The sequence below is a fragment of the Macaca fascicularis genome, chromosome 6, assembly GCF_037993035.2.
Source record: "Macaca fascicularis isolate 582-1 chromosome 6, T2T-MFA8v1.1".
NCBI lineage: Eukaryota > Metazoa > Chordata > Mammalia > Primates > Cercopithecidae > Macaca > Macaca fascicularis.
The window spans coordinates 40,878,130-41,011,648 of record NC_088380.1 but is presented as its reverse complement, the minus strand read 5'-3'; the positions used below and the strand labels follow the sequence as shown (position 1 = coordinate 41,011,648).

The 133,519-nt window shown below is 39.3% G+C and overlaps 1 protein-coding gene, 1 long non-coding RNA gene and 1 other non-coding gene across 4 annotated transcripts; 1 reads left to right on the top strand and 2 right to left on the bottom strand.

The window, feature by feature from the left end:
- Positions 1-13,963: 13,963 nt before the first annotated feature.
- PTGER4 (prostaglandin E receptor 4) lies at positions 13,964-27,831 on the bottom strand. 2 transcript variants are annotated; one of them, XM_015451149.4, is made up of 4 exons: positions 27,266-27,831; positions 25,878-26,793; positions 22,255-22,346; positions 13,964-15,922 (listed from the first exon to the last, which is right to left on the bottom strand). In XM_015451149.4, exons 2-4 carry the CDS (start codon positions 26,748-26,750, stop codon positions 15,829-15,831), a joined length of 1,059 nt encoding a protein of 352 aa, XP_015306635.3. In that variant the 5' UTR covers positions 26,751-26,793; positions 27,266-27,831; the 3' UTR covers positions 13,964-15,828. The 2 variants fall into 2 exon arrangements, with proteins under 2 accessions (XP_015306635.3, XP_005556840.1); XM_005556783.5 differs by lacking the exon at positions 22,255-22,346.
- A 1,126-nt stretch (positions 27,832-28,957) lies between these two features.
- On the top strand, positions 28,958-69,972 carry LOC141406985 (uncharacterized). Its single transcript, XR_012413622.1, has 2 exons — positions 28,958-29,066; positions 68,952-69,972. It is a non-coding gene; the product is annotated as an uncharacterized lncRNA (long non-coding RNA).
- Positions 57,374-57,505, bottom strand: LOC123574260 (small nucleolar RNA SNORA63). Its single transcript, XR_006699146.1, has one exon. It is a non-coding gene; the product is annotated as a small nucleolar RNA SNORA63 (small nucleolar RNA).
- Positions 69,973-133,519: the final 63,547 nt, after the last annotated feature.

The following is a 133,519-nucleotide window of genomic DNA, read 5'->3' as shown; positions in this document are numbered from 1 at the left end:
GAAAGTTCTTTGCCTCTGCAAAGGGAGATCTGTGCTTGTACAGAACTGCCCATGCCTTAGTGAGCAGGTCTGTCTAATTCTGAGTTCAATATCCGGTGGCTATTGTTGGCATAAACTTAAAGTACATCCTCTAACCTAGCCTTTTTCAACAATAAACTTAATATATTGAATCTCCATCTGTCTGTCTCTCAAGTGGTTCAGATGTCAGGAGAGGACAGGGACATTATTTTATGACTCCCTCAAACCTTAACAAAGACTAGTGCAGATTATATTTCAAAGTAAGCATGAGATATATTAAAAACCAAATGTGGGAATTCTTTCCTAATTTTAGATTTTTTTTTTAAATAATGGAAATTCTATTGAAATTGAGTAGTGTTAATTACAAGGCAACAAGTAAATATTTGTTCAGGATATTTAAAAGGTCTGCTGACTTGGAATTGTGACAGACCACATTGTTGACTCTAGATTGGACTGGGAGGGAAGAATGTGAAACGAATTAGGATATCCTCTGTTCACTTCTATTAACTTTTGTAAATGAGTATAACTTAGAAATAATAAAATGCAAGTATTTTAACGTTATAGTTGGGAGAATTTTGACAAATGTAAACACCCACTTCACCACCACTACCATCCTGATACAGCATATGTCCGTCACCCAAAAAGTTCTCTAAAGCCCTTTTGCAGTTGGTTCCCCTCCATCCCAACAGCCATCCCTAGTCAACTACTTGTCTGCTTTCTGTGGCTATACATTAGATTTAACTTCAGAATTCTAGAGTTTGAAATAAATAGGCCATATAATATGCACTCTTTTTGTGTCTAACTTTTTTTTTTGCCTAGCATAATGCTTTTGAAACCCATCCATGTTGAGATTCATCCATGTTGTTGTGCATATCAGTAATAAGTTTGTCTTTATTGCTGAATAGTATTCTAGTATATGGATATACCACAATTTGTTTAGCTATTCACTTATTGATGGACATTTAGGTTGTTTCAAGTTTTGATCTATTATGAATAAAGCTGCTATGTATATAAATCACAATTCTGTGTGTGGACATATGTGTTCATTTCTCCTATGTAAATACTTAGGGATGGAATTGCTAAGTCTTATGACCAGTTTATACATAACTTTAAAGGAAACTGCCATACTGTTTTCCAAAGTATCTGTACCATATGGGATTTCTACTAGCAATGTATTAAATTAATTTCAGTTTTTCCATATCCTTGTCAATGATTGATGTTGTCAGTCCTTTAAATTTTAGCCACTTTCATGGATATGTAGTAGTATTTCATTGTGGTTTTAATATGCATTTCCCTAATGATGTTGAGCATCTTTTCATAGGCTTATCTGACATTTCTCTATCTTTTTTGGAAAGTACCTGTTCAAATATTTTGCCCATTTTTAATTTAAGTTATCTTATTATTGAGTTGTAAGAGTTTTCCTTTCTACTGGCTAGAAGTCCTTCATGAGCTGTAAGTATTGTGTATATTATCTTCCCATCTGCAGTTTGCTTGTTTGTTTTCTTAGTGATACCTTTTAAAGAGTGGAAGTTTTTAATTTTGATGATGTCTAATTTATAAGTTTTTTTTTTTTTCCTTTATGGTTGTGCTTTTTGTGTGCTAAGAAACCTGTCCTTACTCCCAAATCACAAAGATTTTCTGTTTTGTGCTAGAAGTTTTATAGGCTTAACTTTTATGATTAGGTCCATGATCCATTTCATGTTAATTTTGTTGTTGTTATTCATATTTTCACCTGGTCCCCTAACTTTTTGTTTTAAGCTTATTTTACTTTTTAACTTTTATTTTAGGTTTGGGGTACATGTGAAGCTTTGTTACTAAGATAAACATGTGTCATGAGGGTTTGTTGTACATATTATTACATCATCCAGGAATTAAGCTTAGTATCTTTTATAGTTATCTTTTCTGCTCTTCTCCCCCCTGCCACCCTCCCTACTCAAGTAGACCCCGTTGTCTGCTGTTTCCTTCATTGTGTTAATAAGTTATTATTATTTAGCTCCCATTTTTAAGTGAGAACATGTAGTATTTGGTTTTCTGTTCCTGTGTTAGTTTGCTAAGGATGATAGCCTCCATCTCCATCCGTGTTCCCATGAAAGACATGATCTCATTTTCTTTCATGGATGCCTAATATCCCATGCTGTATATGTACCACATTTTCTTTAGCCAGTCTGTCATTGATGTGCATTTAGGTTGATTCCAAGTCTTTGTGAACAGTGTTGCAATGAACATTTGCATGCATGTGTCTTTATGGTAGAATGCTTTATGTTCCTCTGGGTAAAGGGACCCAGTTAAGGGATTGCTGGATTGGATGGTAGTTCTGCTTTTAGTTCTTTGATGAATCACCATACTGCTTTCCACAATGGTTGAACTAATTTACACTCCCACCAACAGTGTGTAGGGTTCCCCTTTCTACGCACCTCACCAGCTAGCGTCTGTTATTTTTTGACTTTCTTATAATAGCCATTCTGACTAGTGTGAGATGGTATCTCATGGTTTTGATTTGCATTTCTCTAATGATCAGTGATACTGAGCTTTTTTTCATATGCTTTTTGGTTGCATGTATGTCTTCATTTGAAAAGTACCTGTTCATGTCCTTTGCCCATGTTTAATGGGGTTGTTTTTCTCTTGTAAATTTGTTTGAGTTCCTTATAGATGCTGGATATTAGACCTTCCTCAGATGCATAGTTTGCAAATAGTTTCTCCCATTCTGTAGGTTGTCTATTTACTCTGTTGGTAGTTTCTTTTGCTGTGCAGAAGCTCTTAAGTTTAATTAGATTCCATTTGTCAATTTTTGCTTTTGTCGCAATTGCTTTTGGTGTCTTTGTCATGAAATCTTTGCCCATTCCTAGGTCCAGGATGGTATTGCCTAGATTGTCTTCCAGGGTTTTTATAGTTCTGGGTTTTATGTGTAACTCTTTAATACTTCTTGAGTTGATTTTTGTATATGGTGTAAGGACGGGGTCCAGCTTCAGTCTTCTGCATATGGTTAGCTGGTTATCCCAGTACCATTTATTGAATATGAAGTCTTTTCCCCATTGCTTCTTTCTATCAGCTTTGTCAAAGATCAGATGCTCATAGATGTGTGGCCTTATTTCTGGGCTATCTACTTGTTCCATTATTCTATGTGCCTGTTTTTGTACCAGTACCATGCTGTTTTGGTCACTGTAGCCTTGTAGTATAGTTTGAAGTCAAGTAATGTGATTCCTCCAGCTTTGTTCCTTTTGCTTAGGATTGCCTTGGCTATTTGGGCTCTTTTTTGGTTCCATATACATTTTAAAATATTTTTTTTCTAGTTATGTGAAGAATGTCATTGGTAGTTTGATAGAAATAGCATTGAATCTGTAAATTGCTTTGGGTAGTATAGCCATTTTAATGATATCGATTCTTCCTATCCATGAGCATGAGATGTTTTTCTATTTGTTTGTGTCTTCTCTGATTTCTTTGAGCAGTGTTTTGTAATTCTCATTGTAGAGACCATTCACATCCCTGGTTAGCTGTAGTCTTAGGTATTTTATTTTATTTTTGCAGCAGTTGTGAATGGGATTGCCTTTCTGATTTGTCTCTCAGTTTGGTTCTTGTTGGTGTATAGGAATACTAGTGATTTTTGTATAATGATTTTGTATCCTGCAACTTTGCTGAAGTTGTTTATCAGTTGAAGGAGCTCTTGGTCTGAGACTATGGGGTTTTCTAGATATAGAATCATGTCATCTGCAAACAGAGATAGTTTGATTTCCTCTCTTCCTATTTGGATTCCCTTTATTTCTTTCTATTGCCTGATTGCTCCGGCCTGGACTTCCAATACTATGTTGAATAAAAGTGGTGAGAGAGGGCATCCTTGTCTTGTGCCAGTTTTCTAGGGGAATGCTTCCAGCTTTTGCCCATTCAGTATAATGTTGTCTGTGGGTTTATCATAGATGGCTCTTACTATTTTGAGCTTTGTTCCTTCAATGCCTAGTTTATTTAGAGTTTTTAGCATGAAGGGATGTTGATTTTTATCAAAAGCCTTTCTACATTTATTGAGATAATCATGTGGTTTTTGTCTTTAGTTCTGTTTATGTGCTGAATCACATTTATTGATTTTGATATGTTGAACCAACCTTGCATCCTGAGGATGAAGCCTACTTGATCATAGTGGATTAGCTTTTTGATGTGCTGCTGGATTTGGTTTACAAGTATTTTGTTGAGAATATTTGCATTGATGTTCATCAAGGATATTCATTGGCCTGAAGTTTTCTTTTTTTGTGTGTGTCTCTGCCAGGTTTTGGTATTAAGCTGATGATGGCCTCATAGAGTAAGTTGGGGAGAAGGCTTTCTTCCTAAATTTTTTAGAATAGTTTCTGTAGGGATAGTACCAGCTCTTCTTTGTACATCTGGTAGAATTTGGCTGTGACTCCATCAGGTCCTGGGCTTTTTTTGATTGGCAGGCTATTTATTACTGATTCAATTTCAGAGCTTGTTATTGGTCTGTTCAAGGAATTGATTTCTTCTTGGCTCAGTCTTGGGAAGGTGTATGTGTCCAGGAATTTATCCATCTCTTCCAGATTTTCTAATTTGTGTGCATAGTGGTGTTCATAGTAGTTTCTGGTGGTGGTTTTTATTTCTGTCAGGTCAGTAGTAGCATGCCCTTCATCATTTCTAATTGTGTTTATTTGGATCTTCTCTCTTAATTAGTGTAGATTGTGGCCTGTTTTATTAATTTTTTCCAAAAAACCAACCCCTGGATTCTTTGATTTTTTGAATGTTTTTGAATTGTTGATTTTCAGCTCTGATTTTTGTTATTTCTTATCTTCTGCTAGCTTTGCGATTGATTTGTTCTTACTTCTCTATTTCTTTTAGTTGTGAAGTTAGGTTGTTAGTGTGAGATCTTTGTAACTTTTTGAGTCAGACATTTAGTGCTATGAATTTCCCTTAACACTGCGTTAGCTGTGTTCCAGAGATTCTAGTATGTTGTATCTTTGTTCTCATTATTTTCGAAGAGCTTCTTGCTTTCTGCTGTAATTTTATTATTTACTCAAAAGTCATTCAGGACCATGTTGTTTAATTTCCATGTAATTTTATGGTTTTGAGTGATTTTCATTGTGTTAACTTCTATTTTTATTGCACTGCAGTCCAAGAGTGTGTTTGGTATGACTTTGGTTCGTTTACATTTGTTGAGGATTGTTTTTATGTCCAATTATGTGGTTGATGTTAGAGTATGTGCCATGTGGCAATGAGAAGAATATATATTCTGTTGTTTTTGGGTGGAGACTTCTGTAAAAGTCTATCAGATCCATTTGGTCCAGTGCTGAATTTAGGTCTGGAATATCTTTGTTAATTTTCTGCCTTGATGATGTATCTAATACTGTCAGTGGAGTGTTGAGGTCTCTCACTATTATTCTTTGGAAATCTATGTCTCTTTTTAGGTCTCTAAGAACTTGCTTTATGAATCTGGGTGCTCCTGTGTTGGGTGCATATATATTTTGGATAGTTAGGTCTTCCTGTTGAATTGAACCCTTTACCACTAAGGTAATGCTCTTCCTTGTCTTTTTTGTTTTGAAATCTGTTTTGTCTGAAATTAGTATTGCAACCCTTGCTTTTTTCTGTTTTCCATTTGCTTGGTAGATTTTTCTCTGTCCCTTATTTTGAGCCTGTGAGTGTCATTATGTGTGAGATGGGTCTCTTGAAGACAGCATACCATTGGGTCTTGCTTTTTTATCCAGCTTGCCACTGTGCCTTTTAAGTTGGACATTTGGCCTGTTTACATTCAAGGTTAGTATTGATATGTGTGGATTTGATCCTGTTATTGTGCTGTTAGCTGGTTATTATATTGGCTTGTTTGTGTGGTTGCTTTATAGTGACAGTGGTTTCTGTGTTTGTGTTTTTGTACCAGCTGCTAGCGGTCTTTCCTTTCTATATTTAGTGTTCCTTTTCAAGATCTCTCGTAGGCAGATCTGGCTGAAATGAAGTCCCTCAAAATTTGCTTATCTGAAAAGGATCTTATTTCTTCTTCACTTAGGAAGCTTAATTTGGCTGAATATGAAATTCTTGGCCAAATATTTTTTTCTTTAAGATGTTGAACATAAGCCCCCAATCTCTTCTGGCTTATAGGCTTTCAGTTGAGACATCTGCTGTTAGCCTGACGGGGATCCATTTGTAGGTGACTTGCACTGTCTCTCTGTCTGCCTTTAACATTCTTTCTTTCATTTCAACCTTGGAAAATCTGAGAATTATGTGTCTTGGGGATGATCTTCTTGTGCACAATCTTACAGAGTTCTCTGTATTTCCTGAATTTGACTGTTGTCCCCCCTACAAAATTGAGAAAGTTGATAGATGATATCCTGAAATATATTTTATAATTTGTTTGCTTTCTCCCTCCTCCCTGTCAGGAATGCCAGTGATTCGTAGATTTGTCCCCTTTACATAATCCCATACTTCTCAGAGGTTTTGTTCATTCCTTTGTATTCTTTTTTCTTTATTTTTGTTTGATTGTCTTATTTCAGAGAACCAGTCTTCAAGTTCTGAGATTCTTTCCTCAGTTTGGTTTATTCTGCTGTTAATACTTGTGATTGTATTGTGAAATTCTTGTATTGTGTTATTCAGCTCTGTCACACCTGTTAGGTTCTTTTTGATACCAGCTACTTTGTCCTTCAGCTCCTTTATCACTTTATTGTGATTCTTATTTCCCTTGGATTTAGTTTTGCCATCCTATTGAATCTTGATGTTCTTTGTTCTTATCCATATTCTGAATTCTATTTCTATCATTTCAGCCAGTTCAACCTGGTTAAGAACTCTTGTTGGAGAACTGGTGGAGTCATTCGGAGGACACCCTGGCTGTTGGAGATACTGGAGTTCTTGCATTGGTTCTTTCTCATCTCTGCATGTGGATGTTTCTTTAACTGCAGTGTAGCTTGAGTACAGTCAATAGGCTTTTCTGGATGTTTTCACTGGGCTGAGGCTTTATGTAGGGTCTTTATTTGAAATTGACTTCTTTTCTCTGGTTTCAGAGTCAGGGTATGTTAGTGAGATATTTTTGGTGTTGAAGTTTTGGGGTGTGATCCAGCAGGTGACACTTAGGCTTGTTGGTCAGTGTGTAGATTCTTGCTCAGTTGTATGGCTCCCCTATGGTTCCTCACAGTTGCAGTCATGTTCCCTTTCAGTGCTCTGAAAGTGTGGGTTCCTCTACCCCTTGAGAGCTGGTTATAGTTCACAACTTGGTACTCATGGGCTGCCTACGGCAGCTCTGGGGCAATCTCAGTGTTTATGTCCCTTCCCCATCATAGAGGCAGCAGAGGAAGATATCTTAATAGGGGTTGTGGCCAAGGGTCGTTTGCTTGACTCCTGAGGGCTCCACTCCAGAGAAATGCAGGTCAGGAATCACTCAGTGCAGTCAGTCCAAGCAGTGCAGTCAGTCCCTGTCTGGTGACGAGCCATGGGGGTGTGTGCAACCCATGGGAGATGGACTGGCCTCCTCTCCTTGGGTCGACTGCACCTTGTTGGAGGTATGGATAAGGAACTTAGGGTCTTTGCTCCTTTGTTAGTCCAAGGGTGGCAAGGGCAGTTTCACTGCAGAGGCAGTAGCAGAGAGGCTTTCAGCTGCCCCTGGAGGCTCTGTTCAGGGAGTTGCCGAGTTAGTACTGGCTTGATAGCTCTGGGCAGGGGGTGGCTGGAGGCCCACGCCTGGTGGACCTGCTTTTTAGTTTTCAATGACTCAGTCTTACCCATGTTTTAAGTTTATCCCTAAATGTTTCACATTTTTGATGCAATTATAAGAAGTCTTTTTAAATTTTCATCTTCCAATTTTGATAACTATTACATAGAAATACAGTTGATTTGTGTATATTGACCTTGTAATCTATAGCCTTGATGAATTCATTTATTAGTTACATTAGCTCTTTTATAGATGCCTGGGGATGTACTACATACATAACATGTCTTTATGAATAAAGACAGTTTTCCTTCTTCCTTTCCAAACTGTGTGTCTTTTATATCTTTCTCTTGCCTTATTGCACTTGCTAGAACTTTCAGTATACACAAACTGTGAGAATAAACTTTATTTACAACTTTTTAGTCTTTCCCCATGAAGTGTGAAGATTGATGTAGATTTTTATACTTTTTTTAAAATTAAATTGAGAAAATTCCCTTACTAATCTGTGAACACTTGTTTATTATGAATGGGTGTTGAATTTTGTTAATTATAGTTCCCGCATCTATGAGATAATATTTCTCTTTTATTCTCTTTGTATGGTAAGTTACATTTATTTTTCAGATGTTAAATCAACTGTATTTCTGGGATTAAACCCTCCTTACTCATGATGATTATCCATTTTAGATATTGCTTGATTCCATTTGTTAACATTTTATGAAGGATTTTTGTGTCTGTGTTCATGAGGGATATTGGCCCATAGTTTCCTTTTCTTGTCATATCTTTGTCTGGGTTTCAAGTCATGATATGTTGACCTCACAAAAAATGTTGAGAAGTATTTTCACTTACTCTTTTCAATATAGTTTCTGTAGATTTGGTGTCATGTCTTTCTGTAATGTTTAAAAGAACTCACAAATAAAATCACTTAGGCTTACGTTTTTTTTGGGGGGTAAAGTTTTTAATTACAAATTCAGTTTTAAAAATAGCTATTGTGTAAATATTATTAATTATATCACATTTGATAGTGTAGTTTGATTAAATCAGGATCCAAAAAAGTCCATTCATTGCATCTATTGCTATGTCTTTTCATCCTTTATAATCTATGACTTACCCTTCCTCTTTTTTTTTTTTTTTTTTTCCAGCTCATCTTTAAAAGAACTGGCTCATTTGTCTTTAGAATTTTCCACGTTTTCTATTTTGCCTATGGCATTGTACCTGGTGTCATTACTGTTTTTTCTGTTCCTATATTTCCTCTTCATTGGACTTAGATCTAGAGGTTTGATCAGATTCATTCAGTTTTTTTGGCAAGAATACATCATGGGTGGCTGTGGGTACATCACTAGAAGTTAAATATTTCTTGCCATCTGTTTCTCTTTGTAATGTCAGAGCTATTGACTATGATTGTCTAGATCTATTATTTCATTAATGGCTACAAACTGGTGATAATTCTGTTACTCTTTTGGTACTAGAAAACTTTAAAGAAAAACTTTCCCTCATCGACTATTTTCTTATGCTGGAAAGACTACAGAGTAAAGGCTGTTTATATAATAAAGGCTTTGTTCTTTGTCTTCTTACCACTTTTCAAAATAATTAGTTGGCTCCCTAGAATCCTCCAAAGGTGACCAATGAGGTGTTTTGTTTTGTTGTATCATTATAAAGTAATGCATTGAGACATAATTGATATGTTTCAATCTCTGCAGTTACTGTTTTCATTGATGGCATATACATCCTGGACTTTAGCAGATAATACTAAATTCATTTTTCAAAGTGGTTGTATCAGTTTAATACTCCCAAGAACAGTATATTTTTTGAAGCATACTTGGTATTTTCATACTTTACTTATTTTGCAAATATGATTGGAGTATAAGGGTGTATTATTGTGGTTTCACTGCTATTTCTTAATTTTAAAAAATTTAGGACATTAAGTACTGACATTGTACTATAGATGAGTAAAACTTAGCTGTCTTGTATTTTCCCAAGATATTTACTACTTCTTTCTTAATTCTCAGTATAATTATAATTTAGGTTTCAATCAACATTTATGATGATGATGATGATTATTATTATTACATTTTAGAGACAGAGTCTTGGTCTGTTGCCCAGGCTGGAGTCCAGTGGTACCATCTTAGCTCACTGTAACCTCAAATTCACGGCTCAATAGATCTGCCTGCCTCAGTCTCCCAAGTAGCTAGGACTACAACAAGCACGTGCCACCATGCCTGGATAATTTTTCTTTTTTTTCTTTTTTTTTTGTAGACAGGATCTCTCACTGTGTTGCCCAGACTGGTCTTGAACTCCGCAAGTGAGACCATGTGGTATTTGGTTTTCTGTTTCTGAGTTAGTTCACTTAGGACAATGGTCTCTAGTTCCATTTGTGCTGCTGCAGAGGACATGATTTCATTCTTTTTTATGGCTGCCCAAGAGGAGTTTGTGCAAGCAATCCTGTCTCATCCTCCCAAAGCTTTAGGATTACAGGTGTGAGCCACTGTACCTGACCGTATATTCATTATTTGATATGAGTATAATCATTACACATAATTTAGTTCACTTTGTATATTATGTTTATTTTACCTTTCTTCCACCTCTGTTTGTTTTTCATGGAGTCAATAATTGCCTTTTTTAATTCATTAGTTTCCTATGTATATATATATTACTAATTTTTCTAATAGAACTATAATGCTACCCTCAATTTTGCCAAACATCAAATAATCTATTAATTTTCCTTCTTTTTCTTTTTTCTTTTTTGTTTGCTTGTTTTGTTTTGTTTTGAGACAGAATTTTACTCTCTGCCCAGGCTAGAGTGCAATGGTGCGATCTCGGCTCACCCTGTAACCTCCGCCTCCGGGGTTCAAGCAATTCTCCTGCCTCAGCCTCCCAAATAGCTGGGATTACAGGCATGTGCCACCACGTTTGGCTAATTTTGTATTTTTAGTAGAGACAGGGTTTCTCCATGTTGGTCAGGCTGGTCTTGAACTCCCGAACTCAGGTGATCCACCTGCCTCGGCCTCCCAAAGTGCTGGGATTACAGGGGTGAGCCACTGTGCCTGGCCTTCCTTTCTTTCTTTCCTTCCTTTACTTTCTTTTCTTTCTTTCCTTCTTTCTTTCCTTTCTTTCTACCGTGGGGACATCAGAGAGCCTTCCCTCCTGCCTCAGTCTGGTTTCACTGTGCTCTGCCTATTACAGAGCTGTTGCGTTGGGTTCTTGTTCATTGTTCTTGGAATTCTTTTTCTCCTCCTTTGTATTAAATCCCGTTTCACCCTTCTCAAGAAAGAGAAATACTTACCTAATTATTCAGATTTTAGTGTGTGGAGTTGCTGTGGTTAAAAGTTCTTAGGAAAAAGTTATGACTGGTGTTCTCTTCTGTCCTTCTCTTCCATGGTGGGAAATGGGGTGGATGGCCTGGCAAGGTAAAGGGAATGGATAAATGATTGAATGGTAGAGATGTTGATACAAGGACCAAAAGCCCAGCTCTCTTTCTCTCTTCCTTTCTGCCAGGGTACTTCCAGTTTGGGGTTAAAGCACCAGCTGTAGCCCAGAGAAACCCCACAGTAAGCAATGGGACCAAATGTTCTCTCTTGTTGTAAGTGTCTTGTTTTTTCTGGTTCCATTTTTCATGTGTCTGGATGACAATCTTGAGATCATAATTGCAGCATCTTAGATTCAGGCTTGGATGTAATGGGGGAAGGGCATGAGGTGGGCCAGTATTGGAAGAAAGCAAACATGGTTTGTTCTGAGACTAGTACAAGTAGTTTAGGAAAAATGAATATTTGTGTAACGGAAATTTTTCTGCATTAACATTTGAGGCCATGTGGATAGCTAACAGTAAATATTACTGTGCCTTGATTTTTCCATGTCCCTTTTGTATTTATTGCCCCTAAGAGAAAACTTGTGGAGAGGACTAGCTGTGGTTTGGGAAAGAACTCTTGAATTCTGTGGTCCCTTGGTCAAAGTACCATTTTATTTTTTATTTTATCATTTTATTTTAGATTCGGGGGGTATGTGTGTGTGTTTGTTAAATGGGTATATTGCATACTGGTGGGGATTGGGCTTCAAGTGTACCCAATACCCAAATAGTGAACATAGTACCCAGTAGGTTATTCTTCACCCCTTGCTCTCCCCCACCTCCCCACTTTTGGAGTCCCCAGCATCTATTAGTTCCATCTTTATGACCATGTGTACCCATTGTATAGCTCTCATTTATAAGTGAGAACATGCAGTGTTTGCTTCTCTGTTTCTGAGTTAGTTCACTTAGGACAATGGTCTTCACCTTCATTCGTGTTGGTTCAAAGGACATGGACATGATTTCTTTCTTTTTTATGGCTGCACAAAGTACCATTTTTTTCTTTTTTTCAGATGGAGTCTCATTCCGTCGCCCAGGCTGGAGTGCAGAGGCCGATACTGGCTCATGTGATTCTGGGTTCAAGTGATTCTCCTGCCTCAGCCTCCTGAGTAGCTGGCTGCATGCCACCATGCCTGGTTAATTTTTGTATTTTTCTTTTTTTTGAGACAGAGTCTCACTGTATCACCCAGGCTAGAGTGCAGTTGTGCAATCTTGGCTCACTGCAACCCCTGCTTCCAGGGTTTAAACGATTCTCTTGCCTCAGCCTCCCAAGTAGCTGGACTACAGGCGCCCACCATCATGCCTGGCTAGTTTTTATATTTTTAGTGGAGATGGGGTTTCATTATATTGGCCAGGCTGGTCTTGAACTCCTGACCTCGTGATTTGCCTGCCTCAGCCTCCCAAAGTGCTGGGATTACAGGCGTGAGCCACCACGCTCAGCCGATTTTTGTATTTTTAAGAGAGACAGAGTTTCACCATGTTGGCCATCCTGGTCTTGAACCCTTGACCTCAAGTGATCCACTTGCCTTGGCCTCCCAAAGTGTTGGGATTGCAGGTGTGAGCCCCTGCACCTGGCCTAAAGTACCATTTTAATAGTCCTGCAAATCTATCTTTTCTAACATACTTGATTTAATTGGTTAGATTGTCTCAAAGATTACAATATGGTGTTAAAATTACCTTCTTGTCTGTTATATCCTTTTGAGATGTGAGGACTTAATAGTAGCCGATAAACAATCAGAACTTTCCTGTGTAGAAAATTCGAAGTTCTCTAAATGGTCTGGAACAAGTGTCCCATAGCAAGAAATAAAAAATAATCTTTGCATTGCATAGCTGTTAAATTTTATAAATAAATATGGAATAGATGATGGAGCAGTGCCGAAATTCATTTTTCTTGGTTGCTAGTTTAAGAATAAATCAGGCTCAACAATGAAAAAGACACTTGCCCCCCAAAAATCATTTGTTGAAGCCCTAACCCCCATTGTGACTATATTTGGAGAGAGGGCCTTTAAGGGACGAATTAAGGTTAAATGAGGTCATAAGGATGGGGCCCTAATCCAGTATGACTGGTGTCCTTATAAGGAGAGAGGCATCGGGGATGTGCTCACCTGGAGAAACGGCTATCTGAGGACACAGAAAGAAGGGAGCCATCTGCAAGCCAAGGAGAGGGGGCTCAAGAGAAACCAACTCTGCTGACACCTTGGTCTTGGACTTTCACCCTCCACAACTGTGAGAAAGTAAGTTTCTGTTGTGTAAGCCACCCATCTATAGTATTTTATGGCAGCCTTAGCTGACTAATGCAGATACATAACTCACTCAAAAAATGAACAAAATTTGCATTTAAAAATGTAAAAAGGGCCGGACATGGTGGCTCTTGCCTGCAATCCTAGCATTTTGGGAGGCTGAGGTGGGCAGACTGCTGGAAGCCAGGAGTTTGAGACCAACCATGGCCAACATGGCATGACATGTCTCTCCTAAAAATACAAAATTTAGCCGGGCATGGTGGTGCACGCCTATAATCCCAGCTAGTCAAGAGGCTGAGGCATGAGAATTGCTTGAACCCGGGAGGTGGAGGTTGCAGTGAGCCGAGATTGTGCCAATGCACTCCAGTCTGGCTGACAGAGCAAGACTCTGTCTCAAAAATAAATAAATAAATAAATAAATAACTAAATAAATAAATAAATAAATGGCAGTTAAAAAAACTGCAAAACGTAAAATATGCTAATTTTAGTAATAATTATTTGAGTCCTTTATATGTCGCAAGCTAGGCATAATACTGTCTCAATCCATCACCCATACAAACTGGAGGCTTTGAGTAAAGTGTCATTCTCTACTAAGTGTATCCAAGGCTTTGTACTTTTCTTGCAACATTTCTTTAAAATTATTTCCCAATAAATTTAAAAAATATATAAAAAAGGATATAGATGATGACCTGAAACAACAAACCCCCACCCCACAAGTTTTCCCAAATTGAGGATATGCAACTCAGATTGAATGTGTATATTTATTATAACCTCCAAAATAATTTCACTTGGTACAACTGCTTCTTAAAATCATATCAATATCAGGCTCAGAATTTAATTACAACCAAGCAATTCACAAAAACACTTTGAGCAACAAAACATGCTTAATATTTCTTTGAGAAAGATCCTTCAAATATGTGTACAGCATCACTGAGAGTTACACAAAACTGTTACAAGGTGACCAGTAAGTGCCCCAAATCTGCACTTCTGATATATATGAATGGCTAATGTAACCACATTTGGGAATCTTTACATCTCAAAATAAAGCTCTTTCTGATGCAACTTGCCATCCTTTAAAATGTTAAAGGATGTTCTTGGTAATTCCTTAGGAAAGTAAAACTACACACACTTTCAGAGAAACAATAAGCTGCTTAGATTTTTAAAATTTTTTCTATTATACACTTTAATTATGGGTTATTTATTAAAGACTTTAAAAAATTTATGTTATGTTTTAAAAAGTACCAATTAGTGAGGGAAAAAGTTGAAAACATTTACCAGCATGTTAGGTTCTCCTGAAATCACAGTTTTCTGGATAAATAAATGTAATATCACTAAACAATTTTCACTATGTATTTTATACATAGCCTGGAAAGAATAACATTTTGGACTGTAATTTTCACATCTTAAATAGTATTTTTTTCTTTATCCCTTTGATAATACTAAACTCTTTCTCCTAAAAATTTATATCTATTTTATAGATATCAATCTTACTATGAATTTTCAACTTTGACTAGAACTTGTTTATGAAAAATATCTAACATCTGCAACTTCAGCTGGTTATACTGGAAGGAGAGGGCTTGCGATAATTTTATTATACCTTGTATTAACAATAAACCTTCTCACAGAGAAGAAAATACTTTAAATACCTTAAATCATATGTACAACAATAAAAATTCACATTTCATGCTTTAGTGAGACACTTAAATCATCCATAAGGCAGTCCTCATAGTTTACTGGAATAGAGCCTTTCTAATATCTGGGCCTCTGCTGTGTGCCAAATACGACGAAGCTCTGGATGTTAGGAAAGCAGCCAAACTTCTGCCATCCTCCTATCAAGTAGAAAAACTGATAGTAGGTCTTCCCAGCCATCAAGTTGTGACCACAATCCTCTGTCATAGTGGGGTATTAACCGACGTGCTGCAGGCCTCAGGACCCATGTGAGTCAACTCGATTGTTTGCAAAGTGCTCAAAAGCCAGGATGTTCTCTAATGTGAGTTGTAGGATGATGATAGCCCTTCTGAGCACAGCTAAATGTGACATGTATGTGTCTATTGCACAGGATTTTATAAGGGTCCAGAAACAGTACTGTATTTCTTTCCTTACCTATTATATACATTTTTCTGATAAGTTCAGTGTTTCACTGGGAAATGTGACTTGCAGGGAGCTCCCCTTAGGGGCAGGCCCAGCCCTGCCGCTCCCACCAACCTCGTCCACCAGTAAGACACTCTCTGAGTCCTGACCCTGTGAAGAGTCTGAGGTCTCTGATATTCGCAAAGTCCTCAGCGAGGTGGTGTCTTTCTGGGCCAGGCCCATGCCAGGAACACCTGGAAGCAAATTCCTGCCTCCAAGGCCATTTTCACTGAGGTCAGGCAGTGAGAGGTCTGGCAGGAGGGTCTGAGATGTACTGCTGATCTCCTTCAGCTCCCGGGAGAAGAAGGAGCGAGAGTGGCCCGACATGGCAGAAGATGTCCTTCGACTGTCTGAGCAGTGCTGTCCGGAGCGCTCTCTGCGGGATCCGCCAATGCGGCAGAAGAGGCATTTGATCTTCTCTATTGCTTTACTGAGCACTGTCTTTCTCAGGAGGATATATATCCAGGGGTCTAGGATGGGGTTCACAGAAGCAATTCGGATGGCCTGCAAATCTGGATTTTTACTGACTTCTCGCTCCAAACTTGGCTGATATAACTGGTTGACGAATACTCGCACCTGCATAAGTGAGATCCGCACATTTAGATTTCATCATTCATCAACTGGGAAAACATATAAATGCTATGTCTACCTTAGCAATATTAAGAACCTGCCTTCATTTCTCAAGTTCCAGGAAAAGAGGAAGCTACATAACAAGCCTCAGAAAAACCAGTCATGGGCTGGGTATGGTGGCTCACACCTGTAATCCCAGCACTTTGGGAGGCCGAGGTGGGTGAATCACTTGAGGTCAGCAGTTCCAGACCAACTTTTCCAACATGGCGAAACCCCATCTCTACTAAAAATACAAACATTAGGCTGGGTGCGGTGGCTCACGGCTGTAATCCCAGCATTTTGGTAGGCTGAGGTGGGCGGATCACAAGGTCAAGAGATTGAGACCATCCTGGCCAACATGGTGAAACTCCATCTCTACTAAAACCATAAAATTTAGCTGGGTATGGTGGCATGTGCCTGTAGTCCCAGCTACTCAGGAGGCTGAGGCAGGAGAATCGTTTGAACCCAGGAGGCGGAGGTTGTAGTGAGCTGAGATCACGCCACTGCACTCCAGCCTGGCAACAGAGTGAGACTCCATCTCAAAAAAATAAAAACAAAACAAAAATTAGCCAGGTGTGGTGGCACATGCCTATAATCCCAGCTACTCAGGAGGCTGAGGCAGGAGAATCGCTTGAACCCGGGGGGGGCGGGCAGAGGTTGCAGTGAGCTGAGATGGCGCCACTGCACTCCAGCCAAGGCCACAGATCTAGAATCTGTTTCAAAAAAAAAAAAAAAAAAAAAAAAAAGAAAGAAAAGAAAAAGAAAAAGAAAAACCAGTCACTGGAAAAATGCAATTAATATGTTCTGAGTTAGTATGGCTTTAATATTTTTGTAACTATCTTATGATTATCTTCCCTAGAGCAAAGACAGTATACAAAAATGCAATGTGAGTGCAGGTCACATATGTATAAAGTGTTCTTGAGAAACATTTTATTAACTTCATTTCTGCGAGTGCTTTTAAGTTTTTGTAACTCTAATGAAGTAATTTTTTTCCCCCAAAAGCTACTGATTTCTCTTATTCCAGCTGTCATTTTACATAATTTAAAGGGAACTAATTTTATAAGTCAATTAACCATCTAATCATCAGAATAAGGCCAGATTCTTTTATTTTAGTCTAGAAAGAATATGCTGAAAAGTTTTACACCAACAGCAGGATCTCCTGTCACCCAGAATGACCACAGAATAGTTTTCATTTTCTCTATGACTCTGTTCCCCAGTTATAGTAATCACGATGGATGAGTAGGAATTTGCTAAATTTAGAAGGAAGGACATCACATTTCAAATAGACGTAGCTCCATGTGCAAAGTCATGGAAGGATGAAATGATATGTCAACATCTGGGAACTTCAAATGATTCAGCGAATGGAGCATGAATTTGTGTAAACTTACATGATCATTTTATTCCTTAGAGGAAAATGCATTTGTTAAATGTACATGTATATATATTTTTTGAGACCGGGTCTCACTTTGTCGCCCAGGCTGGAGTGCAGTGGTATAATCATTGCTCACTGCAGCCTTGAGCTCCTAGGCTCCAGCAATCCTCCTGCCGTAGCCTCCTGAGTAGCCAGGACTACAGGTGTGTGCCACCGTGCCTAGCTAACTTATTATTTTTGTAGAGATGAGGTCTTTCTATGTTGCCCAGGCTAGTCTCGAACTCTTGAGCTCAAGTGATCTGCACACCGCAGTCTCCCAAAGTGCTAAGATTACAGGAGTGAGCCACCATGCTCAGCCTCAAATTCACTCTCAAAGTATTATGATTTTTTTTTTTGCCTAGATATTACTTCTAATTCCACTGGGATCATTTATATAAAAATCTCATCTGCAATTCATATAGAAATAGCAGGAGTAATTCATATAGAAATAGAAATAGTAGTATCGAAATAAAAATAATTGCCATCTATCTTTAGTAATTATTTACTAATTATTTCTTGCCTTTAGTAATTATTTTAGGTTAGGGAGAAGAGGTTGAGTCTCACAGTCAAGGAAGATACATAAAAACCACAAAAAGGAGCAAGAAGAACTCACAAAAGCATAGCTGGAGCCGTTTAACTAGGGGCAAATATCTCTAACAAGACTTGAGGACATTGCTGCCTTACTATATACAGCATAACAATGAATGACTCATGGTACATGAATCACCTAGAACAGGGATAGTTTAGTTGAGGCTGGTGCCAGTTCACAATGGAAAAGGCGATTCATTGACCATTTGCATGTGTTCTTTTGGCACTTACTAGATGTAACAATATTTGGGTCGGGATATTTCAGAAAGATTTTCAACAATTTGGATAAAAGAAGGAAGTTTAAAATATTTGAAGAAATACATTTCATTAACCTGCAAAATTAAACTTATATTAAATTTATTCCAGAACAATACTGGATCAGTAACGTAGAACTGCATTTCTATTTCTTCCTTAACTGGAATTTAGATCTTAATTAGCTATAGGTCTCTGATCCTCTATCAAAAGATTTTTGTTCATTTCATTTGTTGTTGTTTTGTTTTGAGAACTTACACTTATTGCAAAATCTGACCTAAACTTATTTTGGCAGCAAAAACTGAACTGAACAGACTGTGAAGCCATTTAGTTCAATTTATTCCACTTAGAGTGAATATTCCTATGTTCTGGTCCAGGAGTACTGTTCCAATTCTGATGAGAATATTACATATTTTGCAATATATTATTGATTACTTCTCTAAAAGCCAAGAAATTCTAAATTCTGAAACTCATCTGCCCCTAAATATTTCGGATATGGGATTATGGGCTTGTAAATCTCAGAGAATAAAATAGTCAAAGCCTCTAGCCAAGATGAAATTAATATCTTGATATTTGGAAGACAGCTAAATCAAGAATGAACTGGAATGAACATCAGTATGTAATATCGCCTCTTAAAATACTTTTAGAAACTATGCTGGGATAAATGATAGTAACAAGGCAAAGCATACTTGATTTAAAAAAAATCTTTACTAGTAGTAAAATAAAAATAATAAAATAAAAAATAATAAAAAATATTTTACTAGTAAAATAAAGCATCTTGGTTTCTTGCTTCCATAAGCTTTGTGGTCTTCAGCTATGTCTGGAAACTCAGCAGTTCCCTCAACTGTACAGGCCTTTTCTCAGATGAGGTATTTGTTACTGAGACCCAGAGCTTTTGAGGAACTTAGGATGTCCCCCGCCCTGTTGGTGGCAATCTGGTCTGGACCTCCATGTTGCCTTTTCTGTTCTACCAGTCTGGCTTTCTGTTTAATCATTATTTCTTGACAATGGAGTTATTGGTAAAAAGCATGAGTTCTACATTTTATTCACATCACGTACTATGTTCCTAAGGGTAGAAGAAATGATGGATTTAAATCTGTTAGTATCAAGTCCTGTGTGTGGTCTCTGGAAAAGACCTACGGCCGGGTTTATGTGAACTTGAGCCTTCAAGCCTCCAGGTGGCAGTGTTGCTCCACTCGAGAGTTTCTGATCCTCCCTCCCTAATAAGCACTGTGTAAAGCCATCTCTGAGACTCGCAGAACAGAATTTTGGTTAAGTCTCAACCTGACGTTTCTGAGATTTTTGACACTGAAAATGTTTTATTGCTGGTTGCTTCTCCTGCGACAACCTCAAAGGAAACATGGCTACTACTGAAAGGAAGAAAAATTTTGAACAGTTAAAATGGAATTTGTAGCCATTCAAAGAAGTATATTAGGAGTTAGCATTTTAAAATTTCTGTGGCCTTTTAGAAAGGTCGGAATGTTGTAAAACAATAATAGGTTGTCATAATCAAAGGTGATGAGAGGCAAGGAAAGAATCATTTCTGTGCCTCATCTTATCTACAGCAGCAATGGATTTTGACTAGCATAGGAGGGAAAGGAGGCTATATTAAAAGTATATTAAAATTATGGAAATGGGGGAGGAAAAGTTTACAATTAGTCCAGGCCACTGAACCTGGTCATTCAATGTCTTTTCAATAAAGGGGAATTCACAGGGTAGCAAAAGTATGAGTTTAAAGAGCAAAAGTTCAAATTTGGGTAAAAACATCCTCAAAAGTTGGTCAAACTGGAAAGAATCAATATGAGTTTTACTTTGCAACATATCTCAGTTGAGACTTACTTCAAGTAGGGAAAGAAAAAAGACAAAACAAACAAAAACTCCACGCATCTTGCAATGTTTGAAAACATATAGCAACCTCTGCTTCACTTTAAATGGGCTACTTGACTTGCTGTTTCCAAGAGGGCAGGGACAACCGCAGTTGAGATGGGAACATCTGGAGTAGTGCTTCAATGTCTTGTGAGCGGGTGAAAGCACTTTTCGGAATTCTTGTCTAACAGGCCCTATATGTTACACGACTAAACAAGTTCAGGCAGTTTTCAGTGTTGGAGGAGTGTGTTGCTGATAAAAAACCTCTGAGTCAGGACGGAAAAAAATCATTAAAAAACTCACTGAATACGGCCGGGCGCGATGGCTCACACCTGTAATCCCAGCACTTTGGGAGGCCGAGGCAGGCGGATCACCTGACATCGGGAGTTTGAGACCAGCCTGACCAACATGGAGAAACCCTGTCTCTACTAAAAATACAAAATTAGCCGAGCATGGTGGCGCATGCCTATAATCCCAGCTACTTGGAAGGCTGAGGCAGGAGAATCGCTTGAACCCGGGAGGCGGAAGTTGTGGTGAGCTGAGATTGTGCCATTGCACTCCAGCCTGGGCAACAAGAGGGAAACTCTGTCTCAAAACAAAAACAAAAACAAAAACAAAAAAACTCACTGAATACTAATGACATATCTCCTTTCTTCCAATTTTAAGTATTTTTCTTAGTAGCTGCTAATGTGTATATGTGGTTTGTTGTTCATATTGGCATATTACAGTATTCTAAATTATTTTATTTTAGAAAGAGTCTCACTGTGTCACCCAGGCTGGAGTGCTGTGATACAAACATGGTCATTGCAGCCTCAACCTCCTGGACTCAAGCAATCCTCTAGCCTCAACCTTCCAAGTAGCTGGGAAACAGGCACATGCCAACACACCAAGCTGCATTTTAAAAATTATGTTATTCACACCTTTTTAGGATGATTAGAGATTAGGGTTCAGGAGCAGTGGAACATAACTTGCAGAAAATGCAATCAGTTCAGAAGAAGACGTGGTGACAAGAAAGCTGTAAGGAGGCTATATGCTATAGAGATAGATGCCCAAGCTTTGGAAGCAAACAAGCCTCTGTTCAAATCCTGGCTCCACTCCTTATAACATAGGTACAAATGATCAAAGTGCTTAGCACAGCGCAGCGCCTATCATAGAACAGGTATGTTGGCTCTCATTACGTTTTTTGAACCCATATGTGGAAGCTTGCCCAGTGTGGAATATATCAATAATTTGAAAACTGTAGCTTAGAGGTAGCTTTGGGATACAGTTAATAATATGACATCAAAAACATGTACTTCCTACTTAATAATCTGTTTGCAGGGAATGTTGAAGAAAGAATGTTGAATTCTTGATTAGACAGATTTAGTAATCGACTGTCAAAACAGTAGTAATGCTTTCCAATAAGTGACAAGATCTGTAGCTGGATTTGAATGTGTGTGCTACTTGTTCTGTTCCAAGCACATAAAAGGAATTATCTGTATGTGCTCAGTTATCCCACTGCCTTGTGAAGAGTCCAAAATTGACACAGCTGTTACTAGAAGTTCTTATCACTTTCTTTTTTTCAAGTAAAGAATAGTGGAAAGAATTCTTGACTGGGTGGTGTGTAGGAGAGCTTGGTTCTTGTTCCTTCTAGGCCACTAACTGGCCATTTGTAGAAGGCAAGTTAAATTTCTACAGGCTTTATAGGTCAACCTCTACACTGAATGTTTCTTTTTTGTTTTGTTTTGTTTTTTAAGCTCTCACATTGAATACTCTAATAAGAGACTACAAGAATCACTTCAGCGCTGAGAAAAAAAAAACTTGTTAGGAGATATTCAATACAAACAAATTGACAGGTCAGCAAAGCATGGTGAAATGAGCATTAGATGAGGACTCACCTATAGCTACCCTGTAAGTTGCAGAATGATATAAATTCTTCATTTGCAGCTGGGAAAACTGAGGTGTAGAGAGAGTGAAAATACTGGTCAGCCCTACTTTCTCCTTAGAGCTTTTCAAGATTCAAATGAAATGCTAGATGTGGAAATAACTTACTTTTATGGAACTCAATAGTCTTCAAGTTACTACTACTGGGTCTACAATTTCATGTTATGACTTAAAACTTGCTTCTGGGCATTGCCATTTTTTAAACTTAGCCAAATTTATTTGAACAAATCCAGTCTTTTAGATTCTGTTGTAGTCATACCCAAATGTATGGCATTTCTCTTGTATGTGTAGATATGCTTCACACTCATCTGACATCCCATCAGTTGTTTTATGACTCCACTTCCAGTTTGCCTACAGTAAACAAAAGTATATCTATTTACAAAGTTTTCATCTGTCCTTATAAACTTTTGCTGATCAAATGCTGGTGAAAGCTTTATAGAGATGACGAGTTTACAGTAAGGAACCAAGTAAACACTCACAGGAAGTATTTTCCTAAGAATCTAAGTTTTACTTCACCAAAGCAGAAGATTAATCAAATTAGCCATTCTGCCCCTAGCTGAGATAAATATTTGTTACTTCAGAGTTAAAAAATAAAAGAAACAAGTAAGCAATAAATACAGTTTTGGGTTGCTTGTGATGGGGGAAAATGCCCTTCCAAACCCTATAGTAACTGTTTAGCCCTGAGGCAAAATATTTGATTATAATAATCATCTTAATATTCATTAGTAACTGAAAAATTAGGCACTAGAAATTCATCTAGCTACAGCATTTAGCACCAGGACCTTAAGGGGCTGTCTTGCTTGCATATTTCTAAAGAATGCAGTCCTTTTTGTTTATCTGAAATGTAGACTCTCACTTCTTGTTCTCACAAAATTTTGGAAGTTCTCACTTCCAAAATTCTCCTATATTTTAAAAAACCCTGAGACTGGTTATAAATAGAAGAAAGGACAAAATGACAAGAACCACCTACCCATTACAATATCTTGTCATGTGATGTTCCTTGTAGATCATACTTACACCTTCTCTGATCATTCATTATGACCCAGTTCAAAGAATTCTGAAGGTTCAGCACAGTTCCTTATATCCACAACTAATTTCCCAACCTTTCTCAAATTTCCACTCCAATCTTAGCTCTATTTATGAAACATGTATATTTTGGATAGCAAATTAAATTTTATTTTTTTATACTAAACTCAATACCAACCCAACCCCCTCTAAGAGCTGTAGTTCTTTCTTCCCTGGTGTCCAAGAGGCAAAACCTTGGCTGCTTTTCAATGGCTGCTTGTTTTCCTTATGTATTATATCAAGCTTTCTGAAATTCCAAGTAAGCTATATTTGCTTTGTTAGCCTTTCCAAAGCATTTAAAATAATTCCAACGCTTTGATTTTCCTTAAATGGGATTAGCAACCACTTGATTTGATAAAATTAGATGCTTCATTAGTTTCTTTGGAACTGAAGATAGGCTCATCTGCTTTCAATATCAGAGAGTTCTGAGCTTTAATCTTAATTTATAATATGAATATGAAAACATGAAAAAAGAAAGTTGTAAAAGGAAGCCAAGGAAAACTGTATTTGCAGAAGGGTTTTCGATTAGTTCAGTAATTGCTGAATTGTGGGGGGGTGGGGGGGTAGTATAATGAACCCATCATTTATCACTGATTTATAAACCGATTCTGAAATTAGATTTTAGTACCCAAAACTAAGGGCGACAAACTGATGCCACTGCTATTTGTAGGATTCCTTATTTCTCAAAAAGCTACATAAATACTTGACTAATGGGATTACTTCTTAATTGAGCTAGTTTCAATTTTCAGGTTAAGATTACTTAAAATTTACATCATGTTACTAACATTATACAGGTGAACAGTATTTCTTGTTAGTTAAAATGTGGTTAATCTGCAAACCACAAATACAGCTCCTATAATTTCTCGCCTCTAGGTCCTCAAATAATTTTATGGCTTTGTGTAAGGGCCCTGAATCTTAGGTCCAGGTCTACCACTTCAGCCCACGAGGTGAATTAAGCCTTGTATGTCTTTCTAGATGTTAGAAGAAAATAATTCATCTGTGGCTGTGCAGAAATCCATAGCTTTACAGGCTTACTTCCAACCAAAACACATATAAAGTATGTGCATGTTGCTAACCTTCTAGCTCTAATTCCTCTGTCCCTTTAAGTGGATGTTCTGAGAATAACAACCATTCACTTTGTCATTTACTGTTCTGTAAAACACAAGGCAGAGGCCCAGGAACAGGGGCCCCATCAGGAGCAGAGTTGTTTTTGTCCAAAATCTCACTTTATTCTAGGTTGCCATTACAGACAATAAAATGTATTTATGTGGCTCAAGTGTGACTTAACTCTGTAAATTATATTGGGTCCTGGAATGGCTTAAAGGCTCTTATGGCCAATTATATTTATTACTGTTTATACAAATTGGTAAGAAGCTACTGTATTCTGGCTCTCAGCCCCCTCTAAGTTCCTTCCATTTACAGTCACTTTTATCAGAGATATAATATTTCGACACCAAAGATCCCTGGACAGTATTAATAAGGAAAAGGAAGGAATAATAGCCTATTACATTTTATTTTCTCTTGTTCCCAATAAGCATAAGAAAAAGCAGTTATCTCTTTTTGAGTTGGTAGTTTAGAATTTCCAGGAATGTGGGGTTTTGGAAGATGGAAGAACTCATAACTAGTTGCTTTCAAGAGAAACTCTAGATAAAGTATTGCATTCTTCTGCCCATCTGCTTCTGGTGCATTCCATTTTAGTCAGAGGCAAAGTAAAGAACTAGGTAGGGTTTGAGCCTTTCTGTTTATCATATTTTAAAAGTTAATCCAAAGGCAATTCTTAAAAGATGAACTAAAAATGAAGTGTACCAAAACTCCAACCCACGCTTTACAAAGGCCAAAATGAGAAATGTTCTAGGAGGGAGACGTGATGTAATAACACAATGAGCTGGGTCTGGCCTCAGACGGGCCAAAGGTCCATTACAAGCTGTAGAGCTTTGGCTTGAAGAAACGAAGACAGCCATCTCTAAATCTCGGTTTCTCTAAAATGGTACTGTTTCTTGCACAGTTGTAGAGAATTCAAATCCCATACCCCATGTATACCAGCTTTTCCATAATTAGTCACCCTGAGAAACTTTGCTTTCCTGGCCTACACAGAATGAAAGAAACTGAGTCTGGACCCTGCCCCGTGTATGAATTAGAATTTGTGTGCTTTAAGCTGCCCTCCCAGGGCACACCATGGTAGAGCAGGGAGCCTAGCTTGACTCTGTAGGTTTGGCTGGATTATTTTAAGCATATCATTCACTCCCTCAGTGAAGTGAGGGAGTTAGACTAAAATACCTCTTGATATCTCTTCTAGCTTTAAAATTCTACGCAATCCACCGGGGGGAAAAAGTCAAAAAAACTTGCATAAATCAAAACACCAAAAACCCCACTTTCCTTAGAAATGGTTTACAACGAACAGATCACCATCCCTGACGTTTCAGGTTCTGCAGTTCACAGTTCACAGTACGGAGGAGTGGGCTAAGTTACACTACAGCAGGTTCCCCTCCACATCTAACAGAGGGGGTGGGGGTTTTCTTGGAAGACTCGGCCAATGTCAGGCAGCGAGGGGTAAGGGCTGTCCCGGTAGAGAAAAAAACCCAGGCTTTCGGGAACATAAACTGGGGGATGTGGGGGCAAAACACCTGCTAAATCTCATTAGGACTGGGACTTCAAAGAGGGTTGGGCCCGCTCTGAGAAAGTGTGGGAATCCCAGCCCCGACCTAAAGGAGACACGTTCACTGCCAAAGACTGAGAGGGAAAGCGGGGAGCGGGGAACGGAGGAGGGAGGTGGATGCGAGAAAAGGGCCGGGTGGGGCCCCAGCCCTGGTCACTCACCACGAGCGGGATGGAGCAGATGAGCACCACCAGGGAGGTGGCAATGAGTAAGATGACCATCTGGATCTCGGCGCCCGCGATGCGGCGGAAACTCCGGCGGCGGCGAAAGTCGCTGAGGCGCGGCAAGCCTGGGGAGGCGGCGGGGTGGCCCCGGGAGACAACCGAGGTCACGGCTGTCGCGGCCGCATGGTGCTGCTCGGTGCCCAGCGAGGTGCGGCGCATGAACTGGCGGTGCATGCGGAGCAGCGCGCCGCACACAAGCACGTTGCAGAGGACGGTGGCGAGAATGAGGAAGGAGCTGAAGCCCGCGTACATGTAGGAGTAGGCAGCGTGCGCCGTCACGTTGGTGGTCCAGTCGATGAAGCACCAGGTGTCTGGGTACTGCAGCCGCGAGCTACCGAGGCCCATGTTGGGCAGCGCGCAGAAGAGCACGTTGGACGCATAGACTGCAAAGAGCGTGAGGCCCGCCAACCGCTTGTCCACGTAGTGGCTGTAGAAATAGGCGTGGTTGATGGCCAGGTAGCGCTCGACACTCATGGCGCAGATGATGCTAAGGCCGGACAGGCTGAAGAAGAGCAGAATGAAGGTGCTGTACTCGCACAGCGGCTGGCCCCCGGGCCATTGGCCCTTCATGTACGTGGCGATGGTCACCGGGCTCACCAGCAAAGTGCCCAACAGGTCGGTGACAGCCAGCCCACATACCAGCGTGTAGAAGGTTGTCTCCTTCTGCTCCTTGCGCGACTTGCACAGCACCACGATGGCCACCAGGTTGCCCACCACCCCGAAGATGAACATCACCGCCGGGATGGTCACTGGGCTGTTCAGCCGGTCGGGGCTCAAGGAGGTGGACGCATTGACCCCGGGAGTGGACATGATAGTGGCTGGCGGTGCGCAGCCTTGGAGTGCAAGGCTGGGTCTGGGGATGGTAGAAGAGAGACAAAGCTGCCGTGAGCGGAAATTACCACTTGTAAGGTGTTAGACGCGCGCCCAAGAAACGATACACTGATAAGCCAAGGGGAGCAACTCGATCCTACTTTCTGGATTGTAGCCACTTACCAACTGCGGCCACCAAAATCTCTAGGCTCCTGATACGTCCTGCCAGCAGCACACTCTTGCTGACATTAATATTTATAAACTGCTTCTCCCATTCCTCTTCCTGCCCTCAACCCAACTCACTCCATTGCCAAGATGAATAAGAGCCATCTCAAGGGAAAAGTAGCTCCCTATTGCTATTCCCGATAGATTCTGAGTCAATGAAATTCTCACTGAAAACAAGTTACAAAAGCAATTTGGAGAGCGCGCTCTTCCCTTCTTGGCTCTCTTCGGCGAGCGCCGCATCTCCGCGTTCGCTACCCGTTGACCCCAAAGCCAGCCCAACGCCATCTCACCTGTAGCAGCAGCAGCGGCGGCAGCCTCGCGAGCCCCCAGGGTCAGCTCTCAGATGTCCTGGCCCGCCTCCAACCTGCTTTCACCTTGTCCCGCTCAGTCTGGAAATTGCCAAACCTTCAGCTTCTCAGAGCCGGTCTCAGTGGCTGCCGATTTTTGGACACTGAGGTCAGAGTTGCCAGCTTTCAAAAACTTGGGAAACAAGAGGGGCAGCTGGATGGGTCAGTGAAGAATGGTGCTGGATTTCTTGTTCGCTATTTTTTTTTTTCCTTCAAAGACGAGTCCCAGCTTCGCAGTGCCCGCTGGTCTCGTCCGCTGGAGGACAGCGTTCAGGTGTGAGGCCACGCGCGCAGGTGGCGCGGAGCCTCGGTCCCCAGTTCTGGCCGCCCTCCGCCCCAGCCACGGGCAGCTCGGGCAGCTACCGGAGTTTGCGGCTGCCGCTGAGGCCGCTCCTGGCTACCTGGGGGCGGCTCGGGGTCCACTCTGCCCGAGGCGCTGGCCTGGGGCTGTTCATCTTCCTCTCGGGCTGCCGGGCTTGGAGCTCCGCTCTCGCCTTTCCACCCTCTGTACAAACTTTTCTCCTCCTCCAAGTTTCCCTGGCGGAGGCGGAGGCAAACCGTGCGCTGCCCGGACGCCCATTGGCCGGATTGGAAGGGGGCGGAGCGCGTCCTCCCTGGGCGCCGCTGGGGAGCCCGGCGGGGGGCGGTGTTCGGGCTGGGGCGGGGCTGGGCTGCGTGGGGCGGGGCGGCTCCCGTGGTTTTCCCGCCCCCTGAGCTGCGGAGTGGGAGCCGGGAGGAGACCCTGGGAAGCCCCGGTGCTTTCCCCGGCAACCGCTTAGCCGCTCCTGAACTCGGCTTCCAGTGGGGCTACCACTGAAACCAGCGACCCTTTCCGCCTTGCTGCCTGCCTCTTGGAGTGGACTATTTCTTGAACCTCCTGCCCGCGGGCCGCAACATCTAGGTCGTGGAAGAGAGGGCAGTTGCTTTAGCATTCTACCTAGGGTTGGCCGAGAAAGGAGGAGAAATGGGGTGTCTGTGTGCGCTAGCGCGTGCGCCCCTGGGTTAGACTTGGGTGCGCCCAGCGGACGTGGTAGGTGGGTGAGTGGGTACCAGGTTGGGCGGGGAAATAACGAAGAATCCATCCTCTCACCATAAAAGGAGTTGGAGTAATTTGGCAGTGACCGGGCTGCGGGCTGCGCTTGGTAGGGCACCCCAGGCGAAAAAGGAAAAAAAAAAAAAAAGAAAGAGGAGGAGACAGTGACTGCAGCCTCTCCCGGCGCAGGTGGCAGAACCTTGCAGCTTTCGAGAGGTGGAGCCTTGGTGGGGTTGGGAGGACTGCCTAACTGCGATCTTTTTCTCCATTCTCTTTCCGGGGAACTTCTCCGCCCTGAAAGGGTAGAGTGAACTTCATGCCTTCGGCCGTGTTATACTCCTTAGACCCCATTCACCATAAATCCTTTGAAAGACTAGTGGAGGGTGAGAAGGGGGTTTGAAAGTCACTGGGGTAAAGGAATTCTCCAAGCACCACCTCATGATTAATTTTTGGAAAAGCCTGTTTGCGCGGCCCTTACAATTAGTTTGACTTGTCTAATGGTGAAGTTTTTCTCTGTACTCCTTCTACTCTGTTTTCTAAAACTAGAACTAAAAACTTAAAAAATTGTAAAACTTCATGGTGTAATTAAAATCCCTTTACCATTTTTTTTTTAAAGTAAGATTGTGTGGCCCTATTGCACAATTTAAATTCCTGGAGAAACCTCTTTCCATCTGCAGTGTACAAGCATTTTAACGTATGTGTCCTCACATGGTAAGTACATAACTGGATTCTTTTATATGATAAGCAGGTACCCATTTCTTAAATGTTATTTCTTGAATGAACAAACCTCCTAACTGGTTCTTCAGTTGGTCTCAGCAACACATGGGTAATAGGAGAAACTAAGAGGACTTTCCGATTTCAAGTAATTACAGGTCATAAAATATCCAGAATCATATTTACTTGCATAAGGCACTATATGGATATATTAAAATAGAATTGTTCTGTTTATACTATTAATAATATCAGAAGGAAAAATACATATTTGTTAGCCAGTATTAAAAAGATTGATGGTGATTGGTCATTTTCTTAGAATCTTCTTTAATCAGCACTCTAACTACTTCTGTTGTTGATGCTTCCTTTGAACAGTAACCTCTAGGACTGTGTCAGCACAGAAAACAAATCAACATTAGAGAAAAGGAAACTGCACACTCTGCGCCGTTCCTCACTAACCACATTGCTTTGCTATCACTCATGTCAGTTGCTTGTCAGTAAATATATGGAGGGGAGGCTGGGAAGTTCCTTATACTCACTTTCTGCTAATACAAATATATTTTTTTCAGTTTTCTTTCCATATGAAGCTTGTAAAAGAGACAACAATTGGTTGCTATTTATTAATTTAAGTATGATGAAGAATATATTACATATAAAAACAGATGCTGCTGAGATAATTAATAACTGTTACAGGTATTAGCATGTCATTGACAAACCAGACTTGTTATCAATTGAGCTATTCTTCTTACTAGTCCTTTGAATTTTCTTTCTACAGTAGCTTTAGGAAGAAGAAAAGTAAATAACCTAATACTCAATACTAAAACATTGTAATGAGGTTTATCTGTAGTCTCTTTTGTTATGTGATTCTTAAAACTTAAATGTAGCTTTCAAAAGTAGAAGTTGAAAGTTTCGGTAACAAATTATTTTATTTTCTTAGTTTGAAAAACTAGGACAGTAGAATTCAGTTTCTCTCACACTCTGCCAGGAATTTGCATTGCAAAAGGAAAGGAAGAATTGCCATAATTATGTGGGCAATTCTTGTCATTTTTTTTCAATGAAAAGATTTTTATTCTAAGCACTTTTAAAATTCTCCCTCGCAGTTTCTGCCACAATCCCTGCTTCTCTATGCTGGAAGACCCCAGTTCAGTTCTTTAAAACTGTCGTTAAATAGCTCTGAAGGTTTGACCTACTCCAGGAATTGTCTGATCAGTTTGATTGCTCTGTTCTAGCTAATTATTTGACTACTTTTTTGAGTAAACATATTCAGGTGGGAACCCATTTGTAAACAAAGGCTGCTTGGGAGCTAGTAATCACTTTTAGTTTTCCTTGGATCAAAGGAAATATGGGACAGACAGGACCTGGGCTCAGCCAGCAGAAGTGGGGTGAGAAAGGGGATCATTTCCAGGAGGAAGGCAGCAGGATGAGTCAGATCTGGCCTGGACCCCTTCCTGAGCCACAGCTGGCAGGATCTTAGAGCATTCCTGAAGCACTAATATTCATGTAGCAAAGCCTGGGCAAATTGTGTTTGCTTTTGTCTTTCATGACAGGCCATGCAGAGACTCAAAACAGTGTGAAAGGCATCTATCAGGTACAAATAACAAAGTACCCTTGGACACATTTACCCTCTACAGGCTCATCCAGTTGGTTCAGTGGATTACAAACATGGCATTCACCTAACCCTAAGATGACTGCCCTCCCTTTTTAGTGGTACATTTCAAATGTGTGGCCTCTTAATTATTTTCATTTTCTAAGCATGATTTTCATTTTATGCTGAGTCCAATGCCTGGAGCTGACACCTATCAGTGGTGTGATTAACTCTCCAGCATCTTCATGTGGCGATAAACTACTGCTGTGGAGGCTGGCCACTACCTACTGATTGCTTCAGGCTGCCCTGACAGCCTGCTCTGACAATTACACTCCTCAAAGTAATAGCTTCCTGTTCTTTTATTCTGCTGTCTCCCCTTTTTTCCCTCCAGTTTCACTACACCCCCATGTGGATTGGACCAATGGGCAAAGAAAGGAGATTATATACCTGCAGTGGCCCTTCCCCCCTTTTTTTTGAGATGGAGTCTCACTCTGTCACCCAGGCTGGAGTGCAGTGGTGCGACTTGGCTCACTGCAACCTCTGCCTCCTGGATTCAAGCAATTCTCCTGCCTCAGCCTCCTGAGTAGCTGAGATTACAGGCATGCGCCACCATGCCTGGCTAATTTTGTAATTTTAGTGGAGATGGAGTTTCACCATATTGGCCAGGCTTGTCTCGAACTCCTGACTTCGTGATCTACCCCCGCTTCGGCTTCCCAAAATGCTGGGATTACAGGCATGAGCCACCATGCCCGGAGTGGCCTACTTTTGAACATGCAAGTGGAGAAATAAAGTCTTACTAGTTCAGGAGTCTCCGTACAGGAGGAAGGACCTTCTGATTATATTTCAGTTTCTTCTCATACCCAAATTGCTGTATGTTTTAGCAATGTGGAGGATGCACAGAAACTTCCTAGCTTAATCAACAACAGCAGCATCACCTGTAGCTCATGTTAGTTTATCACTTTCCATAGCACTTTGACACTGGTGTTCACATGCGCTTTTATTAACAACCCCCTGAGGAGATTAGGTAGGTGTGACAGAGACTGCTGTGTTTCACCAAATCTTGTTTCCATTTCCTCTGGAACACATAGCTTGGTATTATTTCCCAAACTGACTTCCTGTGGTGAGGTGCAGCTCATGTGACTGAATTCTCGCCAATGGAATAGAGGTAGAATTGATGTATGCCACTTCCAGGCTTGGTCCCTAAAAGACTCTGGTCCTCTGTGCTATCTTTCGTCCTCTGCCAACATAGTACAGGTCCCGGGTATATGGCAGAGCCACTAGATAGAAGGTGACCTGGCCTCTGAATGCCTATATGGATCTCATTCAAATCCCAGCAGCCCTCACTGGATGATGAAGTGAATGAGAAATAATCTACTGAGATTTGGGGGGCCCCTTGTTTCAACAATTAGCCTATGTTGACTAATTTAGTACGGTTGATGTCATCTTCCTTCAGTGAGTGAGAATGTGGGCACAGAGATTCTACGTGGCTTGCTCAGAGTAACAAGAATTAGTAAGAATAGCTGAAATTTATCCAGTGCTCAGCCTATGTGAGACATCATGCTAACTGCAACATGCATATGCTGTCGAATTCTCACAGCAAACCTATGAGGAAGGTACTAGGCAGTCAGATGCCCCTTTCACAGATGAGCAAACCAAAGTTTGGGTAATGAATGCTGGGAGTGTGTTTTTTTTGTTTGTTTTATTCTTTTGTTTTTGTTTTTTTTTTTTGGCAGGGTCCCATTCTGTCACCCTGTCACCCAGGCTGGAGTGCAGTAGGGCGATCTTGGCTCACTGCAACCTCCACCTCCTGGGCGCCAGTGATCCTCAGCCTCCCAAGTAAGCCAGGACTACAGGCAGGTGCCACTATGCCTGGCTAATTTTTGTATTTTTTGTGGAGATAGGGTTACCCCATGTTGCTCAGGCTGGTCTCGAACTCCTGAGCTCAAGAGATCCACACGCCTCCACCTCACAAAGTGATGGGATTACAGGCATTAGCCACCACACCCAGACCAGGTGTTGTCAGTTTTGAAAGGCTGCCCAGCAGCTGAACTCCTTTTCTGTTAGTAAGAATCTTCCATTGCATAATATTATTTGGAGGCAAGACCTAGCCTGCCATGAGAGAAGCTAAATGGGCTGGATTTTCTCCTTCCATCCCCTGCCAGGGCTTGAGCATATGACCTTTGCTTGGCTTATCAGATACCACTGTTTAGAAATTTAATCTTGAAGGAGTGGCACAAAGACATAAGAGCAATTTCAGAAGTCATTCACAGCAGCAGTTTGTTTGGGGCTCGTGGTGTCAAGGGTCCTGTAGTGATAATGGCTGTTGGTTGAGGCATGCTAACTACTTGGTTAGGATGGTGCAACCTTGGCTGAATTTCCTGCTGGCAGCCTTCCTGTTGACTCTTTGTGTAATTGGTTGTCTTTCCAATAAATTACTTTCCTACTTATATTGACCATGCTCAGTTTCTGTTGCTTGCAAATAATAAGCCTACCCAAGACAGAAAAATTGAGTAAACTCTCTAAGATCACAGTTCTGATAAATGGTAGAGCAAGGATTTTAATCTAGGTCTCCTTGATCCCCAAACGTGTACCCCTAACCTCTATGTATCTTAACGTAAACTCGACCTCAAACCACATAACTCTTAGTCCTCTTTTTTCTCCCTCATTGCCTTTGGGATAGAGATAATCTGGGTTCAAGGCCATAGTAGGTAAGTTGCCTAAGGCTTAATAAAAAGGAGTTTTCATTAAATGGATCATTTCAAAGATTAAGTAATATAATACAAATAAGGTGTCTGGTACATATTAAAACGTTAAAAATATTAGCCTATTATTAGTTATGTTTTCAAAATTCACTTCTAATGATTGTGTAGTTTTTGGCCATAATGTATTTAGAGGGCATTGTGATAAATTGAATATATATAACTTTGATGGAACTGATTTTTGCCTGGGCCTAACCCCAAATATCCAAAGACTGGTTGTGTACATAACCACAAAGAAGGAACTAAGATAATTATTTAGATAACTTAGACAACCCCTCCCTTCCTTTTGATGAGAAGGAAAGAATTACTTTCAGTGAGATGATTTCTATTGCCTACTTACACTGCATAAATTCAGTAAGATTATTGCTTAGGGGCACATTTAGTATTGACTATGTAATTACAGTGTAGCTGTTACGGAGGAAAATTAGTGAATTTCACCCCAGACACAGAATTCACCTGGTTTTCTCCCAGAATATGTTTCTAATTTTTAATTTTGAGATGTCTGTAAGAAAAACGGAGGCACATTTATTTGGAGAGATGAATGCGAATCTGCCTGGAAACAAGGAATGAGTATGATGGCATTAAGCGGGTGGGGTGGGGTTGGGGGTGGGAGGGAGAGTTGAGAGAAGGACTTTTTCAGTTAAAGTGGAAAGAAAAAGAACAAATGTCTTTGTAAGCAAAGATGTATTCAGGAAGGAAGCTGCTCTTTGACAAAGGACTCAGGTTGCCTTGTCAGAGACTATAGCTACGGAGTCCATTTCCCTGGCATCAGCTCATCTTGAGCACAACTGGGACCCTGTCTTGCAAAGACTGCCAGTGCTCTAGCGCAATCCTTGGCACAGCAAGAGTGGCATGAGCATTCAAGAGATTAACCCCTTGATCTTTGTGATCCATACAAGTTCCATTTTGCAGCTAGTCTCAAACAATCTCTTTGCTTATAATACCTATATACATGTAGATACACGCCTAACCTGAAGACGCATGGGCACATGTCACTGCCCTCACCCCACCAATAAACTTGTTCCTCATGCATTTTCAGACATAGTTCTCTCCAGTTGACCTAGAACACAGAGAAGTGTGATGTTTTCATTCTCCAGTGAGCAGGGGGCATATGCCTGGTATACTCATTGTGCTTGAGCTGGCCAACCACAGAAATTTCTTCCTTTCTTCTTTCCATTCATTCATCCATTCAACAAGTGTTTATGGAGAGCCGACTGCATATAACTCTGTGCTAGCCTCTGAGTTCGCTCACTGAATAAAATAAATAGTCCCTGCCCTCATATAGCATACTGTGCAGTAGGGGAAAGCCTTCAGTCCAGAAATGGAAACAGACATTGAATGTACAAATAAACACACACAAACATACATTTACACACTCTGATCAATGCCGTGAAAGAAAAGAACAGGACAGATTTCCTTTAGATTTGAGATCAGGAATGGACATTCTGAGGAAGTGGCACATTCTGAAGAAGGGTATTGTTTGTTTCTCTTCAAAATACCTCTCTTGTTAACAACAAGAATAGTTTCTCTTCCACCCCAAGACCAGGAAGCGGTAAGCACTTTCTGGCTCCAGGCCTCATATCTACTCTGATGCCTCAGAGAAGACGGTTGAGATCCTTCAGACTAAGAACTGGAGCCCAGAACGTTTTTGGGAATTCAGAGAGTGCATCTTGAGGAAACTAGGAACTGGATATGTGTGAGTGAGAAGCTTTGAAATATAGGAAACTATTCAAGTTTGAAAAGAGGAACTTATGACTCAAGAGAATCTGTCACTTAACTGTGTTGCCTAGTGAACTCCTGCAACAGAAGTCCAAATCTCTTAACTGGTGGGGAGGAGAGATGAAGTAGCGTTGTTTTCTGACGATAATACCAATATCACAATCTGTTGAAACTCAAGCCAAGAACTAGTTTTAGGCCTGGTGTGCTCCTTGCCTTCCCGGTTAATGGGTTTGGATCACAGAGGAAACTCAAGAGTTAAAACTCTGCTGCAGTTTAAGAAGATCTGAAGATGTGAAAGTCTGAGGAAAGTCAGCTCCTTCAAAATAAATGAATTAGACGGGCTGGTTTTTTTTTTTATTTGTTTGTTTGGTTCTTGTGTTTTGAGACAGAGTCTCACTCTGTCACCCAGGCTGGAGTGCAGTGGTGGGATCTTGGCTCACTGCAACCGTCACCTCCGGGGTTCAAGCAATTCTCCTGCCTCAGGCTCCCAAGTAGCTAGGATTACAGGTGTGCACCACCACGCCTGGCTAATTTTTGTATTTTTAGTAGAGACGAGGTTTCACCACGTTGGCCAGGATAGTCTCGATCTCCTGACCTAGTGATCCACCCGCCTCAACCTCCCAAAGTGCTGGGATTACAGGCGTGAGCCACTGCGCCCAGCCAACTTACGCTTTTTTTTTTCTTTTTAAAAGCTACAGTGTTTGATGTAACAACAAAGGAGATTTGATTTTTCATATGAATACCATTTTTGTTACTATAAGTTTTTCCTGATGCCAAATTATATTTTGAGTATATTTTTAAAGAAAATTATTGATTGTATGTTAAAAGAGTCATAAAATTTGCCTAAAGCAGATCTGTAGAAAGATTAACTTGTTTAATCTAACCAAAGAAAAGTAAGCGCCTATTGAAGACATCTAACTTGAGGGCTGAGAAATCAAATGTAGACTTTTTTCTCTGAATCCTGAATTAATGTAAAAGTGTCAGCTGTTAAGAACTAATAAATTTTTGAAATTTTGGTGGCTGAACAGCATACACTTCTCAAAATTATCTTGCTATCTTAATGATATGTCTTAGTCTCTGATCATATCCCATCACTGCTGCAGGGATTTGAAAAGATATGAAGTCAGTACATTGCCTAAAATGTGATTTACTCTGAAACGAATTGAACTGTGTTCAACTTAAATTTTGATAGCAGTCAGTTCTTCCATGAGTATTTTACTTATATATCTTAAACATTTTCCCTTGGCATTTTTTTCAGGGTGAGGTTATTCTCTTTGGAAGTGGACAAAACATGTTTTTGCATTTGACTTTTTCCCTGTTTTTATGATAAGATTTGTACAAAGGGTTAGAAGATCAAGTCTACTGTTTACAAATTTGAACAAGCACATTCACTTTTGGAGAGAAATACCTGAGATTTCTGTAGCTTTACGAAAGCCATATTTATCAGAAAGTGTTCAGTTCTGTCCAGGTAATTCCTAGATTTCTGTGTAATGGTTGCAGGGTTGGGGGGTGCTTGTTTGCTTTTAGAAGCTTGGGGGAATAATTTCCTTTGCAGAGCCAGTGTCAACTGAGCTACTGTGTTAATTGTGGTGACATTTTAAGCTTGGAGCGGATGCTAACATCTCATTTTCCTTTCCATCCATGATAATGATAAAAGCTTTCCTAGAATTCATTTTAAGGGTCACTTTGGGAGCTTCCTTTTTTTTAATTAAATTTTTTTTTATTATTTGTAGAGACGACGTCTCGCTATGTTGCCCAGGCTGGTCTATTTTTTTTTTTTTTTTTTTTTTTTTTTTTGAGACGGAGTCTCGCTCTGTAGCCCAGGCTGGAGTGCAGTGGCCGGATCTCAGCTCACTGCAAGCTCCGCCTCCCGGGTTCACGCCATTCTCCGGCCTCAGCCTCCCGAGTAGCTGGGACTACAGGTGCCCGCCACCTCACCCGGCTAGTTTTTTGTATTTCTTAGTAGAGACGGGGTTTCACCGTGTTATCCAGGATGGTCTCGATCTCCTGACCTCGTGATCCACCCGTCTCGGCCTCCCAAAGTGCTGGGATTACAGGCTTGAGCCACCGCGCCCGGCCCCCAGGCTGATCTTAAACTCCTAGGCTCAAACTATCCTCCCACTTTGCCCTCCCAAAGTGTTGGGACTACAGGCATGAGCTACTGCACCTGACATGGGGAGCTTCCTTTTAATACAGCCCTTTCCTTAAGAAACTGCTCTATGACAGTGGTGGCTCCACCACTCCACCTTAGAATAGCACTCATGTATTAAGCCCTGAATCAGCAAATCCGGGAATGTAGACAACCAGGACTCTAGGCACCTGTCCAAAATGATTTGCAGAGCTAAGCCAAGCAGAGCTTTACTCCTTCTTTCCTTTCTTCTATTTCTGTTTTCTCTCTTTCCATTCTTTCCTTTATTTCTCACTCTGTATCAACTTCAGTAGCTAACATGATTAAGCACTCACTACGTACCAGGCAACGTGAAAAGGTTTTTAGTGAGTTTCTCCCCCTGTTTTACAAATGAGGATACTGAGATGGAGAGAAGTTCAGTAATTTTTCTAAGGTCACAAACTCATAAGTGCTATGGCAGAGTGTGTGTGTTACTGACCACTGAGTTATACTGTCCCATTCCTAAACTCCTCACTCCATTCCTAAAAACACAAAAGAACAAAAGCCACCCCATTTCAATAAAGGAATAAAGGTGAAAATTATCTGAATAATAATGGTATATTCAGTCTAGCCACCTACCATCCATCCCTGTGCCTTCAGGAAGCTGGTACCAGAAACAGGAAGCAGAAAATGTTTCACAGCATTTCTGATTTAATCTTGTAGCCACGTATTTTAATTTTCTATTTCATGTGGGGTTAACTTACCATTGCAGCAACTGCCAAGGGGATTGGTAATAATTTCTCTGACGTTTAAATGATTAAATATTTCCTTGTGAAGTCTTGGCTTATTCTGTTCACAAACACATGCTGAAATCAACTTTCCTGCTTAGGTTGAGCCTGTACATAGTGATGAAGTGAACAATTGTGTCAATATCATGAAAAAACACGGAACAAGTGCAAACTATCTGCCAAGGATTGTACTAAGCCCTTAATATTTATCTTAGTTAAGCCTATGGTAAACCTCCACGCATGATTGTTCCATTTTGCAGAGGAATGAACTGGGCTTTTGAAAGAAGGAAGGAGGACAAGAGAGTGGTTGCTTAACCACCCAGCTACAGGGAGGTGGTCTAGCGTGATGAGTGGAAGATCAGGCAAAGTAACTTCCCGAAGGTCTCCTTTCCTTATGCCCTCAGTTTTTACTGGTGTTATCTAACTTCCCAGCTCTGTCAACAGATGTCACTGCCAGGATTGCCTCTAATAGCCCAAATCTCTGCTCTCTTTTTGTCACTAAACAGCTCACACATGCTTATTCATGGCTTCAACACTAACAGGCCGTAATATACATACTATGAGACTTTTTTTGGCTCCATAAGAACATGAGCTTTATCATCTATTGCTCTATGAGGATGTAAAGTCAGTAAGGAAATCTGCATTCATTTGGTGCATTTTTTTTTTTTTGTGGGAGATGGGGTGGAAATGGCTATGGGACAGAAAGTTTCAGGGATGACAAATAGGGAGAGGGAGCAATACATCATCTGCCCCTCTCCTTCTTCCTATACATGTTGTAGACATTGCTGATCAACAACCCCACTGCTTCGTCTAAGCCCCCACTACCCATCCAGTGATGCATAAAAAATGAAACATCTTTTCCATCTTTAGCATACATATGTACAGAATTCATTCTAAGAGACCCTAATAAATGGTGGTTTTGCAAACGTGTGATGGTTGTATGTATGAGAACTTCTTTGCCTATGCAGCTATGGATGAGCCCTGAAGATCTTTAGTCAAAGTTTGCTTTGGAAGGCAAACTTGGTGCCAAGAGAATATGAAAGCGACATAGATGCAAGTGATTATTATCATTAAATATGTAACTATGAAAATAATCTCACCTAGGATACAGGATCCTGCAAGGCATATTCACCTATAAAAAGATGCCTTTTTAATAAGCATGTCTAGAATCTATGTGACAGTACAATCAATGCCTTTACACAAAGTGCCCACATTTGTCATTTGGAAGCAGTAGGACACAAACTGAAGAGGCCAGGAACCAAGTGCATTTGGGTCAAACATTTAAGTCTGAAGGTTTTCAGCTATTAGAAACTAACTAAATCTAAATACTACAATAAAATTTTGGAAGCCAAATGGAGAGTAAATTATTTTTTAAAAAGATGAATTGCGATTATTAAAACCTAACTTTATTGAGTAGACACTCTATGATGTTTAAATATACACAAAAATGAATATTTGAAAAATAGAATCATTTCAAACTTATGGCATAGAAGTTTGCTACATAATCGAGCTCTGGGAAATATTCTGCTAAAGGATCGGCACTTATTAATTATTTCTATTTTTTAGTTAATTTTTGATGCACATGTATTTTAATAATTCTCATGTGTTAAGTAGAATACACATTTTAAATTATATTTATACAAGTTAACTCTTGTTTACCTCCCATACTAAAAGGGTATGCTGTTTATTTCCTCATTATAAATGCAGTGGAGTGCACAATTGACTCTATAACCAGAGAGGAGAGAAAACTATTTTTTTTAAACTTTTAGATTGAAGGGTACATGTGCAGGTTTGTTATACAGGTTAACTCATGTCACAGGGGTTTGTTGTATAGATTATTTTGGCACCTAGGTACTAAGCCTAGTACCTAATAGTTATTTTTTTCGGTTCCTCTGACTATTTCAGAGAATCGAGCTTACTCAGGTTATTCTGTTGTGGTGCGTTAGTGTCAAATGTGGATATTTGTAAGAGCTGAACAACTTCCCAAATATCTAACTGACTCCATGGATTGGTGAGGAATCTCAGAAGAACACAACTTTTTAATTAATAAATATTTGTGAATTAGAGAATAAAAAGCATTTCTAAGAATAAAAATTGGCTCTAAAATTTGATAATTTTTGTAAGGTGTAGAAGAAGATATATTGAAACTTTGATTGCTGGAACAAAAAGTATTTAAGAGTAACATACTTGAGATGGTCTGTGAATTGGTGTATGGCCGGATGATGAAACACTTTGTCCTTAACACATCACTATTTTTCCTCCCATATTAGTGTACTACTGTACTTAATTTCGCTAACATGAATACTGAATCAAGAGTATTACAGCATTTCTTTGCCTTGAATCTTAGTTCTTAATTTTAACTAAAAGTGCACTAGAAAGAAATATTCATATATTTTGGCTTTAAAGCATTAGTTTATTAACTATGAGATGTTTTTCCTATGATAACACAAATATACAGAAAGATAAAAATGCAATAAATATCTTTTTCAGTTTTTTATATCAAAACGTTGAAGAAAGAGAAGAGAGAAAGAGAGAAAGAAAAGGGAAAGGAGGAAGGGAAGGGAGAAAGGAAAGGAAGAGAAAGGGAGAAAGAAAGAAAAAGAAAGAAAGAGGAAATGAATGGGTTGTAAATGAGTGAGTGATACATTTTCTTCCAGTCACACCCACAGATTAAATGTGATATTATGGGCTTATCACTCTTAAAGTTCCACCTAGAAGTTTAGAAGTCCCCAAGACAACAAAAACAAACATGAATGGAAAGCCTTACTAATGTAGGCTATCTGGATGACTTATTAAAATTTATTTGTATTATTTTAGAATGCCCAAGTTTAATGCAGATGTTTCATTCTGAACAAGGTGTGTCACTTTTCTCCAAGAGACTGACACTTTGAAAATGACAAGAGGAAATACTATGCTTTTCTACCCACTTTTTTCTACCATAAAATATTCTGAATATGCTAATATGGACACAGTGCAAATTATTATACACCGTATCTACTTATATCAATTATGGGGTCAAAAAGAAAAACAAAACCTCTGAAAATTAATACAGCTTAGAACATGTTATCAACACTAATACTGTCTTGAAAAAAAGGTTTCATGGTCAAATAAATCTTGTTAAGTGCTGTACCTGTTACAATAATCTCATTGCACAATGTTGTGAAACACCCTGTGTTTCACACTAGGGAAAATTTTTTTCACGCCTTACCTCTGATTTTTTAAATAATCAGAGAAATATTCTGGGGTGTGGTGGCTCACGCCTGTACACCTGTAATCCCAACACTTTGGGAGGCCAAGGTGAGAGGACCTCTTGAAGGCAAGACCCTATCTCTACAAAACATAAAAGAAAAATTAGCCGGGTATGGTGGCATGCGCTTGTAGTCTCAGCTACTTGGGAGGCTGAGGCAGGAGGATCACTTGAACCCAGGAGTTTGAGGCTGCAGTGAGCTATGATCACACCACTGCACTCCAGCCTAGGCGACAGAGCAAGACCTTGTTTCTAAACAAACAGACGAACAAACAAAAAACCTAACATTCCCCAGATTTATTTGATCAAGTACTCTTTCATCAATAACACCCATTAACATTAAACAGATTAGAATTCCTTGAAACACCTGGAGAGAGTCTTTTCAAATACAGCAAAGGATGGTTTACTTTTCTGACAAGTGGTTCAAATGCAAACACTGAAACTTCAATAGATACACATTTGTCTTAATGTGTTAGAAAAATACACACTTCATGTATTATTTTATTAATATTGTTGCTTAGGATGAAGCTAATTTCATGTAAAAAAGTATATAGATTAAAAAAATAAAGTGAATTATAGTAGAGATATATGAATATGACAAAATCATAAGGTGGAAGGTGAATGTCTGAAGGTTGGAAAATGCTGACTTAGTCTATAAATAGAAATTCAATACAGTGTGCTTAAATGGGTGCGGTCATTTGGATACATATATTCAGACTGGTCTTCAGGAAACTTGGGGAAGGGGAGTGCTTAGTTAGCTCTCTGGTTCTGCCTTAAAATAATTTGTGAGCTGGGAGGGGAAGCCTGTTCTAGACCTCAGTTTCTTTGTCTATAAATAGGAAGAGTTGGATTGGAGCATATGTTGAATTCAGCTCAACAACTTTGATGTAAGTGGAAGGCTACAGTGGTGGTATGATCTGCTTATCCACCGCAGGCTGTCACATTGATGACAGCTCGGCAGAACCCTTCATTCCATGGCCTACCATTCATTATTTGGGGTTCCTGATTAACCCTTTTTCTTTTGCAAGACCTTTTCTCAAAGTAGCTAAACCAGATTCCTGAATTTTAGTTATCTTTGTATGACCGGAGCACCATGCACCATTCCATCTCCAGAGAATTCCCTAAGTGACAACTGGCCAAAAGATGAGACTATCTGGAGGGCACAGCTTCCTTTGCGTACCCTATCCCCAAAGATTTTTGTTGTTTTGGAGAATTCACATCCATGTAACATAATTTCGAGTATTCAATTTGGTCTTGCTTTAAATTTTTAAAAATATAACTCTTAAAAACATGTTCCCTAGTGTGTGTTTTTTGTTTGTTTGTTTTTGTTTGTTTTGTTGGTTGTTTGCTTTTTGATTGTATTATGAAGGAGATCCTGTGATCTATTGCATTTTCTTTTCTTTTTTGAAACACAGTCTCATTCTGTTGCCCAGGCTGGAGTGCAGTGGCCTGGTCTCAGCTCACTGCCACCTCTGCCTCCCGGTTTCAAGTGATTCTCAGCCTCCCAAGTAGCTGGGATAACAGGCATGTGCCACCGTGCCTGGCTAACTTTTTATTTTTTTTAGTAGAGACGAGGTTTTGCCATGTTGCCCAGGCCGGTCTCAAACTCCCAGCCTCAAGTGATCTGCCTGCCTCGGCCTCCCAAAGTGCTGGGATTATAGGCATGAGCCACCTCGCCTGGCTACCTATTACATTTTCTAACTGCTTATTGTTGGGGTAATAAAATGTAATGGTTATGTGCAAAGATTGCCAAACTCTGTCCCTTGCTAGCTGTGTGGCCTTACACAAGTTATTTAACCTCTCTGTTTCTTAGGAGTTTTTAAATTTGAAAGTCAGGATAATAATACCAGCTTCCCTCAGGAGTTAATACATGAAAAGCACCTTATTCAGTGCCTGGTACATAGCCCTCAAAAACTGTTAGTCGTCATTTCTTTTCGCATCTAGAACAGTTCTTGGTTTACTAAACTCTTATTAGTATTGGTACATTGTCAGTTGATTGTGTTGAATGTTCTAGGTACACAATTATAAAAAAAGAATATCAATTTAAGTGGGTCCTTTCTTTTGTTTTTATGAGAGGAATTATTGACTGGGATCCTCAGCACGACGTTAAGTCATGGTTGAAATGAGTGTCTTTGTATGACTATTCCAACCTCCTTTTACAAGATCTGTGTGCCACAATTTATGACTAATTTAGTGCCCTAGTTTTTATTTTTATTTTTATTTTACTTCCGTTTAAGTTCTGGGATACATGTGCAGAATGTGCAGGTTTGTTACATAGGTATACATGTGCCATTGTGGTTTGCTGCACCTATCAACCCGTCATCTAGGTTTTGAGCCCCGCATGCATTAGGTGTTTGTCCTAATGCTCTCCCTCCCCTTGCCCCCACCCCCATCCCCAACAGGCCCCAGTGTGTGATGTTCACCTCCCTGTGTCCATGTGTCCTCATTGTTCAACCCTGACTTATGAGTAAGAACATGTGGTGTCTGGTTTTTTGTTCCTGTGTTAGTTTGCTGAAAATGATGGCCCCCAGCTCCATCCATATTCCTGCAAAGGACATGAACTCATCCTTTTTTATGACTGCATAGTATTCCATGGTGTATATGTGTCATATTTTCTTTATCTAGTCTATCCATTGATGGTGCCCTAGCTTTTTACTCACAATTATGATATGACCATTTTTCATTCCAATTTTACTATATGTGCTGCCACAGTGAGCATGACATAAGCATTTTTCATGTTGACAAACTTTTAGTAAACATTAATTGTTCTGAATATACCAAAACTTCTATATTATAAAATATATATTCACACGTTAGTATATAAAATATATGTATAGTTTAAATAATCATAATAATAGGAGTACCTGTGTATGCACCACTCAGCTTAAATAGAATATTACTACATACGTGGGAGTGCATTTGTGTTCTTCCCCAGATGCATAGAGAAGTTTTGTATCAATGATTTCCTTGCTTTGCTTTTTAGCTTTACCATCAATGTATACAAATTATGATATAGATATGCTACAACCTAATTAATAATTACCATATTGTGATTATTTAGGTGGGTTTATGTTTTTTGATGTTGGGAATAGGACTTTCCCATAGTGAAGATTATTTCTTTGAGATAGATTCTGAGAACTAAATTACTAAGTTATGACTGTTTTCAGAGCTTTGGACAGCTATTGATTGTCAAATTGCTTTCCAAAAGGCTTACATCAGTTTATATTTTCCAAAAGCAGTGCATCTGAGAATGTTCCTTTCAGTTCAGCAGTCATCAACACTGAGGGTTATTAATTTGAAAGGTAAGAAGTGTAATGCTAAAATATTTTAGTGTAACTAATAAGTTTGAATATTTTTAAAAGACCAATTATAGTTTTTGAAGGATACTATGCATTCAGAAATGTTCACCTATCACAAGTGTTTAGCTTGAGAAATTTTCACAGATGGAACACAGCTTCATAGATAACATTTAGATCAAGAAACAGAACATTACCCGTACACCAAAGCTGTCCTTGTGCTTCATTCCAAAGACCATTAAAAAAAACTGTATGGTGAAAACCTCTGGAGGAAGAAAATTGACTTTGCTTGACCAATGTAGTTTTAACAGTCAGCAGTAAGTTTTCTGATTGTGAAGGTTTGAAGATTTGGAAAGGTTCATATATATTTAAGATGGTTACTCTCCTCACAAAGTAGGATAGTGAATTTATAATTTTGGCCCCAAATCTCCCTTTCTTTTAAAATAGTTTGATGTCTGAGGCCAGGCACAGTGGTTCACACCTGTAATCCAAGCACTTTGGGTGGCCCAGAGCTTGAGGCCAGGGGTTCAAGACCAGCCTAAGCAACAAAGTGAAACCTCATTTATACAAAGTATAAAAAATCTAGCTGGGTGCAGTGATGCATGCCTGTAATCCCAGCTACTCAGGAGCCTGGGGCCAGAATTACTTGAGCCCAGGAGGTCACAGTTGTAGTGAGTCATGATTGCACTCCAGCCTGGGTGACAGAGTGCACAGTGAGTGAGACCCTTTCTCAAAAAAAAAAAAAAAAAAAAAAAAAAGAAAAAGTTTGATATCATTTGTCCTATCAAGCCACAACTTTGCATTTACTCAGAGTTCTCATGCAAGCCATAATAGTGCATCTCTGATGCAGGTTCTAGTGAATAAAAATAGGGATTACTTCTTTGCTTATTTAAAACACAGTTCAGGGGTCCCATGTAAGACTCACTGAGTCAGCATTTGCAGTGCCTTACCTCACGTGATGCAGATACCTGCTAATGGTCTCTAGAGCACTTCTTGAGGAATGTTGCTATAGAGGATAAATGCTTCTTCTTGAAGAAAAACATTCTGAGAACCTTGGTAATTGAAGCAGTTACCTAAGAAAATTCTTCTACATGGCATGACCTCAATTTAAAAAATAATGCTGTTGGCTGGGCTCACGCCTATAATCCCAGCACTTTGGGAGGCTGAGGCGAGCGGATCATGAGGTTGAGAGATCGACACCATCCTGGCCAACATGGTGAAACCCTGTCTCTACTAAAAATACAAAAATTAGGTGGGTGTGGTGGCACACACCTGTTGTCCCAGCTACTCAGGAGGCTGAGGCAAGAGAATTGCTTGAACCCGGGAGGCGGAGGTTGCAGGGAGCCGAGATTGTGCCACTGCCCTCCAACCTGGCGACAAAGTGAGACTCCATGTCAAAAAAAAAAAAAAAAAAAAAAAAACCGCTATCAAAGAAGTGTATGTTTAGTTCTTTATTCCTTTCTAGGCTTTCCTACTGTAAACACAGACACATGTGGTATTTAACATAGGGCTGGTATAGTTTGTGTAACCAGAACAGGAAGTATCTAGCTTAAAACATACCTCTTGATTGCAGCATGTTTGAAACTGACCTGGTACAATGGGTCTAGCTTTTCAAAGGATAGCTCTTAGCTCAGCTATATAAGTGGGTCACTTTATAAAAGGCTTATTATTCAAATTTTTGTCAAAAGTTCAAAACTTACCTTTCTATTTTCTTTCTCCATGCATTAACAATAGAGTTCATATGTTGGAGAGTCATTTTAGAAAAAGCAGAATGATCATTAAGTAGTCAAATATTAGATAATAAACCACAGAAAAAAATTTTTAGGGAGTCTGGCTTTTGCTTTGAATGATCTTAATTAGAGGTTTTGCTTGTTCTGTTTGGGCTTGATAGATTAAAAGCTGGTTAATTCTGCCCTATCAATATTGCTTGCATCCATCCACCTCTCTCCATCTCTACCTCTCACAGCCATTCCACCTTCTTCTAGCTCCTGGTCTACAGCCAGAGGCTCCTCGCTGGTTTCCCTTCTCTACTCTTGCCCCCTTCCAGTCAGTTCACCATATGACATCCAGAATGGTCATTTTAATAAAATAAGCTGAACCTCATTATTCTTCGTTTAAAAGTTTCAGAGGCTTCCCTCAGCTAAAATATGCTCATTATCACCCACCAAGTTCCTGCGTTGATCTACTTCTGGCCTCCTTTCCAACCTCAGCTCAACCAGCTCCCTCTTGTCCATCACACTCAAGTCACTGCCCCTGCCCTCCCTTAGTTCTTTGACTTGTCCACGTCCTTCTCTAACTCATGGGCTTCGTGCAAGCTACTCCTTTCGCCTGGAAGTCTCTTCCCACAATTTGCACCTGGCTAAATCCTGTCTCATTTGGAGCTATACTTAAATGCCACATCCTTAGAGAGATCCTTCAAGTCTAACTTATGTCTCTCCTGTTTTTCTCCTCATGGGCATAGGCTTCTATCTCAGCACTTATCTCAATCTGTAAATGTGGCTCTATGTGCTTATTGGTTTAATTTCCGCCTTTCCCACCAGTCTGGTTGAGTGAAGAGATGATGGCTGTGTGGTTCATCACTATATCCCCAGTGTCTAGAAAAGCACATGGTGCTGACTGAATAAAAGAAATATTTGTAATTACCCAGTGTATACATTATCTATTACTGTATAATAAATTAATGCAATGTATTAGTCCATTCTCACAGTGCTATAAAGAACTACCTGAGACTGGATAATTTATAAAGAAAAGAGGTTTAATTGGCTCACAGTTCCACAGGCTGCACAGGAAGCATGACTGGGAAGGCCTCAGGAAACTTTCAGTCCTGGCGGAAAGGGAAGCAGGCATATCTTACATGGCCAGAGCAGGAGGAAGAGAGAGAAGGGGGAGGTGCTACACACTTTTAAACAACCAGATCTTATGAGAACTCACTCCCTATCAGGGGAACAGCAAGGGGGAAATCCGCCCTCTTGATTCAGTCACCTCCTACCAGGCTCTTCCTGGGGGATTACACTGGGGATTACAATTCCATGAGATTTGGGTGGGGACACAAATCCAAACCATATCTTGCACAAACTTAGACATTTACTTGAAACAACAAATAGTTTTTATCTTGTAGTTCCAGTGAGACAAGAATTTGAAGTGGCTTGTCTGGGTGGTTCTGTTTCAGGGTTTCTTATTAAGTCACCGTAAAGATGTCAGCCAGGGCTGCCATCATTTTACCATTGAGTGGGGTTGATGTATCTGTTTCCAAGAGGGCTCGCTCACAAGCCTGATTGCTGGAGGCCTCAGTTCCACGCCACTTGGACTCCTCCATAGGGCTACTTGAGTGTTCTTACATCATGGCAGCTGGTATCTCCCAGAACACCTGACCAAATGAGAGACAGGGTAAGGAGAAGTCCACAATGCCCTTTATGTCCCACTTTCAGGTATCAAAACTTGTCACTTTAACAACACCCTATTTGTTAAAAGCAAGTCATTAAGTAATGCCGCACTTAAAGGGAGAGGGAATTGGCTCCATCTTTTGAAAGGAGGACTATAAAAGAACTTGTGGACATATTTAAAAACCACCACAGTTCTTCCTCTGGCCACAAATTATTTATATTACCTCGACATGAAAAATACCATAAACTCTTCCTACTGCTCCCCCTCCCCCAAACTCACATCCATTTATGTTATCAGCTCAAAATCCAGGATGTTGGCTTCAAAATCAGGTCCAAGTGTGGATGAAGTTCTTTGGTTGTAGTGCCTTAAGTACAGCTTTACTACACCATTCCTCTCAATCTAAAGACATATGAACTGAAGAAACAGGTTATCTATTCCTCCATAGGCAACCTACAATAGTGGGTAAGCCTAGCATAGCCACAGTAGACAATCTTATTTAAAAAGGCTTTTAAAAGGAAAAATGGAAGATAGAGAGAAGTAATCGGTCCATAGTAATTCTTTCCTTATTTTTATTTCACTAGCTTGAGTGGTACAAGTGGTTTTTGGTTACATGGATAAATGTATTGGAATAAAGTCTAGGATTTTAGTGCATCCATCATCTGGGCAGAGTACATTGTACCTAATAGGTAGTGTTTCATCCTGCATCATCTTCCTTTCTGAGTCTCCGATGTCCATTATACCAGCCTGCATGTCTTTGTGTACCTATAGCTTAGTTTCTACTTATAAGCGAGAACACACAGTATTTGGTTTTTGATTCTTGAGTTAATTTGCTTAGAAAAATGACCTCCAGTTCCACCCAAGTTGCTGCAAGACATGATTTTTTTCTTTATTATGACTGACTAGTATTCCATGGTGTATCTATGCCACATTTTCATTATCCATTCATCAGTTTATGGGCACTTAGCTTGATTCCATATCTTTCTTTGTGAATTGTGCTGCAATAAACATCCACATACAGGTGCCTTTTTGATATAGTGACTTCTTTTCTCTTGAGTAGATATCCAGTCGTGGGATTGCTGGATTGAATGGAAGATCTATTTTTAGTTCCTTGAGAAATCTCCATACTGTTTTCCATAGAGGCTGTATTAATTTATGTTCCCAGGAGCAGACTGTAAGCATTAATTTTTTTAAAAAAATTTATTTATTATTATTATACTTTAAGTTGTAGGGTACATGTGCATAACGTGCAGGTTTGTTACATATGTATACTTGTGCCATGGTGGTGTGCTGCACCCATCAACTCGTCATTTACATCAGGTATAACTCCCAATGCAATCCCTCCCCTCTCCCCCCTCCCCATGATAGGCCCCTGTGTGTGATGTTCCACTTCCTGAGTCCAAGTGATCTCATTGTTCAGTTCCCACCTATGAGTGAGAACATGCGGTGTTTGGTTTTCTGTTCTTGTGATAGTTTGCTAAGAATGATGGTTTCCAGCTGCATCCGTGTCCCTACAAAGGAAACAAACTCATCCTTTTTTATGGCTGCATAGTATTCCATGGTGTATATGTGCCACATTTTCTTAATCCAATCTGTCACTGATGGACATTTGGGTTGATTCCAAGTCTTTGCTATTGTGAATAGTGCTGCAATAAACATACATGTGCATGTGTCTTTATAGCAGCATAATTTATAATCCTTTGGGTATATACCCAGTAATGGGATGGCTGGGTCATATGGTACATCTAGTTCTACATCCTTGAGGAATCGCCATACTGTTTTCCATAATGGTTGAACTAGTTTACAATCCCACCAACAGTGTAAAAGTGTTCCTATTTCTCCACATCCTCTCCAGCACCTGTTATTTCCTGACTTTTTAATGATCGCCATTCTAACTGGTGTCAGATGGTATCTCATTGTGGTTTTGATTTGCATTTCTCTGATGGCCAGTGATGATGAGCATTTTTTCATGTGTCTGTTGGCTGTATGAATGTCTTCTTTTGAGAAATGTCTGTTCATATCCTTTGCCCACTTTTTGATGGGGTTGTTTGTATTTTTCTTGTAAATTTGTTTGAGTTCTTTGTAGGTTCTGGATATTAGCCCTTTGTCAGATGAGTAGATTGCAAAAATGTTCTCCCATTCTGTAGGTTGCCTGTTCACTCTGATGGTAGTTTCTTTTGCTGTGCAGAAGCTCTTTAGTTTAATGAGATCCCATTTGTCAATTTTGGCTTTTGCTGCTGTTGCTTTTGGTGTTTTAGACATGAAGTCTTTGCCCATGCCTATGTCCTGAATGGTACTACCTAGGTTTTCCTCTAGGATTTTTATGGTATTAGGTCTAACAATTAAGTCTCTAATCCATCTTGAATTAATTTTCGTATAAGGAGTAAGGAAAGGATGCAGTTTCAGCTTTCTACTTATGGCTAGCCAATTTTCCCAGCACCATTTATTAAATAGGGAATCCTTTCCCCATTTCTTGTTTCTCTCAGGTTTGTCAAAGATCAGATGGCTGTAGATGTGTGGTATTATTTCTGAGGACTCTGTTCTGTTCCATTGGTCTATATCTCTGTTTTGGTACCAGTACCATGCTGTTTTGGTTACTGTAGCCTTGTAGTATAGTTTGAAGTCAGGTAGCGTGATGCCTCCAGCTTTGTTCTTTTGACTTAGGATTGTCTTGGAGATGCGGGCTCTTTTTTGATTCCATATGAACTTTAAAGCAGTTTTTTCCAATTCTGTGAAGAAACTCATTGGTAGCTTGATGGGGATGGCATTGAATCTATAAATTACCTTGGGCAGTATGGCCATTTTCATGATATTGATTCTTCCTATCCATGAGCATGGTATGTTCTTCCATTTGTTTGTGTCCTCTTTTATTTCACTGAGCAGTGGTTTGTAGTTCTCCTTGAAGAGGTCCTTTACATCCCTTGTAAGTTGGATTCCTAGGTATTTGATTCTCTTTGAAGCAATTGTAAATGGAAGTTCATTCCTGATTTGGCTCTCTGTTTGTCTGTTACTGGTGTATAAGAATGCTTGTGATTTTTGCACATTTATTTTGTATCCTGAGACTTTGCTGAAGTTGCTTATCAGCTTAAGGAGATTTTGGGCTGAGACAATGGGGTTTTCTAAATATACAATCATGTCATCTGCAAACAGGGACAGTTTGACTTCTTCTTTTCCTAACTGAATACCCTTGATTTCTTTCTCTTGCCTAATTGCCCTAGCCAGAACTTCCAACACTATGTTGAATAGGAGTGGTGAGAGAGGGCATCCCTGTCTTGTGCCAGTGTTCAAAGGGAATTTTTCCAGTTTTTGCCCATTCAGTCTGATATTGGCTGTGGGTTTGTCATAAATAGCTCTTCTGATTTTGAGGTACGTTCCATCAATACCGAATTTATTGAGCGTTTTTAGCATGAAGGGCTGTTGAATTTTGTCAAAAGCCTTTTCCACATCTATTGAGATAATCATGTGGTTCTTGTCTTTGGTTCTGTTTATATGCTGGATTATGTTTATTGATTTGCGAGTGTTGAACCCGCCTTGCATCCCAGGGATGAAGCCCACTTGATCATGGTGGATAAGCTTTTTGATGTGTTGCTGAATCCGGTTTGCCAGTATTTTATTGAGGATTTTTGCATCGATGTTCATCAGGGATATTGGTCTAAAATTCTCTTTTTTTGTTGTGTCTCTGCCAGACTTTGGTATCAGGATGATGTTGGCCTCATAAAATGAGTTAGGGAGGATTCCCTCTTTTTCTATTGATTGGAATAGTTTCAGAAGGAATGGTACCAACTCCTCCTTGTATCTCTGGTAGAATTCAGCTGTGAATCCATCTGGTCTTGGACTTTTTTTGGTTGGTAGGCTATTAATTGTTGCCTCAATTTCAGAGCCTGCTATTGGTCTATTCAGGGATTCAACTTCTTCCTGGTTTAGTTTTGGAAGAGTGTAAGTGTCCAGGAAATTATCCATTTCTTCTAGATTTTCCAGTTTATTTGCGTAGAGGTGTTTATAGTATTCTCTGATGGTAGTTTGTATTTCTGTGGGGTCGGTGGTGATATCCCCTTTATCATTTTTAATTGCGTCGATTTGATTCTTCTCTCTTTTCTTCTTTATTAGTCTTGCTAGTGGTCTGTCAATTTTGTTGATCTTTTCAAAAAACCAACTCTTGGATTCATTGATTTTTTGGAGAGTTTTTTGTGTCTCTATCTCCTTCAGTTCTGCTCTGATCTTAGTTATTTCTAGCCTTCTGCTAGCTTTCGAATGTGTTTGCTCTTGCTTCTCTACTTCTTTTAATTGCGATGTTAGAGTGTCAATTTTAGATCTTTCCTGCTTTCTCTTGTGGGCATTTAGTGCTATAAATTTCCCTCTACACACTGCTTTAAATGTGTCCCAGAGATTCTGGTATGTTGTATCTTTGTTCTCATTGGTTTCAAAGAACATCTTTATTTCTGCCTTCATTTCGTTATGTACCCAGTAGTCATTCAGGAGCAGGTTGTTCAGTTTCCATGTAGTTGAGCGGTTTTGATTGAGTTTCTTAGTCCTGAGTTCTAGTTTGATTGCACTGTGGTCTGAGAGACAGTTTGTTATAATTTCTGTTCTTGTACATTTGCTGAGGAGTGCTTTACTTCCAATTACGTGGTCGATTTTGGAGTAAGTACGATGTGGTGCTGAGAAGAATGTATATTCTGTTGATTTGGGGTGGAGAGTTCTATAGATGTCTATTAGGTCTGCTTGCTGCAGAGATGAGTTCAATTCCTGGATATCCTTGTTAACTTTCTGTCTCGTTGATCTGTCTAATGTTGACAGTGGAGTGTTGAAGTCTCCCATTATTATTGTATGGGAGTCTAAGTCTCTTTGTAAGTCTCTAAGGACTTGCTTTATGAATCTGGGTGCTCCTGTATTGGGTGCATATATATTTAGGATAGTTAGCTCTTCTTGTTGAATTGATCCCTTTACCATTATGTAATGGCCTTCTTTGTCTCTTTTGATCTTTGATGGTTTAAAGTCTGTTTTATCAGAGACTAGTATTGCAACCCCCGCTTTTTTTTGTTCTCCATTTGCTTGGTAAATCTTCTTCCATCCCTTTATTTTGAGCCTATGTATGTCTCTGCGTGTGAGATGGGTCTCCTGCATACAGCAGACTGATGGGTCTTGACTCTTTATCCAGTTTGCCAGTCTGTGTCTTTTAATTGGAGCATTTAGTCCATTTACATTTAAGGTTAATATTGTTATGTGTGAACTTGATCCTGCCATTATGATATTAACTGGTTATTTTGCTCGTTAGTTGATGCAGTTTCTTCCTAGCCTCGATGGTCTTTACATTTTGGCATGTTTTTGCAATGGCTGGTACCGGTTGTTCCTTTCCATGTTTAGTGCTTCCTTCAGGGTCTCTTGTAAGGCAGGCCTAGTGGTGACAAAATCTCTAAGCATTTGCTTATCTGTAAAGGATTTTATTTCTCCTTCACTTATGAAACTTAGTTTGGCTGGATATGAAATTCTGGGTTTAAAATTCTTTTCTTTAAGAATGTTGAATATTGGCCCCCACTCTCTTCTGGCTTGTAGAGTTTCTGCTGAGAGATCTGCTGTTAGTCTGATGGGCTTCCCTTTGTGGGTAACCCGACCTTTCTCTCTGGCTGCCCTTAAGATTTTTTCCTTCATTTCAACTTTGGTGAATCTGGCAATTATGTGTCTTGGAGTTGCTCTTCTCGAGGAGTATCTTTGTGGCGTTCTCTGTATTTCCTGGATTTGAATGTTGGCCTGCCCTACTAGGTTGGGGAAGTTCTCCTGGATGATATCCTGAAGAGTGTTTTCCAACTTGGTTCCATTTTCCCCCTCACTTTCAGGCACCCCAATCAGACGTAGGTTTGGTCTTTTTACATAATCCCATACTTCTTGCAGGCTTTGTTCATTTCTTTTTCTTCTTTTTTCTTTTGGTTTCTCTTCTCGCTTCATTTCATTCATTTGATCCTCAATCGCAGATACTCTTTCTTCCAGTTGATCGAGTCGGTTACTGAAGCTTGTGCATTTGTCACGTATTTCTCGTGTCATGGTTTTCATCTCTTTCATTTCGTTTATGACCTTCTCTGCATTAATTACTCTAGCCATCAATTCTTCCACTTTTTTTTCAAGATTTTTAGTTTCTTTGCGCTGGGTACGTAATTCCTCCTTTAGCTCTGAGAAATTTGATGGACTGAAGCCTTCTTCTCTCATCTCATCAAAGTCATTCTCCGTCCAGCTTTGATCCATTGCTGGCGATGAGCTGCGCTCCTTTGCCGGGGGAGATGCGCTCTTATTTTTTGAATTTCCAGCTTTTCTGCCCTGCTTTTTCCCCATCTTTGTGGTTTTATCTGCCTCTGGTCTTTGATGATGGTGATGTACTGATGGGGTTTTGGTGTAGGTGTCCTTCCTGTTTGATAGTTTTCCTTCTAACAGTCAGGACCCTCAGCTGTAGGTCTGTTGGAGATTGCTTGAGGTCCACTCCAGATCCTGTTTGCCTGGGTATCAGCAGCAGAGGCTGCAGAAGATAGAATATTTCTGAACAGCGAGTGTACCTGTCTGATTCTTGCTTTGGAAGCTTCCTCTCAGGGGTGTACTCCACCCTGTGAGGTGTGGTGTGTCAGACTGCCCCTAGTGGGGGATGTCTCCCAGTTAGGCTACTCAGGGGTCAGGGACCCACTTGAGCAGGGAGTCTGTCCCTTCTCAGATCTCAGCCTCCGTGTTGGGAGATCCACTGCTCTCTTCAAAGCTGTCAGACAGAGTCGTTTGCGTCTGCAGAGGTTTCTTCTGCTTTTGTTGTTGTTTAGCTATGCCTTGTCCCCAGAGGTGGAGTCTACAGAGACAGGCAGGTTTCCTTGAGCTGCTGTGAGCTCCACCCAGCTAGAGCTTCCCAGCAGCTTTGTTTACCTACTTAAACCTCAGCAATGGCGGGCGCCCCTCCCCTAGCCTCACTGCTGCCGTGCTGGTAGATCACAGACTGCTGTGCTAGCAATGAGGGAGGCTCCGTGGGTGTGGGACCCTCCCGGCCAGGTGTGGAATATGATCTCCTGGTGTGCCTGTTTGCTTAAAGCGCAGTATTGGGGTGGGAGTTACCCGATTTTCCAGGTGTTGTGTGTCTCAGTTCCCCTGGCTAGGAAAAGGGATTCCCTTCCCCCTTGCGCTTCCCAGGTGAGGCAATGCCTCGCCCTGCTTCAGCTCTCGCTGGTCGGGCTGCAGCAGCTGACCAGCACCGATCGTCCGGCACTCCCCAGTGAGATGAACCCAGTACCTCAGTTGAAAATGCAGAAATCACTGGTCTTCTGTGTCGCTCGCGCTGGGAGTTGGAGACTGGAGCTGTTCCTATTCGGCCATCTTGCTCCGCCCCCCCCCCCTTTTTTTTTTTTTTTTTTACCACATCCACACCAACATCGATTATTTTTTGACTTTTTTTTTTCTTTTTTTTTTTTTTTTTGGTGAGATGGAGTCTCACTCTGTCACCCAGGCTGGAGTGCAGTGGCGTGATCTTGGCTCACTGCAAACTCCGTTTCCTGGGTTCACGCCATTCTCCTTCCTCAGCCTCCTAAGTAGCTGGGACTACAGTCGCCCGCCACCACGCCCGGCTAATATTTTGTATTTTTAGTAGAAACAGGGTTTCACCGTGTTAGCCAAGATGGTCTTGATCTCCTGACCTCGTGATCCGCCCGCCTCAGCCTCCCAAAGTGCTGGGATTACAGACTTCAGTCACCGCACCCGGCTTTTTTGACTTTTTAATAATGGCCATTCTGGCTAGAGTAAGATGTTATCTCATTGTGATTTTAATTTGCATTTCCTTGATGATTTGTGATGAGCATTTTCTTGTATGTTTGTTGACCATTTCTACATCTTTAAAGATAATATCTTTTGAGAAATGACTATCCATATTCTTTGTCCACTTTTTAATGGGATTTGTTTTTCTTGCTGAGTTGTTTGAGTTCCTTGTAGATTCTGGGTATTAATCCTTTGTCAGATGCATAATTTGCAAATATTTTCTCCCATACTAAAAGGTGGTCCATTTGCTCTGCAGATTATTTATTTTGCTATGCAGAAGCTTTTTAATTTAATTACGTCTCAGTATTTATTTTTGTTTTTGTTGCATTTGCTTTTGGGATCTTAGTCATAAATTCTTTAGCTAGGCCAATGTCCAGAAGAGATTTTTCTAGGCTTTCTTCTAGAATTTTTATGGTTTCAGGTCTTAGATTTAAGTCTTTAATACATCTTGAGTTAGTTTTCATATATGGTGAGATATAGAGATCCAGTTTCATTCTTCTACATGTAGCTTGCCAATTTTCCCAGCACCATTTACTGAATAGGGTGTCCTTTCCCCCATTTGTGTTTCTGTATGCTTTGTCAAAAATCAGTTCATTGTAAACATTTGTATTTTGATGGGAATTACATTGAATCTGTAAATTACTTTGGGCAGTATAGCCATTTTCATGACATTGATTCATCCAATCTATGAACATGGGATGTATTTCTGTTTGTTTGTAACAGCTATGATTTCTTTTGGTATTGTTTTGTAGTTCTCCTTGTAGAGATCTTTCACCTCTTTGGTTAGGTATATTCCTAGCTATTTTATTTATTTATTTATTCATTCATTCATTCATTCATTCATTCATTCATTCATTCATTCATCAGCCATGGTAAAATAAATTGAGTTCTTGATTTGATTCTCAGCTTGGTCATTTTTGTTGTATAGCAGTGCTACTGACTTGTGTACATTGATTTTGTAACCTGAGACTTTACTGAATTAATTCATCAGGTCTAGGAGTCTTTTGAAGCAGTCTTTAGGTTTTTCTAGGTATGAGATCATATCATCAGCAAACAGTGATAGTTTGACTTCCTGTTTTCCAATTTGGTTGCCATTTATTTTTTTCTTTGACTCCTTTGGCTAAGACTTACACTAAGTACTATGTTGAATAGGCATACTTGTCTTGTTCCAGTTCTCAAGGGGAATGCTTTCAACTTTTCCCCGTTCAACATGATGTTGGCTGTAGTGTTGGCATATATGGCTTTTTTTTTTTTGAGATATGTCCTTGTCCTTCTATACTTAGCTTGTTGAGGGCCTTTTTTTTTTTTTTTTTTTTAAGATAGAATCTTGCTCTGTTGCCCATGCTGGAGTGCAGTGGCGCAGTCTCGGCTCACTGCAAGCTCCGTCTCCCGCGTTCATTCCATTCTCCTGCCTCAGCTTCCCGAGTAGCTGGGACTACAGGCATGCGCCACCACACCTGGCTAATTTTTTGTATTTTTAGTAGAGATGGGGTTTCACCATGTTAGCCAGGATGGTCTCGATCTCCTGACCTTGTGATCTGCCTGCCTCGGCCTCCTAAAGTGCTGGGATTACAGGCATGAGCCACTGCGCCTGGCCGAGGGCTTTTATCATAAAGGGATGCTGGTGTTTTTTAAAATTTATTCCTTTCAACATGTATGAAACCAAGTATCCCTGGCTGCTACAGCAGATAGCAGACAGGTATAGTTAAGAAAAAAACTTTATTTTAAGCAGGGGAAATGGCAACACAGCACTTAACAGCTATATTCTAGTCTGAATCCTGCTTGAGATGCTGGATTTTATCAGATGCTTTTTCCATGTCTATTGAGATGATCATATGATTTTTATTTTAATTCTCTTGATGTAATGAAACACATTTATTGATTTGCATATGTTGAAACATCCCTGCATCCCTGGGATGAAACTCACTTGATCACAGTGAATTTTTTTTTTTTTTTAATGTGCCGTTAGATTTGGTTTGCTAGCATTTTGTTGAGAATTTTTTGCATCTGTATTTATCATGGATATTGGCCAGTAGTTTTCTTTTTTATGTGCTTTCCTGGCTCTGGTATCAGGGTAATACTGGCTTCATAGAATGAGTTAGGGAGGATTCCCTCCTTCTCAATCTTTTGGAATAGTGTCAGTAGAACTGGTACTAATTATTTGAATGTTTGGTAGAATTTGGCTGTGAATCCGTCTGGCCCTAGGCTTTTCTTTGTTGGCAGTTATTAAAATTACTCATTCAATTTCACCACTTGTCATTGCTCTGTTTGGGATTTATATTTCTTTCTGATTCAAGCTAGGGGAGTTGTATATTTTCAGGAATTTATCCATTTCCTCTAGATTTTCTAGTTTGTGTTCATAGAGGTGTTCATACTAGTCTCGAATGATCTTTTGTCTTTCTGTAGTGTCAGCTGTATTGTTTCCATTTTCATTTGTAATTAAGCTTATTTGAATCTTCTTTCGTCTTTTCTTGGTGAATCTAGGTAGTGATCTATCAATTTTGTTTATCTTTTCAAACAACCAGCCTTTTGCTTCATTAATCTTTCCCATTTTTTGGTTTCAGTTTCATTTAGTTCTGCTCTGATCTTTGTTATTTCTTTTCTTCTGCTTAACTTTCCTCTGGAAAGTTTTAATGTTATCTTTTTGGGTTGTTATAGAACCCTGTTTTTTCATATCGCCTGGATTATTTTTCTGGTTCTTTTTCATTCAGGTAGGGACTATTTCTTCTAATTATTTTTGTCTTTATTTTTTATTTGACAGGCTTATTAAAATATTTTTCCCCTTGAGGATGTGACTTTAATGTTTGTAGTTTATTGTCACCTAGCTTCAGCTCTAGGTGCATTCAGTGGTGAAGACTGTATAAATTCCTTGGTTACAGAGAATCTTTTTGTAACAGCTTTCTCAGATGCTGGTTGTAGCAGCAACGTGGTGGGTATGTGAGCAGGTTCACTGTTTGCCGTGGGGCTGGAATGGCAGAGGTCTCATGAAACTTGCCTTGTTCCCTAGTGGTGTCAACTTTTTTTTTTTGAGACAAGGTCTTGCTGTCACCCAGGCTGGAATGCAGTGACACGATCATGGCTCATCGGAGCCTTGACTTCCCAGGCTCAAGTGATCCTCCCACCTCAGCCTTTTGAGTAGTTACTATAGGCATGCACCGCTATGCCTGGCTAATTTTTGTATTTTTTATAGAGATGGGGTTTCACCATGTTTCCCAGGTTGGTTTCTTTTGTCCCACGGGGTGTTCTCTTACTGTGGTGCACTCTGCCTAGGAGTAGCAGCCCCTGACGGCCAGACTACTGTGAATCCTGCTGCTCCTCTGGGTCTAGCCACCGAGTGGGGCTGCCACACTCCAGGCTGGTGCTAGGAATGTGCTGCGACCTGTCTTCTAGTCTCCCAGTAGCAGGTACCAGTACCAGCCCTGATGGGGGGTGGGAGGAGAGCGACAAAGACTCTGAAGTTTCCTTGGTTATAAATAGCCTTACTATGTTAGTTTTCTCAAATGTCAGCTGTAGTAGTGATGTACTGGGCACATGGACAGACTCAACACCTCCTGGTTAGCCAGGGTGATGTAGGTAATGGTGATAGCTGAGGTTGTGCCAAAGTTTTCTCTTTCCTAGAGTTGTGGTATTGTTTCTGCAGATGTTGAAATGTCTGTGCTGGTTGGCCTTCAGCCAAGAGGTGGCACTTGCAAAAGCACCAGCTGTGGTGGTAGTGGTGGAAATTTGTGCTTGCCTTATGTTACTCAGAGGGGATACTCTGATGCCTCAAGTGCCTCTGGTGCTTTTAGGACCATGGAACTCCAAAAACTTTCTGTCCTTTGTGTTAAGCTACCACAGTGGGTCGAGGTGCAAAAATGGGTGTGGGCTGGGTTAGGCAAGTTCGAGCTCCGGCTTTCCAAGTGAGGGCACAGACTGCAGCCACAGTGGGGATTGGAGGACAGTTCTCTGGCTGCTGGGGTAATGTTCCAGGGAGGAGTACAGCTGCCTCTGCTGTACAGAACAGTCTGTGTGGGGAGTGAGGAGTAGCACTAAGCACCAAGCAGTAAGTCCCACCGAACTAACTGGCAAGGTGAATCTCATACCTGTAGTGTTCCACTAGCAGCAGCTAACTAGATTTATGGCAGTCTGTGCTCAGAACTCAAAACTACCGCAGAAACCTCAACTTTCAGACCATACCCTTCTGGGTCCGCCCATGAAGCAGGAGCACCCAGGTCTGGCACCTATGGTTACAGTGCACTTCCCACTCACCCCTCAGTTCTGGCCAGTGGGATTTGTCTTCACTCAAGATTATATCACAAATTTCAGTTAGGAGTTTCTTTCAACCGGTGACCACAGCTTGAGTTAGCTAGCAGGCTTCTGTTAGGTCCCCTGTTAAGCAGGATTAGGAATTAGTAATTCTGAAATCAAACTGGGCACAGGTTGGCAGTTCTTTTTATTTTTGTCTTTTCTTTCTTTCTTTCTTTCTTTCTTTCTTTCTTTCTTTCTTTCTTTCTTTCTTTCTTTCTTTCTTTCTCTTTTTCTTTCTTTCTCTTTTTCTTTCTTTCTTTCTTTCAACATTTACTGGTTTATTATAAAGGATGTCACAAAGGACACAGATGAAGAGATGTGTAGGGGCAAGGTATAGGGGAAGGGGTTTGGAGCTTTCATGCTGTGATGGTTAATACTGAGTGTTAACTTGATTGTATTGAAGGATGCAAAGTATTGATCCAGGGTGTGTCTGTGAGGGTGTTGCCAAAGGAGATTAACATTTGAGTCAGTGGACTGGGAAAGGCACACCCAGCCTTAATCTGGTGGGCACCATCTTATCAGCTGCCAGGGAATATAAAGCAGGCAGAAAAATGTGAAAAGGTGAGATTGGCCTAGGCCCCAGCCTACATCTTCCTCTCGTGCTGGATGCTTCCTGCCCTAGAACATCAGAGTCCAAGTTCTTCAGTTTTGAGAATTGAATTGGCTCTCCTTGCTCCTCAAGCTTGTAGACAGCCTATTGTGGGACCTTGTGATCATGTAAGTTAATACTTAATAAACTCCCCTTTGTATGTATTATATATATATACTATTAGTTCTGTCCCTCTAGAGATCCCTGACTAATACACATGCCCTCCTTGGGATGCCACCCTCTAGGAATCTCCATGTGTTCACCTAATTGGAAGCTCCCTGAACCCAGTCTTTCCTCTTGGGTTTTTGGGAAGTTTCATGACCTCAGCATTCCTTCCTCCTGGATATAGAGCAGGACCCTCTCTGGAGAGGGTCTTAAGACCCACAGTGAGAAAGGGGAGGGTGTGGAAGGGTAGAGTCCTGCCTTGGGTCAGGTGAAAGGAGGGCAGGAGGAGGTCAGAGAGATTCTGTTTCATGAAGCCTGCCTCTGAGGTCTGACACTCCCAACATTATAACAAAAGACAGTAGCAAGGGCTGTGAGAGTTATTAGCCAGGAACCATGTATATACATGTATGAAACATATATACATATGGATAAAAACACAGATACATAGGTTTTCATATGTATATATGTTTCATATGTATATATGTTTTCATCCATATGTATATATGAAACATATATACATATGAAAACCTATGTATCTATGTTTTTATTCATATGCATATATGTTTTCATCCACGGTTCCTGGCTAATAACTCTCACAGCCCCTTTTATTGTCTTTTGTTATAATGCTGGGAGTGTCAGTTCTCAGAGGCAGGCCTCATGAAACAGAATCTCTCTGACCTCCTCCTGAAAACATATATTTTCATATGTATATATGTTTTTCATCCATAAACGTGTGTATGTGTATGTGTGTATAAAATAACATCACAGGCTACTCCCTGGTTTTTGACCATAGATTCTTTACATCAGAAAAATACACACCGCCATTAATAATTTGTCCAGCCCATCATATTGTACGAATGTCTCCCAGTATGAGGTCATTCAGGTTTGTAGGCTTTCTTTCAATCTTGTCAGGCTCCAAAAGGAGGAAGGATCCTTGCAAACATACAGCTTCACCTTTTCAGGCATGTGGAGTAATTGAGCTTGGAGACAATGTCATCTTTTGTTCTGGGACCATTTAGAGTTATTAATGTAATATTGGATTTCCCTCAATTTATAACCCATTTATTCATTTCTTTACCCTTAACTATTATTCCTCCTTCTCTTCATTTGTCATTTATTTTTGTCCAAATCTTTTCACTTTTGGAAGGGGTGTTAGATTCGGCCACTGTGGTGGTCCAGGTTGTCGGTAGCAATACTAGTCTAGTAAGTGCCTCCCCTTCAGTCCATTCCATTCACACAGAATGGTATTACTTAGGTTTCAAACAAGTGAGCCATTTTTACCACCAGACAATAGAGCTATATCTATTCTTAACCCCAGTTTTGCCAGATGAGGTGAAGGTGCAATCTGCCTCCATCGGAGCTTCAGGAATTCTAAGTTTAAAAACACAGTGACAGTTTGTTTCTTAGAAATCCTCTCTGCTTCCAGTACTTATAGTTGCAGCCTTGGCCTGAGTTCACTGCATCAAATAAGGGAGAAAAAAAATTTTTTGAGGTAACTTGGGTAAGAAAAAAAGATCATAGTTACTATACTAGTTTACTCTTCCTTTGGCAAGAATTACATAGCCATACCAACATTCTCCCTACCGGCTCTTTCCCAGATCAACCAGAAAAACAGAGAAAGATCTAGTAGGGACACTTCTTTAGTCCCACTCATGTTGAGTGTGAGTACACACTTGTGAAGGCGTGTAAGCCAGTCCTTCATGCTTTCATCTCCCTCTGTTTTAGACAACCAGTGTTTCAATGGCTGATTTCTATTTCTCCATCAAACTATTACCCTAAAGAGGATTCTCTCTGCTTGTTGTTGGACATTATCGGTGGCACAGTGTGTTCCCTGGCCTGGGGAAAGGAAGGGGGTATCCAAATCCTTGCAGTATCTTCTATTCCATGTGTGTGTGGTTTTTTTTTTAATGGCACAGTGAGCATTTTCGTCTTTCACTGGGCAAGCAAAGCCTACTGCAGAGTCAGCATCTATTCATGTCAAAACCAATTTGTAGCTCCTGCAGGGCTACCAGCATCAGTCTCACTTGCCAGCTATGTTTAGGGCTTTCCCATTAGGGAATCTGAATTTGGAAATTCTTGATTAGGAATCAAGCCTTGATAATAATTCTCCAGGCTCCGCCTTCTACCCTTATTTTCAGCCTCTGAGCCTTTGCTGCATTTTCATGAAAGGTGGCGTGTATTTGCAGCTGAGTAGTGTGTTGCAGCTTACTTCCTGCTTTTTGAAGTTTTAGGGTAGAAAGGCCTCTTTTTATTTTGTTACTCTCTTTCACTTCAAGCTGATGGAGTCTCTGACAACATGATATATTTAAAAATATGACTATTTACAAGGCACAGAAATTATATGAAGGAAGAGATTCATTTTGCTATGGGAATGTTCCCAGATAGATAATGCCTAAGCAGCATTTTCAAGAATGAATAGAAATGCACTAGGAAAACTACCCAGAGAAGAGCAATCTAGATATAGGAAGAGCATATGCAGAAGTAAAATGGACTCAAACTATGGCATTCATACAGAGAAATACACATAGTTTGGTATTAACAGAACTAATGGCATGCCAGGACTTTGGGATTTTATCCTGTAATCCAATATTTCTCAAGATGTGGCCTACCCACCTCCTACATTCAAATCATTTGGGTACTTATTAAAACTGCAATTTCTTGGACCCTACTATAGACTTACTGAATTAAACTCTCTGGAGGAGGGACTCAGGGGTCCCTGAGTTTTAAGATTAGTTGCCCTCCTTATACGAAAATTAATTCAAGATGGATTAGAGACTTAAATGTTAGACCTAAAACCATAAAAACCCTAGAAGAAAACCTAGGTAATACTATTCAGGACATAGGCATGGGTAAGGACTTCATGTCTAAAACACCAAAAGCAACGGCAACAAAAGCCAAAATTGACAAATGGGATCTAGTTAAAGAGCTTCTGCACAGCAAAAGAAACTACCATCAGAGTGAACAGGCAACCTACAGAATGGGAGAAAATTTTTGCAATCTACTCATCTGACAAAGGGCTAATATCCAGAACCTGCAAAGAACTCAATCAAATTTACAAGAAAAAAACAACCCCATCAAAAAGTGGGCAAAGGATATGAACAGACACTTCTCAAAAGAAGACATTCATACAGTCAACAGACACATGAAAAAATGCTCATCATCACTCACCATCAGAGAAATGCAAATCAAAACCACAATGAGATAGCATCTCACACCAGTTAGATTGGCAATCATTGAAAAATCAGGAAACAACAGGTGCTGGAGAGGATGTGGAGAAATAGGAACACTTTTACACTGTTGGTGGGACTGTAAACTAGTTCAACCATTGTGGAAAACAGTGTGGCGATTCCTCAAGGATCTAGAACTAGAAATACCGTTTGACCCAGCCATCCCATTACTGGGTATATACCCAAAGAATTTTAAGTAATGCTGCTATAAAGACACATGCACACGTATGTTTATTGTGGCACTATTCACAATAGCAAAGACTTGAAATCAACCCAGATGTCCTCCAGTGACAGACTGGATTAAGAAAATGTGGCACATATACACCATGGAATACTATGCAGCCATAAAAAAGGATGAGTTTGTGTCCTTTGCAGGGACATGGATGCAGCTGGAAACCATCATTCTCAGCAAACTGTCGCAAGAACAGAAAACCAAATACCCCATGTTCTCACTCATAGGTGGGAATTGAACAATGAGATCACATGGACACAGGGTGGGTAACATCACACACCAGGTCCTATTGTGGGGAGGGGGTAGGGGGGAGGGATAGAGTTAGGAGATATACCTAATGTAAATCACAAGTTAATGGGTGCAGCAAACCAACATGGCACATGTATACATATGTAACAAACCTGCACATTGTGCACATGTACCCTAGAACTTAAAGTGTAAAAAAAAAAAAAAAAAGATGAGTTGCCCTATGCCATGCATGTTAGAAGATTTTCAGTAGTAGCTAGGTACCACAGCAAGATTTACATTTCAGATCAATTACTTTGGGATCTGTGTGGAGGATTGCAAAATGATCAGAAGAAAGATCAGTATGCAGGCTTTGCAGTAGTCCAAGTAGAGAAATTAAAGGCCTATGGAGGTGAAAAATAAATTAAATAGTTTTAAAGATAATGAAGGTAAACAAAATAGTATGATACAATGGGGGTTTTATATATTAGTATATCATATAAATATATAACATTTAAAATGCATGAGTGTGTAAAGTTTTGTGGGTACACACTGGAGACAGAAAATAATACCACTAGTCAGGGAAATGAGAGGTAGGGCAGAGTGGGAGTGATATTTGAACTGAGACTTGAAGCATGAATACAATTTCATAGAACAAAGAAAGGAATTTACATGTAACGAACGACATGCACAAGGCAAAGTGAGAAGCTGATGTGCTTTAGAATAATAGGAAGTTGGGTTGGACTTGAGTATAGTTGTTTAAGTGTAAATGATGAAACTTAGGGCAGAAAAGACATGTTAAGACCTCACTAGAAAGTGGTTAGCTGCTCCTCAAGCTATTACCTCCTCTTCCTCACACACATTTCCCAGCCTCCCTTGCAGTTAAGTGAGACCATGTGATTGAGTTCTCAGAATTGCAATGTGCGCAGAAGTAATCTACACCATTCTCAATCTGGCCCATACAAATCTCCTATAAACTAAACTCCATCTCACTGAAACTATGTATATCAACTTTAGAGCCACTTGTTGAGGACAGCAAAGCCACAAGTTGAACAGACCTGAGTTCTGAATCAACTGTTGGACCATAGGTGCCTGCTGATGAGGCCCACCTATTCAGGATTTAATATAAGCGAGAAATATACTCCTATTGATTTTGAGCCATGGCATATGCATGCCATGCAAAGGAATTTAGGCATTATCTTACAGGCAAACAGGAGTCAAAGTCAACAGAGATTTCAAATAAAGGGTGACATGATCTGGTTTACTTTAGGAGAAAATTATTTTCGGTATATATTAAAGAGAAGTCTCAACGATAATGTGAGAGTCTTCCGCAAACATCCAAAAGCTGTCTTGTGAATGGGGGGATTAACTCCACTAGGGCCAGAGTACAGACCAAACACCACAAGCATAAGTGAAATTTACAGGTGAAATGAGTTCAGCTCAATCAAGAAGGAAGAAGTTTCTAGAAGTCAGAGCTGGTTCTATAGAGATTTTTTCTATGAGCTTCTTCTCTCTGAAGAGATATCCCAAGGGAAGCTGGAGGACTTCATGTTCAAGTTTTTGGTGGAAGACTAAAATAGGATACCTTTAAAATGTCTTACAACTTTGAGATTCTATGGCCCACAGTGATTATTTTAGTTGGAATTAACGTGGAGGTATATATGTATATGTGACAAGTCAGCATTTCTGTACCTTGGGTTCCCCATAAGTAAAATGGAGATAGGATTATTAATAGAGCCTAACTCACAGGGTTGTGGTGGGGATTAAGTGAATTAATATGTGTAAAGCACTCAATAATGCCTATACGTAGTTGGTGAGCACTCAATAAATAGTAGCTGTTATTACTACATTCTTCCTTTTTTTTTTTTTTGAGATGGAGTCTTGCTCTGTCACCCAGGCTGGAGTGTAGTGGCACAATCTTGGCTCACTGCAACCTCCGCCTCCCAGGTTCAAGCGATTCTCCTCCCTCAGCCTCCTGAGTAGCTGGGATTATAGGTGCGCGCCACCATGCCTGGCTAATTTTTGTATTTTTAGTAGAGGCAGGGTTTCACCATGTTGGTCAGGCTGGTCTTGAACTCCTGACCTTGTGACCCGCCCGCTTTGGCCTCTCAAAGTGCGGGGACTACAGGCGTGAGCCACCGCGCCCGGCCTGTTATTACTATATTCTTTAAGGATGTGTCTCTCCTAATCCATATACATCTCTTCTTTATATATAAAATTGCACATATTTTCATATTATCTAAGCACTGACTTGGAATTCCCTTGTTTCACTTCTTGTGAATAGCCATAGCCACCCTTTCCATGTGTGTAAGTTTGAACCTGGAAACAAAATTTATTAGCTACAAAATTTGCTTTAATGCCTCATCTATTTATTAATACTACTTTTTATTTCCTTAGTGCCTTTTCCAGAAAGTCTTTAAATAGGCTTCAATAGCACGTGATTCTGAGACTGCACATAGAGGTTTCACATACACATACACATATATACACATGCACATGCAATTGTCATGAAAAATAATCTATAATTTTTTTTTAAAGAAAGACACAGGACTTAAGTTCCTTAATGTCTTTGCATTTTTGTTCTGAGGGCTGTTCTGATTTCTTTTAGTTCCTGCTAGTATGGCCCATATTATTAATTAGTATATCTGTATAAAATATCACAGATTCTTAAAGAAGCCAAATAGGTTATAACACAGTAGTCTTTTGACTCCTAGGAATATAGCTTTTGGCCATAAAAAAGGTGATTAACATGATATCTTTTACTTCCTACATATTTTCTGTGATCTGGCTGGCTACCTTGGCTTACTGAAGACTGAATTTGACCTCCCATTGTTGGGAATCGGGGATAAGGTTTATTAGCTTTACCTTTAATTAAACCAGTGCCATAGAGCAGGAACAGGGATATCACTGCCCCTTTGTTACTCTTGGCAATACTCCCATTCCTCTTTTGTGATAAATTACCACCCTTTGGCCTCTGATTATCCTCCAGGAAAACAGTTATAGCTTTGTGGAGCAGAGGGGGAAGTATATTATCGTTTAATTTTCAACTGCAAGGGTTGGCATACTGCATCAGGAACAAATAAATAAGAACAGTTACTCATCTGATGTTTAAGCAATTCTGGGCTGCTTCTATTAGAACTTTATGGAAGACTGTCTACATAGACTGAAATTCTCCTCTGGCTGGCAGATACCAAGGTTATTAAGCTACAGTTGGGTCTCCTGCTCCAGAAGTGAAGGAGGTATCTTTTCTGCAGGGTGTGAGAAATTGGCTAAAGCAGTGCTCACAAAGTAAGAAGGCAGCCTATAGAGTATTGCAACTGTGTTTTAACAGAGATTCCTCTATTTATTTTAAAAACCATTTTATTGGGATATGACTGACATACAAAAAGCTGTACATATTTAAGGTAGACAACTTGATGAATTTGGAGGTAAGTATATACTCGTGCAACCATTACCAAAATCTGCGCTATATACATAGCCATCATCTGCAGTAGTTTCTTCTTACGTTCTTTATTCTTTTTTCTGATAAGAGCACTTAACATAAAATCTGCCCTCTTAGCCAATGTTTAAAGTACACAATACCATATTGTTAACTGTAGGCCCTATGCTATACAGTAGATTGCTAGAATTTCTTCGTCTTGCATAACTGAAAATTTGTACCTTTTGACGAATAACTTTCGGTTTCCTTCTCCCCCTAAGATTCCCCTAATTTTAGAGCAGGGGTTTTACACACCAAATTGTCAACAATGAGTATTTCTTGGTGAAGATTTGGTGGGTGTTCAGTCAGTAGGCGTATCTTCCATTTTAACTTTATATATACCTATATTGTTTTATTTTTTAAAATAATTAATGTAAATTACACTTATAATAAAAATGGCGAAGATGAAAACTAGTGGCTCTCAGATGCTCTTAACTTAGGAGAGACACTCTGATCCTGAAGCAGTATCCTTCCTAAAAATTTAAAAGCTGTCAGGATTTCTGCATGTGTTTTAGAACTCATCTCACTAGAGCTATAGCTTGTGTTCCTAAATTTGGCATGATTTAGCAGAGAAGAAAAGAAATATGACATGGAAGGAAAGGCGGAAATAAGATAACACAGACAAACTGGAATTCTTAAAGTTCTACCTCTAAGGACTTGGCTCTCTGGAAGATAAAAGTAATTATCTCCATGGGTGTACTGGTGTGTACTAGTCTACAGTTGACCCTTGAACAACACAGGGGTGAGGGTGTATCAAGCCCCTTTGCAGAGGAAAATCCACATATAACTGTTGATTCCCCCCAAACTTAACTACTAATAGCCCATTGCTGACCAGAAGCCTTACCAATAACATAAACTGTCATTCAACACATATCTTATATGTGTTATACACTGTATTTTTACAATAGGGCAAGCTAGAGAAAAAATATTATTAAGAAAATCATAAGGAAGAGAAAATACACTTCCGGTACTGTACTGTATTTATCCATACTATAAGTTTACATTGTCTTTTTCTTTTTTGAGACAGAGTCTGGCATCATCTCGGCTCACTGCAACCTCCGCCTCCCGGGTTCAAGCAATTCTTCTGCCTCAGCCTCCCAAGTAGCTGGAATTACAGGCACGCACCACCATGCCTGGCTGATTTTTGTATTTTTAGTAGAGATGGGGTTTCACCATATTGGCCAGGTTGGTCTCAAACTCCTGACCTCATGATCCACCCACCTCGGCCGTCCAAAGTGCTGGGATTACAGGCGTGAGCCACGACACCCAGACCTACGTTATCTTTTTACAAGATGAATCATCTGTCTGGAATGGCAGAAACTGCAACTGCAGACCTCAATCTATGGCACATATCAAGCAATTTAACTTCTTGTAATGTCATGACTTTTCTCTGCTTCTTGGGAGTATTTCCAGCATCACTACACTTCCTGTGGATCATGTGATGTTATTCAAGATTTGCAGTATAGAACTAAACAGGATGAAAAAAACAAAAGAACCATGAGAGATCAAGTTGTACTGTGATATGCAATTTACTGTAGAGATGAACTGCTCAGGGGGAATGATCATCACATGGCTTTTTAAGGGAATACGCACAGCACGAGCTCAATGCAGTAACAATAGGACGTGGCTACAAAATTATTACAGCAGTACAGTATGGATGATCATTTTGTGATGTTATAATTTAATACTGCATTTTCACTTTTGTTTATATTTTTCTCAACTGAATGGCACCATGTACAATCTGTGTTTGTGTGCATAAGTTTTGATAAATTTTAACTTTTAAAATAAATTTGTGTATATTTTATGGTTATAAGTGATAAAATAGAGCAGTGTCTACATATATTTTATGCATTCATTACATTTCTAACTTTTTCTTAAGTTTTTTGTTACTTCTAGGCTATGAAACTCATCTACAAGTTTTTTCAAATTGTCATAAATCTCCAAAATGCTTTCCAATATATTTATTGAAAAAAATCTGCATACGAGTGGGCCTGCAGAATTCAAACCCATGTTGCTTGGGCTGTCATAATAAAATACCATAGACTGGGTGCCTTAAGAAATAGAAATTTATTTTCTCACAGTTTTGGAGGCTGGAAGTCCAAGATCAAGGTGTCAGCAGGGTTGGTGTCTCCTGGAACCTTCCCTCTTGGCTTGCTGCCTTCTTGCTGTGTCCTCATACCATCTTTCCTCTGTGCTCCTTGCCCTTGGAGGCATCCAGATTTCCTCATCTTATAAGGATACCAGTCAGATTGGATTAGGGCCCACACTAATGCCCACACATGAACTTAATCACCCCATAAAGGTTTTATCTCTAAATGTATCTCTAAATGCAGTCACATTCTGAGGTAAGGGCTTCATATCAATTTGCAGGAGCTGGGGAAAGAGTGGAGTGGGAGGGGAACATAATTCAGTCCGTACAGTGGATAAATTCTTACAGAGCTTTATTATTATTGTTATTTTTATTATACTTTAAGTTCTGGGATACATGTGCAGAACGTGCAGGTGTATACATAGGTATACATGTGCCACGGTGGTTTGTTGCACCCATCAAACCGTCATCTACATTAGGTATTTCTCCTAATCCTATCCCTCCCCTAGCTCCTCACCCCCTGACAGGCCTTGGAGTGTGATGTTCCCCTCCCTAAGTCCATGTTTTCTCAATGTTCAGCTCCCACTTATGAGTGAGAACATGTGGTGTTTGGTTTTCTGTTCCTGTGTTAGTCTGCTGAGAATGATGGTTTCCAGTTTCATCTGTGTCCCTGAAAAGAACATGAACTTGTCTTTTTATATGGATGCATAGTATTCCACAGTGTATATGTGCCACATTTTCTTTGTTCAGTCTATCTTGATAGGCATTTGGTTCCAAGTCTTTGCTACTGTGAATAGTGCTGCAATAAACATATGTGTGCATGTGTTTTTAGAGTAAAATGATTTATAATTATTTGGGTATATACCCAGTAATGGGATTGCTGGGTCAAATGGTGTTTCTGGTTCTAGCTCCTTGAGGAATCGCCACACTGTCTTCCACAATGGTTGAACCAATGTACACTCCCACCAACAGTGTAGAAGCGTTCCTATTTCTCCACATCCTCTCCAGCATTTGTTGTTTCCTGACTTTTTAGTGATTGTTATTCTGGCTGGCATGAGATGGTATCTATTGTGGTTTTGACTTGCATTTCTCTCATGACTAGTGATGATGAACTTTTTTTCATATGTTTGTTGACTGCATAAATGTCTTCTTTTGAGAAGTGTCTGTTCATTCCTTTGCCCACTTTTTGATGAGGTTGTTTGTTTTTTTCTTGCAAATTTGTTTAAGTTCTTTGTAGATTATGGATATTAGCCCATTGTCAGATGGATAGATTGCAGAAATTTTCTCCCATTCTGTAGGTTGCTTGTTCACTCTGATGATAGTTTCTTGTGCTGTGCAGAAGCTTTTCAGTTTAATTAGATCTCATTTGTCAATTTTGGCTTTTGTTGCCATTGCTTTTGGTATTTTCGTCATGAAGTCTTTGCCCACACCTATGTCCTGAATGGTAATGTCTAGGTTTTCTTCTAGGGTTTTCATGGTCTTAGGTCTTATGTTTAAGTCTTTAATTCATCTTGATTTAATTTTTGTATAAGGTGTAAGGAAGGGGTCCAGTTTCTGTTTTCTGTGTATGGCTAGCCAGTTTTCCCAATACCATTTATTAAATAGGGAATCCTTTCCCCATTTCTTGTTTTTGTCAGATTTGTCAAAGATCGGATGGTTGTAGATGTGTGGCATTATTTGTGAGGCCTCTGTTCTGTTCCATTGGTCTATATATCTGTTTTGGTATCAGTTCCATGCTGTTTTGATTGCTGTAGCCTTGTAGTATAGTTTGAAGTCAGGTAGCGTGATGCCTCCAACTTTGTTCTTTTTCCTTAGGATTGTCATGGATATGCGGGCTCTTTGTTGGTTCCATATGAAATTTAAAGTAGTTTTTTTCTAATTCTGTGAAGAAAGTCAATGGTAGCTTGATGGTGATAGCATTGAATGTATAAATTACTTTGGGCATTATGGCTATTTTCATGATATTGATTCTTCCTATCCATTAGCATGGAATAGTTTTTCCATTTGTTTGTGTTCTCTCTTATTTCCTTGAACAGTGGCTTGTGGTTCCTTGAAGAGGTCCTTCACATCCCTTGTAAGTTGTATTCCTAGGTATTTAACTCTCTTTGTAGCAATTGTGAATGGGGTACACTCATGATTTGGTTCTCTGTCTGTTATTGGTGTATAGGAATGCTTGTGATTTTTGCACATTGATTTTGTATCCTGAGACTTTGCGGAAGTTGCTTATCAGCTTAGGAGATTTTGGGCTGAGATGATGGGGTTTTCTGAATATACAATCATGTCATCTGCAAACAGAGAAAATTTGACTTCCTCTTTTCCTAATTGAATACCTTTATTTCTTTCTCTTGCCTGATTGACATAGCCAGAACTTCCAACACTATATTAAATATGAGTGCTGAGAGAGGGCATCCTTGTCTTGTGCCAGTTTTCAAAGGGAATGCTTCCAGTTTTTGCCCTTTCAATATGATGTTAGCTGTGTGTTTCTCAAAAATAACTCTTATTATTTTGAGATATGTTCCATCAGTACCTCATTTCTTGAGAGTTTTTAGCATGAAGGGATGTTGAATTTTACCGAAGGCCTTTTCTGCATCTATTGAGATAATCATGTGGTTTTGTCATTGGTTCTGTTTATGTGATGGATTACGTTTATTGATTTGCATATGCTGAACCAACCTTGCATCCCAGGGATGAAGCCAACTTGATCATGGTGGATAAGCTTTTTGATGTGCTGATGGATTTGGTTTGCCAGTATTTTATTGAGGATTTTTGCATCAATGTTGGCCTGAAATTTTCTTTTTTTGTTGTGTCTCTGCCAGGTTTTGCTATCAGGATGATGCTGGCCTCATAAAATGAGTTAGGGAGGATTCCCTTTTTTTCTGTTGTTTGGAATAGTTTCAGAAGCAATGGTACCAGCTCCTCTTTGTACGTCTGGTAGAATTTTGCTGTAAATTCATCTGGTCCTGGGCTTTTATTGGTTTGGTAGGCTATTAATTACTGCCTCAATTTCAGAACTTGTTATTGGACTCTTCAGGGATTTGACTTCTTCCTGGTTTAGTCTTGGGAGGTTGTATGTCCCGGAATTTGTCCGTTTCTTCTAGATTTTGAGGTTTATTTGTGTAGAGGTGTTTATAGTATTCTCTGATGGTAGTTTGCACTTCTGTAGGATCACTGGTGATATCCCCTTTATCATTTTTTATAGTGTCTATTTGATTCTTCTCTCTGCTTCTTTAATAGTCTGGCTAGAGTTCTATCTATTTTGTTGATCTTTTCAAAAAACCACCTCCTTGATTCATTGATTTTTTGAGGGGATTTTCGTGTCTATATCGCCTTCAGTTCTGCTCTGATCATAGTTTTTTCTTGTCTTCTGCTAGCTTTTGAATTTGTTTGCTCTTGCTTCTCTAGTTCTTTTGATTGTGATGTTAGGGTGTCAATTTTAGATCTTTCCTCCTTTCTCCTGTGGGCATTTAATGCTACAAATTTCCCTCTGAATGCTGCTTTGGCTGTTCCCAGAGATTCTGGTACATTGTGTCTTTGTTCTCATTTGTTTCAAAGAACTTACTTATTTCTGCCTTAATTTTGTTATTTACCTAGTAGTCACTCAGGAGCAAGTTGTTCAGTTTCCATGTAGTTGTGCAGTTTTGAGTGAGTTTCTTAATCCTGAATTCTAATTTGATTGCACTGTGGTCTGAGAGACCATTTGTTATGATTTCTGTTCTTTGGCATTTGCTGAGGAGTGTTTTACTTCCAATTATGTGGTCAATTTTAGAATAAGTGTGATGTTTTGCCGAGAAGAATGTATATTCTGGTGATTTGGGGTGGAGAGTTCTGTAGATGTCTATTAGATCTGCTTGGTCCAGAGCTGAGTTCAAGTCCTGAATATCCTTGTTAATTTTCTGTCTTGTTGATCTGTCTAATATTGACAGTGGGGTGTTAAATTCTCACACTATTATTGTGTGAGAGTCTAAGTCTCTTTGTAGGTCTCTAAGAACTTGCTTTATGAATCTGGGTGCTCCTGTATTGGGTGCATATATATTTAGGATAGTTAGCTCTTCTTGTTGAATTGATCCCTTTATGATTATGGAATGCCCTTCTTTGTTTTTTTGCTCTTCATTGGTTTAAAGTCTGTTTTATCAGAAACTAGGATTGTAACCCCCCCGCCCCATTTTTTTTTTTTTTTTTTTTTGCTTTCCGTTTGCTTGGTATATCTTCCTCCATCCTTTCATTTTGAGCATATGTGTGTCTTTACGTGTGAGATGGGTCTCCTGAATACAGCACACCAATGGGTCTTGACTCTTTATCCTATTTGCAAGTCTGTGTCTTTTAATTGGGGCATTTAGCCTGTTTACATTTAAGGTTAATATTGTTATATGTTATGTGTTATGTGTCATTATGATGCTAGCTAGTTATTTTGCCCATTAGTTGATGCAGTTTCTTCATAGTGTTGATGGTCTTTACAATTTGGTATGCTTTTCAGTGGTTGGTACTGGTTTTTCCTTTCCGTATTTAGTACTTACTTCAGGAGCTCTTGTAAGACAGTCCTGGTGGTGGCAAAATCTCTCAGCATTTGCTTGTCTGTAAAGGATTTTATTTCTCCTTCGTTTATGAAGCTTAGTTTGACTAGATATGAAATTCTGGGTTGAAAATTCTTTTCTTTAAGAATATTGAATATTGGCCCCACTGTCTTCTGGCTTGTAGGGTTTCTGCCAAGAGATCTGCTGTTAGTCTGATGGGCTTCCCTTTGTGGGTAACCCGACCTTTCTCGCTGGCTGCCCTTAACATTTTTTCCTTCATTTCAACCTTAGTGAATCTGATGATTATGTATCTTGGGGTTGCTCTTCTTGAGGACTATCTTTGTGGTGTTCTCTGCATTTCCTGAATTTGAATGTTGGCCACTCTTGCTAAGTTGTGGAAGTTCTCCTGGATAATATCCTGAGGAGAGTTTTCCAAGTTGGTTCCATTCTCCGTGTCACTTTCAGGTACACCAATCAAACATAGGTTTGGTCTTTTCACATAGTCCCATATTTCTTGGAGGCTTTGTTTATTCTTTTTCATTCTTTTTTTCTCTAATCTTGTCTTCATGCTTTATTTCATTAAGTTGATCTTCAATCTCTGATATCCTTTCTTCCACTTGATCTATTTGGGTATTTTACTTGTGTATACTTCACGAAGTTCTTGAGCTGCGTTTTTCAGCTCCATCAGGTCATTTATGTTCTTCTCTAAACTGGTTATTCTAGTTAGCAATTCCTGCAAGCTTTTTTCAAGGTTCTTAGCTTCCTTGCCTTGGGTTAGAACATGCTGCTTTATCTTGGAAGAGTTTGTTATTACCTACCTTCTGAAGCCTACTTCTATCAGTTCTTCAAACTCATTCTCTGTCTAGTTTTTTTCCCTTGCTGGTGAGGAGTTGTGATCCTTTGGAAAAGAAGAGGCATTCTGGTTTTTGATATTTTTAGCTTTTTTGTGCAGGTTTTTCCTCATCTTTGTGGATTTATCTACCTTTGGTCTTTGATGTTGGTGACCTTCAGATGGGGTTTCTGTGTGGACGTCCTTTTCATTGATGTTGATGCTATTACTTTGTTAGTTTTCCTTCTAACACTCAGGCCCTTCTGCTGAAGGTCTGCTGGAGTTTGCTGGAGGTCCACTTTGGACCCTGTTTGCCTGGGTATCACTGGCAGAGGCTGCAGAACAGTAAAGATTACTGCCTGTTCCTTCCTCTAGAAGCTTAGTCCTAGAGGGGCACCTGCCAGATGCCAGCGGGAGCTCTCCTGTATAAGTTGTCTGTTTACCCCTGCTGGGAGGTGTCTCCCAGTCAGGAGGCATGCACGTCAGGGACCCACTTAAGGAGGTAGTCTGTCCTTTAGCAGAGCTTGAGCACTGTCCTGAGAGATCCACTGCTCTTTTCAGAGTCAGCAGGCAGTAACGTTTAAGTCTCCTGAAACTGTACCCACAGCCACTCCTTCCCCTAGGTGCTCTGTCCCAGGGTGATGGGAGTTTTATCTATGAGTCCCTGACTGGGGTGCTGGCTTTCTTTCAGAGATGCCCTGCCCAGAGAGAAGGAATCTAGAGAGGCAGTCTTGTTACAGCGGGTTTGCTGAGCTGCAGTGGGCTCCACCCCGTTTGAACTTCCATGTGGCTTTGTTTACACTGTGAGGGGAAAATCGCCTACTCAGGCCTCAGTAATGGTGGATGCCCCTCCCCCCACCAAACTGAAGTCCCAGGTCAACTTCAGACTCTTGTGCTGGCAGCCAGAATTTCAAGCCAGTGGATCTTAGCTTGCTGGGTTCCATGGGGGTGGGACCTGCCGGGCCAGACCACTTGGCTCCCAGGCTTCAGCCCCCTTTCCAGGGGAGTGAACATTTCTGTCTCCCTGGGGTTCTGGGCACCACAGGGGTATAAATAAAAAACTGCTGCAGCTAGCTCAGTGTCTGCCCAAACAATGGCCCAGTTTTGTGCTTGAAACCCAGGGTCCTGGTGGTGTAGGCACTCGAGGGAATCTCCTGGTTTGTGGGTTGTGAAGACCATAGGAAAAGTGTAGTATCTGGGCCAGAGTGCACCATTCCTCATGCACAGTTCCTCATGGCTTCCCTTAGCTAGGGGAGGGAGTTCCCGGACCCCTCATGCCTCCCAGGTGAGGCAATGCCCCACCCTGCTTCAGCTCGCCCTCTGTGGGCTGTACCTGCTGTCTAACCAGTCCTAATGAGATGAGCCAGGTACCTCAGGTAGAAATGCAAAAATCACCTGCCTTCTTTGTTGATCTCGCTGGGAGCTATAGACCAGAGCTGTTCCTATTCGGCCATCTTTCCAGCCACCACTGCTTTTTTGTTATTCTTACAAATTTCAGTGGGAATGAATTGGGAATAAAAATGACTATAAACATTCATACTAAAATAACTGATGATAGTTTATTGATATAAAACAGATAATTACGAACCTGTTTTGCCAAAGAAAGAAAATTAAAATAGAACATCAACTTGATGTATAGGCAAATTTATGACACACATTTAACGCATAAAGAACAATTAAATTGTACATTTGTAATAGAGGGAAATTAACATAAGAATGCTTCTGATGTTTGTGTGGTATATTTTGAAATCTTTTTATGATTATAATCAAAGGGACTTATGTTACTTCCTTTATTATTTTTTTAAAAGAAAAACAGACATGAAAAAGGTATTAACATTAAACTAAAATTAAAAACAAATTTCAATAGTTTTTGGGTAACAGGTGGTTTTTGGTTACGTGGATAAGTTCTTTAGTGGTGATTTCTGAGACTTTGGTTCACCTGTCACATGAACTGCATACAGAGTACCCAATGTGTAGTCTTTTATCCCTCACCCCTTTCCACCCTTCCCTGGAGTCCCCAAAGTCCATTATATCATTCTTATGCCTTTGTGTCCTCATAGCTTAGCTCCCACTTATAAGTGAGAACATACAATATTAGGTTTTTCATTCCCGAGTTACTTAGAATAATGGTGTCCAACTCCATCCAGGTTTCTGCAAATGCCATTATTTTGTTCCTTTTTATGGCTGAGGAGGATTCCATGGTATATATATACCACATTTTCTTTTCTTTTCTTTTTTTTTTTTTTAGACGGAGTTTTGCTCTTGTTGACCAGGCTGGGTTGCAATGGTGTGATCTTGGCTCACTGCAACCTCCGCCTCCTGGGTTTGAGCAATTCTCCTGCCTCAGCCTCCCGAGTAGCTGGGATTATAGGCACCTGCCACCATGCCTGGCTAATTTTTTTTTTTTTTTTTTGTAGTTTTAGTAGAGACGGGGTTTTACATGTTGGCCAGGCTGGTCTCAAACTCCTTTCCTCAATTGATCCGCCCACGTTGGCCTCCCAAAGTGCTGGGATTACAAGTGTGAGCCACCACACCTGGCCATATATACCACATTTTCTTTATCCACCTGATTGATAGACATTTAAGCTCGTTCCATAATTTTGCAATTGCAAATTGTGCTGCTATAAACATGTGTGTACAAATGTCTTTTTTATATAATGACTTCTTTTCCTCTGGGTACTTACCCAGTAGTTGAATTGCTGGATCAAATTGTAGTTCCACTTTTAATTCTTTGAGAAATCTTCATACTGTCTTCCATAGTGGTTTTACTAGTTCACATTTCCATGAGCATAAAAGCTTTAATAGAAGTTGTTAGTGAGTAACAAAGGAAATATTTATCTGGTATCTAATTTACAATTCTTTAGAAAGCATTATCAAAGTGTTTTAATTGGAGTAGATATCTAGTAAAGTGTTCATTTGATTATAACAATATCTGAAAAGAAATATCTCCACAATTGTAATAAAAAATACAAAAATCTTCACATTTTCTTTTAGTTATTCTAAGATTTTTTATATTCTTTAATATTTGGAATGCTAAATGCACAAATTCTTTCTAGAAGAGTTTTTTTCATTTATTGTTAGCCTACCAGTTTGATATAAATCATTCATTGCCTTTGTTGTTACATTTTTTTCCTATGTCCAAATATTGTCTCCACAGAGCATTTTTGGAATAGCCATGTCTAATTCGTGGCATTGTTCCAGAGCCTGGCACATAATAGGTAGTTAGTGAATTGTTTTTTTAATCAAGATTATGTAGCTTATAAATTTGCTCACACATTGGACTCTTTTTTTGTAAAACTGTGAAGCTGTAAATTGTGAAAATTATGAGATGATTACATGGCTGAGTCTTTAGCTATTGGGTCAGTTATCCAAATACTTTCCTCAGACCCCAAATACTTTAACTTGAGATGTTTAGAAAATGGAGGTTAAAAGGTTGTTTCAATTTTTTTTTCTCAAATTACATATGTAAGGTGTAGCACAGTGGTAAAAACACAAACTGCCAGGCTCATACTCCCAGCTTTGTGACTTATGATCTACAATGACTTTGGGCCAGTTACCTAATGTATCTGTCCTCAGATTCTCATCTATAAAATGGGATAATGTCAATATCTACTTCTTAGGGGTTTTCTCAAGATTAAATGAGTTACACTGTGTAAAGCCCTCAGAAGAGTGCCTGGCACATCATAAGTACTGTGTTTGGTTTTTGAGATGTCCTTTATTGGTTCCCTGAAACAGGCATGGACACTCCCCCAACCTCCATCCCAGCTAAGTCTTCTGCACTTGTGATGTTATTCAGTTAAACAAACAAAACAAAACGATTTCATCGATAAATGGGATTTGAGAAGCAAAATAAGTTTTAACCTAGGAAATTAAGATTTACGCTCTTCAAGCCACATTTGAGTTTGCCAGTTGAGCAACAATAGCATCCTTCAGAAACTGTGGCTCCCTGGGAACTTTCGCAATGAATGTTGAGTATGATGAAGGCTCAAAAAATGAGCTATTTAACGTGAAGTCCAGACAGGACTGATTGCAGTTCCCTAGAATAGAATCACTTCAGAAATTTGATTCATACAGAATGAGCTTTCTTGAGAATTTCCACAACTGAGGCTTACATGCTGTGCATTGCTTAACGGAAAAGATTAAACTTGGATTCAGTAGGTTTCAGGAACACCCACGTGGCAGCCTTTTCAGGGTCAACAGGGCAACTTCCAGCAGTTGAGATTACATTCTCATAAAAAGGTGTAGGGAATCACAAGGAAGCTGTGCACATGGGTCTGGATTAACAGCAATTGTAGCCCGTGGAAGGTTGCCCCCTGGAGCAACTAGGATACCTTTGGTTATGGTCCTGAAGTTAACCATTGGGATTTTATTAGAAGTCCTAACTCTAACTGGCTGTGTGGTTTCAGGTTTATCACTTAACTTCTTTGCATCTCAATTTCTTCATGGATATGTGAAGAGATATGGTGAGGTATTCTTTAAGTTCTCGACCTACGACTCTGCAATGAAAATGGAAGCATAGTCAATAAAGATACATTTGATTAACCCACTAACACCTTTTTATAAATGCAAAATCAGAATTTCTGCAATGATACAGTTAATTCATTTATAAAAAACCCTTTTCCATGATTATAGAATGAGAACTGGAAATGAGCTAATTTGGGTTTGTAATTTATTTATTTGTATATGTTTGACTTTTAAGAGAAAGAAGCAAATCCAAGGAAATAAATTAGAAAACGCAACTATCCCCAAATCCATTTTCAGGGCCAAGCATAATTCAATTGTAGCTCCTATAGTTTTCACATCTTTAATACACTATGGTTACAACTGATGCCAGGTAATATATCCCTAAAATATCAAACACAGATGAAATTACTTTAACTAGGCTATACTTAGAAGTAAAATGTATCAATATATTATGTATCCTCGCTGGTATATTTTAGAAAGTTTTTTGATCATATTTACACATCAAATGGGTTTCCTGTAAAACTTTAAAGAGAAAATTCAATTTATTTGACCAGAGTTTGATGAGCAGTATTTCACTGTACTTTCAATAATAATCTCTTTGTGCATTTAGGCAAATCATTTCACCTCTCTGATAATCAATTTCCTTACACAAACACAGGGTAAGAGAAGAGGCAATGCCTAAGGTACTTTTTTATCTTTAATGTTTGAAGTCAAGTCCTCTACTTCCTCTTTCTCCTATTTAAAAGATCCTTGCAGTTATTTTTATTCTAACTCTCCCAAAAATCCTCCCTCCCCACAACTACAATCTCTTTATTACCCAGGGATACTATTATATACTTGCATTTGGAGTGACAAGCTAAGGAAGCAATAACTGCTCTTCCCCTGTGCTCCCTGCAGAGACTTATTCATCACCTCCATAATCTCCGGCCACGAAACAGACACAGAGAATTGCAGATAAGAAATGCAGATGACCAAAACCTGAGTTAGTTACCTAACATGTGGCTGACATTTTTAATAAATTTAATTGATCAAATACCTAGCAAATATATCATAGGCTAGAGCCCTTGGCGCTAAGAAATCTATACTCTTTTTAAATCATCTAGCCCAAAATGTCAGAAATGTATAATCTTAACAAAGGAAGTTAACACTGATCTATCCGAAATATTAAGAGGATTCTTAAATGCCAAACTATACAACTAACTGTAATTGCCTTAGAAGTGCATGGAAGGGAGAAATGTGGGTTTGAAATAGTCAACAGAGTTTGACGGAAAAAAACTCAATCTGCAGAGCACCTTTAAAGAAGAATAATATCTATGATTCTTTAATGCATTAATTCATTCAACAAGTATTTATTTAGTGTCTATGATGCATTGAATTTTTCTAAGTTCTGGGAATACAGTAGTGAACAAAATGGGAAAACACCTTTGCCCACATAGAACTTGCATTCTAATACAAAGAGGTAAGAAAAAAATCGATAAGTAAAAATATATTCCATGATAAGTACTATGGAATGAAAAGAATATTTAGGTTAGTGATGTAGGCATAGAGAATGCTCTAAAAAAGTGATGCAATTAGACAGTATCAAGCTAACCCTCTCATTTTATAAATGAGGAAGCTGAGGCTCACAGGAGTTAAGTAACATAGCAAAGTCAGTTAGTTTATTAACAAAAAAGAAATAAAATCCATACCTCCTATTTTCTAGTCTAGGGTTCTTTCCATTATGCACCCACCTCTTAGCTAATCAAGTCACACAGTTAACAGAGTTAGGAGTGAGCAGAGTTTGTGTGGGATCCAATGGGGCAGGCACTTTATTTTGGGGAGAAGTGGGAAGGTATGTTTAGATGGAAAAGGTAGAGCTAAATCTTAAAAACTGAATAGAAAAGTTTGGATTTGATGTGGTGATAGGAAAGACACGAATAAAATTATCCTTAGATAATTTTGAAAATATTTAGTTGATTATTAATACACCAGATCAACAAATGTTTCTCTTATGTGATTGCTCTCTTCTCCCTTTCCTCCTCCCCTTGACATAGTTCCCTGAGAAAGAATTCCTTGGAGTAATCCTACTTACCATCAGGTAGAGCTGTATAGTTTTCTGAGACTATGAAAGATACTATGCTATAGTTTTTCTTGAAAGTAGAAACAAAAAGCATTTTGGATAAGCACAAATATTTTATTGCAGTTCCACATTCAGGGATTAAAATGCTGGTGAAATGAAAGTTGAGTGGGAACTAAATTTAGACACCCGATTTGGATAAAATGAGCAAGTTGAATCAGATACAAATTCAGAGATGCCGTTACTCATACTTTCATCATAAACTGGGGGTTAAGTACTTAAGCTCCTTCAGGACTCAATACATAAATTATAAACCAGAGCATACATTTCCTTAAGTGCAGCAGTCATTGTTGCTGATTCATTTTCATTTCAAGTTTCAAACAACTAAGGGAGAGAGAAGGTTGTGGGAGGGAGACAGAGAGAGACTGAGAGCTAGAGAGAGGAACTACCAATGAACTGCCAACAAAATTCACAAGGATTTACTTGCAGATAGAAAGATGCTATAACAGTGATGTAGATGTAGAAATAACTTTGGTTTTTTACTTTTCTTTGAGAAAGAATAATAGCTGCAAATAGGAAAATATATATATATATATATATATATTAGAATACTTACCACAAATTTAACAATCAGAAAATTATCAAATAGGGCAAATAAATCTTACTGTTGTTGTTGAAATATGCAGATATGGGTGCTTACTTTGGCCTAAATCTAAGGCGTGTCTTGTTTTGGGGTGTGATGGGTATTTTAAAGCCTCCAGGAGCTTGTGTATAAGGTTATAACCAGGGGATTATAAGCCTTTATCACCTGAGGGTCATGGAATACATTCAAGAACCTAACTATGCATTTGGGTCCCAAGAAAAGTTTTAGAAAATGTTCCAAGATTATGACTGTTAATTCCAAACAGGTATTAAGTGCAATATAAGGGTTACTTAGATTTTTATGTTGTATTATTGGGATTTGGTTGGGGATGTTAGATCTAATACTCTTTTGTAGGTCATTGCCTACTGCAAATTTCCTACCAAGGACCAGAATCACTTGCATAATCAATGCAAAAAAACCTATTCCCTAACAAGAAAATCTCTTCTACACATTCATTTTATTTCAGGCTTCTGGTCACCTTGGGGTTAATGATCCATGAAACAAAGATGATTCTAACAGTGAGAAAGATATCCATCACTGAATTTAAGTATGCTATAATGGGGTCAAAAGAGGAGTCACCCTCAACCTTTCATCCAGATCACACAGAATACACACAGAAAGATTCAGGCGTGTGGTCAATGGGAGCACACACAGCAAGGTTCAGGCACAAGGTAGACGTTCATAGTCTTCAAAGTTTTCCTCCCCTCCCTTTGGCATAAACATGCCAAGTGTTTACGTCTGTGTGTTAGGTCATTCTTGCATTGCTATAAAGAAATATGTGAGACTGGGTAATTTATAAAGAAAAGAGGTTGAATTGGCTCATGGTTCTGCAGGCTGTACAGGAAGCATGACACCAGCATCTGCTTGGCTTCTGGAGAGAGGCCTCAGGGACTTTCAAATCCTGGTGGAAGGCGAGGCAGGAGCAGGCACTTCACATGGCGAAAACAGAGAGTTTACGGGGAGGTGCCATACACTTTTAAATGACCAGATCTCATGTGAACTCAGAGCTAGAGTTACTGCCCAGGGAATTGCCCAAGCCATTCATGAGAGATCCACCACCATGATCAAAACACCTCCCACCTGGCCCCACCCACCAACATTGGGGATTACAATTGAACATGAAATTTGGCAGGGACATACATTCAAATGATATCAGTATGAGATAACTGAATATATGTGAGGGAAGTGTTTTGATATTTTAAAAACCCTCGCAGGCATCTGTATGATGTTACATGGCTCTCTTGATGACTCATGATAATGGTACTGAGTGACTAAGAAGAGATTTCAATACATTTACTCAGCTCAAAGGTAAGTAAGAATGTATTATAATAAAATGGATAAGACAAAACTTGTGTATTCAAAGAGGTAAATTTTAGCTTTCTAGAAAATCCACTTATTTGAAGTGCTTCATTCCAGGATGAGGACAAACAATTAGCACTATCTAACATAGTACATTTGCTACATATTCAGCAAAGGGGAAGGCGCTACACGGGTCTCCAGTAGGTGTCAAAGGACGTGAAAACCAACGCCAGAGCCTTGAAAAATTTGTTCTGTCTTTGCCAGCACGTGAGATATTAGTGACATGATATTTCTTTTCTTTCTTTCTTTTTTTTTTTTTTTTGAGAGAGTCTCACTCTGTCGCTCAGGCTGGAGTGCAGTGGCCAGATCTCAGCTCACCGCAAGCTCTGCCTCCCGGGTTTACGCCATTCTCCTGCCTCAGCCTTCCGAGTAGCTGGGACTACAGGCGCCCGCCACCTCACCCGGCTAGTTTTTTGTATTTTTCAGTAGAGACGGGGTTTCACCGGGTTGGCCAAGATGGTCTCGATCTCCTGACCTTGTGATCCGCCCGTCTCGGCCTCCCGACATGATATTTCTTACTCCTCTAGAGTGGCAGTAAAGACAGGCAGGGTTGAATGCTTAGTGTCCCACATTAGAAATCTGAGTGCATTCTCCTAATGGTCGTTAGATTCTTTAATAAGAGAGGACTTACTTTTCTAGAGATAAAAATCTTATAAATGATCATGAATTTCCAAGACTGACTCACACTAATCTTTTTATTTCATCATATATTATAGGTCCTGAGTTCTAGGACACCCACTTAGTGTAAAGCTTTTTTGTTGCTAAAACAACTGACTCAAACCACTAATACTCTAAGGGTCTTGAGAAAGTTGGAATCTGGATGGTCAGTAGAAGAGAGGTACAGTCGGAATTGTTGAACCTACAAGGACACAGAAGAAGGGGTGGGGGAGGGAAGAAGAATAGGCATCTTAGGCAGGGATACAGCAGGTAGGATGCATAGAGCCGTGGTTTTCAACCTTGACTGCACATTTGAATCACCTAGCATGCTTAAAAAAATTCTGATGACTGAGTTCCTCTCCAGAATCTCCAGAGGTGGGCACAAGCATGGGTATTTTAGGCACTTTTTAGGTGATTAAAATGGGCCTCATGGATTGAGAACTGGCTTAGAGTGTGGAATGAGTCTCATGTGTTTGGAGGACAAAGGAGATCAGTTTGAAGAGAATGGGCGTTCTTCGTCCTACACGCAGAGCAGCCTGAGGATAGGCAGGGAATATCTTGAAGAACTCTGAAAACCGGTTTCATCTGAAGATTGATGGGAGGCTATTATTATTATTATTGAGCAGTAATAAAGATGGATAAAGCAGTATTTTGTTCAGTCTGTGGCCAGGGGTTCTTAGAGTTGATATAGAATGAAGATAAGGCTGCCAGTTAAGAGGCTACTGAAGTAACTCAGGCATGAGGTAATAAGGACTTTGGTGGGAACTGTTGGAATAGAAACAAGAGCATAGAGAGGAAGAAACTCAGAAAAGTTGAAATGATAGATTATGCCTCTTAGCAAAGCAGGTACTTAAAACTTGTGGAACAAATGAACGAAAGTGCTAAGGGGAGAAAAGTACCAAGGAGGACTTTAAAATATGAAGACAGCAAAATAACATTACCGTGATAACAGATGGGGAAGGCAGGAGGGAGGAATTGCTTTAGGCTGAAAGATGGATTTCAGTTTAGATACGTTAAATTTGTGGGGATGGTAATAATGGCAGCAACTAACCTCTGTGTGACTGCTCTGCCTGCAAGATGAAACCTCTGCCTACTTCTCTAGCCACTTTTGTACTCAACATCTCTGGCCGTGGCCACTCCTTCCAGCTTTAGGTTTTCCCATGAGCCCTTCCCCAACCTTGCTTGGGGTCTTGTTCCCACTCTTTCCTTGGCCCCCATTCTACTCAGACTTAAAGTTTTCTTGAGGAAGATTTTCTTGCCATGTTCCCACCAAAATTAATTTCCTTGTTACATCGTTCAGCACCCCTCCAGATGGTTCCTTCATCAGGATGTATCACTCTTGGACTTTAGTAATGACTTGTTCAAGAACTCACTCCCCACAAGATAGTAATCTCCATATAGGCAGAGATCTTATCTGTTTTGCTCATCGCTGTATTCCCAGGGTCCAGCACTGTGCCTGTTACAAAGTAGGTTCTTGAATAACTGAATAAGTGTCAAGAATTCTGCATGCAATATCTCTACAACCCTACGCAGTAGGCACTATTATTATTCTCATTTTACAGATAAGGAAAGATAAGTTACCTGAAGTTACACGGCTGGTATGTAGCAGGATTGCACCTCAAATCTTGGTTTCTCTGATGCCGAAGGCTGTACTTCTTAACCTCTGATCTATTATGGCTCTGCCAGATGATTATAAATACAGGAGCATGGGAGCACAAACACAACTGTAAGAAGACAGAAAGGAGGAGATATAAAAGAACATAAAAAGTCTTAGGCAATTGGAGATGTTTGAATAGAAAGAATCTTAAAGTTAATGGAGACAAAACCCTTCATTGGCGCTGGGAGAGAAAATCGGTCCAGGAAGTTAAAAGATGGCCCCAGGATCACAGAATTGATTCTTGTTTGAGAGTGGGCTAGATCCGGGCTCTCAACTTCTGGATCTCCCTTTCTATAGGCATGGCAGATGGGGGCAAGTTGTTTGGGATCGATAAGTAGGCAATTCTCTTTGACTCCTATAGTTTCAAGTTGGAGACAGAGGGAAAACAGACTGGGAAGCACCTGCAATGAGTATTATGGATAAATGACTTGTTTTATGGAACCCTGCACAGCTCTGATTATACTACAACCATCCTTTGATGTAGCAACAGAATTAGCTTGCCTTTGATGTCAGTGCCTTGGTCACTTTCACTTTATTCTTCACACTTTGCAGAGTGATTAGGTATAGGGAGTTGGTAGCTACGCCTTTGCTTCATGAAGAAATACAGGGCTTCTGTAGGGTGGTTTTTGTCTAAATGTAGTCCCCATTCTTCTCTCAACTGCCTCACTGATTTTGCCTATGAGGAAACTAAAATATGAAGAGGTTAAATGACTTGTTACTGTTGGGTGAGACAGTGGGGTAGCTAAGAAGTATAAAGTATAAAAGAAGGAGGAAGAAAGGCAGGTAGGTATGTTAATCTAAGATCAGAATTAAATTGGGGATATCTGTCATATCTTATATAAGTCCAGGGTGACATAAACCTCTCTCTGAGAGTACCATAAGTGGGCATTTAGCTTTACACTTTCCCTGGGGTCAGTTTGATGCCTCCAGGACTCTTTTTTATCTAATTTTGGACTTTTAGGCTTGGACAGGAATTAACTTCACTTGGGAAGAAGGGAGACAATGTTTCCTTTTCTGGGACCTCCTCTTCAGGACATCTGGTACATTGTTGGGGCTGCTACTTAATTGCCTATATCACTACCAGACCCAGAGCAGGAAGAAGATGAGAAATCAGAAGACCCTGACAGTCCTAATCTGGACATTATCTATATAAACACAAAGGATGTAGGCTGCTTTTACTTTATCCTCAAGGTGATTCTCTATGTTCAAAACTTGGCCATCTCTTACTGGCATTTCCCTCACACAGATGCTGCGTGCCACCATTTGCCCCCAAACTCTTGCCTCCCTATGCATGTTCACAGGGTTGTGAGAGAGCAGAGGGGTAAAGTCAAAGGGGGTGCTACTGGGTTACTATTTTGCACATTTGATGGAAGTAGAACTCTAGATTGGGGTAATTTCCCTGAAGTTATAACCAGAGAGAAATTATCCTACCATCTGACCTTTGCAACATTCTTCTAACAATGTCAGGAATTTCTCTGGAAATTCCATTTCTGTGGAATTCAAAGTAATTAACAGATGTGATTCAGTTGTCCTTCCGAATCCCTGGATGTAGCAGGCAGCATGGTTTATCCACCTAATAGATGTTTAGGATCACCAGGATGCAGGTGAAGGTTTCTCTCTAGGTCATATCTTTATTTACGGGGGAATCTTGAGACTGCTTGCCTTTCAGTCAAATTTCTTGGTGGTCTTGTCTTCATAGGCAAGGTTTGCTTGTGGTTTAGCTTGGTCTCTAAAAGATACACACTCTCCCTAAGGAGAGTCCCCATAGGTCCTGTGATGAGGGTGAAACAGGAATGCATTTATTGGGATCTGCACTTACTCTTCTCACTTACAGAGCAAAATACAATCAGGAAATGAAGCTAGAATGTTTGTGAATTCTTTGCCTTAAAAGCAATTACAAAGTAGGATAAATGTGACTAAGTCCTATAATTAGGACAAACATATGATTTATCTTGCAAAACATGATACTTCTGTGAGTGAAAGGGGCACTGATAATAATTATCCTTCAACAGGCTTATGCTGGAACTAGTTTGGGTAAACTGATGTTATCTACTTACCATGGTGGTGGCAGTGGAGTGTTAGCTCCCAGAGTTGAGTGCCTGGCATGTTTCATTCATTAAGCCAATATATAAGAAAGTCTTATTGTAGGTGCTATGAGAGAACTAAATGCATGATAGATATATGTATCCTCATGACAAACTCCCTGAAGGGATTTACGGTGTTGTGGAAGAGATGGATATTAAGGGTCAGATTAATATTGGCAGGTTCCGTTATATTCAGTCTCTGTTCTCATGATTTTTATCTAACAGATGATCGGCAGTTCCTTATTTGAAAGGAAATGCTGTAATATCTTTGTTAAACTCATTTAGTGAGATATATTTTACAGAAATTCAGTTCTTGTTACAAAATGTTTTTCTTTTCCAGCTGATTATATAGATATTTTCAGTTATGTTCTTCTTATGGACTATACCAATACTAGATCTGATAGAAACATTTTAATGATAAAATAAGACTTTTTAAAATAAAATTATATACACTTAATGTAAGTAAACATATTACTTTGTGTAGTGCTTTCAAGTTTATAAAAATTGCTTTCGTATAAATATTCACTTAAATATCCACCAAGGCAGGGTGGTTCTCTGTGGTGTTCACAAGGAAAACTTCAGCTCCTAGAACAGTGTCTGGGATCTTACTTCTTACTTAACAAATTATATATATATATATATACACACACACACCCTTTTTTTTTTTAAGACAGGGTCTTGCTCTTTTGCCTAGGCTGGAGTGTAGTGGCATGGTGCCTAGGCTGGAGGCATGATCACAGCTCACTGCAACCTCAACCTCCTGGGCTCAGACAATCCACCCACCTCAGCCTCCCAAGTAGCCCGCCTGGCTATTGTTTTGTTTGTTTATTTGTTTGTTGTTGTTTTGCAGAGACAGGGTTTTCCTATGTCGCTGAGGCTAGTTTTGAACTCCTGGGCTCAGGTAATCTTCCTGCCTTGGCCTCTCAAAGTGCTGGGATTATAGATGTGAGCCACCATACCTGGCTGTAACAAATATTTGAAATGAATCAATTGCCTATAATGCTTTATTTATTTTGTCTAGGGAATCACTTGTTTAAATGAAACCTGATATACATTTAACATATAAAACTGATTGTAGCAGAACTTCTATGGCATGGTCTTAACGTTCATACCTCACATCTCATAACCCTTATTTCTTGGAGAAGATATGAAGTCTACTCATCAAGAATATGAACTCATGACGTTAGATAGAGCATTGGAGCACATAAAGGCAGAGAGCTAATTTTGTCTACAGGTGAAGACAATGGAACCCACTGAGTCTAAGTAAAATGTCGAAGATCACTTGTGTGACATGGCCAGGCACTCAAAACTCCTGGCTCAAGGGCAGTATTCCTATGACAGCCAGAATTAGATTGAGCGCATTATGAGATAGGTTAGACAGGCAATTCTAGAAGAAAGCAGGTTGCCAGGAAGCTGAACATTACTGAAATTGTTGAAACAGGGATGGAAGAAATTGTATGCACCACATCTTCTTCCTGAAAGAACTACCAGATTTGATTGGAAGAAATATTTTGATAAGTCATGTGTGTGCAGTGAGGTCACACTGAGTGGTGTGTTTAAGAAATTACAAATAAGTCGTCCTAGAACTGCTTTTTAGGGAGATTGGATCTGATTATCCCTAGAATCCTTGTGTCTTTGGTTTGGGTCTGCAGATTGGGGACAAGATTTACTGATAGAAGAATTGAGGAGAGGGCTTTTTTTCAATTAAAGGCTGAATAATTATTTAAATAATTTCAGTTTGAAAGGGTTTGAAATAACTAGGCTCCCGGGGACTCAAAATTCTGGGTCCAGTTCAGATTGCAGAACCTACACCAGATGCAGAACCCTGATTTTCTCATTTTCAAGTCAGAAATTGAGACTCTTCCCTTTAGAAACAGAATTATATCGATTCTATGGTAATCATATAGATAAACAGGGATTGCAAGAGCTTTCCCTATATTATCCTCATTGAAATAAGGTAGAAGTATACCATCCTGATAATAACTTCTAAAGACTTGGACCATCATGGTAGGCTACTTTAGAAGTTTAAAATTGGCTTAGTCTGCAAAAGTCAATTAATTGGTATTATTGAATGCTTCTAATGCCATTATAGTAATGTCTTTGAGTCCTTTGTTGTTATGACATTCTGTAAGAAATACATTTGATGCCACAAGTAGTCCACACATATATAAATATAATTTAAAAACAAAAGTATTATGGAATGATTCTTACCCTTACTATGTATTGCACTCATATTTTTTATTCTATTTTGCTTAAAAAGTGCTGGTCATGACCCACCAGAATGATTTCATGACTCTAATGTGTTATTACACAAAATTTGAAATTAATGCTATAAACAATATGAGAGGAGGCAAAGGAAAAATTCCTGAACTGGAGGAACTTTATAGTCAAGTGGGGTTGGGGAGAAGACTAACTTACCAACAACTGGAGCGTATTTTATGACTGTGAGTAATTACTTGTCAAATTGTGTGATGTAGTTTAAGAACAATGGAAGTGCAGCATTTATGAGTGTGTCTTATATATTGAAGAACACAGATCTAAGACAAGAAGACAACTTTTAAAAAGCATGCTTATTTTCAATTATATTTTATGCTTCTAAGATGCACTTTTCACATATTCTTCTGAAACTGGGGTGTATCTTACAATTGATCTTTACAATCTTGATAATACATCTATACAGTAACTACTTTTGGACAACTGTCCTGATTCAGTTATCGTTTGTTGTTCACGTTCACTCATGCTTGTCATTGCTGGTAGCGTGATGCACAACTGAAACCCGTTACCATTTCAGTCTATAAGCCATAGGAAGAAAAAATGTGAATCTTTTCTGATAAGAAATCCACTTCAGTCTGATAAAATCAAGCAAGTTTCAGCATCAAAGCTTGCAGAATGTTTTTAGTGGCTTAATGAAAATTTTCAGAAGCAACAATGGTGCACACTCCAAAATAAAATGCTGCTGCTCCACTGCCATTGTGGACACAGAAGATGATGTTACAAGGAAAATGCTAACATTGATAACTGTGCCAAAAGGATTTAGAAGTGTGGAGCTCCAAATTTTAAGAAGTTTTAGGGTTTTCTTCACCAATTAATTTTGCTTATATATTCCTTTTTAGTTTATACATGAGAGATATATGAAAAAAATTTATGTCTAAATAAGTCTGAGATGACTTTAAGAAGTAGCCATAAAATAAAATTTCTAAGTGATAAAACATCATTGTGCAATTGTTTAACTGGCAAGAGTTTTTCTTTTTGGTAGCACATTAAATATCAATGGCATCTTACATTTATGATCAGTCATAAGCAAATGTAAATTAACATTACAACATGATCTCACTACATACTTACTAGAATGGCTAAACTGAAAAAGACTGACAAAACCAGTTGTTGGTAAGGGTGTGAAACAATTGGAACTCTCATGTTTTGCTGGTAGAAATGCAAAATTATATGGCCACTTTGGAAAAAGAATTTGTCACTTTCTTAAAAAGTTAGACATCCTTAGTGTATGTCCCAGCAATTCAATTTCTGGCTATTTAATCAAGAGAAATGAAAACATATTCAAAGAAACATTTATATGCTAATATTCATATTAGTCTCAAATTGGAAACAACCTAAATTCCATTAACCATGATTGGATAAAGAAATTATAATGTGTCCATATAATGAATTCAACAACAAAAAAGAGTAAACTATGAATATACATATGACATCATGGATGAATCTTAAAAGTTAAAGAAGCTGGATGCAAAAGTCTCCACATAATATAATTTCAATTATATAAAATTATAGAAAAGGCAAAACTATTGTGATTGAAAACAGACTAATAGTTGTTTCAGGTCGGGGTGAAAAGACTCTGCATAGGGATAGAAAAGAATTTTTTGAGATGATGGAAAAGTTCTCTATCATGATTGTGGTGATGGTCACACAACTGAATGCACTTGCCAAAGCTCACTGAATTCTGTACTTAAAATTGGTGCTTTTTACTGTATGTAAAATTGTACTTTACACATCATTGAAATTGGCTAACAAAAGCAAATTAAGGCCAGGTGCAGTGGCTCATGCCTGTAATCCCAGCACTTTGGGAGGCCAAGGTGGGTGGATCACTTGAGGTCAGGAGTTCAAGACCAGCCTGTGAAAGCCCTTCTCTACTAAAAATGCAAAAAGTTGCCAGGCATGGTGGTGCACACATGTAATCTCAGCTACTCGGGAGGCTGAGGCACTAGAATTGCATGAACCTGGCAGACTGATGTTGAAGTGAGCTGAGATTGCGTCATTGCACTCCAGCCTGTGTGACAGAGCCAGACCCTATCTCAAAAGAAATAAAAAGAGTAAATTAAAAAAATTGATGGTGCCTTAAATTTTGTAAAATATGGATTATGTTTTCTATTTTAAAACTAATATAGAGAACAACAGAAAGGAGGAGAAATCACTTATATCATATACACAAAAACAATAATTTAAAAATCAGACATTTTTCCTGTATGTCTTGTTTTACATTTTCCCTCCATGTGTAGGTATAGCATAAACCATCCTCCTAATTCTCTTCCCTGTAGAGTTAAGATTAGACACTCTAAAAACTGAATGAGATGTTTCCTGGTTGTTGGTCTTATCTATTTTCTTATATCCAAAAGATTCTTCATGTTTGGATTCCTGTAACATCTCTCTGTGCAATGTGAATCGAATAATTGGAAATATTTATAAATATTTTAAATTATGTGTTCCAAGGAATTTGGGTTTTGATAATTGAGAAAGAACTCTAATACCTGAGTAAAATATATTATTTACAGGAAATTTTAGAAGCAAGATAAATGGATCAGCCACTAAAGATAGGAATCGTTTGATAAGGAGAGTTTTTATAATAGTTTGGTCACGAATGAACCTTTTTGGGAGTGACTTCCTGAAAACTTTCAGTTGACTTATTTTACTTGCTTAGAAAAGAAAAGAAAAAAATTTACTTAACTTTACTTCTGCTTCTACCCACCTCACAGAGTTATATAAGGGAAGATGGTTCCAGTGTGTGTGCCTATAACCTCAGACCTTCCAAATAACTATGTGAATCACTTGAGCAAATTATTTCACTTCTCAGTTTCTCTATCTGTAAAGTGAAGATAATAATAATAGTGACCTCATATGTCTGCTATGGAAGTTAGATGGAGATAATGTGTGTAAGTGCTTTGAACACAGGTATGGTTTCAGATTATTATTAAAATACCATCACTGTAATCAGAGAACTTTTTCACACATAAAGGGAAGTGGGGACAGAAGCTTGAATGCAAAACATTTTCCTTTCTTGTACTTAACCTAAATGACCAGGGAACTTGGGGTACAGTATTTTTGATTTTAAAAATTCTTTTAATTTACTTACTTTCTGTCTTAGGAATATGAATTTAGAAAAAATTCAGTAGGTGTGAAGATTACTGGCTGGAGGTGCTGTGGAAAATGTGTTTAGTTTTCTCTCGATTTGGTTTGGTTATAAAACAAAAGGAGGCCGGGCGCGGTGGCTCAAGCCTGTAATCCCAGCACTTTGGGAGGCCTAGACGGGCGAATCACGAGGTCAGGAGATCGAGACCATCCTGGCTAACACGGTGAAACCCCGTCTCCACTAAAAAATACAAAAACTAGCCGGGCGAGGTGGCGGGCGCCTTTAGTCCCAGCTACTCGGGAGGCTGAGGCAGGAGAATGGCGTAAACCCGGGAGGCGGGGCTTGCAGTGAGCTGAGATCCGGCCACTGCACTCCAGCCTGGACGACAAAGCCAGACTCTGTCTCAAAAAAAAAAAAAACAAAAACAAAAACAAAAAAACAAAAGGAAATCCTTTTGCTGTTTTTCTGTTTTGAAACAGAAATTACAATTATAATTTCAAAATATGAAAGGTGTTAATACTTACGTATATTTAAATTAAATTTTTTTTTTGTTTTTGTTGAGCAGAAACAAGAGGCATAATTGTTAAATCCTCACTTGCTCCACATTTTTTTTTGTATTGGAATAAGAAGGAAAGGTTGTGAGAGTTAAATAGCACTTAATAACATAATTTTACAGACTAATATTCACATTATTGACCCCTATTATTTATTAGGATGTTATAAACAAAACATTAGGCTTAAAATATGGCCTTCTAACAATCAATTTACTGCACGAAACTCCTACCAAAGCAGGTCATTAAAATTAGTTTGTGTTTATATAAATAGATCTTCCTGTATTTGCAATGAAAAGACCTGTATTAATGGCACAGTCTTGAATTCGAATTTTTAATTCAATAAGCATTTATTGCAAAGCACTGTATTGCAGCGACAGAAAGATGACTAAAACACATTATTTGTGCAACGCAGCAATTTAAAGGAGGAAAAAGGGAAAGGAAGAACATCATGTGTACATAACTGATTGGGAAAGAAATAAACTGGGCAGTATGTGGGGTAAAGAGCTTTGCATATTATGGGCTGCCCATGGTAGTTAGCTCTGTCTCGGCCTCTTCTAGGTATTCAGGGTGAAAGTCATTGGGACCCTCACTGGAGATTGCCTTTTGGCTCCACTTCCAAAAATACTTCTGTTTCAATGAACCATATTTTGTCAGAGGACTTTGCTTCTCATAGTGTTGTTTTTATTCCGTTGGGGTTTGGTGGTTTTACTGTAGCAACTTGTTTTATGGTTTGAGTTCTGCCTTTGATTATGTAATCTCTGAACTATTTTATCATTGCTCACTTCCCTTTTATCTGTCATTTTAAAATGAAGAATAAGAGAGTATAGTGATGAGAGACACAGGCAGTGAAAATGGAGAGTAATATAATTTACAATTGTTACATAAAGTGACAGTCCATGTCCCCAGCAAGGAAGACCTTTATTTTTTTCAGAGTGACCCTCCTGGGCTAGACTATGGAGAAGTCCCAGTCTTGCATCTAATAAGTTAGAAAGACCGGTCTAGGCTTGATAGGTGCAGCAAACCACCACAGCACATGTATACCTATGTAACAAACCTGTACGTTCAGTACATTTACCCCAGACCTTGAAGTGAAAAAACAAAACAAAACAAAACAAAACAGAAAAAAAAGCAATGAAAAAGAAAAGACCATTCTAAATCCCAAAGTACCTTTCTGATAAATCAGGGGACCCAGAAGGTAGGTTCCCTTGGCAGAGGGTAGTAAACTCTTCCTAAATATAGTTCAAGAAAATTTCTAGATAATTCTGTTTTCTAACTTCTAGAACAATTCAGAGACTCTGTCACAGGAGCTTTGTTGAGTATCATTAGTGCATAGTCCAAGCCAAAAGCAAAGCTCCCAACTAGAACATAGAAGCTTGGACGCCAAAAATAAGTGATGTTTACTGCAGTCATTCATGCATTTGAGGGAGGAGGAATAGGCCAGAAAGAGGGACATTGAAAGTTTGATATTTTAAAAATATAAGCAAACCTCAGTTAGTAAATGAATGAATGTTTCAGAGGTAGTAGTTGCTGAGCCTGGGCTGAAAATTCTAACAGCGAATTCAAGGTTTTCAAGTGATAAGATCATTCATACTAAAAGGAAGTTAAAATTGAAAATGTGTAGAGGTTATATGATTTTGGAGGTTGAAGTTACAAAGTTGAAGTGTTTTAAGAATAGAAAAATTCAGCTGTGTTTCCAGTTGGCAATATATTGCAAATTGTTGTTCGACTAAATTGGCTTTGGTTGTATCCAAACATAGAGTTTCTCAAAAGTTCCAGTTTCTGATTTCCCAAAGCATCACAAAGCAATTAATGTGCTTAACTTGTTTATATCAATAGTGCTGAATGCTGATAGGATGATTTCCAATTTTCCATTTCAGGGTGGCTGCATTTTTCCTTTTGTAATTGAGGGCTTCTACTTATCCTTGAACAGACGATAATATTTCCTAAAATGTCCTCAGTCTGACTTTTTAAACAAATTTACTGCTTAAAGTGTCTTGTTCCCCAAATAAGGTTATCTAGAGCAGTCTTTCAAGGTCAATCACAATCTTTAATACACGATTTGAGAAGCTCTCTTCAGTTTATTAGTTTCTTAATTCTATCCACATATAATTCTGCTATTTTAGATAATACATGACATCATACAGAACGGAAACATTTCTTTTCAGACAATCTCTGAAAGAATGAAAAGAAAAGGTTTCTTTAAATGCGAACAGAGAAATAGTGAGTGACGAAAAATTTCCCCTAAATGAGAAAGCAATTGTATTTCCTATTCCAAAACAAAGTGCAATGCAATATGTGTTCTTTTCTATTACATTTCTGATAAAATTATATGAGAGAAGAGATGAAGCAATAGAAATTATTTCCCAGAAACATCAAATGTTGACCCACCTGTCTGATTACCGTTAAGAGCTCTAATCTTGTAGTTAGGTAAGTATCTTAATTAAATCACATACTATTTCTGTATCATTAGAGCAGGTCCAAAGCTGGAACTCTCTTCAGAAAGTTGAACCTGTGGTGTGTGTGGTGTTTGTTCATATACATTTAGGCATTCACCAAGAGGAACTATCACAACATTTTTGCAAATCTAGATTCCTAGCTTTGCTATTCATCAACACGGAGTGATCTTGGACCTTGGTTCCCTTATTTGGGATAACATCTACTTGAAAGGCTGAGTATGTGACATTACACACTGCATGTACACCACCTGGTGCACAGGGAGCATTCCCTAGCATTTAACCATTACCTGTTTTTTTCACCCTTTGGTTGCAGTGTTGAAATAACCTCCTTTAAAAATTATTATCGTCTTATCTGTTGGCTGAAGTGCCTATTGTGATTTTTAAAACATCATATTCTTTCATTTAATCAATCATTCAATCATTAAAAGTATTAACTTAGTATTATTTTCATACAGAAATGAATAAAAACATGATCCCTGCTTCTGGGAAATTCACAGTCTAATGAGTCAAATTAATTATGGTATTTATAGCTATCTTTTAACTAAGCCACAAATATTTGTTTTCTATTTCAAGTACATCATTTCACATAATTCAGTCACATGGTTTCTTTATCTAGGGGTTCTCCACACTGGCTGAACACCAGAATCAATTGGGAGAATTTTCTTGAAATCACTAACACCTAGGCCCTACACAGATCAATTAAGCCAGAATCTCTGGGCACAGGTGTGTTTAAAAAGTTCCCAGGAGTCATCGAGGTTGGGAATCAGTGGGCTAGAGTCAAGCTAAACTCAACTTCCTGGCCTTATTTTGGATGTTTCCTTTTAGTTTCACTTCCATGAGGGGCGCCATTCCTCTTTCTTTTCTGTCAGCGTCCCTCATTATCTGCAGAAGACAGTTGCAAAGATGCCTTTCCAGGGATCTTTGTGTTATTTATACCCGAGATTATGCTCCCTGTTTTGTGTGGTGCCTTTCTTACTCATTACTTTTCCATTTGGATTTATTGGACAAGTGACATTCACAAAAAAGCTTTCTGTCTTTTTTTTTTCGAGACAGTGTCTCTCTCTGTCACCCAGGCTGGAGTGCAGTTGCTTGATCTCAGCTCACTGCAACCTCCACCTCCCGGGTTCAAGCAATTCTCCCACCTCAGCCTCTAGAACAGCTGGGATTACAGCTGCACACACCACGCCCAGCTAACGTGTGTATTTTTTGTAGAGACGGGGATTTCACCATGTTGCCCAGGCTAGTCTATAACTAGTGGGCTCAAGTGATCCGCCCACCTCGGCTTTCCGAAGTGCTGGGATTACAGGCATGAGCCATCACACCAGGCTTGCAAAAGCCTTGCATTATGTTTCCCAAATTACTGTGTATGCTTCTTGTGGAAGAGATAAAATGTTCTTTATTAAAATTTTTTTTTGTGTGCTTCTGACCATAGTGGGCACACAACTAATGGTCGTGGACAGCTGACTCACTTCCGGTGAGCTGATTTCTTCCTCCAACTTATTAGTATTAGCAGCTGTAGGATATCAGAATGAATTATGATTGTCTTTATCTTAACTTGACTTCCTAACTCCAAATTTTAACGTTTCATCATCAGTTCCTAAGAATTTAACTTTCCTTCTTTTCTACTAGTCAAAATGAAGTGTTTAAAAATTTCTTATCTTTAGGCAATTTTTTGGAAACGACCTGCATTAGTTAAATCCAGATATAATAAGAGCTACAGAACTGAACTATACTCTTCTAAGCTTCTTGAAGGACAATGCAATATTTGTGTTCCAGGTACACAGACAAATACCTGGCATACAGCAGGTGCTCAATAAAGATTGGTTGAATTAATTGAATTAATTCTTTGGTTAAATTAAGATTCAATAGCAGAGACACTCTGAATGCATCTGTCATGCAAATTATTCTTAAATCAGATGCATTTTGAATAACAATATTTCTCTGCATTTATCTTTTTATTACTCACAAGCTTTGGGAATCTAACTTTGCTGTTTTATATCACTGAGCCTCCCTTAGCTCTTGACTTCGTTGTCATCCTTTGGAATTTTGTGTGGCTCATAGAGGTCATTGATCTGTCTGGCTGTCTGTGGATTTATGAAAAACACCATACCTGAACAGCACCATTCTAAATTATTGCATATGATGAACTTAATTTTTTCCTGAATCTCATTAGTGAAAACAAGGAAAATACTATAAAGTAAAATAATACAAATGTTGGTCAATTTATTTTACTCAAAGGCAATCACTGGGAATTTTTTTTGTGTATTTTCTACCAATCTTTTAAATTTATTATTTATTTATTTATTTATTTTTACTCTTTTTTTTAAAATTATACTTTAAGTTCTATGGTATATGTGCACAACGTGCAGGTTTGCTACATATGTATACATGTGCCATGTTGGTGTGCTGCACCCATTAACTCATTGTTTACATTAGGTGTATCTCCTAATGCTATCCCTCCCCCTTTCCCCCACCTCACAACAGGCCCCAGCGTGTGATGATCCCCTTCCTGTGTCCAAGTGTTCTCATTGTTCAATTCCCACCTATGAGTGAGAACATGCGGTGTTTGGTTTTTTGTCCTTGCGATAGTTTACTCAGAATGATGGTTTCCAGCTTCATCCATATCCCTACAAAGGACATGAACTCATCCTTTTTTATGGCTGCATAGTATTCCATGGTGTATTTGTGCCACATTTTCTTAATCCAGTCTATCACTGATGGACATGTGGGTTGGTTCCAAGTCTTTGCTATTGTAAATAGTGCTGCAATAAACATACATGTGTCTTTATAGCAGCATGATTTATAATCCTTTGGGTATATACCCAGTAATGGGATGGCTGGGTCAAATGGTATTTCTAGTTCTAGATCCTTAAGGAATCACCACACTGTCATCCACAATGGTTGAACTAGTTTACAGTCCCATCAACAGTGTAAAAGTGTTCCTACTTCTCCACATCCTCTCCAGCATCTGTTGTTTCCTGACTTTTTAATGATGGCCATTCTAACTGGTGTGAGATGGTATCTCATTGTGGTTTTGATTTGCATTTCTTTGATGGCCAGTGATCATGAACATTTTTTAATGTTTCTGTTGGCTGCATAAATGTCTTCTTTTGAGACATATACTTTGCCCACTTTTTGATGGGCTTGTGTGTTTTTTTTCTTGAAAAACTGTTTGAGTTCTTTGCAGATTCTGGATATTAGCCCTTTGTCAGATGAGTGGATTGCAAAATTTTTTTTTCCCATTCTGTGGGTTGCCTGTTCACTCTGATGGTAGTTTCTTTTGCTGTGCAGAAGCTCTTCAGTTTACTTGGATCACATTTGTCAATTTTGGCTCTTGTTGCCATTGCTTTTGGTGTTTTAGATATGAAGTCCTTGCCCATGCCTACGTCCTCAATGGTATTGCCTATGCTTTCTTCTAGGGTTTTATGGTTTTAGGTCTAACATTTAAGTCTTTAATCCATCTCGAATTAATTTCTGTATAAGGTGTAAGGAAGGGGTCCAGTTTCAGCTTTCTGCATATGGCTAGCCAGTTTTCCAGCACCATTTATTAAACAGGGAATTATTTCCGCATTTCTTGTTTTTGTCAGGTTTGTCAAAGATCAGATAGTTGTAGATGTGTGTTATTATTTTTGAGGGCTCTGTTCTGTTGCATTGGTCTATATTTCTGTTTTGGTACCAGTACCATGCTGTTTTGGTTGCTGTAGCCTTATAATATAGTTTGAAGTCATGGAGGTAGCGTGATGCCTCCAGTTTTATTCTTTTGGCTTAGGATTGACTTGGCAATGTGAGCTCTTGTTGGTTCCATATGAACTTTAAAGTAGTTTTTTTCCAATTCTGTGAAGAAAGTCATTGGTAGCTTGATGGGGATGACATTGAATCTATAAATTACCTTGGGCAGTATGGCCATTTTCATGATATTGATTCTTCCTATCCATGAGCATAGGAATGTTCTTCCATTTGTTTGTGTCCTCTTTTGTTTCATTGAGCAGTGATTTGTAGTTCTCCTTAAAGAGGTCCTTCACATCCCTTGTAAGTTGGATTCCTAGGTATTTTATTCTCTTTGAAGCAGTTGTGAATGGGAGTTCACACATCATTTGGCTCTCTATTTGTCAGTTATTGGTGTATAAGAATGCTTGTGATTTTTGCACATTGATTTTGTATCCTGAGACTTTGCTGAAGTTGCTTATCAGCTTAAGGAGATTTTGGGCTGAGATGATGGGGTTTTCTAGATATACAATAATGTCATCTGCAAACAGGGACAATTTGACTTCCTCTTTTCCTAATTGAATACCCTTTATTTCTTTCTCTTGCCTGATTACCCTCGCCAGAACTTCCCACACTGTGTCGAATAGGAGTGGTGAGAGAGGGCATCCTTGTCTTGTGCTAGTTTTCAAAGGGAATGCTTCCAGTTTTTGCCCATTCAGTATGATATGGGCTGTGGGTTTGTCATAAAGAGCTCTTATTATTTTGAGATATGCCCCATCAGTACCTAATTTATTGAGAGTTTTTAGCATGAAGGGCTGTTGAATTTTGTGAAAGGCCTTTTCTGCATCTGTTGAGATAATAATGTGGTTTTTGTCTTTGGTTCTGTTTATATGCTGGATTATGTTTATTGATTTGTATATGTTGAAAAAGCCTTGCATCCCAGGGATGAAGCCCACTTGATCATAGTGGATAAGCTTTTTGATGTACTACTGGATTCGGTTTGCCAGTATTTTATTGAGGATTTTTGCATCGATGTTCATGAGGGATATTGGTCTAAAATTCTCTTTATTTGTTGTGTCTCTGCCAGGCTTTGGTATCAGGATGATGCTGGCCTCATAAAATGAGTTAGGGAGGAGTCCCTCTTTTTCTATTGATTGGAATAGTTTCAGAAGGAATGGTACCAGCTCCTCCTTGTACCTTTGGTAGAATTTGACTGTGAATCCTTCTGGTCCTGGACTTCTTTTGGTTGGTAAGCTATTAATTATTGCCTCAATTTCAGAGCCTGTTATTGGTCTATTCAGAGATTCAACTTCTTCCTGGCATAGCCTTGGGAAGGTGTATGTGTCCAGGAATTTATCCATTTCTTCTAGATTTTCTAGTTTATTTGTGTAGAGGTGTTTATAGTATTCTCTGATGGTTTTTTGTATTCCTGTGGGATTGGTGGTGATATCCCCTTTATCATTTTTTATTGCATCTATTTGATTCTTCTCTCTTTTCTTCTTTATTAGTCTGCTAGTGGTCTATCAATTTTGTTGATCTTTTAGAAAAATCAGCTCCTGGAGTTATTGATTTTTTGGAGGGTTCTTTGTGTCTTTATCTCCTTCAGTTCTGCTCTGATCTTAGTTATTTCTCTCCTTCTGCTAGCTTTTGAATATGTTTGCTCTTGCTTCTCTAGTTCTTTTAATGGTGACATTAGGGTGTCAATTTTAGATCTTTCCTACTTTCTCTTGTGAGCATTTAGTGCTTTACATTTCCATCTACACAGTGCTTTAAAAGTATCCAGAGATTCTGGTATGTTGTGTCTTTGTTTTCATTGGTTTCAAAGATCATCTTTATTTCTGTCTTCATTTCTTTATGTACCCAGTAGTCATTCAGGAGCAGGTTGTTCAGTTTCCATGTAGTTGAGTGGTTTTGAGTGAGTTTCTTAATCCTGAGTTCTAGTTTGATTGCACTGTGGTCTGAGAGACAGTTTGTTATAATTTCTGTTCTTGTACATTTGCTGAGGAGTGCTTTACTTCCAACTATGTGGTCAATTTTGGAATAAGTGCGATGTGGTTCTGAGAAGAACATATATTCTGGTGATTCGGGGTGTAGAGTTCTGTAGATGTCTATTAAATCTGCTTCGTGAAGAGTTGAGTTCAATTCCTGGATATCCTTGTTAACTTTTTGTCTCGTTGATCTGTCTGATGTTGTCAGTGGGGTGTTAAAGTCTCCCAGTATTATTGTGTGGGAGTCTAAATCTCTTTGTAAGTCTCTAAGGTTGTGCTTTATGATCTGGGTGCTCCTGTATTGGATGCATATATATTTAGGATAGTTAGCTCTTCTTGTTGAATTCATACCTTTACCATGATGTAATGGCCTTCTTTGTCTCTTTTGATCTTTGTTGGTTTAAAGTCTGTTTTATCAGAGACTAGGATTGCCACCCCTGCCTTTTTTTGCTTTCCATTTGCTTGGTAGATCTTCCTCCATCCCTTTATTTTGAGCCTATGTGTGTCTCTGTACTTGAGATGGGTCTCCTGAATACAGCACACTGATGGGTCTTGACTCAATTTGTTCCAATTTGCCAGTCTGTGTCTTTTAATTGGAACATTTAGCCCATTTACATTTAAGGTTAATATTGTTATGTGTGAATTTGATCCTGTCATTATGATGTTAGCTGGTTATTTTGCTCGTTAGTTGATGCAGTTTCTTCATAGCATCGATGGTCTTTACAATTTGGCATGTTTTTGCAGTTGTTGCTACTGGTTTTTCCTTTCCATGTTTAGTGCTTCCTTCAGGAGCTCTTGTAGGGCAGACCTGGTAGTGACAAAATCTCGCAGCATTTGCTTGTCTGTAAAAGATTTTATTTCTCCTTCACTTATGAAGCTTAGTTTGACTGGATATAAAATTCTGGGTTGAAAATTCTTTTCTTTAAGAATGATGAATATCGGCCCTCACTCTCTTCTAGCTTGTAGAATTTCTGCCAAGAGATCTGCTGTTATTCTGATGGGCTTCCCTTTGTGGGTAACTCGACCTTTATCTCTGGCTGCCCTTAACATTTTTCCCTTCATTTCAACTTTGGTGAATCTGACAATTATGTGTCTTAGAGTTGCTCCTCTTGAGGAGGATCCTTGCGGCATTCTGTGTATTTCCTGAATTTGAATGTTGGCCTGCCTTACTACGTTGGGGAAGTTCTCCTGGATGATATCCTGCAGAGTATTTTCCAACTTATTTCCATTCTCCCCGTCACTTTCAAGGACACCAATCAGATGTAGATTTGGTCTTTTCACATAGTCCCATATTTCTTGGAGGCTTTGTTTGTTTCTTTTTACTCTTTTTTCTCTAAACTTCTCTTCTCGCTTTATTTCAGTCATTTCATCTTCAATCACTGATACCCTTTCTTCCAGTTGATCGAATCAACTACTGAAGCTTGTGCATTTGTCGCGTAGTTCTCGTGCCATGGTTTTCAGCTCCATCAGGTCATTTAAGGACTTCTCTACACTGGTTATTCTAGTTTGCCATTTGTTTAATCTTTTTTCAAGGTTTTTAGCTTCTTTGTGATGGGTTCGAACTTCCTCCTTTAGCTTGGAGAAGTTTGATCGTCTGAGGACTTCTTCTCTCAACTCATCAAAGTCATTCTCCGTCCATCTTTGTTCCCTTGCTGGCAAGGAGCTGCATTCCTTTGGAGGGGGAGAGGCACTCTGATTTTTAGAATTTTCAGCTTTTCTGCTCTGTTTTTTCCTCATCTTTGTGGTTTTATCTACCTTTGGTCTTTGATGGTTTTTGATGATGGTGACATACAGATGGGGTTTGGTGTGGATGTACTTTCTCTTTGTTAGTTTTCCTTCTAACAGTCAAGACCCCCAGCTGCAGGTCTGTTGGATTTTGCTCGAGATCCACTCCAGACCTTGTTTGCCAGGATATCACCAGCGGATGCTGCAGAACAGCAAATATTGCCGAACAGCAAATGTTGCTGCCTGATCATTCTTCTGGAAGTTTCGTCTCAGAGGGGTACCCGGCCATGTGAGGTGTCAGTGTGCCCCTACTGGAGGGTGCCTCCTAGTTAGGCTACTCAGGGGTCAGGGACCCACTTGAGGAGGCAGTCTGTCCATTCTCAGATTTCAACCTCCATGCTTGGAGAACCACTACTCTCTTCAAAGCTGTCAGGCAGGGACATTTAAGTCTGCAGCGGTTTCTGCTGCCTTTTGTTTGGCTATGCCCCTGCCCCAGAGGTGGAGTCTACAGAGGCAGGCATAACCTCCTTGAGCTGTGGTGGGCTCCACCCAGTTCGAGCTTCCTGGTGGCTTTGTTTACCTACTCAAGCTTCAGCAATGGTGGGCATCCCTCTCCCAGCCTCTCTGTTGCCTTGCAGTTTGATCTCAGACTGCTGTGCTAGCAATGAGTGAGGAGGCTCCGTGGCCATGGGATCCTCTGAGCCAGGTGTGGGATATAATCTCCTGGTGTACCATTTGCTAAGACCATTGGAAAAGCTCAGTATGAGACTTGGAGTGGCCCAATTTTCCAGGTGCCATCTGTCACAGCTTCGCTTGGCGAGGAAAGGGAATTCCCTGACCTCTTTTGCTTCTCTGGTGAAGTGATGGCTCACCCTGCTTCTGCTCACACTCGGTGCACTGCACCCACTGTCCTGCACCCAGTGTCCGACAAGCCCCAGTGAGATGAACCCAGTACCTCAGTTGGAAATGCAGAAATCACCCACCTTCTGCGTCGCTCACGTTGGGAGCTGTAGACTAGACCTGTTCCTATTTGGCCATCTTGGAACTGCCTCCTCTGCATGTTGCCAATCTTTTTTAATGCATTTTTTAGAAAGCATGATTATGTCTAAAATTCAAGTGTTTATTTAATTTTGTATTTTGGTGTAATCCTTTAATATTGTAACCTAAGTTATTTTATAAACTCTTTGTTAAGTTTTACTTAATGAATCTATTGTATACTGCAGTATTGTAAAATGAATTTGCAATAATTTCAATACACAATTTTCTCATTGTTGAACTTTTGGATTGTATTGTATTTTTATTACAATTAACAATCATTAGGTAACAACATTAGTAGGGTTATGTCCCAGAAGCTGTGTCCAAGGGTAATACAGTTTGGCTGTGTCCCCACCCGAATATCATCTTGAATTGTACCTCCCATAATTCCCTCATGTTGTGGGAGGGACCCAGTGGGACATAATTGAATCATGGGGGTGGTTTCCCCCATACTGTTCTCATGGTAGTGAATAAGTTTCACAAGATCTGATGGTTTTATAAGGAGAAACTCTCTTTGCTTGGCTCTCAATCTGTTCTCTTGTCTGCCACCATGTGAGATGTGCCTTTTGCCTTCTGCCATGATTGTGAGACCTCCCCAGCCACGTAGAACTGTGAGTCCATTAAACCTCTTTGTTTTGTAAATTGCCCAGTCTCAGATATGTCTTTATCAGCAGTGTGAAAACGGACTAGTACAAAGGGCATGAACATTTTTACGTTTTTGAGACATGTGGATAAATCACTTCCTAAAGGACTATAATCTTCTGCAGACCTGTCAAGAGTGCATTAGTATTCTTGCTTCCATTAAACTCTTGTCAGCCTTGAGGACTCATTTTTTAATATAAAAAGGATGTTTTTTATTTTATTTAAGATCTCCCTGAAGGGTTCCATTGCGCACATCTTTAAGATTTTACTCCATTCACTTTAGCATACTGCCACACCAACTTGAGAATCTCTCCATATCAAGTCTACCCCGATGCAGTTGTTGATGGGAAGAATACAGGTTACTTGCCTGGTTAGAGTGTTGATAGAAGATGGTAGGAGTGATAGGACTCTGGCTGTGAATGGAGGCTGGTTGGAATACACAGCTATGGATGTGTTGATAGAGATGCTTGAGTCATCACATCCCTATATGTGTCAATATATGTTTTATAGGTTCCAAGGATAAACCAAAGCTTAGATTTTTTTGGATAGAATTTCTTTTACAAGAGTTTGGGTATCTAAGCAAGAGAACACTGTAAAATCACAGGGCATCTCAAAGTAGAATTTCCTTATGAGAGACGGAAACTGTGGGCTCTTTGGATTGTTTCAGTTGACTCTATATCTTAAGTCACTTCCACATTCCATTCTGCTTAATTTTATGTATCCATTCTCCCTCCAATAAGAGAGATAAAGTGTTTTTATTTTGGCAACTGGATTACTGCTGTATAGTCAGAAAAGAAATTTTATTTAGGGCCATGGTTAAGTTTGTTGGAGCACTGGTTTTTAATGTATCATGAAAGAAGACCAAATACTCATTAAAGTAGTAGCAGGTGGAGAGAGAGCGATTATGCAAAAATATGATGTGTTCATCTTTCATGGCCCTAAACAAATGCCATATATTCTCTGAAGCCTTTTCTGACTGTTCCAACTGCCCTGTTTGTTTTCCTGTAGATCTTGGATCCTCATCCCTATTATAGCAATGATAACATTGAATTAGTTGTTTACATGATTGTTTCCTCACCCACTTATGGTCTTGTAGAAAACAGAGTTAATCTTTTTTTTTTTTAAATTGTATCCTTAGGCTTTAGCAGAGACTAACATACAATAGGTGACTGATCATCGATTATTTGATGGTGGAGAGATGGAGGTATAAGAGAAATGAAAAATATTATTAAATATATGATCATTAGCATGTATTCTAAATTAGATTTTTCAGACAATATAGAAATGTGCTCGTCATTTTGTAGATGAGGAACTGAGTCGTAGAGACATTAAGTGACTTCCTCAAGTTACACAGCTGTCTAAGGCACAAGGCGAGGTTCAGCATGCAGGTGTTCCAGTTCTCAGTCCCATGTTCTTTCCATTCTACCTAAAAATGTAATTCACTTTAGAACACTGTATGAAAATAAAGTATTTTCTGATCATATGGAGAAAACACCCAGCAAAATAAGCTGCCTTTATGTTATAGTGCATGTTGATTCCTTCAATATATTTTGCCACATTTTAGAATAATGCAAATGGAGAAGTACCTTTATATTCAATGTAAGATTTATGGCATTATGGAGCTTCACAAAGAATACTTAAGAGCTGAATCTTCTTAGAGGAAGACTTTATTTAAAAAGCTATGCTTTAGTGATAGTATCACAGAATGATAGCTTTTATTAAGTGGCCATATATGGACAAATGTTACACCTATATTTATATTGCAGACATTTTTGCAAGTTAATAAAATGAGAAAATACATATAATGCATACAAAACCATTTGACCTATAGTGTAGCAAGTCTTCAATAGTCTTGTTTTGTTTTTTTTTTATTTTCTTAATATAACATTCTTTAACCCGACAGTTTTTTCCTTTCCCTGAGACATTTAGAGGAAGCAATTGAAATGCTTATTATGGTAGCTGGAGGAATCAACAGGCAATTTAACAGAAGTTATTCTGGCTGGGCGTGGTGGCTCTCCCCTGTAATTCTAGCACTTTGGGAGACTGAAGTGGGCAGACCACTTGAGGCTAGGAGTTCGAGACCAGCTGGGGCAAGATGGGGAAACCCCATCTCTACAAAAAAACGCAAAAATTAGCTGGACATGGTGGCTTGTGCCTGTAGTTCCAGCTACTCTGGAGGCTGAGGCACAAGAATCACTGGAACCCGGGAGGCAGAGGCTGTGGTGAGCCGAGATGGTGCCATTGCATTCCAGCCCGGGAGACAGAGTGAGACTCTATCTCAAAAATAATAAATAAATAAAAATAAATAAAATAAATTACTCTGAGTAAATGACAGTTCCAGCAAGAGGGAGTTGGCCTAATATAAACCAATCAGTTCATACCCTTGACAGGTTCCTATATAAGGCTTTGATAATTAGGATTCCACTGGCTCTCAGAGGGGGAAAATTCATTAAGCAAATTGTTCTTTTTCTCTCTTTTTTTCTTCCAAAAACAGACACTGGAAGAAGTTATTGAAGAGTCACAAGAGAACCAGGCAGTGCACCTGATTTCCCAGCAACTCAAATGCAATAGGTAGATGCCATGGAAACAAAAGAGGCAAAACCAAAAAACAAAAACAAAATAATATTTTTAATCGTCTGAGAACAGGGAAGTGACATTCAAAAAGACAAAAGGAAAGGGCAGGAGGACTGAGAGGGGGCATAGGCCCACATGTCCCTAAGTTTTCCCATTAGTGAAAAGAAGATAAATGACAAAAGAAGGTTCTCATGTCTTTTGAAATGAGATATGGGGATTACTATTGGCTAAAATGCCTACTAATCTAGCCACCACACTAGTTTTATGGTTTCAATTAGCATTTTTTTTCTGATTATTTTAAATTAACCCTTACCACTTCCCAAACACTGGCAGAGTTACGGTGGAAAAAGTTACTATAAACTAAATTATAAATTTAATTAATCTATTGGAGTTGAAATTCATAGCATCAATTAAATCATCATATCTTATTCCCTTTGTTCACGTGATTGCCATTCTAGGCATGTATAAAACCTTGATGTGGCATAATTACGTAATTTTTTTTTTTTTTTTTTTTTTTTTTTTTTTGAGACGGAGTCTCGCTCTGTAGCCCAGGCTGGAGTGCAGTGGCCGGATCTCAGCTCACTGCAAGCTCCGCCTCCCGGGTTCACGCCATTCTCCAGCCTCATTTGTTAAGCAATCCAGCCACAGTGCATTAGTAATACCCTGGTTAGGAGAGGCAGGAGCCTAAAACCTTACTGGAAACAAAATCCTGAGCATTGGGAGAGCCTGAACTGTGTCTTTTTCCTTCTTGTCTCTCCGTATCATGTAGCCCAGGCTGAAGCACACAGAAGGAGTTCAATGAGTGGTTCCTATGGAGACACAATGCTAAAACTGCCTTGTTGCCACCATATTCAGTCGTCCAGCCACTACTGTATGATATTACAACTTGGCAGGCAGGTTCAAGTTCATATTCAAGCTTAAAATGGTATTGAAGTCATAAAGTATTCTGCAGGAATGAGAGTTCTAAGGTGTATTAGATAAAAAAATTAACCCTAGCTGTCACATAGATAAAAATCTTGAAATATCAGGGACTTCACACAGTAAATGGTTATTTCTTGCTTATTTCCCATTCTATCTTGCAGCTATAGAATCTGGAATGTGCACCCTCTGCAATGATCATAGCACGGGAAGTGAGAGATGGCAGAGGTGCACTGGCTCTCACTCACCTTAGCCTGGAAGTGACACGTCATTTCCACTCAGACTCCTTTGACTAGAAGTCATGTGACCCCCCAATGTACCTGCAAAAGAGGCTGTGAAATATAGAGAAGTCCACAGAATTTGATGAGCGCTGTCTTTGACATGTTAGGATTTCTGCAGCACCTGGGGATTCCACTGTAGCTCTAGATACTAGGCTATGAATGCCTAATAATATAAACATAAAGATGAAACAGCCAGATCGTTCTTTGGGAGATTCTTTTATTAAAATAAGTTAAACATAGAAGGCAACTTTTTCTCTTTTCTTTCTTACTGGCTAGGAGAGCTAGCTTCTTGAATGTTGCATGGGGTCCCATTTCTGTACAGAATTCCATTTAGTTTGGATTACACTTGTGCATCTTTCAGCCCAGGGTCCCAAAAAGGGTCTCACATATTTCTCTAGTCAGTTTCAGAGTTGTGCCCCTGAGATAACATGTTGTCATGCCAATAATGGTTATTTGGAAATCTTTAAAGGAAGTGTTCAAATATTAGAGAAATTAATAGAGAAAAGGTATGTTATTTAACTATTAGAGCAATTTATACTAAAACAATAGAGGAACTTAGCCACAATTCCAATAAAAGCTGAAACAGAACCAGGGAAATATTTGGCCATCTGAAGCGTTTCCTTAGGTGGCAGAAGGCTGGATGGCCTTAAGTATTACTAGCTTAGTTTTTTATCCAGTGTCAGGTTGAATAGTTTGCTGAGATTTCAGCCTTTCCTTACATCATATACTACACTATCATAATTGATGGAAGCCTTATTTTATTTATTTATTTATTTATTTATTTATTTATTTATTTATTTATTCATTTATTTATTTATTTATTTTTAGTGACTAAATCTCAGTCTGTCACCCAGGCTGGAGTGCAGTGGTGCAATCACAGCTCATTGCAGTCTCAAATTCCTGGGAAAGCCACATTTTAAAATAGCAGGCTGGGTGTGGTGGCTCATGCCTGTAATCCCAGCACTTTCGGAAGCCGAGGTGGGCAGATTGCCTGAGCTCAGGAGTTTGAGACCAGCCAGGGAAACATGGCGAGACCCCATCTCTACTAAAAATACAAAAAATTAGCTGGGTGTGGTGGCGCATGCCTGTAATCCCAGCTACTCTGGAGAGTGAGGCATGAGAATCACTTGAACCCATGAGGTGGAGGTTGCAGTGAGCTGAGATTGCGCCACTGCACATCAGCCTGGCCGACAGAGCGAGACTGTCTCAAAAACAAAAACAAAAAAAGAAATTGTATGGCCGGGAGAACGTTTTATCAAAATAATTGTTGTGAATAGCGTGGCCAGTAGATGAAAAGATTTCCACAAATTCCTAGCTGTTGTTTTCACTTTACTTTCTGCTCCATCCCCATTGTGCTCAGGAGGCTCCTCTCCACAGGGTGAGAGTCAGGCCTACCCTGTGCTATCAGGCAAGGGTCAGAATTGCTTTACCTTAAGTAAGACACTCTTGCTTCCACAAGCTAAAGGATAGTTACTATGACTGTATCTTACAACACCAGTTAGTTAATACTTGTAAAGTTCCTTGAGAAGGAAGAACTCACTGTATGAATTTAAAGGGTGAATATCTTTTTGTTATTTATAAAAACATCACTAAGTACAATTATCATTGTTTTAAAAATATTTTATTTGAACTCAACAGGATGTGGTTATTATCTGCTGAGTTAGGCTTCTGAGAGCTATAATTAGACTTGAATAACTGAAGGAGGGTGGGATAGACCAGAATCTTGGCTAAGGGCCACGGGTTGAGAAAAGGAACATGCAGAAGATGGACTGGATTGGTGACATTACCTTCTTTCTGTCACTGGCTCTAAATGGCAAGAATATGGCATGGCAGAGAAAAAAGAATTTTCCTTATAAATCAGGTAATTCTGTAACTTCGTCAGAAGTACAGCGCTTGCTTGGCTTTAAGTATCAGCACAGTGTAGAGGAATTTCTGGCTTTGGGTTCACACGCTCTGCTTGGCATCTTGACTTTCTTTCTTAGGAGCTACGTGTACTTGGGTGAATCACGTAAATTTATCGAATCTGTTTCTTAATCCATGAAATGAGAGAATAGGATGTTGCAATGTGATATCAGTACTAGAAATAATGTGTGGCAAGTACTAATTACTGGACCCAATTCATTAGGGGTGCTCAGCAAATTGTATAGATAATCATGATCATTTGCATTAATAGTAACATGAGAAAAGATCAGGAAAGTAAGCGCAATCAGCAGTGATCATTATTTGGAGTCAAGCCTTGTATAGTAATGGTTTAATCAGGTAAAACTGTTGATTCTAACAGGTGAATTGGTTACTTTTCTAAGAAAACCACTATTTGTATTTTTGTTTTTTGAGAAAGAGCCTCGCTCTGCCACCCAGGCTTGAATGCAATGGCGTGATCTCGGCTTACTGCAACCTCTGCCTTCTGGGTTCAAGTGATTCCCCTGCCTCAGCCTCCTCAGTAGCTGGGATTACAGGCGCCCACCACCATGCCTGGGTAATTTTTGTGTTTTTAGTAGAGACAGGGCTTCACCATATTAGCCAGGCTGTTCTCGAACTCCTGACCTCAAGTGATCCTCCCGCCTTGGCCTCCTAAAGTGCTGGGATTACAGGCATGAGGCACCGTGCCCAGTCCGCTATTTGTATTTAAAGGAGGTCTCCTGTAGGCATTATAACAACCTGAAGAATGGCTTTGGCAGGAATTTCAAGCACAGCCATACTTGAAATTCTTTAGGTTAAGTTGGTAAAAAAGAGATGGCTAAAAAGAGGCTGGTAAAAAAGGAGATTTAGGGTGCAAAACTGACTTTTAGATCACATTATGTGGCAGACAGTTTACATTATAATCAAGACACAGCATTTTACATTATTCAAATTTTAAGAGTTTGGTGTTTGATGTGGAGATTTATGCAGTGTCATAGGAAAGGGCATGATGTATATATAGTGCATTTATAAGTCAATTGTCGTTACATTAAGATAAAGTATAACAATATCAGTCCTTTGTGTCACGATGTGTGTAACAGCCCTGTCTTCATTAGGATGCCTCACAGTTTCCTGACTTATGCTATGACTGTTCCACAAATAAAAAAAAAGATATTAATATGAATGTTTTATGTACAATTTAATTTCTCTGCTGATTATATGTTTAAAAGAATACTGAAATAATGCATATTTATTCTTAAAAAGCACAACATTTCAGAAGTATATAGACTGTAAACGGAATATCCTTTACCCAAAAGAAATTTGATATGGTTTGGCTGTGCCCCCACCCAAATCTCAACTTGAATTATATCTGCCAGAATTCCCACTGTTGTGGAAGGAACCCGGTGAGAGGTAATTGAATCATGGAGGCTGGTCTTTACTGTGCTATTCTCATGATAGCAAATAAGTCTCATGAGATCTGATGGGTTTATCAAGGGTTTCCGATTTTGCTTCCTCCTCATTGTCTCTTGCTACCACCACGTAAGAAGTGCCTTTCACCCTCCTGCCATGATTCTGAGGCCTCCCAGTCATGTGGAACTGTAAGTTCAATGAAACCTCTTTTTCTTCCCAGTCTCAAGTACGTCTTTATCAGTAGCATGAAAATGGACTAATACAAAATTCATACCATTTTAACTTTGCATTTTATGAAAAAAATTAAATCAACATTTCACTTTTCCATGACCTATGAGAAAAGGTCATAGGTCATGGAAAGGGGTCATGGATGAGGGGCCTATTGGAGTTCTGATGATGGTTTACAAATTCTAAGCTTCTGAAACACTGTCATCTCTGTTATCCATGGGTTCTTTCAGGATGACTCTTTAGCTTAGGGGGGCCAGACAAGACCATAAGCTTCTGGCCTAGGAATGTCTATGCAGGTGTCAGGGATTTGTCACACATGAATGCATGGCAGAGGAATTAAAAATTTCCTTTTACAAATAACCAACCTCCCAGCCAATTAATACAAATAGACTCCTGCTTGTTGCCAAATTATAATTCATTGTGTTGTTGTGGAAAGAACATTGGGAGAGGTTTACGGTTTTGATGCTCTTTAAAGTCAAAAGCATGACATGAAAAGTGGAGGCTTTAAAAGTGGAGTTTCTCTCTGAGGATCCATTTCTAGACTTCTCAGTGTGGAAAAGTAGTAAGACTTATAGGAAATATTGCTGATCATTGCTGAAGGCTTTGACTGAAATTATTGCTAAAAAGCCTTTATGAAATATTTATTGGAGTTTCTGGATCCTAGCCAGCAGGATCTTACAATTTATGACTTTGTGGATGGCAACAGATATTAAGGACATGCATGCAGCTGAGAAAGTGTTGAATGAGTTTTATTGATGTGCCATTGTAAGAGTAAGTGTGTGCTGGAGGGTGAAAGGACTATGATAATTAGAAACTTTAATTTAAAAATTATTTTGTTTGTTATTAATTCCTTCTTTATTCAAAGACAGGAATAGGTCAACCTTTGGGGATGTGCTACAGTTATATTGTAGGGTAACAAACCATTCTGAAATGTAGTAGCTTGATAATGACAACTGTCTATGGGCTGAGCTCAGGTGGGTGATTCTTCTGTTGGCCTTGTCTGACTTACTCATGTGGCTGCACTTATCTGGAGGTTTTATAGGGTTGGGGATCCAAAATGGCTTTATTCATATGTTTGGCACCTCAGCTAAGATGCCTGAAGCAACTGGAGGCTAGCCAGAAATCTTTCTCTCTCTCCCTCTACTGGTCTTTGCAGCAGAGTAATGGAATGTGTTTCTATGTATTGGCTAAGGTTCCCAAGAGGCTGAAAGCAGGAGCTTCCATGCCTATGAAAGCCTAGGCCAGAGCTGGCAAGGTGTCACTTTCACTACCTTCTATTGATTAATAAATTCATAAGGCTGGCTTGATTCCATGTTGGAGAGAAAATAGACTAACTTTCTGATGGCAGGAAGAGCAAAGAATTTGAGTCATCTTTAATTCACTGAAGGACATAGAATAGACAAGAAAACGTAATAATAACCTCTAAAAATTGCCATTAAATTTTTGATTGAAGGTCAACTGCAGATGTGACATGTTTACACCCAGTAGCAACAACACAAATGGTCTAATTTCAAGGACCCCAAAAGGTCAACTTACCAATTAGCTTAGGCCAAGGTTTAATTTTTGTTTTTCTGATTGGAATTACTCATATAATTTTACAATGTTAGCATTGGTAGAGAATTTGAAGGTCATCTAGTCTACTCAAATGTCTTTTGACGAAAATAAGCATTTAAACAAGATTACAAACATATTTTTCTAGGTGAGAGGTGTAGCACACGGGCTAATTTGTTTATATAATTAATTCATTGTGACTTTGGTTGAGGACTGAATCTAGAGAAATGGAACATAGGACAAGTACATTTTACATGGAAGGGAAAAGCAGGAAAATATGCAAGGTATGCAGTGTGTTCACAGCCTAGGGAGGTCCTACGGATGGAGATGTGCACTGTAGTCAAAGAAAACTCAAAGTGCCTAGATCTGAGGACGGGGGGATGCCTGAGGGAAGAATTTCAAAAGTGATTTGCTACAGGCTTCTTCCCATGAGTGAGAGAGAAGACTTCTTGGAAAAATTGTTTCAACACCATTGGAAATGAGGAGTAGATTTCTCATGAACTGCCCAGTTAGTTTGCAGGAATGCTTAACTTTTCCTCTAGAGATGAACTTTTTCATATCTTTGTACAAGCTCAAAGTTTGTCAAAACATATATAGTTGGCTGATTTTCACCTTTGTCTTTCTGTAGTTCCTCTTCCCTGTCTTCCCAGAACAAGAGGGTGTTTATTGACTGATCTGAGATTGTGTTGCTCACTAGCCTCCTCTGTTATTTTCAGAATGTATGTTTTTGGTGTGGATTAGCATTCAGGTGTGTGTTTATAATCATAGAGCTCTTTTAAGCCCAGTGTGCTGGACTTCGGCCCCCTGGCTGGTTGAAACATATTTCCCACTTCATTTTGCAGTTGTTATTTTTGCAAGCTAGGCTTAACAGTTTTGGTCTTTTCATCTTCTGAAAATTTTGGGAATGCTTTAAGGTGCCAACATGTCTCAACACGTTTTAATGGAAGAGGAGTTGAGGTCATTGTGAAGCCAATAACTTTCAGCTGGAGAAGGAAAACTGTAAAAGGGAAAGTGACAGGTATGCCATTTCACCCTTTTGCCCTAACTGGCTGATGGCACTGCTATTACTTCTTCGCATGGTTTTTGGCCCACAGTTTCCTTGTTGACCAGCCCAATGTCCATAATAGATACTGTTTCCACCTGCAGTTTCTGAATGGGATCTAACTCCTATTTGTAAAATATACTACGTTCTTTTTGGACCTGAGTCATTTTTTTTTCTCTTATAAATAGATTGACACGGCAATCCCTTCCCTTAATAAGAGAGACTTTGTGAATATAGGGAGTATTTAACACCTGTGATTCAATGAAACATGTATTTTTCTTATAGCTGTAATAATCCCAAATGATCCCAGAGTATTTTAAAAAGTTTTAGCATTTTGGTGTAAAAAAAGCAGGTTCTAGCCTATTTCTCAATGTAAAAGATTTATGGGTCTTAGGGCTAGTTCACAACTCTAGGTTCTGCTTCAGTGGGTGCACTTGCTACTGAATTAGCTAAGGTGTTAACCATTTAATGATTTGAAAAGACAAATTTCCTGGTCTCACATGTTACATTTGCAAAGGCTGTAGATTTCTATTTCAATAAAGCTTAAACGGAAACACCCCTGCTGTCAATGGTAGGCAATTTATTTGTGGGACTCTTGATTGACCTTTCAGAAAGGCTGGCTGCTGTGGATGTGTGCCTCTGCTCAGGTATCATTTTTCTTTTGAAACATCATTAAAGCACAACAGGGTTAAATCAATACCTATTGACTCGCAGTTGTGGTTTCTCATTTGTTCCACTGATCTGATGAGATGGCTTTTTAACCCATTTAGCACTATCAGAAAGGACACCTCTGGCCAGAAATGTTCCTGGCTGTTTGTGGTATCTGTAAATTGACTTTTTTTTTTTTTTTTTCATCATTCACCGTCTCTTTTCCTATCTGGTCCCCAGAGGACAGATTTTCTCAGACATGCTCTAATCTGATCAATACCAGAAAATCTAGGCAGTCATCAGAAAAAGCATCATCTTAAGGTTCTGAGCCTGAGAAAAATGTCAGTAACCTTAAAACACTGTAGCTGAATGGCCTGAACACATCGAGCAAGGTGAGCCTTTCAGATTCTCTGGGAACCTGAGCTAACACATGACTGCAATGGGTGGTTTTGCTGCCTGCTTCACCGACATAGACCTAAGTAGGCTAGGAAGGGAGAGGAGGGAGCAGCTGCTGAAAATTCGGAAGCCTCTCCACACTTTTCGCTTTGGGAAACTGAGAGAAGGGTTAACTTCTCCCATCCCCAGCTTGGCTTCCAGACCTGGAGTCCCTGCCCCTGGTTACCTTGTCATTGGAGATTGAACGTCAATGGCAGCTGTAGAGACTGGAGGAACAGGCTAGGACAAGAGGCGTGAGCTGTCAACCAACTTTGCTTCAACTAGACCTGGTTTAGATGTCCTGGGGAAGGAAAGAGAACAATTTTGCTTGGAGATATTTCTGGGACTCCCTACAGGTTGAGGGCAGAAGAGGAACAATTAGCTCTTGACCTAGAACAGCTTGATAGGTTGCTGCTGGTGGTTTGTAGAGGTGTGGGGGTGATGAGGAGATATGTAATCAATCATGTAATCAGAGGCCTTAAACAAAACAAAACAAAAAGAAGGCAGGAGAGGGGAGGGGAGGGAAGAAAGAGAAAGAAATTTGGGTGTAGAGATTTTTTAAGAGAGTAAAAGTGGAAAAAAGGATTAGGAGACGAAAGATAGAGCCCTAAGAAGCTTATTTCTAGGAAGAGGGGCCCTCACCATAACCTGAGCATGCTGCCACTATTCTTGGACTTCCAGCTTCCAGAACCAGGAGGAATACATGTTTGTTGTTTAAGCTACTCAGCCTTTGGTAGTTTGCTATAGCAGCTCGAACTGACTAAGACACTATCAGTCTGTCTTCCACAGTACAGTGTCATCTGCATATAGCGCTATCTTGTCTTCTTTCAAAGTACGAGGAACACATGCAAGTTTCGGGCATGCAGCATTGATCTTTGTTAGTATTTCCATTGTAATTGAGATTATTTGAGGAAATTAGGTAACAAGAAGTGTACTTAGAAAAAGTGGAATGAGAAATGAGAGAAAGCAGTTTCATTGGGCTTTTTGGTTAGTACAGTAGTTGAGGCTAGTTTTTGGACGTGACTTATGTTTTTGGGCATTGCTTTTTCTATTGAGATTTAGTCTACCAATGATTGCTGCATTTTGACTTGTGTTTAGGTTTAAGTATGGTGTTAGGTGGTGAATTGTAATTGGGAAGAATTCTAGCAGGTTGGAAAATTTATGTGCGTGTGAGGAGAATTTTCTTTCTTTCTCCTCTGGAATATATTTTAAAAATAAACTCAAGAGAATTGGCTGTACTGCTATCTCAGTCTGCTTGCTTCCCAGTGTCTCTTGAACCCACTCCAGTTAGACTGGTCTCCCCTCCACACTGCTGAAAGGCTTCTTATTGAGGTCTCCATTGTGCTCTATGTGGAGAAATGTCACGATCAGTTAGTTCTCATTTCCCCGACCTCTTCAAAGTATTCCACATCAATTCACTGCCTCCTTGAAACACTTTCCTCACCAGGCTCCTGGGCCAACCCCATTTCTGCTTTTCCATCTCTCCTGTTCTGACCCTCTTCAGTTTCAGTACTGAATCTCCCTTTCTTCTCATGACTTCTGCCCAGAGTGCCCCAGGGCTTGTTCTCATAGCTCTGCTCCCTTTCTTCTCTCTCCCTCAGATGACCTCATGCACTTCTGTACCTTTAGATACCCTCTCTCTAGTTCCAGTGCTGACGATTCCCCAGAATTCCAGACTGAAACTCAGCTGTCTACGCATCTCCACTTAGAAGTTTGGTAGACTTCCACATTTAATATTTCCAACACACTCCTGATTCCACATCGCCCTTCTCCTAAAAAGAAACTTGTTCTTTCCCTGCACAAGAAATAACTCAGAAGATGATACCACTGTCTACCCAGCTGGTTATGCAAAAACACTGTGGGGACATTCCTGATCCTTTCTTTATCTCACATCCCCATATCAACTCCATCAACAAATCCTGCTGACTTCACCTACACTGACTGCTCTTCCCCATCTCCATCATCACTGACTGAGTCCTCACCCCTCCCCCTGTCCTGGCCCACTGCAGCAGCTTCATGACTTGTCTCCCTGCTTCCACTCTTGTGACCCTGGTAGCACATTCTCTGCTCAGCATCCAGAAATGAAACTTTAAAAATGTAAACCAGATTGTTTCCTGCCTCTGCTTCTCCTTACAACTAGAATAAAAGCAAAGTCCTTCTCAAGCCCTACAGGGCCCTATATGAACAGGTTGTTGGCTAGCACCCAAACCTCATCCCCTACCAGCCTCTCTGCTGCCCTACATGACCTTACCTGTTCCTGCAATACTTGAGGCAATTTCCCACCTACAGCTTTGTCCTTGCTCTTTTCTCCTCTGCAATGCTTCTACCCTGGATGTGACTGAGTTCCCCTTTACATTCTACTCTCCATCAAACCAACCTTTCTCAGAGAGGCTTCTCGGATGACTCTCTTTTTCCTGTTGCCATATCCTGCATTAGTTTCCTTCATATCCATGCTCATGACAGGATGATAACTGCAATATTAGAGTGTAAACTCCAAGCAGACAGATACCTTGCTGTTTACTGCTTTATCCTCAGAATCCAGAATGGAGCCCAGCAGATAATTCATGCTGATTTATGGATGGCAAATGTGGCTCATGTCATTATGTGACATTCAAATAGATCTTGGGGTGATGGATGTGTGGCAGTACACTTACATTCATCGTTTATTCAGCATGTTGTTTTTGACTAGTCCTATTTACATGGAATTAAGTGGGCTGTTCTGTCCCAGTAGATTGCAAACTCCTAGAGAAAAGGCACTGATATCTGATAATGTTTCAACTCAGCAAGTTTGTGACGACTCCCAACATTATCTTGAAGATCAAATTTTTTGCATTTTAGAAGTAAAAAACTGATAGCCTGTGGCCTATATTCTCTTTAAGTGTATTTGGTTTAACTTCTACAGTCCTGGCTTGCATGATGTTTTATTTTATTTTATGTTATTTTTTTGAGATGGTCCCACTCTCTCACCCAGGCTGGATTACAGTGGCATGATCTCAGCTCACTGCAACCTCTTCCTCCTGGGCTCAAGTGATCCTCCCACCTCAACCTTCTGAATAAGCTGGAACTATAGGCATGCACTACCATGCCCAATGAATTTTTGTATTTTTGGTAGAGATGGGGTTTCGCCGTGTTTCCCAGGCTGGTCTTGAACTCCTGGGATGAAGCAATCCACCCACCTTGGCCTCCCAAAGTGCTGGGATTACAGGGGTGAGTCACTGCATCTGGCCCTTGAATGATGTTTAAATTTAAATTAGTTGTCAGCATTTAAAAATTTGAGTGATTTTACACAATAATCTAAATTTCTGGCTAAAAGAAGTAAATAATTTGACAATACTAGTTTGTATTCCTGCTTGTCAAAAACTAGCTGGAGATGAGTTACTGCTTCTATTTCAGTTGGGGCCTACACTTTCCCTTTTATGCAATTCTTCTCTGTTCCTTAAAGAGATCTGTAAAACGGGGCCTGCACTAATTGCCAACTTATAGCTTGTACTTGGCCTACTTCACTCATCTCTATATTTGCCTGGTTTCTATAGACATTTGAGTTTGTGGCCCCTATTCTCATCAAATGAGAGATTTTTCTCTTTTGCTCTAGCTACTGAGACTTGAAATTATGTCCATTACCTCTTTCAGGTCACTAAGAGAACCATATAGTTATCATCTTGGCAATTAACATTGGAGAAGTGGTGCAGGACAGTTGTTTAATTTTGGAAAATGTTCTACTTTTCTCCTTGTGTTGTCCTTTATAGAAAATGGCTTCCCCAATTGTTTGATTCTACAGGGAAATCTGCTAATATAGTGGAAAGAGTACAGACATTGGGATCAGACAGAAGAGGTAAGACATTGGATATAGCACTTGCTAGCTCTGTAACATTGGGCAAGTTATGAACTTCTGCGAATCACAGTTTACTCATCTGCAAAATGGGAATACTAAGTGCTAATCTCACAATGTGCCTTTTCTTCATCAATATAGCTGGTTATCCGGTTAGTATCATTTCCACTTTGGATTGAATAATGGAATAACTCTTCCAGGGGCCATTTGCATTTTAAAAGAGGAACTTGCTAACTAAAGTGAATCTCTCAGTGGTAAGATAAAAGTGAGACATTTTAAAATGGAGGCTTTCTAAGGACCATTGCTGTCTTTGTGCCAGCAGGACAGGGATTAATAACTTGATGTGAACCTCCTTCATTATGGATTTATGACATAAGCTAGGAGAAAATTTAAGAAGTTAATGATCTTTTTTTAAAGCATTCACTTTAGGCTGGACATGGTCGCTCACTCCTGTAATCCCAGCACTTTGGGAGGCCGAGGCAAGCGGATCACTTGAGGTCAGGAGTTCAAGACCAACCTGGCCAACATGGTGAAACCCCATCTCTACTAAAAATACAAAAATTAGCCGGGCATGGTAGCATGCACCTGTAGTCTCAGTTACTTGGGAGGCTGAGGCATGAGAATTGCTTGAACCTGAGAAGTGGAGGTTTTAGTGAGCCGAGATCATGCTCCAGCCTGGGTGACAGAGAAAGACTCTGTCTGGGGGGGGGGGCGGGGGGGAGAAAAGCATTCCCTTTATATGAACAGATAATTCCTCAGTTATACAGATTCATATTTGATTCTTTGTACTCTTTCATTGTCCTATTTTATTAAGCATCAAATCTTAGTAACCATATTTTTCTCTGCAATGTCTCTTATGCTCATCTCTTCCTCTCCATGCCAATGCTTTGGTTCCAGTTTAATTCCTCACTTTCTCCCACCTGGGCTATTGTGGCATCACACCTAGTCTCCGTGCCTCTGGCTTTCCTTCCATAACACATCCTACACGTTGTTACCAAGTTAACTGTCCAAAAACACAGTTCTGATCACACTACTCCCATATTCAGAGAACTTAACTGTTTCCCTGCTGGGTTAGATCCAAATATTCCATAGTGTTACTCAAAGCTCTCTGTGCTTCGACCCTAGCCTATTTTCCTAGTCTTTCTCTGCACCTCTTAATCTAGCTAAACTGAGTCATTCTCTCAACACCTCCCAGGCTTTCTTCTTCCTCTACCTGTGCTCCTGCTCATCTCTCTGGCTGACATACTTGCCTTCCCCTCCATCGACATGAAGACATTCAGCCATTCCATTTTATTTTGTTGTGCTTCAAATCTTTTCCAACCAACTGCTCCCTATTCAAGCAATGGGGTCCCTCAGTTTGTCCTTTGATTCATTATGAGCACTTGGTGGTTCATGGATCACTGAGAAGAGCTTTGTGCCTGAGAAAAGCACAGTGATTGGGAAACTGTAAGACTTGGCTTTTAGTTTTGACTGCTATTTATTACCTGTGTCTGGCAAATCTGTGACCTTCAATTTTGCTCATGTAAAATACAGCTGCTGATGTTTTTTCTGTTTCCTCAAGATTTGCTAAGGAAGATAGAAAATACTACTAATTTTGTATACTGTAAAATAAGCAACAAATGTTAATTATTTTAATAGAGGTTTTTTTTTGGGTGATTTCACTCAATGTATGACTAATGGATATTTATTTATTTTTCAGTTTTTGAGACGGAGTCTCGCTCTGTTGCGCAGACTGGAGTGCAGTGGCGTGATCTTGGCTCACTGCAAACTCCGCCTCCCAGGTTCAAGCAATTCTCCCTACTTTAGCCTCCTGAATAGCTGGGATTATAGGCACCCACCACCATGCCTGGCTAGTTATTGTATTTTTTAGTAGAGATTGTTTTTTGCCATGTTGGCCAGGCTGGTCTTGAACTCCTAGGCTCAGGTGATTCTCCCGCCTCAGCCTTCCAAAGTGCTGGGATTACAGGCATGAGCCACCACGCCTGGCCAACTAATGGATATTTCTTATAAGGGGTGGCAGATATGTTTTTAGGGTGTTAGTAGGAAGGATTCTGTGTGTTTTTAAAGTCTCTTTAATTGGAGCGATGGTGCATGTTTTGTTTCAAGTTAACTAAAATTAATTTATAATTATGCAGAGCTCTGGGAGAAGAGATTCGGCTTTGTTTTAGCTTCAGCTGCATTACTCTGCTACATGCAGAAGGAGAGAAACATCCATGCAACCTTCCCTTAGTAGTTAGCATTAGGATTGTCAGAATGACTCACCAGTACATCATCTTCTCACATTCAGAGACAACAGTTGCCCGGAACCCATCAGAGGTATTAGACTCTGGGCAATTCACGTTGGAAGCTTTCAAAGTCTTAGCAAATATACACTGAACTTCCATGTGAATTAGAAACACTTGCTCTTTCTAGGCAAATAAATGACAAGAAGGAGCCCCTCCAGATATACCAATTAGGAAAAGCTACAGGTTAAATTTATGCTGGTGGATCCAGCACCACTTTGGCCCCCATAGGTGCTTTATGCAGAGTGCATACTCAGAACTGTGCAGGGTGACCCAGGGTACTTCATCACAGGCCAACATTCTGCTGCAGGGCTTTTATCAAGAATCCTAAAGGAAGACAAAGGGATAAATTCTCCTGTGTCTCCAGTTGCTCTCTGTTTCTGCTGGGATATAGTCTTGTGGAAGTGATACGCCTCCAAGACAACAGTTGCCTACTAAAAAATGCCAGGACAGTATTTACATTCTCCTGCATGGTACCTCACTCATAGTGTCAGTAGTAAGCATGACTGCAAGAATAACTGGTGGTTATTTTTTATTATTTTTATTTTTTTGAGACAGAGTCTCCCTCTGTCGCCCAGGCTGGAATGCGGTGGTGTGATCTTGGCTTACTGCAACCTCTGCCTCCTGGGTTCAAGTGATTCTTGTGCCTTAGCCTCCTGAGTAGCTGGGATTAGAGACATGCACCACCATGCCCAGATAATTTTTGTAATTTTGGTAGAGATGGTGTTTTGCCATGTTGGCCAGGCTGGTCTCAAACTCCTGGCCTCATGTGATCCTCCCCATCCAGCCTCCCAATATGCTGGGATTACAGGTATAACCCACTGCGTCTGGCCAGTGGTTATATTTTGAACAGTATGATCCATTATAGATCTTTAAAAAAACACATACTCATCTATTTTCCAAGTGTTTTACAAACAAGGAGATACCACATCCAAGTAGTATGTGTCAGCAATGGGCTTGGCACATACTAAGTATTCAACAATTAGGTCTTTGTGAAAATAAAACTGCTTTCAGACAAATGTCTTATTTAGGGTTATAATTGTTAATATTCAAGTAACATTCTTCTTGGAAAAATGACATTTTTATTATGTAAGAAAATTGAAATTGAATATAAAATATGATATTATATAAAATGCATTATTCTGTTAATATGGTGTTTCCAAACTGGGAATGGTGTTTGTCATGATTTTGACGTTAGCATAAGAAACTTCTGTTTTTTCACTGCTTGAATTTTTTATACGGAGTGTTGTGAAGTCATTAAATATTATTCTCTTATATTCTTATCTTATATTCTTCTTATATCTTATATTCTTCATCTTAAAAATAGTTTTAATTTGGAGAAAGAATATTCTGCTGAATATGTAGTAAATAGTCAGAATCGAGATGAAAAGGAACACACTTAAGAAAAACTTGGCAAGACAAAGACATAAAATGCATCCAAATAGAAAGAGAGGAAGTCAAACTATCTTTGTTTGCAGATGATATGATACTATACTGAGAAAGCCCCATAGTCTCTGGCCAAAGGCTTCTAGATCTGATAAACAACTTCAGTCATTTCAGGAAGCAAAATCAATGTATAAAAATCAGTAGCATTTCTATATACCAACAATGTACATATTGACAGCCAAATCAAGAATGCAATCCCCTTCACAACAGCCATAAAAAGAATATAATATCTAGGAATACAGCTAACCAGGGAGGTGAAAGGTCTCTACAAAGAATATTACAAAGCACTCCTGAAAGAAATCAGAGATGGCACAAACAAATGGAAAAATATTCCCTTCTCATGGATAGGAAGAATCAATTAAACTGGCCATACTGCCCAAAGTTATTTACAGATTCAATGCTATTCTCATCAAATTGGCAACATTTTTTTCACAGAATTAAAAAATTTTCTAAATTCATTTGGAACTAAAAAAGAGCCTAAATAGCCAAAGAAATCCTAAGCAAAAAGAACAAAGCTGGAGGCATCACACTATCTGACTTCAAACTATACTACAGAGGCTACAGTAACTAAAATAGCATGGTACTGGTACAAAAACAGACACATAGACCAGTGGAACAATAAATACCATTCTGAACATTGGCCCAGGCAAAGACTTCATGACAAAGACTCCAAACAATTGCAACAAAAACAAAACTTGACAAATGGAACCTCATTGAACTAAAAAGCTTCTGCGCAGCAAAATAATCTATCAACAGAGCAAACAGACCATCTACAGAATGGGAGAACATATTTTCAAGCTATACATCTGACAAAGGTCTCATATCCAGAATCTGTAAGAAACTTAAGCAAATTAACAAGAGAAAAACAAACAGCCTCATTAAAAAGTGAGCAAAGGAAGTAAACAGGCACTTCTCAAAAGAAGACATGCACACAGCCAACAAGCTTATTAAAAAATGCTCAATATCACCAGTCATTAGGAAATGAAAATCAAAACCACCATGAGATACCATCTCACACTAGTCAGAATGGCCATTATTAAAAAGTCAAAGGCCCGATGTAGTGGCTCATGCCTGTAATCCCAGCATTTTGGGAGGCTGAGGCGGGAGGATCACCTGAGGTCAGGAGTTGGAGACCAGCCTGGCTAACATGGTAAAACCCCGTCTCTACTACAAATACAAAAATTAGCCAAGCATGGTGGTGGGCACCTGTAATCACAGCTACTTGGGAGGCTGAGGCAGGAGAATTGCTTGAACCCAGGAGGCAAGAAGAGCGAAACTCCATCTCAAAATAAACAAACAAACAATTAAATAACAGATGCTGGTGAGATTGTAGAGAAAAGGGAAGGCTTATACACTGCTGGAGGGAATGTAAATTAGTTCAGTCACTGTGGAAAGCAGGCTGGAGATTTCTCAAAGATCTTAAAATAGAACTACCATTCAACCCAGCAATCCCATTACTGGGTATATACTCAAAGGAACGTAAATCATTCTACCATGAAGAAACGTGCACAGGTGTGTTTATTGCAGCACTATTCACAATAGCAAAAATATAGAATCCACCTGGATGCCCATCAACAGGGGACTGTAAAGAAGATATGGTACATATACACCCCAGAATACTATGCAGCTATAAAAAATGAGAGCATGTCCTTTGTAGCAATATGGGTGGAGCTGGAGGCAATTATCCTGAGTGAATTAATACAGGAACAGAAAAACCAAATACTGCTTGTTCTCTTATAAGTGGGAGCTAAATATTGAGTGCACATGGACACAAAGAGGGGAACAATAAACAATGAGGCCTATTTGAGGGCGGAGGGTGGAAGGAGGGTGAGGATTAAAAACTTGTCTATTGGGTATTATGCTGATTACCTGGGTGATGAAATTATCTGCACACAGCTCCCATGACATGCAATTTACCCATGTAACAAACCTGCACGTGTACCCCTTGAATCTAAAATAAAAGTCGGAAGGGAAAAAAAAAGAAAAACTTGTACTTAATGTTTTAATGTAACAATTATCTCAGCAAATTCCAAAATACTTTATTTACTTTCATGTGGTAATGTTTTTATTCAAAGGAGGACTTTTGTTGCTTACACTTCCAATTGGGTATACATATGTCTTTTATTCCTTCTTGGTGATTTTTACAGCTGATTTTTTTTTCCACTCAAATTAATTGGGTTCCAGCAAGAAATTCATAAATGGTATAATTGTAACAAAAAGATCCTGAAATATTTTATTTAGTTTGGTAATTACTGTGTCATTTGCAACATAAAAATGATAAATAATATTCTTTTCACTTAAAAAAACTGTAGAAAGTCAAAGAACTATCCAACTATACTTGGCTTTGGCTAGAAGATAAAATGCAAAAAAAAAAAAAAAAAATCCTTAGGATGGTGTTAAAAAACAATTTGATACAGATGTTTTGATGTGAGAAGCAAGATAACAGCAATAGTTTTCATCCAGAATTAACACAATTGGGTTGCCTACTATATGTATATAAATATATATGATTTAAAGTTTTATTTTTCTCCTAGATTTGTTTCGATTTTGTCTTCAGGTGAACAGAAAGGAGAAAACTTAATTCATATCTCATGATACAACCTCACCATTGTTGTATGTATGACCAGCTTTTATCTCCTCATCCATCATGATTAATATAATCATCCATAAACTCATCATCAACAATAAAAGCTAAATTCTTTTTTTTTTTTTTTTGAGACAGAGTCTCACTCTGTCACCCAGACTGGAGAGCAGTGGTGTGATCTCGACTCCCTGAAACCTCTGCCTTCCATGTTCAAGCGGATCTCTGCCTCAGCCTCCTGAGTAGCTGGAACTACAGGTGTGTGCCACCACGCCTGGCTAATTTTTTGTATTTTGTTTTTAGTAGAGATGGGGGTTACACCATGTTGGCCCGGCTGGTCTCAAACTCCTGACCTCAAGTGATCTGCCTGTCTCGGCCTCCAAAAGTGTTAGGATTACAGGTGTGAGCCACCGCACCTGGCCAAAGACAGAAGCTAAATTCTTGATAATAACTTACATCAAGTTATATGGTTTCCTTCTTCTGTACCACCCCATTCCTAGCTTTCTCTTCCCAGGGAAGCATCACCCTTGCTTTCTCTTGCTTTTCTTTTAATATAATTTATTGCATCTGTATCTATTCCTAAATAAGATATCTTACTGTGTGTGTAATCTTTTGAGACTTATGTTTAACTTAACAACATACTGCTAAGATTCATCTATATTATTGTGTATTGCTATTGTCAATTTATGAGATTTTAGAATAGTACTTTGTTGTATGAATATGCCATTTTTTTCCATCCATCCTGTTGATGGGCATTTGGGTTATTTCTAGTTTTGCTTTTGTGTACGGTGCTGCTACAGACATTCCTGAGCATGTTTCTGGGAGTACTGGCACAAGGATTTCTACTGGGTATACCCCGGGAGTGAAAGAGGGTATGTGAATGTTTAACTTCTTGAGATGAGAAAAATTATTTTCCAAAGTGGTTGACTCAATTTAAACTACTTCCAGCAAGACATAGAAAATTTTGTGGCTCCACATCCTTGAAAATGCCAAGTATTGTCAGACTCAGTATTTTTTTTTTTTTGCCAAATGAATGAGTTTAAAATGATATCACATTGATTAATTCCTCTGATTAATAATAATGTTGAACAACTCCTTATATGTTTTTTGACTATATATTTTTTTGTGTGTGAAATGTCTGCTTAGGTCTTTTGCTTCTTTTTCTATTAGGTATTTTAATAGTTTTTCTTTTTGTAAAATAAGACTCATTCAATTTACAAATGTCAATAATTTTAGAAAAAGATCAGTAAAAAGCAAAAGACTCTGTTGTGAACCAACTTTCATCATGTTAGTCATGCAAAACTGTTAGGTTCTTTCTTTTTTTGTCTTGATAACAGTAGCCACAAAATATTTTTGAAGTAGCAATGATTAGCTTCTTCTCCACGACGTTGCTACCAGGTTATAATGAATACATGTCTCAGACTGAAGTCTGCTATATAGTCAAATATGTATTCAACAAGCATTCACCAGCAAGCAGGCACAAAACTATTCATGAACTTGATCTGCAGGCTCCATGAAATCTCAGCCGTCTGCACTTTTAGGTGTCAGAGTACAGGTTGACTTGTTTCTATGTCATCTAGTCAGTCTTATTTGATTGAAACAATGGTTGGATATAGAATGTATCAGAGATTATCTTCCATCCCTAAGGAGACATGTTACTCAGTTCCCTTGTACACACAGGAGTGAACACATCTTTAACAACTCTAGACAATCCACATTCCTTGAATACCTGTAATTACATAAATAGGAGAAAATTTCTAGCAGGCATCAAGCAAATAAATAGTCATTAGTATCACATAATTAATTGGACTAATTTGATATCTTATGCATCAGCAAAATGTCTATTGTCAATCAAGATACAGACAGCAGAAGGGCTTAACAGAGGCCACTATGGAGAGAGGCCCTTTCTAGTATAATATTAGCCCACACCTTGGTACTGAGTTCTTGAAAGAATGTTGCTGAATTTCTCTAGAATCAAAGCTTGAGTGAATCAGCACTATATACTATTACAATAATGATACTGAAGTATTTTTTAGGAAAACAACAGTCACCCTGACAGATTCTCACAGTTCTACTTCTTCCCAGTAGACATAACTACCGTTAGTTTGATATATACTTCTCTAATAAATTTTTTTTTGCATAAAACAAATTTAGTTTAATGATTTATAAAACGAACACCTGTATGAAAAACATACCCTAGTATATAAAAAACAAGCAGCAGTATAGATCAACATTAAAGCTAGAAACAGGACATTGCTTACACCTTCTAAATTATACCACCTAATTTATCCCTTTTCCTTCCCCCTGTAGGTAAGTATCCTAACAAGGACAGCAAGGTGTTCATGTTCTTGCTTTCCACTGTAGTTTTATCACCTTTTTATGTACTCTTAAACAATATAGTTTTAGTTTACTTTAAGTTTTAGTGCTCTAAAAAGGAAGCATTTTTAAAAAGTGATTTGTCAGAGGAGTTTAAATGGGTTATTTTCTTCTATCCCATCAAAGTAACCCTACAAGTTAGCTTAGACTGTATATGCCTCCATAAATCAGAAATGGTTCCATTTCTCAAGTTTGCAATGTCCCATTATACTATCTATTACCCAAGGAAGGAATTCTGTATTTACTGGCCGTTAGTAAGTGACTTTATTTTTATTTTTTGTTTTTTCAACAAATAAATTAATGCAGATTATTAGTACTTTTATATAGGACTTCTCACCTCCCAATACAGAGGCTACTTAGAATGTGTTTGCTCACCCACTCAGCAAGCTCCCCGGTCTTTGACAATCATGTTGGGTCTCTAGATGTTGTTGTGTCATCTTCTAAACCCAAAGCCTCTTATGCTAAGTTAGTGCTATTTTCTTGATGAATGTTGCTGGCAATTTAGTTTGTAGAAGGCAATTTTTGATTCCCAGTAGAGAGGAAATACTTTTAGGTGAAAAATGAGTACCCATCCTCAATGAGGGCCTCTGGTGCTCAGTACCAGGGGCCACCAAAGATGTGTGAGCTGGTTATTGTCTTGTGTCATGGGAACATGTTTTGTGGCCAGCCCCACCTAGCCTCTTCTAATTCATCAGCAAGCAATATAGTTAGAAATGGAGGCAGAAGTAAGGCTATAACCTTCTTCTAAGATAGCTCCACTTCTGTCTCATTTTTTGACTTTTTAGTACATAACTATGCTTTCATTTATCCCAATGACCCTTACATTCTAGGACCTGGAGATGTTTTAAGATCCTTATAGTTCAGGGTTAAGAGCAAATTTTCATAGGCCTGAGGATAGGTTAACTTCACCCTCCTTCCACCCCAACACACATACCTTTTTCCTTTGGTCGGGACTGTGGGCACAACAATAATTGGTTTCTACCCTAGCTGGATAGCCAAGGAATTGCAGAGATTGTGTTGGACTTGACTTCTCAATTAATAAGAATAATATGAATGCTTATTGAGTGCTTACTAAGTATCAAGGGGGTGTTAATTGCTTCACATACAACATCTCATCTAATTCTCATGGTAACTCTGGAAGACAGGTATTAAAATATCATCAGCTCATTTTACAGATGGGAAACTAACCTAGAGAGGTTAGGTAATTTCCCCAAAATTATATATTTAGTGGCTGACCTAGAATCTAGGTTTGCCTCAAAGATGTGTACTCTCAATAACCACAAAACTGTATTTTCATATTCCTTGAAGTGGCAGAAATATAGCTCTAAGAAGCTAGTTGTTCTTTTCGGTGGCTCAGAAAATGGGTAATGGTTCCAATGTGAAAATGCAGAAATGTCCTCTCTCGTTTGGAGTCCGTTATGACGAACAAAGATGTAGTTGAATCCTTTTCTCTCATTTTGGATAGTTCACCACATGTTTTGTTTAGGTACCATAGAACACTTAGACCAATATTTTGGATTCATAGAGCAAATGCGTTGGCTATGTTAGTCGCTGGCTTGATGTAAGTCACTTACAAGTTCCTGGAATATCATCTGGTTTTATGTTCAAAATATGTACAAAATATCCCTCCCATGTGCTAAATGTATTACCAAAAAAGCACAACAGGCAAAACCCCCTTAACCCTTCACCCTAATATTAGTAATTTCAAGTTGTATCTCTATTCAAAACTCTCAAGGTCTAATGGTATGAAAGAAAGAATGTGGATCAAATAGTCCTCAGTTTGAATCCCCACTCTGCCTTTTACTGACTCTGTAATCTTGGGCAAGTTTCTTAATCTATCTGGGCCTCAGTTTTGTTTTCTATTAAATGGGAATATATATTAACAATTTCCTTATAGGGTTGTTGTGAGAATTAAATGAGGTCTAGCATAGTGTTTGACATGCTAGATATTCTCCTCTAAGCCCTGGTAAGTGTTCAAAAGTGAACTACTCCTTTAAGAAAGTTATTGTGAATTTTGTTAATAGAATTATAGAATGTAAAGGTTGAAAAGAACTTTGTAGATCACTGAATGAAGGTTTCCAAACATATCTGTGTATCAACATCAGTTGAAGAGCTTTAAAGTATGCAAAATTCCAAACTCCAGGGGCTAGAGATACTGATTTAGTAGGTTTGGGTTGCGAAGCAGGAAGCCTGGTCTTTAAAAAGTTTCATTTATAGTGGTGAATACTTGTCATTATACATTTGTCGAACCCCATAGAATGTATAACACTTAAGAGTGAAGCCTAATGTAAACTATAGACTTTGGGTGATAATGATTTGTCAATGTAGATTCACCAGTGGTAACAAATGTACCACTCTGGTGTGGACACTGATGGCTGAGGGAAGCTCATATGTGTCTGTAGAGGAGCGGGGAATATATGAGAACTGTTTATACTTTTTTTGTCTGTTTTGCTATGTACCTAAAACTGTTCTAAAAAGTAAAGTCTATTAAAATTTCCATTGAGAATTCAGATTAATATTCAAGTTTGGGATCTCTTTAATTCACCCTCCAGAGCAGAAGCACCCACAGCTGCAGCACTCTTCGAATTATTGCTCCCTTCCTGTGCTGGTACTGGAAATTCACTACCCTCACAAAATCAGTTCCATGGTTGGGCAGCACCAGGATTCAAAAATTCTTCCTTATATAGAACTGACGTCAGCCTTATTGTAACTTCCAATCATTGTGCGCAATTCCTCCCCCTGGAGCCATGTGGTATAAACCTAATTTGTTTCCCATACGGAGCCCATTCAAGTATTTGAAGGCAGTGCTCATCGTCCCCCTGCCTCTTCCCCATCCCAAATCTTTTCCTTTGAAATCTAAAGATCACCTGAACCTTCAATGGTCCTTTCTCTGACATAATTTCCAGGCAATTCCCACTCCTGATTCATTTTTCTTGGTATATAATTTTTGACAATATTAATAATACAATCCATCTGGCACAGGTAGCAACTGTATCAGAATGGAGACCCTTGCTGTGCCTGGCATTAACCTTTTGGTCGCTAGGCTGGCCATACTGGTATATACTTGTTGAGTATTAGGCTAGTCCACCTCTCTCTTAGAACATAATGCCAGTATTGAACATGAGGCCCTAATGGTGGTCTGAGGTACAGAGTTGAGTAGGCCTGTGTCAGCTTACAGATATCTGCATCCCACAGTAGACTCTCTCTGGTGATAAAACAAATCTAGGAAATATTTTCAACTGAAGAGCTGTGAAATCATTTTTATTGTACATTTTTATTGAAATTTGTTATTTGGTTTTTGAAACTGACTGCAGGTTTATCTTTATTACTTTTAATTTTTTTTCCTTTTCAATTGACAAATGAAAATTATGTATTTATCATGTACAATGTGTTTTGAAATACATATAAATTGCAGAAAGGCTAAATTAAGATAATTAACAAATGTATTAGCTCACATACTTATTTTTTTGTAGTGAGGACATGTAAAATCTACTGTTAGTAATTTTTAGAATACAAATTCATTGTTATTAACTGTAGTCATCATGTTTTACAATAGAGCTCTTCAACTTATTCCTCCTATCTAACTGAAATTTTATATCCTTTGACCAATGGCCATTCCCCCCTTCCCCATTCTACTCTTTACTTCTATGAGATCAACTTTTTTAGATTCCACATGTAAGTGAGATAATGTGGTATTTGTCTTTCTGTGCCTGTCTTGTTTTACTTAATGTTCTTCAGATGCATCCATGTTGTTGCAAGTGACAGTCTTTTTTTCTTTTTGTAAAGATCAGATAGCATTCCATTGTGTATGTATGCCACATTTTCTTTATCCATTCATCCATTGATGATCACGTAGGTTGATTCCATAACTTGGCTATGGTGAGTAGTGCTGCAATGAACATGAGAGTGCAAATATCTCTTTGACATACTGTTTTCACTTCCATTGGATATATACCCAGCAGTGGGATTGCTAGATCATATGGTAATTTTATTTTTAATATTTTGAGGAATCTCCGGACTGTTTTCCATAATGGTTTTACTAATGAACATTTCTACCGACAGTGTTCAATGGTTCCCTTTTCTCCACATCCTTGTCAACGCTTGTCATCTTTTGTCTTTTTGTCTTTTAGCCATTCTAATGGGTGTGAGGTGATTTCTCATTGTGGGTTTGATTTGTATTTCCCAGGTGGTTAGTGATTTTGAAGATTTTTAAATAGACATGGTGCCCATTTGTATATCTTCTTTCAAGACATTTCTATTAATATACTCTGTTCATTTTTTA

Coding starts and splice junctions, on each gene's coding strand:
- PTGER4 (XM_005556783.5), bottom strand. CDS start 26,750: ATGTCCACTCCCGGGGTCAATGCGTCCACCTCCTTGAGCCCCGACCGG. Junction 15,923..25,877: donor TCTGCTCCATCCCGCTCGTG/GTGAGTGACCAG, acceptor TCACTTATGCAG/GTGCGAGTATTCGTCAACCA.